Here is a 134,929-nt window from a genome sequence, read left to right as displayed (position 1 = left end):
ATCTTAATGAACTGCCCTGCGGAGCCTGTAGTTGACTAGGCTGCCATCACGAAATACCACACACTGGTTGGCTGAAACAACAGAAATTCGTCTTCTCACAATTCTGAAGCCTGGAAGTCCACGATCAAGGGGCCACCAGGGTTGGACTCCTCTGAGGCCTCTCTCCTTGGCCTGAAGATTGTCACCATCTCACTGCCTCTCCACATGTTCACCTCTGTGTTCTTGCCTCCCTTGGAAGGAAACCGGTCGGTCACTGGATGAGGAACTGACCCTAATTGGATTAGGGACCCCGCCTCATTTTAACCCTATCACCTCTTTAATGAGCTTAGCCCTAAATACGGTTATGTTCTGAGGTACTGGGGATTGGGATTTCAACACATGAATTTTGGGGAGACAATTCAGCCCACAACAGAGCCTACACCGTGGGTCACAAAGATGAACCTTAGACTCTAGATTAAGCCAAGGGCCCTGGAAGGGGCCCAGTGGTCCCTGAAGGCAGTGGCCCCTGCCTGCAGATATAAATGTAAGTTTCCTCTGAAAAAAAGCAACTTCAGTTGAGACCCTGAGGGTTTCTACAGGTTAAGATCAAACAAATATACACTCATTACCAAAGATCAGTAAGGAAAAAAGTCACCGTGAGTGAGCATCAGCAAAAACATTCATCGTAAGACATGGCTTATAGAGAGTGAGGACCCTCCAAATGTTAAATACTAGAATTACCAAATAAAGATTATAAAATAATAATATACGAAACGCCTAAGTGTTGCAGGATTTCTTTTCCTTCTCGGTCACATGACTCCGAAGAATGAAGAAGTAGACCAAAGAGTGATGGGCAGCAAAGCAAAGTTAATATATTGAGTGATAAAAAGCAACAGTATAGGAAGGTCCTGGGTGGTTCAGTGGTTAAGCGTCTGCCTTCGGGCTCAGGTCATGATCCCTGGGATCAAGCCCCGCATCAGGTTCCCTGCTCAGCGGGAAGCCTGCTTATCCCTCTCCCACCGGCGCCTGCTTGTGTTCCCTCTCTCGCTGTGTCTCTCTGTGTCAAATAAATAAATAAAATCTTTAAGAAATAAAAAATATATAAAATAAGTAAAAGTTGGAATCACAAGACTAGAAAAAAAACCCACAATAAAAAATGACGGAGCTGACTGGAAGAAGATACACATAGAACTTTTAAAAATAAAAAAATATAAATACAGAAATTGGTTTTAAAAACTCAATAAAGAGATTAAATAGCAGATTAGAAACAACTGAAGCAAAAATTGGCTAACTGAAAGTGAGAGCTTCAGAAATTAACCAGAATGTAGCACACAGAGAAAAGATAGAAAAAAGGAAAATGTTTAGCATACGTCTAATTAGAGTCTCAAAAGGAGAGATCTGAGAGAATGCAAGAGAGGCAATATTTTTTTTTAAAGATTTTATTTATTTATTTGAGAGAGAATGAGAGATAGAGAGCACGAGAGGGAAGAGGGTCAGAGGGAGAAGCAGACTCCCTGCCGAGCAGCGAGCCCGATGCGGGACTCGATCCCGGGACTCCAGGATCATGACCTGAGCCGAAGGCAGTCGCTTAACCAACTGAGCCACCCAGGCGCCCAAGAGAGGCAATATTTAAAGAGATCATCGCTGAGGATTTTCCAGAATGGTGAAAGACAAGAATTTAAAGATACAGTAAAAGCGATCTATGCCAAGGAGGATAATTTTTGAAATATCTAAACCTAGTTATATCATAGTGAAGTCTGCAGAACACCAGAGACAAAGAAAAAAATTTTTCTCAGAGAGAAAGGGCAGATCACCTACAAAGGAACAGTAATTAAAATGGCAGTAGACATTGGAATAGCACTTTCAAAGTTTGAGACAAAACAGCTGACAGCTTAGGACTGTGGATCCATCAAAATCATTTTCCAAGAATAAGAATGCAATAAAGATGTTTTCAGATCAACAAAAACTGAATTTGCCATCACTAAACCTGCAATAAGGGAATTTCAAAATGATCTTGTCTTCTCTGGGATTCCCCCCAAAGTAAATCTGATTAAATGAAAATTTATTTGAGAGGTGATCCCAGGAAATACTTGCAGACAAGTAGGGAAGGGAGACAGAAAGTAAAGGAAGCCAGAAAACGTGCATTGTCAAGCAAGTCACCACCATGAGCAACTGAAGCTTCCTCCCACTGAGGAACCCTGGGGCCAGGGCAGGATGGAGTCCAAGTTCGCCTACCCAAAGGGCAGGAGAGCAGGGATATCCACCACTCCCTTCAGAACAGTGTGCTGCTCCCAGGAGGCATTACTCCTCCACATTCTTGCCTTCTCCTGGCAGGAGCAAAGGGGGTGAAGCGGGCAGACCTGCGATGCTAAGAGGTGGAAGCAGTACTGGCTGAGCTTGGAGATGGTTGAGTGCTGAAGGCATATGGAAGGACCCCTGGCAAAGCCTACTACCCACGTACTGCAGGAAAACTGCACAACGACTGTGCAAGGGGAAGGTGTGAAGAATAATGAGTCAATAGACTAGCGACCATGTAGATACATCTAAACAAACGCTGTTAATGTAAAATGAGAATGTTAGTATCTATGTTGTAGTCCAACACAAGACAAAACAGAACGTGACTGAAATAGTGGCTACTGGTATACTTTAGAGTCGGCCTCTCTATTATGGGGAAGAAATTAAAAGTTAGGAACCATAAGTTCCTTAAAAGAATACAGTTTAGCCAATTGTCTTGGTGGGAGGAGGATAAAGGTATGTTACCTGAGGTGACCTGGTGGAAGAGCAGCTGGGGTAAGAGCTTGGAAGAGCATGAGCTTCCAGAACTGGCCGGCTTGCTGGTGGTGGAGGAGCTATGGTAGAGAATGGCTGGAGAGGTAAGGCAAGGGGAGGGTGGCTGGAGAAAAACCTTGAAGACCTAACGTTCTATCCTTAGGACAGGGGTCCCTGGTTTTTTTCATCACACACATCATCCATTAATATGTTTGAGCTTGTGTACAGTGTATATAATATTCATACATTATAAAACATATACTCAAAAGGAATTTTTAATGAGCTAGATGACATTGATCTAGATGAGTTAAATATGCCTTAAAAATAGTTTTTAATGGGCGCCTGGGTGGCTCAGTTGGTTAAGCGACTGCCTTCGGCTCGGGTCATGATCCTGGAGTCCCGGGATCGAGTCCCGCATCGGGCTCCCTGCTCAGCGGGGAGTCTGCTTCTCCCTCTGACCCTCTTCCCTCTCATGCTCTCTATCTCTCATTCTCTCTATCTCAAATAAATAAATAAAATCTCTAAAAAAAAGTTTTTAATATTTGTTCTTAAAAACAATAATTTATGGGAGCAATAAGCTTGACTTGCACAAGATAGGTATATTTTGACCTTGGAGTTTTAGTGGCTGTCATGGCTGATAAAAGATACCTCACCAATGTAAAGCAGACTAAGGAAGAAGTGTGCTTATAAATCATGATAATTATTATTTCTTCAATCCCACACACATTATACAAGCATTTTTATTGAAATTCAGCTAGGAAATTTCCATGTTCTCTGATTTCAATCAGGGGTGATAACATACTAATCAGAAGGGCCTGATTTACAGGGTTCTTGTTGTTGTGTTTTTGTTTTAACAAATGAGTGCAAACCCCATTGAAATTCTTCATCAGAACAATATTTAAACAAATTAGAAAATTATGTTTCTGAGTTTTTAAGAAGGTTGTACCAGGAGGCCCCTGCAGCCATGCGGGTAGGAGAGTTAAGGTCCTCCAGTCAAGAGGTAGGTATGGGAAAATGGATCTGAGAACAAATTTGACAGGATTTGGTAATGGCATATGGAAGGAGAGGGAACAAAGAGAAGAAGTCTGGGATTATAAATCCCTGGATTAGTGAGGTTCTTTCAGGTTGCAAAATGCAAGAAAATAATCAAAATATCTCCATGAATGGGATTAGATTATAAGGATACATGGAAACCTAATGGGGACTAGGAACCAGCTCTGTAACTGCATTGCTGGCCTCATGAAAATGTCACTCATGACGTTTCAAATGTGGCTCTGGTAATCCAGGACCATCTCAGGGCTCCACTGCAGTCCTCCTCAGTGGCCAAGTTTGTGACTCAGTTCCCCAGAGCCTGCTGTCTCTTGGTCTTTCCCACCCATCCACAGTGGACTGACCCCCTACTTTCCCTGGCCACCTCACAGTTCATGCTTCCTCGTACTTTTTACTGCTTCATGACTCCTCTTTGCTCTTTTCTCCATTTCTCTCTCTCATTCAAAATTCACTCATTCAGCATCTCCTCTCTGCCTCACAGTTCAAGTCTCAATGGGAGAGAGTCTGACTGGTTCCAGTCACCACAGTGTTTGCCAAAGGTCTCAGGTGAGGCCGATCACAGGTCACTGGCCAGCCTTCAGATGGCTGCCTTCGAGCAGGTGTTTGCCTGGGGTGGTGGGTTCATGTCTCCATGGCACAAATTAAAGCCACTTATGCAACCTAGGTTTCTGAGGAAGCAGCGGTGGACCTACAAATAGGCTGTGGACCTACAAACCAGCTGAGGTATCGCATACATGAGATGGGTAATGAGTCCACTGCTGATATAGTCTGTCCATTATAGTGGGAGACAGGAAGATGGGATATTCTGGATGTGGCTTATTATGAAACTAAGACCAGCGACTGCATGTATGTATTTCACTTAACACCTGAAGCTTTACTTCAGGCATAACATAGAAAATAAGAATTTAAAAGTTGTTATTATTACTACTACTAGGAGCAGAGGAATGAGTTATTATGAGGTTAAGATCACAGACCTTGGAACTGGACTGCCTGAGGTCATATCCTCAGCACTGTCACTTACTGGCTGTGTGACTTTGGGCAAATTACCTAACTGATCTGTGCCACAGTTTTCTCATCTGTAAAATGAATTCAAAGAAACCTTATCCCATTGGTAGGTTATGAGAATTGAATCAGTTAATATAATGAAATCACTTAAACAGTGCCTGGCGTATAATTATCACTACATGAATATTTGCTATTTTACTTTCAATCATGAGTTAAACTCCAGCTACGTGCCCCCATCCATGCAATGTATCTGCCACTTTGGTCTCTTGATTTTTAAGTTTGCCTCTGATTAAATATGACCCTGCACTGTTTTCCAATTATTTCCTGTTGCTAGTCTTGGCTCTCTAATAAAATTTTATACTTTAATATGTGTAAAATAAATGTTTCCTTACTCAGAATTTTAAAACTACTCTTTGTTTTTATTTCACAGCCAATTCTAGGACTTCTCTGTCTGATAAATCAGAGGGTCAAAATTCTGGGAAAGGAAATAATTCTTAGCATAATAAATACTTTTTAAATTTTCCCTTGCTCTTATTTTTGTTTCAAGGTATTTATTATATTGTCATAGGTTTTTTTAAGATTTTATTTATTTATTTGAGAAAGAAAAGGAGAGAGCACAAGCAGGGGGAGTGGCAGGCAGAGGGAGAGGGAGAAGCAGACTCCCTGCTGAGCAGGGAGCCCAATGTGGGGCTTGATCCCAGGACCCCGGGATCATGACCTAAGCTGAAGGCAGACGCTTAATGACTGAGCCACCGAGGTGCCCCCCATATTGTCATAGTTTGATTGATTTCCCTCTGGAGAAGGTCAAGTTCCCTGGAACATTTGATATCATCACTTAGAGATGAAGTAGGTGTTACATGTTTTTTTTTTTAAAGATTTATTTATTATTTTGAGAGTGAGAATGAGAGAGAGAGAGAGAGAGAGTACATGAGAGAGGGGAGGGTCAGAGGGAGAAGGAGCCCGATGCGGGGCTCGATCCCAGGACCCTGGGATCATGACCTGAGCCGAAGGCAGACGCTTAACTAACTGAGCCACCCAGGCGCCCCAATGCAGCATTTTCTAAGCCAAAATTGTGTACTCAATATAATTCTGGGTACTGAGGAATTACCAAAATGCATAAGAGATTTCTCCTGCCCTGAAGAAAAGTATAATCTTATTACAGAGCCAAGACTAGCAACAGGAAACAATTTGAAAACCACGCAAGATGACATTTAATCAGAAATTGTAACTTAAATTAGACCAAAATGGCAGATACAATGCATCCTGGGATATGTGGCCTTGGAAGAAGCAGTTACTCTCTCTGACATCAATTTCTTTATTGATTTTTGTTTTGTTTTTGGGTAGAAATAATTAGGAATGATATTAATCCCTTACTATCTGTTGAATGATTCTGTGATGCACACATGTAACAAAGACTGTGTCAGCACTTAAAAAAATTCCTAGTATTCAAATGTAGGACATCATTATTATTACTGTAATTATTGCCATTATGATTATTCATAGAAGACTTGAAGTTCAGAAAGGGGAAGGGATCCCGGTACCCGGGGAAACCTTCCCAGAGAAGAAAGTGTCTGAAAACCCTAGCCGGCTCTGAAGGATGAGCAGAATTCAGAAGGGGTGCAAACAGGCTTGGCAGGGTGGCGGGGGAGGGTGGATACAGTGTCACTGAGGCAAGGAGAGAAGTGTGAAGGATATGAGGCATCAGTCAGGTGCCCGTTTGGCGGAGCATAGGACTGCTTAGGGTACAAATAGGATACATACTTGGGTGGATGAGGGGGCTGATCCAAGGCAGCCCTCACCAACAAGCATGAGTCCCACAGCTAGAAAAGGGATACATTGGCATTTCCTTTGTTCAAGACTAGTGGTTTGGAAAAGAAAGACTCGTGGTTTGCTTCGAAAAAGCAAAGTCTACTTACTGGGGCAGGTGTCCAGAGAATTAAATGTTTTTTTCTAGACACTCCTGGCTGAATTGTCCATCATCACTGCTACCACTGCTCCCCAATCTCTTTCTGCTACCAATGACCTCATTCTATGCCAACCAATGGTCGTTTGTCTTCATCCTTCTTGCCCTCCGCTGAATCTGTGCCTGGTCCTTACTCATGCCACATTTCCACAGAAGGCTGTATTGTCCACCCGGCGCTGGGAACAATTCCATCCCTGATTCCCAGGCAAATAGCTTCAGAATTCTGCCTGAAATTTCAACCACTGAGATATTTATACCTGTAAACCAGTCTTTTCTTTCTTTTTTTTTTTTAAGATTTTATTTATTCGACAGAGAGAGAGACACAGTGAGAGAGGGAACACAAGCAGGGGGAGTGGGAGAGGGAGAAGCAGGCTCCCTGCTGAGCAAGGAGCCCGATGTGGGGCTCAATCCCAGGACCCTGGGACCATGACCTGAGCCAAAGGCGGACGCTTAATGACTGAGCCACCGAGGCGCCCCCAGTCTTTTCTTTCAAAATACAAATACATCCAAGGTGGCTAAGGAGGGCTGAAACTCACACTTCATTGTTAATGATTTTAATTAATTAATTTTTCTCCTACCATCTCCCTTCAAGCTGCACTGAAGGAATGAAGGAATGCTTGCACGACGAGTTTAGGTGGAAGGAAAGGTCGTCTGGAAGATGAGGGAATCGTGCAGGAGGGCTTTGGTCAAATGAAAAGCAGAATGAGGATACCAGAGATGAACCTAATTTTCAGACTTTTCCCAAAACTCAACCTTACCCATGTAGACATATCTAGGGTCCCCCTCCTGCCCCTCACACCCACCCCAGACTTTTTTTTTTTTAAGATTTATTTATTTATTTATTTATTTGACAGAGAGACACAGCGAGAGCAGGAACACAAGCAGGGGGAGTGGGAGAGGGAGAAGCAGGCTTCCCGCTGAGCACGGAGCCCGATGCGGGGCTCGATCCTAGGACCCTGGGATCATGACCTGAGCTGAAGGCAGACACTTTATGACTGAGCCACCCAGGCGCCCACCCAGACTTTTCTTCCCCTCACTGACAGCCCCACAAGGGAGACACCTTTCATTCCCCAGAGCAGCTTTAAATAAGAATAAATATACATTATTTTCTTCCCTCCAAACAAGTCCGCAGGGTTCTCAGAAGGCAATCCTTGGCTCCTTTTCAGGACTGATCTCAGAGTTTCAGTTGCAAATGCTTAACTGCAAATTACATCTGCCTTCCCGAAATCACCCACCCAGGAGCCACAGGGACTGAATGTTACCTAGCTCTACCCTGATTAAAACTTGGGTTCATATAAAAATCTAACTTCCAGGACCCACCTGTTCTAGAATGTTCTTCTGCCTAGGATAAGACGGAATCACATGACAGCTGAGAGAACACTTCTCTCCTTCTTCTCATGTTCCATCATTGACCCCCAATAAAATAGTAACTTCTGCCCACACTTCGTCCTCTCCAGGAAAGTGAGAAAGCAGTTCCCAGCTCTGCCTTTTGGGGAGGAGTGACTGATATGACCGGGGAGAAGGGTAAAGGTCACCTTGCTTGCTCACTCTCTCTGGCTCAGACCTGCCTGCACCTTCTTCTCTCTGATTTTATTCCTATGAAGCAAGTGGATCTGGATGTGAGCCGATGTCTCTCTAGACCTCCCCTCTGGTCTGATAGGGAGTGAGGGTGGAAACTCCCTTTCCTGTGGAAGCAGGTCAAATACGCTCTGCAGAACAGCTTTCCCTACCCACAGGTAGAGCTGAAGGCCTACCTGGGCCCAGGTATAAGTGGGGTTCCCTAATCCAGCTTTACCATTAATTTCAAAACGTGGTTTTAGGGGCACCTGGGTGGCTCAGTCGGTTAAGCATCTGCCTTTGGCTCAGGTCCTGATCCCAGGGTCCTGGGATCGAGCCCCACATCGGGCTCCCAGCTCAGTGGGGAGCCTGCTTCTCCTTCTCCTGCTCCCCCTGCTTGTGCTCTCTCTCTCTCTGAAATAAATAAATAAAAATCTTTAAAAAATAAAAATAAAAACGTGGTTTTATTCCCACTAGTTTGGTATGCCTATTTCTCAACTGATTTAAAACGAGAGGGGAGGAAGCACATGATTGATCGGGCCCCTAAGATTTCAGTGGTGTTTTAGGGAGAATTACTTAGCAAAGCCTTCTACCCCCTTGCTTCTCAGTGCTCTCTGAAGAGCAAGAACCTATTCTGATATATCTTTTTTTTTTTTAAGATTTTATTTATTTGACAGAGAGAGAGAGAGAGAGCACAAGTAGGCAGAGCTGCAGAGGGAGAGGGAGAAGCAGGCTCTCCACTGAGCAGGGAGCCCGATACAGGACTCGATCCCAGGACTCTGCGATCATGACCTGAGCCAAAGAAAGATGCTTAACCGACTGAGCCACCCAGGCGCCCCTGATATGTCTTCTTAGAGACCTAGCCCCCACCTTTACCTTTATGCTAGTCTTCACCTACCCCATCCCCATTTGAGACCTGGGGTTTGTCAAATGTGTTCGGTGGGCTGGAGAACACATTTGGTGTTGGTGATGAGGACCCAGTCACCCTCCAATTACATCCTGTTCTGCTCCCTGTTCCTCAGGCTCTGATTTGGGGTGCACTGTGGATTACCAGGGAATTTGCTGTGCTCTAAAGGGCCCAAGATACATTTAAGTCTACGTGGTTTCTCTGCATAGTTATCAATATTAAGAAAGAGTGGGCCATTTTAAAAATTTACCATTTACTATTCACGCTTCTGTAGGAAGAAACCACTGTGGGAATGCTATAATTTATTATTTATCAATAGGACCTTTCATAAGAGTTAATATTTTTATCTTTCAAGCAAACATTTGATGGATTACCTTTGAAGAAAGGCATATTCTTATATTAAAAGTGTTTCTTATGTTACAAGTTTAGAACAGTAACTCTAGAATTCAATTACATTGTCAGAGTTATCTGGCACAAACCATTATTGCAATGTCTCATAAAAAGCAATGAGATGAAAAAATAGCCATTGTTTTTATGATTGGAATATTGGCTGGCTGGTGTCATGGCCATATTCCAATTAGAATAATCATATTCCATCTATATATTTCTACCTATGATTCAGCTGGACTGAGCTGTAATAGGAAAAGTCATGTCTCAGATTGTTGAGGTCTCAGACTTAGTAAAATCCCACCCCATTCGACTCCAGAAGTGTATCTTAGAAATTAATGATAGGGGCGCCTGGGTGGCTCAGTCATTAAGCGTCTGCCTTCGGCTCAGGTCATGATCCCAGGGTCCTGGGATTGAGCCCCACATCGGGCTCCCTGCTCAGCGGGGAGCCTGCTTCTCCCTCTCCCACTCCCCCTGCTTGTGTTCCCTCTCTCGTCGTGTCTCTCTCTGTCAAATAAATAAATAAAATCTTTAAAAACAAATAAATAGGGCGCCTGGGTGGCTCAGTCATTGGGCGTCTGCCTTTGGCTCGGGTCATGATCCCAGGGTCCTGGGATCGAGCCCCGTGTCGGGCTCCCTGCTCAGTGGGAAACCTGCTTCTCCCTCTCCCACTCCCCCTGCTTGTGTTCCTGCTCTCATGATCTCTCTCTCTCTGTCAAATAAATAAATAAAATCTTTAAAAAAATAAAAATAAATAAAAATAAAAACAAACAAATAAATAAAAATTAATGATAAAACAATCTTAATAGCCCTATTTTGCAGCTGAACAAATTCTCTACCATAAAGGCTACAGAATGACGTTTATTTGCCAACTTGAGGTAACATAATATTTAAATAGAAATTACCCATTTTTCTAAGCTATGTTGCTATAAGATATTATTGTTAACATTTCTAAGCAAACATATTCTTATGTCTGATGCTTAGAGCAAATGCTTAAGTACCTGCATTATTCCGAATACATATGAATGGGTGACAATTCTTTCTGAAAATATTTGAGAAAAAGTGTTGCTCAGTCATGAAAAATCATACATGCTAACAGAAATCTGAGATTAACTATATCAGAAGTTTCCCTCCTGGCCCCACCAATAACACAGGACTGAAAAATTTGGCATCTTCTGTTGCCTCCTTTCTTTTTTGTTCTTCCCTACCTCGGTAGTTTCTAAGGACCACAAAATCTTCCCTACGTGACCTTCCCAGTTGCTGTCTCCTTTTCTTTTTTCTTTTTTTTTAAAGAGTTGATTTTTTTTTAAAGATTTTCTTTATTTATTTGAGAGAGAGAGAATGAGAGAGAGAGAGAGAGCACAAGAGGAAAGAGGGTTAGAGGGAGAAGCAGACTCCCCGCTGAGCAGGGAGCCCGATGTGGGACTCGATCCCGGGACTCCAGGATCATGACCTGAGCCGAAAGCAGTCGCTCAACCAACTGAGCCACCCAGGTGCCCTGCTGTCTCCTTTTCATTCCTTTGGTCACAACCTTGTCTTCCTTCCCTGGGATTCTTGTAAGAGACTTCTAACCGCAGTTTTGTTAGACCCAGGCAACAGGGGGGCCTGCCCTGGCCCTCTTCTGGCTGCGCCCTTCTCCACAAAGCGAGGATGCTGTAGAGCTGAGGGACATGGGGTGTATGGGCCTCTGTTTTTACTCTTTCCTGAGCCCTATTAGCATTAGCAAAAGGCCTGTCTAACTGGCTTCCCTATGCCCAGAGTTTTCAAGAGGAACATGAGAGCTCCTAAAGCAGAGTGGGGAGATTCCATGGTATCTTGGGCTTTATCTCTCAGACTCTTTGGAAATGTGCTTCCAGGCCTCAATTATTCATTTTGTGTCATTTGCAAAGAGGTAAAAAAGAGAGCAGCTAGTTTAAATGACTAACTGTATGGGTGAGTCTATCAACATCTTAAACCAATCGAATTACTGTGGAGTCCAGAGTCACATTTCTAGAAACGCAGAGAACTGCATCCTAGCAGAGAGCAAGCAAACCAATCTGCCACTGATATTTGCATAAGCCTCCCACTGTACATCACCTCATTTGACCCTTACAGCTCCCCTGGTGAGGCAGCTAGGTACAATATCATTCACATTTATAGATAAGATAACATGCTCGGAGAAGGAGAGTTAGTAAATTGCCTAAAATTAGACAGCTAGGGCGCCTGGGTGGCTCAGTTGGTTTAAGCGACTGCCTTCCGCTCAGGTCATGATCCTGGAGTCCCGGGATCGAGTCCCGCATCGGGCTCCCTGCTCAGCGGGGAGTCTGCTTCTCCCTCTGGCCCTCTTCCCTCTCGTGCTCTCTATCTCTCATTCTCTCTCTCAAATAAATAAATAAAATCTTAAAAAAAATAAAAAATAAATAAAATAAAATTAGACAGCTAATAAATGGCAGGGTATCCCAAGGCCTGACTCCACATTTTTGCTTCTAAAGAGTAAAGAATCCAGAGTTACTCTAAGACATATAGATGTGCTTTTTACACTTGCAAAAACGACTCTAGGAAAGTGCATTTGGCTTCCAGCTCTGGTTTGGCACTGACGGATGTTTCTTGGGGAAGTCGCCCAATAGAGATAGGCCTCAGTTTCCATCTTTTAAGATACAAGTGTTAATGTAGATGATCTCTAGGGCTTATTTCAGCTCCGTGGTTCTTTTAGCGTCTGTACCCCAGATTGTATTCCACGTTTGTGAAGGCAGCCCTTGGACCTGGGCAGTGCCACTGTGTTATACTAATGAGTCTTTATCAAACGGCCCCAGCTGTCCCCCTCCTCCCAGGGTCATCGGATCCAGTGGCACCGGTTTAATCAGAAGTTAAACATGAACCCTGGCGACAAAATGGCAAATCAATCGTAACCTTTTTTGTTGCTATTCCCAAACATTTTTAGGGGCGAGACCACAGGCAATATTTTCCATAGGATGCCTGTTCCAAGGGATATTTTTTTTTTTTTTTTTTTTTTAAGATTTTTATTTATTTATTGAGAGAGAGAGAGAGAATGGTAGAGAGAGAGCATGAGAGGGAAGAAGGTCAGAGGGAGAAGCAGACTCCCCGCTGAGCAGGGAGCCCGATGCGGGACTTGATCCTGGGACTCCAGGATCGTGACCTGAGCCGAAGGCAGTCGCTTAACCAACTGAGCCACCCAGGCGCCCTGTTCCAAGGGATATTAATAGGATCTCCTTGAAAAGGGAATTTTTTTGTCGCTTGGCTAAATGATATCAAACAGGTTTACTTTGTAGAGACCCATTAATATTCACAGGGATTATTAATTATTAATCTCCAGGAGGAAGATTTCTCACCTCCAAAAACTAATGCTTAGAACTTAGCTTTAGAAGACATCTGGGGGAACATATTTGGGATCTGCTGATTGTTGCTAGCACCTCAGAATTTATACATACCCAAAGCAAAATGTAGCTTTTGGTGATGGCTAAATGAGATATAAGATGATGAGGTTATTTGTTTGTTCCCTAATAAACCCAAATGCAAGAATTTACTTGCCTACATGTCAGTTCTTTAAATACCCCCCTAGGAGATGATATACTTAATGCAATGCCTAATCAGATCTGTCATGGTAATTGGGGAGAATGATGCTAGTTGTTTTAAAAGTTCCACAAGAGGTCTGTTGAAATTGAATTCTGAACTGGATGTGATCCACAGAAGGAAGGGTTCTTATTATTTAATGTTCTTATTATTTGCTCCTCATCTTTTGAATCTAAACCAGCTTTACTCATTTACTTTTTTTTTAAGATTTTATTTATTTTTTTGACAGAGGGAGAGAGAGGGCACAAGCAGGGGGAGCGGCAGGCAGAGGGAGAGGGAGAAGCAGGCTCCTGCTGAGCAAGGAGCTGATGCAGGGCTCCAACCCAGGGCCCTGGGATTACGACCTGGGCCCAAGGCAGCCGCTTAACCAACTGAGCCACCCAAGGGGCCCTCATTTACATTTTTTTTTAAAGTAGGCTCCACGCCAAACATGGGGCTTGAACTCACAACCCTGAAATCAAGAGTCTTACGCTTTACTGACTGAGCCAGCCAGGCGCTCCCCATTTACATTTTTCATCAAACTTAACTCCTAATGACTTCTAGCTATTTTTGAAAGTCAAATGTATCCCTGTGGCAGATTGTATTTTCTGAAGATGCCTGCAATAATTCCATCCCACATACTCTTCTTTTTTTTTTTAAGATTTTATTTATTTATTTGAGAGGGAGAGAATGGGAGACAGCACGAGAGGGAAGAGGGTCAGAGGGAGAAGCAGACTCCCCGCCAAGCAGGGAGCCCGATGCGGGACTCGATCCCGGGACTCCAGGATCATGACCTGAGCTGAAGGCAGTCGCTTAACCAACTGAGCCACCCAGGCGCCCCCACATACTCTTCTTACAGTGAGACCTTGAGCCAGATTATAAAGATGTCACACACTCTTGTTGTGTGTTGCTCTCTTGTGACCCTCATTCTTGGAATCCAGCTACCTTGCTGTGTGGAAATCCAGACAAGCATGTGCAGAGAGACCACACTGAAAGATCACGTGTAGGTGTGCCTAGTCAATTACCCACATCATCAGCCAGACCTATGAATGAAGATGTCTCCATTGGATTCCAGCCTTCAACCGTTGAATCACTCCACCCTTCTTCCCAGCAGCAAACCTAGAATCACAGAGTAGAGACAACCTGCCCCCTCTCTGCCCGGTCAGAATTTCACGAACACAGAATCCATGAGCATGATAAAATGGTTATTTTATGTCCTTAAGTTTCAGGGTGGTTTGTTAGGCAGTCATAGTAACTAAAGAACCACCAAAAGGGGTGCCTGGGTGGCTCAGTTGGTTGGGCGGCTGCCTTCGGCTCAGGTCATGATCCTGGAGCCCCGGGATCGAGTCCCGCATCGGGCTCCCTGCTCAGCAGGGAGTCTGCTTCTCCCTCTGACCTTCCTCCCTCTCATGCTCTCTCTCTACCATTCTCTCTCTCTCAATAAATAAATAAAAATCTTAAAAAAAAAAGAACCACCAAAGGGTAAAATGTGTTCCTGCTGAGGAAATTTTAAAGATGTGTCAAAAAAGTTTTATTTCATGAATCTTTAGAATTTGAGATTTATCATCCTTGCCTCTTGGACCTCTTTGTATTAGAGATGTTTGGATTTGGTACCCAAATCACCAGCATTTTAGCATTTGAATTTTGCCAAATCATAATTTATTTGTTTAACCAAAATGTCCAGGGATGTTAGAATCCTAAAACTGTCAGCATGGGCAACCCAATGTCTGGAGGCAGGGCTCATGAAATCAAATGCCTTCAGGGGCCTAATAGGTAAAAGAAATGAGCCAAGTAGTGACTTGGCCCGGGGAAAACAGGAGGGTTCCAACCAAATTACTGTGGTGTAATTTGTGATTTCTACAGGAAAGAGACCTGGTCCCAACTTCCCTTCTGAAACTTTTGAGGAAGCCCTATTGGCTTATTGCAATCCTTGCCTTATGCCAGATCTCTTTTACAAGCTCTAAAGGACACTTAGAGCCCTGGGACATCACCAGAATCTGAATTCTTTTGATGTGGAAACATGGATTCAAAGGTCATTCTCAAATTAAACTCACTGAGCCTGATAAATATGCTAGTGCCACAGGGCAGTCTTGATTAGACTCCTCAGCAGAAAAATTAGTCTGAGAACTAGAAATGGGTCATTTGCTCCATGAGATCCCATCAAGTTTCTAGGAACAAATCCTTTTATCAATTTATAAACAAGGCTTGGATTCCTGAGAATTCTGGGCTCTGTGACTGACAGTTTATCTCCCCCACCAACACTTTTGAAATGTACATTCATAGCAAACTGTGAAAAAACAATTTATTTGTTTATTTTTTTTAAGATGCACTTTCATTCAATTGATTATTATTTTAATGATTGTGTTCCCTTCTAGACTGGAAGCCTCCTTGGGGGAAGCTTTGCCTGTCTTATTTGTCATATCTCCTGCATTCAGCACAGTGCCTGGCACACATCAGCTACACAATAATACTTGGTCAATGAATGAACTGTATCCCATTCATTTAATCCATGCACATACAGTAAACACCTACTATGTGTCAGGTATTAATTTTGGACGTGGGGATAATGTTATGAGCAATACAGGCCCAACTCTGCCTTGGGGCAATTACAGTTCAGTGAGGGGAGGGGACTGGAGAAATACCCAAGTAAACAAATAAACTCAATAATTTCAAGTAGGGCGCCTGGGTGGCTCAGTCGGTTAAGCGACTGCCTTCGGCTCAGGTCATGATCCTGGAGTCCCGGGATCGAGTCCCGCATCGGGCTCCCTGCTTGGTGGGGAGTCTGCTTCTCCCTCTGACCCTCTTCCCTCTCGTGCTGTCTCCCATTCTCTCTCTCTCAAATAAATAAATAAAATCTTTAAAAAAAAATAATTTCAGGTAGTGCTAATAGCTATGAAGAAAATAAAACAGTGGTGATTGAGGGTAAAGTCAGGGCTATCCCTTAGGAAGACTTATTTATTTATTTATTTATTTATTTATTTATTTATTTATTTGAGAGAGAGAATGAGCAGTGGGGAGGGGCAGGGGATGAGAAAGAGAGAAGCAGACTCCCCGCTGAGCAGGAAGCTCAATGTGGGGATCTATCCCAGGACCTGGAGATCATGACCTGAGCTGAAAACAGACACCCAATGGACTGAGCCACCCTGGCACCCCCCCTTAGAAAGACTCTTATCAGTAAGCTGACTCATGGATGAGGGGGAGCCAGATATTTATGTAAGGGAAGAGCAGTAATAGTGGGATTAGTGTTCCACTAGCAGATATAACCAGTGCAAAAGTCCTGGGGCAGAACTTGCTTGGCTTATTTGAAGGATATGACACATTGAGAACACAGTGTAGCTGGACCATAGTGGAAGAAGGCGACATGGTAAGGGATAAAGTTGAGATGCTGGCAGGAGCCGAGCTGGGAAGGCCTTGGAAGCCACGACAGAGAGGGATTCCAGGGGGTGCAGAGCGGCAAGCTGTAACAAGAGCGAAAGGAGCCTGTCCCTAGACCTAAAAGAACATGTAAATACACCGACATCAGGAACAGGAACCTCACTAGCCACAGCTGCAATCTTACAGGTGCTACTCTCAGCCCAGGACTCTGAACTTGAAGACACCTGACCTCACTGTAGCCTTTCTTTGGGATCAGCTACCAGCAGTATAGCACACCAGGGACTGGTGGGCCACTCACTAGATATCACCCTGATTCAACATCATTATCATTATCATTATCACAATAAAACACAGCCCCAGCTGCTTTAAGTTACGCTGAATGAATCAGACTGCAGTATCAGGAACCCGGCCTTAACAACAAAACTATTTGGGGTTGGCCAGGCTGTGACAGTCCCAGGGTCCCCTCCTCCAGCAAGCCAGGCCCCAGGCCTCCCCCTTTAAGGACTTCCCTCTGGGCTACTCCTCCCACAGACTCCGCCCTCTGCCTATTTACACCAGAAGCAGCAACCCAGGCAGGCCTCACTGCTGTCTCCAGACCCAAACCCTCGTTTTATCTTCCGTGGCAGAGTATGCTTCTGGCCCCGGTGGAATGGACTTGGTAGGTATGTGTCTGGAGGAAACGGGGAGTGGAAGGGGGATGAGGGTGTATGGAGGCACGTGGTGGGGTGAAGAGGTTGAAGAGATTAATCAGGACGAAGGGCTCAAATACCTTTGTAATGGATGAGGTAAGAGAGTTCTCTGGAATATTCAAGGGAGATAATGCAGAAATCAGGTGCAACCTTGGGAGAGGTGAACCAGGCCTGTATACATTGTTATGTTAAAAGATCAATGTGAAAAATAATCTATAACTTGTCATTTTGTAACCAATAGCTTGATGCTTTAAGAGAGATGGCAGAATTTGAGCTTTGGGGCAAAGTTCTGCAAATACGTGAAATATATTATGTGAACTTTTCAATTCAGTAGTAACCACTTTACTATGTAAAGTCCAATGATTTTGCAATGATAGATGACCAGCAAGAGCCATGCAGGTTAATAAATACTGGAAAAGGAGCTCCAAGAGAGTTACCATGCCAGATGTGAAATTTCAAAATAATCAGTCACAGGGGTTGGGAGCTCAAAGGGAATTTAGACATCCTCTAATCTAGAGGAAACAAAACTGACCCACTTGCCTAGACATGTTTTGTATCATGAAGGCCAATAGACAGGACATGCTATCTCCACTGACCCAGTCCTCACCACTCCCTAACACTCACCTGCCATCAGCCAGCTCCATGGAATTGTGTTACATGGTTGGGCCCCAGAGAAGTTGAGGTTGTAACCACTGGTGAATTTAAAAACCTTATTTTGCCAGGGAGAAAGGGAGACAACTCCTCTATGATATGTTAATAAAAAAAAAGTTACCTCTCTGCAAACAATTGGATAATACTGGGGTGAGTGACCTAAGGTTTAAAGTGAAAGGCTCAAACAGAATTTGCTTAGACCACTGGAATAGAAAAAAACATAGCATTTTAAATTGATGCTACATTCTTTGTTTCCTAAAAGAGTTTGACAGAAACTGTCTCTTCAATCCCAACAATTCTGTGGGGTAGATTATACAAATATAACTATTCCCATTTTACAGATTGAAAAACGGAGGCAATTTTGACGCCCACACCTTGATTCAGAAAAATCCTCTGAGCCCTGAGCTCTGTTATGTAATTAGTATGATAATCTAACATCACACATCCTGCATTGCAAATAGGCGTGTCCTGCTGGTTAAAACAAGATCCCCTCAAATGCTTTGGTTCACCAGGAATCTGAGGTTTACCTTTCTAGCAAATGATAAAGGTCATCAAGATCCTCTCCCTTCCGCTTTCTTCCCTGTCTTTACATCCCAGGAATGTCTTCCATCCCAGGAAGTCCTTCTCCTCCCTTCTCCCCACCCCTTTTCTGTTAAGGAAGAGGGTCTTGGAATTCCCTCTCCTGTCAGTGAAAGGTGAAGGTTTGGGAAGGAGTAGAGTCACAGTCCCCCAAGCTGTGGAAAGCAGGATTGACCTCAGCTTCACTCAGAGGGATTAGTCTACCCTTCATTTGTTCTTTTTTTTTTTTTTTAAGATTTTATTTATCTGAGAGAGAGCGCGCGCGCGCGCCCGCGCGCCCGCGCACGGGGAGCGGAAGGCAGAGGGAAAAAGCACGCTCCCCACTTAGCAGGGAGCCTGATGCGGGACTTGATCCCAGGATCCTGGGACTATGACCTGTGCTGAAGGCAGTTGCTTAACCGACTGAGCCACCCAGGCATCCTGTTGTTTGTTCATTTTTCATTTGTCCTATTTACAATTCTTCTAATTTGATAGCCACTACGATTTTCCCAGGGTAACTCCACTCCTTTCTTGAAGTCCCAGAAAACATCTTTAGGCCTCCTGTGTTTCCACCTTCTGGTGACAAGATTTCTGTGGCACAGAGATCATGTGGATTTGGGACTAAGATTTTCCTGGCTATCCTAAACTGAACTGCTCTCAGGGGCTCACAGACGAAAGGCAAATGAATATAACAATGCCGTTTTGTGTCTTTAATGAGCACTTCTTACAAACATTCTGTTACTAAACTTTTATTTACTGAAACACTGTAGGAATAATAGTACAGAGAACTTCTGTATACCCTGTACCCAGATTCACCCGTTTTTCAACATTTGCCACATTTGCTTTATCATTCTCCCTCACACCCCTCCCCACTATTTTATTTTTTTCTGGATCATTTGAGAGTAGATAGCAAGTATCATGTTTTCAGTGTATATTTCCTAAGAACAAGGATATTCTTTTACATAACCACACTATAACTAACAAATTCCAGAAATTTAATCTTGCTAATCTAATCTGCAGTCTGATTCTCATTTTGTCAGTTGTCCAAATAATATTCTACTCTCCCTAAAAAATTGTATCCTGTCTCTTTAGTCTTCTTTAATCTGGAATAGTTCCTTACTCTTTGTCTTTCATGACTTTGACGTTTTTGAAGAATGTAGAGGATTTATTTTATATGTTCTTCAATTGGTTCATCTGGTGTTTCCTCATAATTAGATTCAGATTATGCAGCTCTGGCTGGATTATTACATTGGTGATTTTGTGTTCTTTCCAGGCTATCACATCTGGAGTCATGGTATTTGTCTGCGTCTACTAGGTGGTAATTGTAACCACCCAGTCATTGTTTATTTCTTCTCTGTATATTTATTACTTGTACACTTGAAATCAGTAAAAAGTCTTTGGAAAGACAATGAGTTCGTACAAATAACCTGCTCCTCATCAAGCTTTCTCTCCCAAATTTAGCATGCATTCTTGTTCATCTAAGATTGTTCAAACCGGGGCGCCTGGGTGGCTCAGTCGTTAAGCGTCTGCCTTCAGCTCAGGTCGTGATCCCAGGGTCCTGGGACTGAGCCCCGCATCAGGCTCCCTGCTTGGTGGGAAGCCTGCTTCTCCCTCTCCCACTCCCCCTGCTTGTGTTCCCTCTCTTGCTGTCTCTCTCTCTCTGTCAAATAAATAAATAAATAAATCTTAAAAAAAAAAAAAAAATATATATATATATATAAGATTGTTCAAACCAGTCTTTTCCATGTTGGCTGCAAAATGGTCGTTTTCTAATTTTACTACCACTGCTTCCCTTCTTCCCTTCTAGGCCATTATATGTGTATTTACAGCTTTAGTGCTACAATTCACATACCATATAATTACTCTTTCAAAATGTACAATTCAGTGGGTTTTTTCTCTTTTCATTATGGTAAAATACACATAATGTGAAGTTTGCCATCTTAGCCATTTTTAAGTATACAGCTAAGTGGTATTAGATATATTCACACTGCAACCATCACCATCATCCATTTTTTACAACTCTTTCATCTTGTAAAACTGAGACTCTAAACCCATTAAACAATAACACTTTATCTCCCTTCCTCCCGGGCAGCCAGTCCCTGGCAACCCCCACTATACTCTCTGTCTCTGTGGTGATGACAACTCTAAGTACCTCAGTGGAATCATACAGTATTTGTCTTTTTGTGACTGGCTTCTTTCATTCAGCATGATGTCCTCAAGGTTCATCCATGTTGTAGTATATTGCAGAATTTCCTTCCTTTTTAAGGCAAAATAATATTCCATTGTATGGATACACCACATTCTGTTTATTCATCTATTGAATCACACTTGGGTTGCTTGCACATGTCAGCTATTATGAATAGAGCTAAGAACATGTGTGTACAAATATCTCTCCAAGACCCTGCTTTCAATTCCTTTGACCGTATACCCTGATGTGGAATTGCTGGATCCTACGGTAGCTCTATTTTTAATGTTTTGAGGAGCCGCTATACTGTTCTGCACAGCAGCTTTGCTGTTTTACGTTCCCACCAAGAGGGCACAAGGGTTGCAGTTTCTCCACATCCTGACCAACACTTCCTGTTTTCTCTCTTTTTTTTTTTAAAGATTTATTTATTTATTTGAGAGAGAGAGAATGAGAGTGATAGAGAGCACGAGAGGGAAGAGGGTCAGAGGGAGAGGCAGACTCCCTGCCGAGCAGGGAGCCCGATGTGGGACTCGATCCCGGGACTCCAGGATCATGACCTGAGCCGAAGGCAGTCGCTTAACCAACTGAGCCACCCAGGCGCCCTGTTTTCTCTTTTTTTGGTAGTAGCCATCCTAATGGGTTTGAAATGGGTTTTGATGTGCATTTTCCTAATGATTAGTGATGCTGAGCATCTTTTCATGTGCTTATTGGCCATGCGTATATCTTTGGAGAAATGTCCATTCATGTTCTTTGCCCATTTTTGAATTGGGTTGTTTGGTTTCTTCTTGTTGAAATTTAGGAGTTCTTTCTATATTTTGGATATTAATCTCTTACGACATATATGATTTGCAAATATTTTCTCCCATTCTGTGGGTTGTCTTTTTCCTGTGTGAAATAGTGTCTTTTGTTGCACAAAATATCTTTATTTTCATGAAGCCCAATTTATTTTTTTCTTTTGGTACCTGTGCCTCTAATGTCCTGAGAAATCACCGTTGAATCCAGTATCGTGAAGTTTTGTCTGTTTTTCTCCCAAGAGTTTTATGACACAGAGTCTTACATTCAGGTCCTTGATCCATTTTGTGTTAATTTTTGTATGTGATGTTAGGTAAAGATGGTAAGTACTGCCCCGTTGGATGAAGCATGGGTAGCAAAATCTAGCAAGTCCTGAATCTAGGGCTGATTGGTAGATGAGTGTCCACTGTGCCATTCTATTTTCATGTATGGTTTCTTGTTCCTGTTTTTTTCTGTTCCACCCTACTATGCTCCCCGATCCCAGTCCTGTCAACTCTGGGTCATCGACTGTCTGGGGACAGGTCTGTCAGGGAGGTTCTGTTTACTGGGTGGTTAATCCCATGAAGAAGGGACCTGGACTGTCCTGGTCACTACCGTGTCCTCAGCATCACCCAGCATGTTGTGACAAATGGATGATGAACCAGTGAATGAGCACATGCACTGTGTAGAGAAATCATCACATCAGTTTAAAAGAAAATACTAAAGATTGTATATCAGGTTTCTACTATGGACCAGGCTTGCACTAACTGCATTGTTATTATTAATAATTGTGCTTAGCAGTAGTAACCACACCAAATAAAAAATGAATCCCAACAAGCCATGAGGTTGCTTGCTTTTCTTCAAACCCTCCACCTCTCCAGTCATGCTCCCCCTATCCGTCCTCACCGCTACTCCTATTCCTTCTGTCTCTCCTGCATCTCCAGTTCTTCATCCATTACTACCCCCTCTCCTCAAGGAAATAGAGTACTCAAGACAATGCACTAACGAGATCTAACAGAAACACACAGAACATTCTACCCCAAATCTCAGAAGTTAGAAATAAATAACAAAAGGAAAACTGTTTAAATATTCACATGATAATGGACACTTGGGTTTTTACGGTTTGGAACTAGTGCAGTTAAAGTTGCTATGAACATTTGCATATAAGCCCTTGTAGAGACATTTTTGTTTCTGTTGGGTAAACACCTGGAAGAAAAATGGCTTGTGAGTGAAATTGAGTCTCTTTTCGATGCTATTTTTGTATATATTGTGATTGTCCATTCATGTCTCTTGCCTATTTTTTTTACAAGCTTTTGGTCTTTTATTTTGCAAAATTATGAATATTAGACATTTCTTTTATATATGTTACAAATATTCTCTTCTGACTTGTCATTTGTATATTTTTAAGGTATTTTTCTGTAAAATTTAAAATGTTTATTAGTCAAATGTATTTGCCTTTTCTTTAATTGCATCTTGAAACACAATTTTGAAATACAGTTAGAAATCTTTTTCCTAGGGGCGCCTGGGTGGCTCAGATGGTTAAGCGTCTGCCTTCGGCTCAGGTCATGATCCCATGATTGAGTCCCACATCGGGCTCCTGGCTCAGCAGGAAGCCTGCTTCTCCTTCTCCCTCTGCCTCTCTCCCTGCTCATGCTCTGGCTCTCTGTATCTCTGTGTCTCAAATGAATAAATAAAATCTTTAAAAAAAAAAAAAGAAATCTTTTTCCTATACCCATGTTAGAAATTTACCCATGTTTTCTTCTAGTATTACTATAGCTTGACTTTTTTTTTTTAAGATTTTATTTATTTATTTGATAGAGAGAGACACAGCGAGAGAAGGAACACAAGCAGGGGGAGTGGGAGAGGGAGAAGCAGGCTTCCCGCCGAGCAGGGAGCCCGATGTGGGGCTCGATCCCAGGACCCCGGGATCATGACCTGAGCCGAAGGTAGACGCTTAACGACTGAGCCACCCAGGCGCCCCGACGTTTTTGCATTTCGATTCCTGATCCATTTAAAACTTTATTCTTGTGTGTTATGTGAAGAAAGGACCTAATTTATCTTTTTCTAAATGGCTATCCAGTTGTATTGTGATACCATTGTTTTTAACCTCGTGATTTGAAAAATCACCTTTATCATAGACTCTATTTCTCTACGTACTTGGGACTATTCTGGATTTTCCATTTCATTGGTCACTCTAATTCCTCTTCCAGTGGCACATGGTTTTAAGAATAGAGGCTTTTTGTGTATTTTACTTATCTAATAGGACTAGTCCCTTCCCCCACCACAGATCTTCCTCTTCAGGCCGTCTAGCTATTGTTGTCTGTTTATTTCCCTGCATGAATTCTGGTAGTAACTTGTCTAGCTCTGGCGGGGGAAGCTTGTTAGTAATTTTATTGGGATTACGTTAAATTTATAAGTTAACTTAGGAAGAACTGATACCGTGATGACAATTAGACATTCTAACTACAAGCAAGGAAAATCTCTCCTTTTGTTAAAGTTTTCTTTTGTTAAAGAAATACATATTTGAGGTAAGTATATTAAAAAACTGAACCAGAGATGACTTCCATGAGACAGGTTAAAAAAAAAAAAAGGGCAAAAAGTTTGTCTTGCTTTCTTTCTGCTAAAGGAAAGAAGCAATTCTAAAACAAGAATATTATCAATTATTTTTGTGTTCAGGACTTGTAAGCATCTTGGTCTATAGCACTCCAGTCAGCTAGATAGCACTTCTTTGCATGTGCTCTGGGTGAATATGAAGGGTAGTTGCTACTGGGTATAAATAATAAGCCTAATCACTCCAAGACTTTTTTGTTTGTTTGTTTGTTTTTGAAGAGGTCCTGGATCCCTTTGAGAATCTAAAAGCTATAGACTCCCTTTCTCCCAAAATACATGAACTTACATTTTTCATATGAAGCCACGTCTTGAATGCTAGTTTTGAATCTCCACACTGTGGATTATGTATTATAGGCTTACAAACCTCCAGCTGCATAGGCAATATCCAAGTTTGGGCACTTTACACACTGACTTTAATACATATTATTCATGCTTCCCTATTTCTTCTGAGGGATTTTTAGTTTAACATAATTTGGTCCTTTTTTTTAAAATTTTTTATTTTGATAAATTTTTTTAAAGATTTTATTTATTTGAGAGAGAGCACGCGAGAGAGTGCACGAGCAGGGAGGAGGGGCAGAGGGAGAGGGAGAAGCAGACTCCCTGACAAGCAGGGAGCCAGTGTGGGACTCGATGCCAGGACCCTGGGATCCTGAGCTGAAGGCAGATCCTTAACCAACTGAGCCACCTAGGTGCCCCATAATTTGATTCTGAGCACATTTTAATTTGGCATGCATACCCCCTCCAAGAAGATCCTAGTGGTGTACCTATGAAAGTTGGAGAAAAGAGAATAGGTATCTACCTTCTTCCCTTGGTAGTTAATCTAATTTCATGCTAAAGATCTAAACTTTAGATTCTGAAGGATTTCTACGTTGAGAATAAAGTACTTGATGCCAAACCCATACATATCCTGAACATTACAGAAGAGGGAGCTGTGTTTGGGGAAGCCCCATGTTTAATGTCTTTCAGGTTTGCAGAACTGACAATTCAAGGATACAAAGACAAGGAGGAAAATGACAGAATTGCTGCTGACATCGCTAGTATCCTTCAGATTCTCATAAACACAAAATTCAAATGCCACAGTAGGGGACAAGAGTAAGACACTCCTGGAATTCTGGGCCAGCTGACCCTGTGAAGGCTAACCTGGGGACGTTTCCACTCGCTATCACATTCTGAGGACTTGTACAGGACGCCTGCTGGCGAGATAAGGCTGTTTACTGCCAGTTTGGATTTTATTCCGAGACAAAGGGAAGCACTTCAGTGGAATGACCTGGTGGGAGCTGCTTTATGGGTAGACCATTCTGGCTGCTGGAGAGTGGAATCAGCTTGGAGTATCTAAAGCAAGAAGACGAATTGGGAGACTGTATCAGAGCAACACTGAGGGCCTTGCAAGGCAGTGGCAGGTGGAGGTGGGGATTTAGGGATTGCATTGGGAGAACGCATCTGGGATGACGAGGTACACTCACAGGGATGTGGGACCGGCAGGTGTTGGAGATGGCACCCTGGGAGTCCCTTTCTCCTTTGCCAAATGATCTCTCTCAAAGATATTTTTCCACATCCTGCAGAAAGGAATAAAATGTTCATCCCAAGTGCTGCCAGTGTGAAGACACATGCAAAAAAGAGGAGAGAACATAGGAAATAGACATGACAGAGGTGTTAGCGAGTGCTCAGGTGGTAATCATATTGCAACATATAAGTATATCAAATCAACATGTTGCACACCTTAAACTTACATGGTGTTACAATATCTGGATAAAAATAGACTTTAAAAAAAATGTACTGATGGTTAGGCCAACATTATGACTGTGTTCACTGATTCCCGAAGGACTCATTGGCTTACTTCAAGTGCTCATTGTTCCAAGACTGGACATGCTTGTGCTAACATGGGGTATAGTGTTTGTGCAGTGTGCTTTTACTTTCAAAATATTTTAATTTTAATTCTCCCTTTTACTCCTCCACAATAACTTTATTCTTTCCACCGGGTCAACTGTTTTGGACCATATTAAAACCATTTTCTAAATGGTTTGTGCCATGGTTTGAGTTTCCCAAAATACTACCTCTTCTGCAGATCCGACCAAGTTTCTTTATTATACTTAGTAATACTACATAAAGTGCATAAAATGCACTAATCTTAAGTATATAGTTTGAATTTTTATGTATATGTATGTATGGATAACCGCCATTGAGATAAAACTAGATAAAACTATAGGATTATTTTCCTATACCCCATGAGATTCTCTTAATGTGCTTCTCCTTCTAGTCCCTGAAGCATTAATTGCTATTTTGATTTTCATAAACATCTTTACTTTTACTTGCTCTTAAACCTTATATAAATGGAATATATATTATAATATATAATACAACTTTGTGTCGGGCTTTCATGCAACATAATACCTGACATTTCTCCATCTTGTTGCTGGAGCCAATTATTTTTTTTAATTGATGGGTAGTATTCCATTATATAAATGTGTCACAGTTTATTTGTTGATAAACATGTGGGTTGTTTCATCTTGTGGATATTATGAATAAAACTGCTATGAATGTAATGTACAAACGGTACAATATTTGCATTCATTTCTGTTAGAGATAAAAAATAGAGTTGCTATATCATAAGCAAATGCATATTTAACCCTAGTAAAAAACTAACAAATGATTTTCCAAAGAGGTTATGTCATTTTGCGTCCCCCCCCCATCAGCAATATAGGGTATCTACATCCTTAAAAACATTTGATATTGGGACGCCTGTGTGGCTCAGTCAGTCAAGCATCTGCCTTCCACTCAGGTCATGATCCCAGAGACCCCACATCAGGCTCCATCAGTGGGGAGTCTGCTTCTCCCTCTGACCCTCCCCGCTCTTGTGCTCTCTCTCTCTCAAATAAATAAATAAAATCTTAAAAAAAAAACAACCAAAAACACTTGATATTTTCAGTCTTCTAAATCTTAGTCTTTCTTGGGTGAGAATAATAGTCTCCTGTTGTGATCCTAATTTGCATATCCCTGATGAGTCTCATAAGGCCCTGTTGAAGTTTGTCTCCTATGTTTATTGTCCATGTTGATATCCTCCTTTTCCAAGTTGCTGTTCGAGTCATTTGCCCAATTTTTTACTGGATTGGTTGTCCTTTTTTTTCTTTTTTTTTTAGATTTTATTTATTTATTTGACAGAGAGCACAAGTAGGGGGAGCGGCAGAGGGAGAAGTGGGTTCCCCATTGAGCAGGGAGCCTGATGCAGGGCTCCATCCCAACACCCCAGGATCCTGACCTGAGCTGAAGGCAGATGCTTAACCGACTGAATCACCCAGGTGCCCTAGTTGTCTTTTTCTTATTGATTTGTAGGAGTCTTTTTTAAATGGTGGTTCTGAATCCTTTGTCAGATATATGTATTACAAATATCTTCTAGTCTGTGACTTGCACGCAAATTTATCTATAAGCAAATATTTCATGTTCTTAACCTAAAGATTAGAAGACTGAGGGAAAAATTCTTTTTTTTAATTTTTTTAAAAGATTTTTATTTATTCATTCGAGACACAGAGATACAGAGAGAGAGAGAGAGAGAGCACGAGCAGAGGGAGAGGCAGAGGGAGAAGCAGGCTCCCTGCTGAGCCAGGAGCCGGATGTGGGGCTCGATCCCAGGACCCCGGGATCATGACCTGAGCCGAAGGCAGACGCCTAACGACTGAGCCACCCAGGCGCCCCTGAGGGAAAAATTCTTGAGGCTTATTTCATCATGTTCTTATAAATTAAAGAAGTAACTCATAATCTCAGATCAATTCTCTTAAAAAGTATTTAGTTCAATTCAACTAGCCGTTTATGAAACATCTGTTAAAGCCTTCTAGAGATTCCAAGGTAATTAAGATGGTCTCCTTCCACGAGGTGTTACTGTTGAGCAACAAAGGCAAGCAAGTCAACCAAGAGTGCCATGGGATGTGAAAAGACATGTATGATGTGCAGTGGAAGTGTGAATGAAGGGAAAACTAATATGGCCTGAGAGGAGGCAATACTGGAAAAGGGTGAGTTTTGAAGACGGGGCAGGAGTTTTCCATGGTTGGGTAGGCCTTGCAGGAAAAGGGAATAAGGGCACCTTGCTGGCTCAGTCAGTAGAGCATGTGAGTCTTGATCTCAGGGTTGTGAGTTCAAGCCCCATGTTGGGCATGGAGCCTACTTAAAAAAAAAAGGAAAAGGGGACATAAGGAGCAAATGCCCAGAGAAGTGAAAGGGCCAAGTGCCAGAAGGAGCAGGGGTCCGGATGGTCAGAATGCAGACTGTGGGAGAGGAGGAAGGACTTGTCCGACAGCAGGAAAAGTTAGCTGAGTGAGGGTGTGTGGAGAAGTTTGTAGCACTGTTAGAGTTTGAGACTTTATCCTGTGTGCTGGCAAGCCACCTGAGGATTTTGAAAGTGTGGAAGTAGTAAGATCAGGTCTAAATAGATTAGATATAATTAGAACAGCAGTTTTAATCTTTTCTGGCCTTGAACCCCTTTGGAAGTCTATAAATAAAAAAAAAACAACCTACGGGGTGCCTGGGTGGCTCATTCGTTGAGCGTCTGCCTTCGGCTCAGGTCATGATCCCAGGGTCCTGGGATCGAGCCCCGCATCGGGCTCCCTGCTCGGCGGGAAGCCTGCTTCTCCCTCTCCCACTCCCCCTGCTTGTGTTCCCTCTCTCGCTGTCTCTCTCTGTCAAATAAATAAATAAAATCTTTAAAGAAAAAAACCTATAAATTCCTAAAAATAATCATTTTAAATGTATAAATTAAAATACATAGGAATTAAAAGGAATCCAATCATGTTGAAATACAAATATTTCTTAATTATGACATTTGTTTTATTAGCATATTTTTTAAAAGATCTAGTGGTAGATCTAATAATTACCATAATTTCAAAGTAATGATTATAGATGATGAGATACATGTTTCTACTGTAATGTGATAGGAAAATATCTAATTTCTATTGTTGACCGTTATGGGTTCTCCTAATACTATGGTTTGTTTCTTACATTCATAATCAGGAAATGCTAAATTTCAGTTAGGTGTTAGTGAAAATAGAAAATGTGCTTTTCTCAGTGTCACAGACCCAGTGAAGTCTATGTATGCATCCCAGACTAAGATTCCCTGTGACTAGAAGGATACCCTGGCTTGATGTACTGAAAGAAGGGGTAAGCCAAAGGCAGGCCTGTTACAACACCATTTCAGTGACCCAGATAAGCCCGAATGGAAACTGTGGTAACGGGTGGAGGGCAATGTCTGGTATTTGGAAATAGAATCCAGGTGCACGTGTTAGGAGCAGGTAGGGAGACGATTTGGGACGTGGGAAAGGGGAATGCCTAGGAGGAACTCCCTCAGGTTTCCAGCTTGGGTAAGAGACATGATGGCATTCCAAGCTATACTAGCTCTTAGCTGGATTGTCGTAATAACCTACTAACTAGATAGTAGGGTCTGTTCTTGCCTCACTAAGGTCTAATTTCAACAGAGCAGTCAGTGAACTTTTTAAAGATAAATGAGATTACATGATAACTCTGCTCAAAGCCATGCAATGGTCAAAGTCCTTCCAATAGTCCTTAAGGCTCCATGTGACCTGGCCCTCCATCCTCTCTCTCCCCATTGCTTACTACCCTCACCCCTCCTAAGCCCCTGCCTCCCCTATCTACTAGGTTACAGCCAGGTGCTCTGCTCAAGCATACAAGGGAATGTTCCTGCCTTGGGCCTCTGCACTGACTCTTCCCTTAGTCTGAAACGGTCTTTTCCTTTTCTTTTTTCTTTTCTTTTCCTCTTCCTTTCTTTCTCTTTTAAAGATTTTATTTGAGAGAGAGTGAGAGAGAGCGAGAGCAGGAGTGGGCAGGAAGGGCAGAGGGAGAGGGAGAGGGAAAAGCAGACTCTCCACTGAGAAGGGAGCCCGATGCGGGGCTCGATCCCAGGACCCTGGGATCATGACCTGAGCCGAAGGCAGACGCTTCACGACTGAGCCACCCAGGTGCCCCAGACCCCGGTTTTTGCTTTTAATAGTAAGGCAGTACTAGGCCATGCAAGGTGACTCAGGGTACCTGTCTCTTTTGTGGCCCTCTTTTTTTTCCATGCGTCCCTACTCCCCTGGCCACAGGTGATTGAATCAAGGATCAACATCTGACCTGAGGGCAACTCTCTCTAGGCTGGCAAGTGGCCTTGTGAAGTTGCTCGGCACTAGAGAACTCAGCCCAGAAGGAATTCACCATATTGGTTAGTGACTAGCTAATCATACTCTGGTGGTAGAAGGGTAGTGAGCCATGTACTTCACACATACAGAGTCGCTGATGGAGCAGACACAGAGGCCTCCCTATCAGTGAGCAATGGGAAAAATGAGTAACAGATGCCCAATTCTGAATGAGTGTTAAGTGCTCTTAACCCAAGAACTTCAAGTAGGCTGCTACAACAACAGGTGTTGCCAGTCCCCAATCATGGGAATAATGGTCCATTTTTCTGTGAAGACTTTTTTGAGGCTTTTCTGAGATTCTTTGTTGTTGTTTTTCATGGTTCCATGAATCCTTCCAATAAACCTCTATAACAAAGGCACCCTAAACATCTCTGATAGTTGAAACTTAAAAGCATCTAACGAAATTTTATATTACTTTCAAATCATGAGTGAAAATGTCGAGATGCATTAATGAATTAGATTCCCTACAGATGTCATTCATTATTCAATCAACAATGTGTACTGATTACCTGCTACGTGCCAGACATGTACTAGCATTAAGAATTTAGGAGTTAAGGGGCGCCTGGGTGGCTCAGTTGGTTAAGCATCTGCCTTCAGCTCAGGTCATGATCCCAGGGTCCTGGGATCGAGCCCCGCATCGGGCGCATCGGGCTCCCTGCTCAGCGAGGAGCCTGCTTCTCCCTCTCCCTCTGCTGCTCCCTCTGCTTGTGCTTGCTCTCTCTCTGTCAAATAAATAAATAAAATCTTAAAAAAAAAAGAATTTAGGAGTTAATAAGAGTGACATGACTCCTGCTTGGAGGTGCTTTGGTCTAGCCTGGAATACTAGACCACTTGGGTCTTAATATGTACTATAGGGACAAACCTTAACTTAGTATGTCTCAGAAGCTTGTGATCTACAGTTTGTTTTAAATATTCATGGATTTCCAAATATATTGCATTGATAAGGGTATGGCATGTGTTAACACTCTGATCTAGGGACACCTACATTTATATTAGAATAAAGTTTAGGTCAGAGCTTTCTAAGATTTACTATATCTGGAAACAAAGCAAATGAGAGAAAACAGGGTTAACAGAACTATAAACTATTAAGTAGAACATGGTCGCTGAGTAGAGCCAGAAGCATAGTAACAAGAAGAAGCTTGCAGAAGTCAACAGAAAAAAATAAAGTGATGACATTTATATGCCAGCATTTTGCAACAGTGGTAATCTGCCACCTACAAATGAAAGTGAGGCCTGATGTAAAAAAGGCCATTTTTCTTTGTCCTCAGGAAAAGATAACCTGAAAATTAATGGCATGGATTGCCCAAGACAACAAGGCTGAAAATAAAGATATAAGTGATTCATTAAGCCAGACTGAAGAAAAATGGAGAAGATGGAATCTGGTGCTTGGTAAAATTGAAATGTCAAGGAATTCATTGATGCATCCTGCTGCTAACTCAGTAGTCAAGCAAAAATTTTTAATGCTATATTTCTTAGATCAACTAAAATTAAGAGTGAATGTATTTCCAGTGAAGATAAAATGGTCCAGTGAGAAGAGAGAGTTTCGGGAACACTGTTAAACTCTTCAAAGTTTCTCAGACTCTCTAGCTATTGTTTTACTTGGAGCATCAAGGGACTAATGCTCTTGTTTATATTCTACCATTCAAATTTTTTTCAGGCTTTCCTTCCAAGATTTCCAAATCCCTACGCACCTGAACTTCTAATTGCTGTATGAGATAGTCTGATTGCTATAGTACTGCTATAGAAATTGTCTCTTGTCTTCAGTTCAATATGTTGCAGTTTAAATGTCTGCAGCTCTTGGGGCCCCTGGGTGGCTCAGATGGTTAAGTGTCTGCCTTCGGCTCAGGTCATGATCCCAGGGTCCTGAGATCGAGTCCCGCATCGGGCTCCCAGCTCAGCGGGCTCCCAGCTCAGCAGGCTCCCTGCTGAGCGGGGAGCCTGCTTCTCCCTCTGCTTCTCTCTCTCTCTCTGTCTCTCATGAATAAATAAATAAAATCTTAAAAAAAAATGTCTGCAGCTTTAAGCAACATTAGAAATTAGAAAGAGGACCTAACTATAGCTATAGGAGATAATTTAATTACCACAAAATTTTATGTGATTTTATAGAAATTTGAAAATATGAAATGGATAATCTTTTTTTAAAAGTATTTATTTTTTAAGATTTTATTTATTTATTTGAGAGAGAGAATGAGATAGAGTATGAGGGGGGGAGGGTCCGAGGGAGCAGCAGACTCCCTGCTGAGCAGGGAGCCCGATGCGGGACTCCATCCAGGAACTCCAGGATCATGACCTGAGCCAAAGGCAGTTGCTTAACCAACTGAGCCACCCAGGCATCTCTGAAATGGATAACCTTATGGAAAATATAAACCATAAAATGGAGTCAAGAACAAAGCTCCAGACTAATCTAAGAAATAGCCAAAGATCTACTCCCAAAGAGATACCAGGCCCAGAAGACATCACAAGTTTACATGAGAATTCTACCAGACCATCAAAGAACAGAGCATTTCTTTGTTATACAAACTGCCCAGAGCAAAACAAAACAAAACCATAAAGATAAAGATAAAAAGCTTCCCATTTCATTCTGAGACCAACATAATCCTGCTAACTAAAATGGAAAATACTGCCCCCACCAAAAAACCCATAAGAAACAAATCACATTTATGAACATAGAGGCAAAAATCCCCAATACATTCAGTATTAGCACGATTATGGTAGTAAAGAAATATTACATCATCACTAAGAGAGTTTATTGTGGGATTACAGAACTGCTTCAACAATTATGAAGTCTATGAATACAAATCACCATACTATCCATTTAAAGGAAATAGAATCCAAATGATTATCTTAGGCATTCTATTTGGAACTTGTATCTCAAAGCAATAAGCCCAAGTCTATATAAACCAATTCACAGTCTAAAATGTGCAACCAAAAAAATAAAATGAAATGTGCAACCATTTTCAATGTTTCTGAGCCTTAGTTTTCTCCACTTGAAAATTTTGGAATAATTTAACCTATTCATAGTATTACAGACATTAAATGAGGCCATCAAGGAAGCAGACTCCTTCCACTTATTAACTATAGCCTTGGGAAAGTTATCCCTCTAAGCCTCAATTTCCTAATCCACAAGATAAGAAAGTGGTATCCGGATCAAATATATAATATATATGAAGTGCTGAGCACAGTTACTGTCACAAACATGAACAATTATTAACTTTTGAAAAGATCTTAAATCTTGATGACTCAGAGACCTCTAGCAACTCAGCAAATCTGATTAAGGGTTTCCATGACTTGACGTTTAGAGGCTTTTGTATTTGTTTTTTTTTTTTTAATTTTTTTTATAGATTTTATTTATTTATTTGAGAGAGAGAATGAGATAGAGAGAGAGCACGAGAGGGAAGAGGGTCAGAGGGAGAAGCAGACTCCCTGCTGAGCAGGGAGCCCGATGCGGGACTCAATCCCGGGACTCCAGGATCATGACCTGAGCCGAAGGCAGTCGCTTAACCAACTGAGCCACCCAGGCGCCCTAGAGGCTTTTGTATTTGTAAGTACTGTAGTCACTTCTGAAGACAGGAACCAGAAAGAATCACTTTTCATTTCCTTATACCTGTGGTTATATAGAAGGTAGACAAACAGGAGCCTCAGGAAAAAAAAAAAAAAAAAAAAAAAAAGACCAGCCAACCAGTTTAAGGGAGGGTAGAGGATTGTTTCTAGTAAACAGTACCTTAGCAACAACTCCACAATCTTTCTCCCTTAGAAACAAATGAACTGCAATGAATTTAATGAACCACTGGAAACAAGTTAGGCTTGGAAAAGATAGCCTGCCTTTCTTCTTGTTGCTTCAAGAACTAAAAGTACACAAATTCATATTTTTTTTACTCCATATGCAAGACTAGCTTTTTTTTTTTTAAGAGTGGTTTTTTTTTTTTTAAAGATTTTATTCATTTATTTGAGACAGAGACAATGAGAGATAGAGAGCATGAGAGGGAGGAGGGTCAGAGGGAGAAGCAGACTCCCCGCCGAGCAGGGAGCCCGATGTGGGACTCGATCCCGGGACTCCAGGATCATGACCTGAGCCGAAGGCAGTCGCTTAACCAACTGAGCCACCCAGGCGCCCAAGACTAGCTTTATCAACACATTTTAATTAATTCTACTGTTCTTTATTTCCACGAAACTTTATGATGAAACAGATTTACCAAGCACCATATTTAAAATAGTGTTATTTCATGTGATGATTCTCAACCACACATTCATCATCGTACTTTAGCTGTAGGTCACAAAGTTGTTCTTTCATGATACTTGAGCAATTTCCTTCACATTTGCAATTGATTTACTGTTAGTTTTTACAGAATTAAAGATCTCCACGTTTAGGTGATCATTCAGGGCCTGGAACTTCAGAAGATTTGCAATATCAGCAATACAACCTAGAGGCCAAGGAAAATTATGGCAATATTCTTTGCTAGAGTACTATATTAGTTTCCTAAGCCTACAGTAACAAAATACAACAAACTTGAGTGGCTTAAAACAAATGAAATTTATTCTCTCACAGTTCTGAAAGTGAAAAGGGTGAAATCAAGGTATTGGCAGGGCTATGCCCCCCATGAAGTCTCTGGGAAAAATCCTTCCTTGCCTCTTCCTAGATTCTGGTGGCTCCTGGCAATCTTTTGCATTCTCTCAGCTTGCAGCTGCATCGTTCCAGCCTCTGTTTGTCACATGACTGTCTTCCCTGTGTCTCCTCTGTCTTCAAATCGTTCTCACTTTATAAGGAAACTAGTTGGATTTAGGGGCCCACCTCAATCCAATATGACTTCATCTTAACTTGATTACATCTGCAAAGACCCTATTTCCAAATAAGGTCACATTCACAAGTACAGGGATTAGGAATTCAACATAATATTTTGGGGGGCACAGTTCAACCCACAACATGTTCCTACTATTATGAGGCAATACCACAAGGACAGTGAAAATGTATCCTTCACATATGAAGTTTTTGCCACCCACTGATTTCCCAACTCTCTAGCTTTAACCCACTAGGGAGAAAATGCCAATCAGTATTAGGGGTACAGTTTATGGATATGTACAAGAAAACTTTATTGTCAATATAAAGTTTGACATTTATTGAACTCCTACTCTGTGCTTGGTGCTAGAGATAGAAGAAGAAAAGGGTACCCATCTCTACTTCGTTGGAGCTAAGTCCGGTAGCCTGGACTGGTTCCATGACCTTGGTAACAGTAACAGCCTTGTGTTAATAAAGTGAGCAAACCAGTTATCCTCAACACCTCAGCCAGTAAAAGAACTTAGAGAGACCTCCATTAAATAACACAGTTTTGTTATATACAGCCTATTTCAGCAAAACCTGTAAAAGGTGAGGGGATTATGTCTTTGCTGAAGATGAATTAACTTTTTTGAAGTTAATTATAAGTCTGTGGAAAACTAGGGGGAAGCAAAATGGACAGCAAAGCAGATGGAAAAAGGCTAAGGTTCCTGTCAGCTATTTTGACTTCCTTGCTTCACCGACCCTTAACCCCTCACCAAGTAGGAAACAGTGATGTTTGTTTTGCTTGGGTGCCCCAAAGTGCAAACACATTTATCACCAACACTTAGAGTTGCCATTATGGGAAGGTCCTTATTTCCAACCCACTGTGGATATGTTTTATGCAATTATAGAACTGTTTTAGAATTAGAAAGGAAAGGAATTAGCTTTTGTGAGAGTCAAAACACTTCATTTTTATAGGTGAAAGAAGGCTAGAGAATGTGACTTGACCAAAGCTATGCAACTACAGTAGTCAGGACTTCGAGCTCTGTAAGAGAAGTGACCCTGTTTCTCATCATCTTGTATTCTGAGACTAGCGTATGCCTACCAAATAGTGAGCACTCAGTAAGTGTGTGCTAAGTGAATGAAACAACTGGAATAATGAATGGGTAAAAAATACCTCTTTTAAGTACTCTTTCCTTTGCCATAAAGATCTCCAATTATTAAACAGATTTAAGATTCTTAATAAAAAGCTAGTCTAACAAATGTTCAGGCATCATCATTTATCCATGTGTTATTAAAACTTAATTATTTAAAATGACTATTCTTTAATTTGTGTTCCATATTATCCAATATTCTCAACTTCTGCTCTCAACATTTTTCTGGTCTTTACACTTTTTGCCATTTAGGCAGAGGAAGAGGAGCTAAATGACAGATCTAGCTCCCAGATCTGTTCACCCACTAAACCTTTTATAATAGCTGTTATCTGGTCCCAGCTGTTGTGCTAAATTTAGGATTTTGGATTATCTGGAACTGTTCTTTCTGTCTCCCATTACCAAGGTTAATTGAGAAGTGATTGTACAACAAGTAAAATTTCATAAAGGAAACTACATAATACAGTATTCAATAATATCAAAGTCAGATCCATGGGAAGTTAACATTTGTAGCAATTACATAGATTATGGAACTGTTGCCGTTTGTCAGAAGTTTCATCTTCATGATACCAGGACATTTCCCTGAAAATGAAATGTTACCCTCCTGAATGTTCTGCCCTGTTTGGGTTAGATACAGTCTTAAATTTAATCACTGCAGTTGTCGATGTAATTTTACTGTACATATCAAAACCTCTAGAAAATTAGTATTTTTCATAATTAAAATTTCTTATGTCTGATAGATGGCAAAAAAAATGCAATTTCCAATGTTGTACTTTACAAAAAACCTTTCCAAAGCCCTACAGTCATACTGTAGGGCTTTGGAAACCACAGAAGAGTACAAAGACTAACGCAAATCACCTTCAGACTTACCCTAATACTTTCCTGTTTTGATTCTTGTATGCAAAATTATTTCTAAAAAAAAACAAAACTTTTTCAGATGAAACCAAAGAGCATTGCAAATATGTACTTTGTCTATAAACTGACTAGCTAATAGCTTCAGCCTTGTTAGGACTGCTTTTTTTAATTACAGCAGATGCTTGTCATCTGTGTTTAAGTGATGACACGACATCACAGCACGAAATGTCATCATGTCACATTGTTATAGGACAACAAAATTACAGCTCCTCAACAATAACACGGTGTCAAAAGTGTCCTCCTGCCATGAGTCAGTGTTTTAGATGTTGTAAAAGTTATTTTTAGCACAGCGAGTATCTCAGGAGCTTGGGTTCTGAATCCTACTAAAACTCTCTAGTGATTTGGGAAATCTAGGCTGAGAGGGGCTTCTTGCTCTTTAACTCCTCACTTCTTGACGCGCATGGCTGCCTACTCTCCTGTCCCTCCCACATTAGACCCGGGTTCCACCATGTGCTGCAATCCACTCGGGCTCGGTCACAACCCAGAGCCAACATCCCAAGTGGAGGAGGAGGAGACTATAATTATCCTTCACGTCTGGGGCAGGCCCTGGATGACATCTCCCCGGTTACCCCGTGCTCTAATAGCGCAGCTCCGACTCCCGGTCCCAGACGCGCCGCAGCCGGCTCTCAGCGCGGGCAGGGCCCCGCAGCCTCTCCAGCCTCCCGGCCTCCGCCGGCCCCTCGCAGTTGCTATTCCCGCCCCCATTCCCGCCCTTGCAGCCGCGGGGCACCTGCACCGAAACCCAGGCCCCGGGGCTAGCGCCCCGGGGCGTGCGGAGTGTTACCATAACAACCGGGCGCCCGCCGCGGAGGCCGCCGGGGAGGAAGTGACGAGCGGTGGGTTGGCTGTTGTTGGGACACGTGACCCGGGCAGTGTTTTGACAGGGCAAACAGCAGAGAAAGAACTGGGCGAGCGAGGGGGATCGGGAGCTGGGGCGCCAGAGCTAGAGACAGCGGGCGGGCGAGGAGCTGGCAGAGGCGCGGGGCAAGCGGGCCGGCCGGGGCGACGGGCGGGCGAAGCCCGGGGGCCGCGGGGCTCGGGTGCGAGTCGGGCAGGGGGACGGGCTGAGCGCTGGGAGCGGAGCGAGGCGGCGGCTGAGGCGGGGGTGGATGGCCACAGGGGCGCCGGGGAGCCGCGTCGGGCTTGTGGTCTCGGGCCCCCATGGTCCTCTAACGCAGCCCGGGGGGCCGCTGCGCGCCACACTCCGCTCTCGCCCGCCCTGCGCCTCTCGGAGCCTCAGGTCTGAGGTGGGAGTGTGATGTGAGCTGCTGGGCGAGCGGCGGAGAGAAGTGCCAACAGAAGGAGGGTTTGGGACGGGAGAGGAGAGCGAGTTAGTCAGCAGAGGTCGGTGGAGGGAGCCATGAAAACAACTCTCCGGCGGGGAGAGGGGCAGGCGCTGCGCTCGGTGCGCCGGGGCTGAAGGAAATCCGGGGCCGTGGAGGGACGGAAGGGGCCCGCAGAAGGCAGGCTGCGCAGAGCAGGGGCGAGCGCCCAGCGGTAAACACCCGTCCTGGGGCCGACCTCAGGCCTGGCCACGCAGGGCTGGGGGCTTGGTCGGGGGGCGACCCGGGACAGCCCAGTAGAGTTCGTTTGGGGCTGGGGGGCTGGGCTCGAGGAGAGGACTCGGGTTTCTTTTGACCCTTTTATTGTGTAAACTTGGCCGCGGTTGCCACAGGAAGGCTAGCCAGAGGGTAATTACACAGGTGAGGCCCTGCGGGGCGGGCGGAGCTTCTGGCGCGGCGCTAGGGGTCTTGGAGAGTTTCCTGCGCCCAGGCACCAGGACGGAGAATTTCTCTACCAGCCCCTGCGGAGGTGCCACTGTTCCCAGCGGCGTTTTTTACGAAGGGGTTAGTTAGCTTGTGTTGCTTGAACCTTTTTTTTTTTTCCTTGCCTGTATCTCCAGGTTATAAATAGATCTTTCTTTGGTTCAGAGACGCTGTGTCAAGGAAGGACACTTTGGCCTGGAGAGCACACGGGCGGGGAAGAGGGGTGCTGGGGCCCGAGGAGATGGGGAGGCGGTGCACAGAGTTTTGCTTTTTTCAGAGCTGCCGATGGTGCTGTCACCGTAGTTAGTGCCGGGAAGAGGCCTGTTAACAGGAGGTTTCTTGCAAGGTCCGGGTGTCGGAGCAGGACTAGATTAATTTTATTTTGGTCCCTTTTAGCATTTTGAAAACCGAGCATTACCCGCAGAATCCGCGGCAAGCCTGTTGAAGGAGCCCCCAAGTGTACTTTACAGCACGCTGGGTGGAAACTGGATGTGAAAATGAAGCCAGACCGAGGTAAATGACTTACTTAAGTAGGATTTTTTTTTTTCCTGTGCCCCATTTTATAAGTGTTAACCTAATTTTGTACCAGGATCAGTTATTTGTCTATGACATATGACTACTTGTTTCTGTTACAGGTTCCAGCTGGTGAGATAGAGAAGGGCATGTGGAAGGAAATTTAGGATCTAGATGGGGGATATATTCTTCAGAAGTGTAAAGTAGTAGTTTCAAGAGATAACTCTAGTGTTAACTCAAAATGAGATCATCAGGAACGGCATTTGTATCTTGCCACAGTAGTTGGCATCATTTTAGATTTACAATACTCATTTTTAGGTAAAGTCAATCTAACTTCAGCTTTAAAGTTTAAAAACGTTTTCACCTTGAGAATTTGAACCTGATAAATTGAGAAAATTTAAGATTGAGTTGACAAGTATTTTATTATGATTATTGCTTTTATTAGCTGATTTTTGTGCTTTAGGCAAACTCTAAAAGTTTGCAAAGTACTCCAGGGGCTTAATTAAATATCAGTATAAGTAAATGGGTCATTTCCTTTCTAAACCTGTATTTTCTGGATTTATGAGAATGATGTATACTCTGTGTTTTTCAAGGACTTCAAAGGAATTAAAAACTATCAATTTTCTTTTGATTAATGGCAAGGACCAAGTTGAGAAGATTATTAATATAGTAGTAGTTAGGAGTGAAGGCTTTTTGGTCAGATGGGGGTTTGATTCTAAGCAACATTGTTGGAAGAGGATTATTGTATTTGGTAGGGAGCTGGACTAAATGACAAGAGTTAAGCCTTTAAGATTAGAAATGTTAATTTAGCCTCCTATGAATTAAATGCTCATTTTTAAAAAGATATGTAATAAACTGGTTGTTATGTCCATACTTTTTTCAAAGTGTATTAAAAGACAAATTTTCTTTTCTGGTTAAAATATGTCTTTGGTAATAGTGTCTTTTAAAACACACTAGAAAGAAGTGGAGAAAGCCATACTTACGTTAGTGGTTTAAATTAGTTTTAAGTGTTTGGCTGTTTCTTAAAATCAGCTATGTATGCATGAAATACTATCAAGTGTATTGTTACTAAGGAGGTTGCTTGTGTAGAATGAGAAGTTGAGACTTTTGGAAAGTTCTGACTTTGGAAAAATGGCCCCAAGATCAGTAATTGCATGTCAGAATAAACAAGCAAATAAAATCAAAGTTGCTATTTGTTTTGGATTTTTTTGTTGTTAAAATTTGCTTTAAGGTTGTAAACAGCTTAAAAAATAATATTTGCACACATCTCTATTTTAGCCCAAACTAGTACCAAACACAATAAAATGTTTTATGTATATATAACATATATAACATCTATATATATCTGTGTGTATATACACACCCTATGGTATATAGTATATATACACACGTACATACTGATTACTAGGAAAAATAAATACATTTATTAAGACTCAAAGAAGTGACTTTTTTCTCTTTAAAATTGTAGCTTTCCTTAGCATTATGATGGTAAAGAATTGCAACTTTAGTATTGAGACTATATTTCATAATAATAATATGGGTCTTCAGGCCCATGGCCTTAAAGTAGTATCTTTTATTTTGCAAAATAGTATACATAAACAGAAATAAGCTTTTCATGAAACGTACTTACCCTTACTATGTGAGTGTGGTCTTGTATTTTCTGTTCTACTTTCTATTTTTAAAATTTGCTGTCACAACCCACTGAATTGATTTCTTGACCTGCAGTTGGAAAGGCATAATGATGGGCAATACTTAGCTAGATGACAGTAATATTTCACTTTTTTCTACATTGGTGTCTAAGAAACTGAGTTTTCTGAATAATTAAAACTTTACTCTTTAAATGCCAAAAATATATTTTCAATTGTGGACAGACCTCTAAAATAGGGCTAGAAATGCCCAATAGAGCTATTTAAATTTGAGAGTTCGTTGTTGTTGTTGTTGTTGTTGTTTTGCCTCTAGCTTAAATCACTTCAGCCTGCTTTTTTTTTTTTGTAAGATCTGATTTTTAAATTCTCATGCTATCAAAAGTCTTTGTTGTTAAAATGTTTATTCTTGCCTCCTTTTAATTTCACTGCTTTTAGTCTCTGGGTTAGAGAACTCAGTAACCATACTTAACACTGAATTCTCTATAAAATAAGAGTAAATAGGAGAACCCTTCATATCTCTTTCAGAATCTGAGTAAAGTGTATGAATTCCAGTGTAGAGAGAGACAGATATTTGCTTAGCGGGATACAGCTGCACTTCAGAAAGTTTCTAAATAAGTAGTTGCTTGACTAGTTTAAAAAGTCGGTTTAAGTGAGGAACCATAAAAATAACAGCTTTAATTATTTCACCCATCTGTTTTTCTATGCTCAAGGTTCTTTTGGGGGGTAAAATGGGGTCTGTTTCTCGAAGTTACATATGATCTTTCTTGTATAAATCACACCAATAATATACACCTAAGATTTCTAGTCCCCCCCACACCTTCCCCTGAGATTTCTAGTTTTGATTTCTTAAAAGTAGAATAAGACTTTGCAGAGCAAGCTGAGGATGTATCTTTAACATTTAAAACCATTTTAAAATTATTAATGTTTCACATACTCTTATATGTGTCTTGTGTACACAGAAGTCAACAGGAAATTGTTTTGGAGGAAGAAGGAATATATATTCATCAAATATGTTCTTTCCAAAGCATTCAGCAGTTTTCACAGAAATAACTTTTTTGCACTCATTTCATTGGTTTATATAATATTTAAATAAATTAGTTATTATAAATAGGGTGTCATAAACAACTTTTGAGAACAAACACCAAATTCTAGTTAAGCATACAACTCAACTAGAAGAAATAGAAATGTGCAGACAACTGGAAAGTGACCTCTTCGCTGCTATTGTCTGCCAGTTTGCTTTATGGAGGCTATGGAAAGCATTGGTGGATCTTGGTAACTGATTAAGGGAAAGTCACTTAGGAGAGCTCCTACTGTACTTTCAGATAACTAAGATGTTACTTTATAGGATAATAGCTACATTTCACAGTAGTTATAGTATTTTACCATAGTCTGAGGTAAAAAAAAAAAATTGGGGGGAGGGGAAGAGAGAGAGGGAGAGAGAATCTTAAACAGAGACACACTCCAAGGGCGCCTGGGTGGCTCAGTTGGTTGGGCGACTGCCTTCGGCTCAGGTCATGATCCTGGAGTCCCGGGATCGAGTCCCGCATCGGGCTCCCTGCTCGGCAGGGAGTCTGCTTCTCCCTCTGACTCTCCTCCCTCTCATGCTCTCTGTCTCTCATTCTCTCTCTCTCAAATAAATGAATAAAATCTTAAAAAAAAAAAAAAAAACCAAAACAGAAACAGACTCCATGCACAGCACCAAGCCCCACTAGGGGCTGGATCTCACAGCCCTGAGATCATGACCAGAGCCAAAATCAAGAATCGGATGTTTAACCAACTGAGCCACCGAGGCTCCCCTAAAAAATTTTTTTTTAGATTTTTAAGTAGTTACATAACATTACTTGGGCAGTGCAGCCAAAGATGAGTCTTTGATGTTATCATTAGCACATCAGACCTACGTTTGTTCCTTGTTCCATTAGTTGCTAGCTAGGTAATCTTTATTTACTTAATCCCTGAGAGTCTCAGGTTCTGTATACAATGGGAATAAGCCTAACTTCTTACAGTTGTTAGAATGAAATATGACCATGGTTAGCACATAGTAGGTTTCAAATAAATGGTACCTTTTATCATGTTAAGACATTTTAGATGCTTAATGGTTGGCCAGTTACAAAATAATGTTCAACAGAGGAAAAATAATCAAATGTGCAATAACCTCATATTTTGTTCTGTTGAGTATTCATAGTGTTCAGTCTGCTAAGGCTCAAGCTGATTTAATCGGCTTTTAATATGTAGTCATCTGAGAAAACATAAAAGCTATGAAAGGATGCTTCACATATATGTATAATTTCTTTATACTTCATTTTTTATTGTAATTATAGCTTAAAATGTAAGGGGTGGAATGGGTGGACTAAGCTTCCTGGGAATAGATTTTTAAATATATTAAATGCATTAATTGCTGACCAGAGCTGGGCAGCTGGGCGGTCAACAATGTTACTCTACCTTATACCCAAGGATGCAAAGTTTAGACCTAGTCCTAGATAGATATTGAATACCCAGTATTAGAAGTCTAGAGCGTGGCTTTTGCATAGAAACAATGAAAATATTTTATGTTTTAACCTTTAATAATTATTTGTGTTATGTATGTGTGGTATTCCTGAAGTCCTAAATTTTTGGTATTGTATGAAAATCTAAGTAGAATAAAAAATCTTTTTAATTAAAAAATGTTCGCTTGCTATGCTTTATGCCTTCGTTAGAAAGTTTTTTCACTAGACAATTCTAAGAAGGTTATCTGAGCTTATCAACAATTACAAAAGACAAACCTATAAAATCTAGTAAATCATCAATAAATTAATAATTTAAACATACTGTTTCAATTCATATTTGAATGCATATTATAGGCCATTTATCATTCTTAAATACTATTAGTGTAAAACCTGTTCCACAAACAAAATACCAATTAGATGTTTTCTGAAGTTAAAACTGAGAGGAGTAGTCTTAATTTTTCCCCCTGTTATAGATTGAATGTTTGTGTCTCCTCCCCCTTCTCTACCAAATTCATGTGTTGAAATCCTAACCCCACAAAGTGATGGTGATAGGAGGTGGAGACTTTGAGAGGTGATTAGGTCATGAGGCTGGAGACCTCATGAATGGCATTAGTGCCCTTATAAAAGTGGCCCAAGAAAGCCCTTCCATCATCTCAAGTTACGGTGAAAAGACAGTCATCTATGAGGACGCCACCTCTCACCAGACTGAATCTGCTGGTGCCTTGATTGTGGATCTCCCAGGCTCTGGAACTGTGAGAAATAAGTTTCTGTTGTTTATAAGCCACTTAGTTTATGGTATTTTGTTACAGCAGCGTAATGAACTAAGACTCCCCCCTCATCTTTTTTATTATAATACAAGTTTAGGCTTTAGCCTTAGTATTTTATTTTTTTTTAAGGATTTTATTTCTTTATTGGACAGAGAGAGACACAGCGAGAGAGGGAACACAAGCAGGGGGTAGTGGGAGAGGGAGAACCAGGCTTCCCACAGAGTAGGGAACCTGATGTGGGACTCGATCCCAGGACTTTGGGATCATGACCTGAGCCGAGGGCTGACGCTTGACGACTGAGCCACCCAGGTGCCCAGTATTTTTTTTTTAAGACTTTATTTATTTATTTGACAGCGAGAGAGACAGTGAGAGAGGGAACACAAGCAGGGGGAGAGGGGAGAGGCAGGCCTCCTGCTGAGCAGGGAGCCCGATGTGGGACTCCATCCCAGGACCCCCGGATCATGACCTGAGCGGAAGGCAGATGCCCAATGACTGAGCCATCCAGGTGCCCCTAGCCTTAGTATTACAGCAGTTTAAGAACTTACCTCAGGTATACTGCAACCCTGTTAGCCTCAAGCAGTTCCTTCCTAGGCAACTGAAATAGGAAAGAACTGGTAAGACCTAGAAAAAAGAATAGTAAGGGAATTAGTTGCCTTGCTTATTTACTTAAAATAGTTCATTGTTAGCCAATGTAAATCAAACAATAGAAATGACATGTTTGAGGAAAAGAAAAATGTTGACTAGATTAAGTAGACCAGCCTTTTATTAAATTCCCAGGTGGAGGTGATAGTGGTAATATTAATAATAACAGCTAACTCTTGGGCATACTATGTGCCAGGCACTGTTCCCAGTAGTTTGCATGGATAATTCATGTAGTCTTCACAGTTGCTCAAGGAAGTAGATGCTTTTGTGAGCTCCATTTTATAGATCAATGAAAATGAGTCACAGAGAGATTTGGCAAGTTACCCAAAGTCACACAGCTAACATGAGGGCTCGCCCTGATGTGAAGCAGGCTCAGGTATATATTCTTAATCCTCTCATGGATAGCAATGAGTTGTGTTAAAATATTACAAGATATTGGGACCAAACTAGCTTGTGGAAAAAAAATAGATCTGGTAGGTATCGTGATCTTGGAAAACTTTTCTCTGCCTCACTTTTATCTTTACAGTGTGGGGAGTAATAGTACCTTGCTTTGGGTTATTTTCAGGATTAAATAAATGTATTTAAGGTGCTGAGAACTATGGCTGGCACATAGTAAACATTCAAATCTGAACTGCTTTTGTTAGGAGACATACTCTTAAGAAGTCAGTTATTTAGAGAAAGATGGGGAAGACAAAAGGGCTAAATCAACTGTACATATTTTGTATACGCACTGTGATCTCAAGTCAAAAGTCTATCATCCATTGACACTGATGGGTCTTGACACATCAGTAGCTGTTAAATAACTTGATATAACTTCTGAAATTAGACACTAATGGGATTGACATAGACATTCCCTGTCTGTTTTTGCCAGTCATCTAGTAAGAAGGAAATGATTCAGTGGATGGAACACTGTCATTTCTTTGAAGCATGAGAAAAAAATATAATTGGAAGGTAGACTTCAGAGGCTAATGTGTATATAGGGAGCATGATTTCAAAGGTGATTTCCTTTTCAAAAAGTGAAGAAACCCATGGAACCTGAGCATTCTACATTGTGAGCAAGTATAGAAAAAAATTAAATGAAGGAAATTTTATTTACTTTTTTGTCTTTTCAACTTTGTATCTAGTTATGGGAATGTTTTCCTCCCATTTGAGACTGAGGATATTAAAAAACTGAGGTAATATAAAAAAAAACTGAGGTAATATCAAACTTAGAATTTTAATATTGATTTTTTTTTTTTGTAGTGAAAAAAGCAAATTGTAGTACCTGGAAACAGTACTTCTTTTTCAGTATGTAAACCAAAGTCAATTTGTCAGTAGTTCTGTCCTTGCTCAAATGTATGAAAAATCAGAATAGTTCCTTCATTATATCAGACGTTTGTATTAAGCTGAAACAGGATAGAGTGGGTAACAACGCCAGTACCAAGTCAAAATATTAGACAGCAATCGATGTGTAATACTCACGATACTTAGCAATAATCTGAGTTGAGTTTTCTCATATTTTCCTTTTATATGAAAGATATTCATCCAGTAAGAAGGCCTTTTGCATTTTTTTCTCCTTGTTCACCCTGCCCATCCCTGCTGGATACCTTGTGGGTTTTTGACAATCATTCAGGGCCTTGTATGGCCTATTGCCTCTGCCTAAAAAGCCTTTCTCTCTAGACATGAAATGGATGGCTCCTTTTTTTTTTTTAAAGATTTTATTTATTTGACATAGAGAGAGAGAGAGACAAAGTGAGCACAAGCAGGGGGAGTGGCAGGCAGAGGCAGAGGGAGAAGCAGGTTCCCCACAGAGAAGGGGGAGCCCGATGTGGGACTCGATCCCAGGACTCCGGGATCACGACCTGAGCCGAAGGCAGTCGCCCAACCAACTGAGCCACCCAGGCGCCCTGGATGGCTCCTTTTGATCTTGGCTTAAATGTCATTTTTCTTAGAGGCTTTCTCTGACTACCCTGTCTTGAGTGTGCAATTAATGTTAGCTGATGTTATATTTATTAAATTAGATGTCCTTTGTTGTTCTGTCTCAGCAGTCTTGTTTCCTTCATAGAATTGACCACATTTTGTAATTTTTTGTTGTTTGTCTCCACAACCAGATTTTAAGTTCCTTGAGGCCAAGAACCTTGTCTCTTATTAAGCTGTATTCCCATCACCTAGCAGATATCCTTATATATGGTAGATTCAGTGTAGGTGCATGGGAGGTGCTTAATATATATTCGTTGAACGAATGAATGACTAGTGTTTCTCAATATTTGTGGAGCAAATAGGAGTAGAAGCAGAGGTCAGCAATCACTGTTGTACTCACACCTACTGAAATTCTGCCAGTTTAGGGATTTGTTTGAATTATTGACTATTAGGCTATTATCACAACTTTATGCACAATTAAAAAATAGATTTTAAATACATTTGCCCATAACTTAAAGGAAGGTTATATTTTTAAATTGATTAAATCTCATTGAATTTAGAATACTGTGTTGTAAAATAACAAAGGGGTAGGCAAAAGCTATTTGGTATAGGTAGTCCCTGTTTGTACACATCTGATTAACAAATGACCCACCCACAAACATTTGCTGGAAGCTCTCTGCCATCCATCCACCATGCAGAATTTGTTCCTGTTGGCTATTTCTCTAGGGAGAGAGGTTAAATTGGTTGAAGAACTTCAGGTTTATGAGTACAAGAGGTAGGCTTAGGTTAATAGGAAAAAGACTCGAAGGATTTAGAGTTTAAATTCAGGATCCATTCTATCACTTAGTTCTATGACTGGGGTCAAGTCCCAGACCTGTTTTCTCTTCTGTAAAATGTTGCAGGACTCACAAAGTGTTGCATCTGAGCTTCAGGTGAGATGTGTCAAAGAACTTTATAAGCTATGAAGTGCTATGTATGTTGACTAGTTTACCCAGTGGGAATAATTATTTGTGTAGATGAGCAAAGGACCAGCTGCTGCTAAGCACATCTAACTGCATCTTAGTTGGGGACACTCAGCTAAACATCCATTCACATTGTGGCTGATTTTTACTATTTTCAAAGTTGTCTGTCTCCTGACTAAAATTATACCAACTAGAGATTCACTTAGATTAATAAGTGTGTATTTAATTAAACATTTTTAACGAATATTAAAATGATGGCCATATTTTGGTATAAAATTGGCTCACTGAGTCCTTTTTAGCAGCATGCTATAAAGCAGGAAGAGTTAAAATTCTAAGGCTTTAGGGTCAGACAGATAGAAATTCTAACTTCAGCACTTAACCAGCCAAATGACCTTGAGCAAATTGCATAGCCTGTCTCAACTTAAGGTCTTTTTGTCCTAACACCATCAACCTTAAGGACTGTGGGAGAGATGAACTGAGAATCTATGGTTCACACCTAGTGTATGCCTGGCACAGGATAGGGATTGCTAAGTGTTTTACTTCCAGGGATACACAGCTTGAATCAGCGGCACCGAGGAAATGAGTGTTTTCATGTTCTGTTGTGAGGACTAGTCATTACAGGCATAAGAGATCAGCAGATCATTATTGTTACTCTGAAACTTGTATTCTGCAATATACTACTAGAAGAACTCAAAACTAGCATTGAACTACACATCTGTAATGTGCATGCAGCGAGAGGAAAAGTAGGTAATTGGAACACACCAACTATTTCTGGGTGATAATACACCACAGTGAACATTTAGAGCAGCGTTAGGGTAGAGAGATTGAAGCAGAGGTGGACACTGGAGGGAGGTTGAAAATATTTAAGTGGTGAGATGGTGCCCCGGATTGCTTTTTTCTTCATTACAGAATATTACCCAGGATTGATTTTAGCGTTTGGAGCGTGGCCCTTCTACTTTGAATTCAGACTTCTTCCATGATGCTGGAAGTAATGGTCATTGTAGGTTAAAAAAACCTTTGGTAGGCTAGCCTGGGAATCTAGTCATAATTCACACTATTAATAAGTAATAATATTTATTCCAAGTATGACCATTATTTAGACTTAAAGTTATCCCTTTGAGGGGCACTTGGGTGACTCAGGTGTCCAACTCTTGATTTCGGCCCAACTCATGATCTCAGGGTCCTGGGATTGAGCCCCACATTGGGCTCCCTGCTTAGTAGGGAGTCTGCTTGTCTTCCTCTCCTTCTAACCCTCGCCCCACTCGTGTGCTCTCTCTCTAAGATAAATAAATCTTTTCTTTTACGTTTTTATTTATTTATTTGACAGAAAGATAGTGAGAGCAGGAATACAAGCAGGGGGAGTGGGAGAGGGAGAAGCAGGCTTCCCGCTGAGCAAGGAGCCCGATGCGGGGCTCGATCCCAGGACCCTGGGATCATAATCTGAATGAAAGGCAGAGGCTTAACGACTAAGCCACCCAGGCGCCCCTAGATAAATAAATCTTAAAATACAACTTACCCTTTGGGAGCACAACTGATTTTTCATTGGGGATTAATGTTTTAAATTAATATGAAGTTCCCATTTTTTATTTTCCTGCTTACCGAACTTACATGTTCTTGAATGGAATTAAAATTTGTTATCAGTATCTGAAATCAGGCCATTTATAAAGCTTATCCTCACATCTAGAAAATTCTTTTCCATTTTTTAACCAAATTAACAATTTTCTTTTGTGAAGTGTTACCATATTTCTTTTTCTTTTCTTTTTTTTTTTTTTTTTGAGAGAGAGAGACAGCATGAGCGGGGGTGGAGTGCAGAGGGAGAGAGAGAGATTATGACCTGAGCCGAAATTAAGAATCAGACACTTAACCAACTGAGCCACCCAGGTGCACCTCTCGTGGGTTATTTCTATCTAAATTTATAATAGTAAAAGAATATGTAATTTTATCACTTAATATTGGAAAATTGCTTTTTTCCGCCCAAATTTTTATTTAAATTCTAGTTGGTTAACATAGTATAATAGTGGTTTAAGGAGTAGAATTTAGTGATTCATCACTTACAGTATAACACCCAGTGCTCATCATGACAAGTGCCCTCCTTAAGAGATGGTGTTCTTAAAAAATAACTTTAGGTTAAAACTCTTACCATATTTGGTGTACTTGATCAAAGAATACTAATGCACAAAATTCTGATTTAATCATTTTACAAAAGAATTGGCTAAAGGAGTTCTTTAAACTTCCTACGTTGCTTGCTCTATAATTTATATCTAATTTTTAAAAAATTTAAACCCACAGACAAGTTGAATCATACCGTTAATCAAATACCTTTTCATTGGTTAATTGTGAACATCTTACCACTTTCGTTTTCTCTCTCAATAGGTAGGTGGGTAAATTAAGTAGACACGGGGGTTTTCATTTTTATTTTTTGTTTTCATAGTTTGAGAGTAAGTTGTAAACATGACACTTCAACCCTGAGTACTTCAGCTTAAACCGACTAGTATCAGTACATGAAAGCTGATTGTGTACATTTCTTCCCATTTCTGTTTCAAGTTAGTTGCTTGTAATCCTCTATAGTGGCCATTTACAACATAGAAATTGGCAATGTCAAAAACCAGGTTTTTTCCCTCCAGAACCAGGTGTGAGACATTTACTATCACATCACTGCATGTACCTCCTAAAAGTAAGAACATTCTCCTATATACCTGCAATGCATTTATCATACTCAAGGAATCAAACACTGCCACAATGCTAACATCTAACATATAGTTTATATTCACATTTCCCAAGTTGTCCCAATATTGTCTTTAGTCATGTTGCCTTTTAAGGAAGTAAATTGCTTCCTGTTACAGAAAAGGAGTTAGACCCTGATATTGAACAACATTTAGAAAGGTTTTAGATTATACTGTAAGCATATGTAAAGGTAGAAGTGAGTAAAAGTATTGATGTTTGGGGAAAAAAATTAGGTCATGAATATAGGACAATTAAGATATTTGCAGATTTTTCCTTATTTAGCTTAAAAAATACTTGGACAAAATAGATTTAAGAGAATAATGAGTACTGATGAAATTCCAAGGTTTTTTTTTTGATTGAAAAGAATTATATTTGGGGGCGCCTGGGTGGCTCAGTCGTTGAATGTCTGCCTTTGGCTCAGGTCATGATCCCAGGGTCCTGGGATCGAGCCACGCGTCGGGCTCCCTGCTCGGCAGGAGGCCTGCTTCTCCCTTTCCCACTACTGGCTGCTTGTGTTCCCTCTCTCACCATGTCTCTCTCTGTCAAATAAATAAATAAAATCTTAAAAAAAAAAAAGAATTATATTTGAATTGGGATGAATTACGCTTTTAATCCTAAAGCCTCAGGCTGCCTCTCTACCCATTTTTTAGTACTCTAAGATCTCTGCTCTCTTGGCACATTGATCTCGTTGTTCTTCAGTCACAAGCACATTGACATCATGGGGCCTTATAGCATTTTCTGTCCCCTTCTGGAATACATATCTCGTGACCCTGTCCTTCATTTGACTTTGTGCTCAGTTGTCACCTCCTCAAAGAAGCCTTCCTGACCATCCTAGGAAAAGTACAGCTCTTTTATTTTCTCTTTACACTGCATTACTCCTCTTTGTAGTCCTTGTCACTGCTTGATCTTATGTTCTATATTTATTTACTTTTTTGTTTTTCTCCCCAGTAGGGATGTAAGCTTCATGAGGGCAGGGACTTAGTGATGTTTGTTCGCTGCTGTTTCCGGATGTGTGGACTGATGCCTGACATTTAGGAGCTGCTCAATAAATATTTATTATTAAATGAATGCATGAATTTTAGTATCTTTGTGATATACCATAAAACTCATTATTACTGGAAAATTTTATGCCTTTTTTTTCCTGTGATTTATTAGTTTTATAACCCTAAGAATTAACTCTCCAGTATCAGTTTTGTTTCTAAATGGAAATATTTATGCCCACTTCTCAAAGTTATTAGAGGATCAGATGAAATAACTACACAAACATAAGGCATTTGATAATGGAATAAATGGTAAAAATGTCTACCATCAGAGTTTGTAGGAAATAATATCAGCTGCAGTGATTGATTTCATGGCAAAGGCTCTTTGTCCAAGACAACAGCTGAATTGAGACTTAAAAGCCAGGTATGTTTGGGATAGGTAGAAGTTTACAGAGTTTGAGACAGGGAGGACTGAAAGAGAAGACAATTTGAGCAATTAAGATGTTCAAGGAATAGCAGGTAGACTAACATAAATTGTAGGAGTTACGAATGAGGAAAATTAGGGTTTTGAATATCATCACACTTAATGGGTTTGAGCTTCATTCACTTGATAGTGGACATCATTAAGTAGTTTGGTCTGATTAAAGAGAACTTTTTGGAAGAATAATGTGGCATTATATCTCTTTTCTTTTTTTATAGTTTTATTTATTTAATCTCTACACCCCATGTGGGGCTTAAAATCACAACCCTGAGATCAAGAGTCATGCGCTGCTCTGAGCCAGCCAGGCACCCTTGACAGTATATTCTATTATTTAATTTCATTATAAACCAGCAAAGAATTATTATTGAATACCTGGCAGTCTTAAAATCATTTTTTAGCTCTCAATATTACATTATGACCTGATATTATAAAAATTACCTGGCACTCATCTCTATTGTTGGCTAATCTTTTTTTCTTCTCCATTTTTTCCCCCTTTGCCACCATTCTTTGTAATGTATGAGGGATTCTCGTTCCCTTCTATGAAAATTCTTGGGAATATTAACATGTATACAATACTGGCAATGCCATAGCTATTGGCTAGATACTCTTTTGTCAGAATAGTTAAACTGCACTGTTAAAGCAGCTGTGTGTTATAACAAATAGAAAAACAGGATAAAATTGGAAATGTTTCTCTCATTTCAGACATTTGCTGGCAGAAACGTCATAAACTCTGGGATTAGAGGCCTTTGTATCTTCCAACCACATGTGAACTATGGGAGTAAGGAGGCCCCCCCCCAAATACTGAATAAGCTTTCCTGCCTGTGTTAAGGAGGGAATGGACATGTCTCCTCCCCGCCACCCAACCAAATAAACATTTTTACACCAAAGCTTCAAAAAAAATTTTTTTTTGTCCCTAGGAGGGATTTGTTCAGTGTATTGTGGTAGAAAGAGCACAAAGCAGGAAATCTTAGATCCCATCATTCATAACTCCTTAAAAATTGTTTGTCTGAAATGTGTGTTAAGTTGGAATACTCATTCAGAAGTTGGGATAAGGAATATACCTATGCCTTTGAGGAAGTGTGTTCAAATCTTAGTAATTGTGTCCATTAAATGCTGGTCCTGGAGGCAGATTTCTACAGTCCAGCATATAACAACCCTGACCTGTGCTTTTTCTTGTAGCTTATGTTGCAGGGTTCAGGTATCTGCCAGGGAACTCTGAATAGCTAACAATGAAAAAAAAAATCCTCAGGTTACTTAGTGGTACAGATTAAATTCCATCACCAAGAGCTCAGGACACTAAAATCCTTTTGTTATTCTGAAATTACTTTGAAAATCATGCTATTGCTAGAAATCGGAGTTGGAAAGGTCATTAGAAATAGTGAGTTTCTTTTATATTTATAGTTAGGAAAACAAGACCCAGAGAAAAAGAAGTAATCTGTCCAGCGATGAAAGTAAAACTCAGATTTCCTGCTAGCCAGTCTAGTGTGTCTATACTTCTATCTCTAGCGAGAACACAGCTGCCTCTAGTTTCTGCACCAGTAATGACCTAACGATCAATCAGCCTTCCTCAAGGAACTTGGAAGAAACATTGACTAAATGATTTTATTTTAACATTATTCTCCAAATAAAATATACCTACTTTCAGAAGAAAGTCAAATGGTAATAGACTCGAAGTGAAAGGCATATTTCATCCTTGAAACAGGATGCTAAAAAGAAAAAAATAAAATAAATGAAATTAGAGATAATGTGAAATTTAAAAATCAGTTAGCAGTATAAGCTCATTATTTAGAAATACAGAGAAAAATCTGTCTTTAATTTTGTCATATGAAAAACAGGGCTAGCTATAGTACTAAAAGGGCTATCATAATGATTAAATGAGGTACTCCATGTAAAGTGCTTAGAATAGTGTTTGATTCTGAAGAAATAATAAAATGTTACGTATTAATATATTAACATTTCTTCAAGTAGGATATGTACATATTCATTTTCTTTTTTAAACGATACGATATATTTATTTATTTGAGAGAGGGGTTGGTGGTGGGTAGGGGCAGAGGGAGAGATAATCATCAAGCAGACTCCACACTGAGTGCAGAGCTCAACACGGGGCTCCATCTCATGACCCTGAGATCATGACCTGAGCCAAAACCAAGTTGGTTGGTTAACCCACTGAACCACCCAAGCACCCCAATAGGTACATCTTGTAAGTGTTCTGAAGAGAACCTACAAAGGCTAAGAGAGTGACTAACCGAGGGCAGGGAAAAGCCCCTTTGGTTAGGATGATTAGGTAAGGCGTCTCTGAGAAAGTGAGGCAAGGATGTGAAGGAGCCAACTATGTAAGTATTGAGGGGAAGAACATTCCGGGCCAAGGGAATAGTATGTGCAAGGGACTTGAATTTAGAAAGAACCTGGCATGCTTTAGGATCTAAAAGAACAGAACATATAGCATAATTTGTGTTTCCTTCATTTGCTCACATTAGATTATCTCCTTCCCTAGAATATTTGTTCTCCAAGGGCTGGGACACATCTTACTATGTCTCTCACTCCTGTGACACTGTTTGGTATGGAGTTGGCATTTATTAGACACTTGAAAAAACATTTAATTGCCTATGCATGCTTAATCACCATCAGTGCCTTGTGGATGAAGACTTGATCTTTCTCCTTTCAGACAAAAGTATCCTAGGATTTAGTGAATTGTACATGGTTAACTTTTTTTAAAGAGCATTTGAAAAGCTGATACACAATTTAAATTATTTCAAATATATAAATTTTATATTTTGACTTACATTAGTGAGTTTCATGGAATAAGAAAATTCTCCTTTAAAAAAATGAAAGTGGGGCACCTGAGTGGCTCAGTCGTTAAGCGTCTGCCTTTGGCTCAGGTCGTGATCCCAGGGTCTTGGGATCGAGTCCCGCATCGGGCTCCCTGCTCCGCGGGAAGCCTGCTTCTCCCTCTCCCACTCCCCCGCTTGTGTTCCCTCTCTCGCTGTGTCTCTCTCCGTCAAATAAATAAATAAAATCTTAAAGAAAATTAAAAAATTAAAGTAATTTGAGTTAACCATTTTCTATCTCTATTTAACTGTACCATGAAGTTCAGATTTTCTTGGGATGGGATGGAAATGCTACCTGGGATCGTCCTGGTTTATGTCTGTTACTTCTGTCCAATCCTATTTCATGGTTGTCTTTCACTCTGTTTCATTGTTTAGACAAAGAATTTTATGGTCACCCTAATTATTAGCCATTTTGCTGTCCAACTAGCACACTCTATAATTCATATTTCATTCTGTATTAAAATAGCTTAAGTATAGCTTCAGGTAGACAATTTGCCCCAGCTGTGTTCTGTAGGATATTGCATATAATATTTTATAATTTATGTGGACTCTTATATAAGTAAAGGGATTGACAACATGGAATGCTTGCTTTGATTTAGTACAAAACACTTGGAATTTGTTTCAGAAATGCTTGATTCTAAGATGTTTTTACCAAAATGCACCTATTTTGACAAAATGTTCTTTTTGTTCAAAGTCATCTGAAATCTTAAGAACAATGCCTTCTGCGATAAATATTATATTAGTGATTACATAATATATTGGTAAAATAACCACTTTTAGAATTTACTGGTAAATGTAGTAAAATTTTAGACATTTGGATCCCTTTCCCTCTTTTCTCTGAAACAAATCTTCATAATGTGCTGTGCTGGAAATGCAATGATGAGCAAGAACTAATGTGGCCTCTGGAACTTGTGGTCTTTTCTGACGTTTTTCCTGAGTCAACAGACAAATCAAGACTGGAGGGTTACCCTGTGCTGTGTTGAAAGAGGCTCAGGTGGGGAGTAGAAGTGGCCCAGAGGAAAGCATATCAGATGGCCTGCACAGATCTGTAGAACTCCTGCATTCTCCTACCCTCTTCTATTTGTAGTAATCCCAGATATTTTTGGTTTGAATATAAGGTGTGTGTGTGTATGTGTTTTGGATATTCTGTTTTGGGGAATGAGAATTTATTTCTCAGTAATTGCAAGTTTCAGTTGAGGTGCTCAGTTCGTGAGGCCTTACTGATTTTGCCCTCTGGGCAATGCAGCTAAAATTTACTTCCTGGTCTAAAAGGTTAGAAACTATTGAGGGTAGTCAATGATAAGTATTTTCCACCAGCTTTCTGGGTGGCATCACTGTATAAACTAAAATAATGTTGAAAATGAACAATTTTGACCAATTGTAGCATTTAAATGAGGATAAAGAAAACAACTGTCTCCCTCTACAAAAAGGTATATGCAATAAGTTACAGAATTTGTACATTCTGTATCTTTAAAGTTCACTAAACATTTGTGTCTCTAGTAGTGTAGTGTCACCCCTGGTAAAGAAGGGTTCATGGAACTGAGTTGTGGCAGCATGTGAGGTGTGTGAATTTTGGTTGTAAATCTTCTAGCAGCTGCTTTTTTAAACTATTTAGTAAAATAAAACTTAATATCATCCTTTAATCTGTGCTTTCAAAGTCCATGTTGGTTGAATGTGATAAGGTTGAACCAAATATCTATTTGGGGACATGGCAGGGAATGGTGGTAATTGAAAGACAGTATCACATGGAGCAGTGGCTTTAAAATTTGTCAGCCCACAATTACAAAGACAGTTGATGTTGCTCCATCCCAGCACTCTGTCCCCCCAAACAAAAGTCATTACTTAGTCTTGCTCTGCAGTGGTAGCTGATCTTGTCTTTTTTCCTATTTTATTTAAAACTAAAGTCATAATTCCAACCCCTTAAATTAACTTGACAGCACATTTAATCTAGAGATTGTTTTAGCATCTAGAAGAATTAGAAGGGCCTGGGTTCAAGTTCTCGTTTTGTCACCTGCTCTGAGTAACCTTGACCAAATTACCTAACTTCTCTGAGCTTCATTTTCCTCATTGGTTGAGATTGAGGTAATAAAAATATTCATTTCATAGGTTTGTTATAATGACATAATCTGATGTTATGATGGCACAACCACCTGAATAAAGTGGTTGTGCCAGGCACTTAAAAAGCGCATAATTAATGGCTATTTTGGTTGTCTCCAAATTTTGTAAGCTTAGGGAATTGGGAGCGATAATAATGGTGAATCCTATTCAGAGGATAATTAGTTCAGTTTCAGTTATGTTAGCATTTGAGGTGTTACAGGTAGCCAGAGAGTTTAGACATATTTTTTGGAAACAAGACTATATGAAATAGTCTGAAGTTAGTGAATTTTTAAAAATCCAAGCAAATAGAGTATTAGAGCTTTGGGGACTTAACAATTGAGTCTTTCCTAAAGGTAAATGAGGTTTATTTAATTCTGTTATAGCTGTTTCACTTTACCAGCTTTCTGCTAACATTCTCCAAAATTTAAAATGCAGAATCTGTCATTTGTATGACTATTGGCATAATTATAGAGGTAAAGACATGTACTGGTGATAGGTAGTTGTGGGGAAAGAAGAACATGGGATTTGGAATTAAACCTGGGTTAGGTGATTCAGCTAGGTAATCCATCACCTACCTTAATCTTTATGGTTCAGTGTCTTTATCTACAAAATATCTTATTTCACAAAGTTAGATTGTCAAAGGGACAAATAAGTGCAAGAAAGATACATTAATTTCCATGGAAATACTTTTAGTAAAACATCGTTTTTTAGCAGAATAAAAAAATTCATGATGGCTCTAGATTTTAAGACTGGATCAAACATACCATTCTTTATAATATTATAGGAGATTAACAACATCCTAGAACTTGTCTTCAAAGAAGTATGGGTATAGGTAAAGAGCAACCCAGTGCATCTTGGCACATGTTTTATGTAATGATGATATTAATTTATAAAGAGTACTATAGGATATTAAAATGAATTCTTACATACCTGATCTTGATACTTAGTAAGTACTAGTGTGTGTACAAGATATTATTAGACAAAGTGTTTGTCTAGTAGCTTAGATTATAAATAACCCCTGTTCTAGCTCATTTTAAACAATGTAGTATGAATGATGCCAAAAACAGGCTAGAACATTTTCTTCTCTCCAAGATCTGAGATTTTGTAAACAAGTCTCTGCTCCTGGAGCTAATCTAGGTCATCATAACCCAAAATCTTTTGAAGGATGAGAAACCCAATTAAGTCTCTTAGTTACTTTTTAATATTTTAATTTTAAGAAATGTTTTAGCTCTTAAAAACACAGTAGTTTTGGATTGCTGTTTGGCCACTTAGCTTATTTGTACCATTTCATAATGAATACAAATCACTGGGTAATCATTTCAGCAACAATGATGGCTAGAAATCTCTGTGTGGAAATTAATGTAACTTATTACGGCTTAATTTATCCCAGTACTGACCTAAGAGTATAACATTTTGTTTTTTAATAAAAAGTGATCTAATGAGAAAAACCATAAATTTCCTAATTTCCAAAACTGTTAACAGTGTTAAATTTTAGCTATTATTTAGTCTTTATTGCAAATTTGTTACTGAACTGTGAAATGTGTTGTTAAAGGTGACATTATTTAAGAAACTTTAAAAATATGTGTCATAAATCTTTAGAAGTGAAGATTCAAATTTTATCTTTGTTATTAATATAGTATACTATTCATTAATAGTAATTGCCCCGTGTGTGTGTGTGTGTGTGTGTATGCACATTTGCCCTTTACCAACATCCTGTAGACCTGATGTTTGCAAAGGAAAAGAGGAGACTTCAATTGCTTGAGAGCCGCGTCCTGGGCTAGGTGATTTATAACTCGTAGAGGAATTATTACTCCCACTTTACAGGTAAAGAAATAGACTCAGGGGGCGCCTGGGTGGCTCAGTCGTTAAGCGGCTGCCTTCGGCTCAGGTCACGATCCCAGAGTCCTGGGATCGAGCCCCGCTTCGGGCTCCCTGCTCTGCGGGAAGTCTGCTTCTCCCTCTCGCACTCCCCCTGCTTGTGTTCCCTCTCTCACTGTGTCTCTCTCTGTCAAATAAATAAATAAAATCTTTAAAAAAAAATAGACTTAGGTTAAATAATTTGATAGCACAGCTTGTTTAGTAGAAAGATCTTAAACTCCTAGACTCTGGCTCTCCTCTGTTTTGTGTTGCTGCTTTAAAGGATCATTCCAGTAATGAGGTTGAGTTTTGTGCAGACACGTTTACACTGCTATCCCCAAGAAGACCACTGGAGATGATGATATTCTATTTGTGTAGAACATTGCTGTTTTCCAAAATAATTTTACCCTATCCTATTTGATCCTAACAACAAACCAACGTTGCAGGCAAAAAAGAAAAGAAAAAAGGATTCCTGACTCAGAAATGAGCAATTTCAGAGAAGTACTTAAGATTATAAAGCTAATTAAAGGTGGAGTTTAAAGTAGAACCCAGATCTGTGGTTCCTGGTCATTGTTCTTTTCTACTTCTTTTACTTTCTCCGGATTATGTATGTGATCTATGAATATGAAATAGTGAAGTTTTACAGATTGAATCTTTTGTGTCTTCATGCAGTGATCACACTTTATAACTATGGCCTGGCTCCCTGTTTAGCAGTCAAATCCTGTTTTCCTGTACTATGATTAGTGTATCAGTGACAGATTTGAGGTGTAATGGGGCTGTAATAGTGCTTATTGAATAAGTAATAAGTGGAAAATGCTGAGATTTCTGTAATTAAACTTTATTCTTGTATGATGCCATATTTTGCCTTATGGAAATGTATTTAAGAAAGGAGTTGTTAAGGGAAGGATAGCATTGGTTAAGAGGATGCATGTTAGATTTAGAAAGACCAAAACTTGAATCCTGGCTTTTCCCATTTGATTCTACTGTTCTTGGTCAAGTAATAAGCCAGTTTCCTCATCTTCGGGGATAGTAACTGGGTCAGAGGAGATAGGTATATAAAGAGACTTAACGCCGGGCCTGGGCCATGGGCCTACCTACATAGAAGCTATTATATCATTACCTGTAAAGGGTTCTTTTTTTTTTTTTTCCTTTTTCAGTAGCGGTGTATCTTTTTGTTTAGAAAGTATCCAAGCTAGCATGATTATCTCTAAAATCTTAAAAGTAGATAGTTCCCAATTATTTCTGCTAATGGAGGGACAGATGATCTGAAACAGTTGATATTTGAGACTTTTCCATTTTATATTTAGAATATGTAGTTTAAAAAAACTCATGGAAGGTCTTCTTTTTATTTCCTTATATGAGGATAATATAAGTAATTTATATTTCTTCAGCTGTCCATTTGGAGAGCACAGTTTTGACCATGCTATGTGAGTTGCAGGGGGAAAGGGGGGCATTTCATGGTTGGGAGTTGAGAATTAAGAACCTGGGACTAACATTTAATATAGCATTTCATATTATTCAGGTTTTTAACTTGTAGACTGTTGAGACCTACAAAGTAGATAACATGCCATTCTTTTATAGCATACCCATTTATAGCTTTGCGTACCAAGATAAACAAAAGCAGGGAAAAGCAAGCATTCTTCAGAATTAAGTAAAGTGCCATTATGAAATTTTTGGAAAACTGGCAGCACAGAAGAAACATTTCACTAAATCTCTTTGTTGGATTTTACTTTTTAAGGTGGCATGTCTCATGTACATTTTATTCATTTATAATTACATGTTTCTGACTAAATTTTTTAAAGGAGGACAGAGGGAGAGGGAAAGAATCTTAAGCACGTTCCACGCTCAACACAGAGCCTGATGAGGGGCTCAGTCTCATGACCTGAGATCATGACCTGAGCTGAAATCAATATTCAGTCGCTTCCTGGCTGAGCCACCCAGGCACGCCTGACTAAATTTAATTTTTATAAGTTCTCTTTGTATGTTAATCAGATTATAGGTAGAGGCTATCATTAGCTTTTAATTTAAAAGTTTGAGGATTATAACTGAAAGGAAATATTCCAAAATAATTTAGGGATTGTATATTATTTTTCCTTTTTTCTTTTTTTAAAGATTTTATTTATTTGAGAGAGAGAGAATGACAGATAGAAAGCACGAGAGGGAAGAGGGTCAGAGGAAGAAGCAGACTCCCTGCTGAGCAGGAAGCCGGCTGTGGGACTCGATTCCGGGACTCCAGGATCATGACCTGAGCCGAAGGCAGTTGCTTAACCAACTGAGCCACCCAGGCACCCTTATTTTTCCTTTTTTTGAGAGTGAAAGAGATTAATTTTGAATTATAAACTTATTCATCAAAAAATTTTAAAAAATTTATTTCCTTTGACTTCTAGTTGTATGACTTGAGTAAATAAACTTTTAGAGCTGATTTTCTTATTTGAACAGTGCAGATAATGATACTTGTTCTGTTTACCTCCCATGAATGTGAAATCAAATCAACTATTATTTAGGACATAAATCAGGCATGGTGCTAGGTTAGCAATAATGTAGACAAACATAGTGCTTCTCTTTAAAGCACTTACAAGTGGTGGAGGAGAATGTCATTCAACCAGCCATTTTGCAAATAATTATTTAACCTTCTATGAATTAAGTACTAAGTAGGAGGCATAGGGAGCGTAAGACTAGTCTTGGATCAGGGAAAGCTGCCCTGGGGAAGAGAAATTTAAGTTGAAACTTATCAACTGAAGGCGTTGTGGGAGACCACTCCTACTAGAAGAGGTATAAATAGTATTTTCAAAAACTCCAGTTTGAAGAAGCTTTGGATCCTTAGTAACCAAAAGTCCAGTCTGGCTGACTGACAGCACCTTACAGCCTTCACAATAGCCCTGTGAGTTGACTCCATTTTACAGATGAGAAAACAGAAGCTCAGAGTAGTTTAGTAAATTGTATAGGGTCTCATTGTTTGTAAATGGCAATTTTAGGTTTTGAACCCAGGTTGGTTGGCCTAACTCCAAACTAAATGTTCTCTCTACTATGCCCTTCTTTCTCTGAGTCACTTTCCCCACAGGCTTCTTGTGCTCCCAAATACTTCTTCCCTCTTGTTATTTCTCAGAGGGCTTAGCAGCTCTCCCTCTGGTTAACTGTGGGGCCAATGATCAGATTCTTTCTTTACGCTAATGTAATAATGACATTTAACTCTTACAGGTTCTGTACTTTGTACACTTACTTGTATACTGTAAAACTCCAGGGATCCTAGAAGCTTTTTCAGGGACAGGAATCTTGTGCACTCTGGGGCTGATTTGAAACTGCAGTGTTGTTTGTGGCCTCTCATTTAAAAATAGCCTCATGTTGCTCATGGGGTGCCTTAATGGAGCCAACATTTCCATCAGTCTCTGCTTCCTACCCCCAAGACACTCCAGATAAACAAAGATCTGAGTAATAAACAATGTGCTGCTCCTCTAGCCTCTGCCTACTCCCACAAACCTCAGTTGTATAGAAATCCTAAAGCCACACTAATGATGCATTTTATTGGAAAAAATGTAAATAAAAAGAGCTTAATTGCCTTAAAAGTTTAAAAAACACTATCCTAGTTTATGTGATGTTCAGGGGAAATATTTCCTAAAAGGGAGTTTTTCTGAACCTTCATATCTGTGTATCTCACCGCCAGCATTAACTCCCCCAAAACATCTTTATAAGTTGGGGAAGGATTTTTGTTTTTCTTAAGGCTTAGGAGATAGTGTAGACTGGTACATTGAAGCCCAGGACTTGAAACCTGAAGAAAATCTCCCATGCCTTCAATAGCTGCAGATGATTTTATGATAAAGAAAATAGATGAATTCAGACTAAATGTTTTATGTAAAAAGAGACATTTTAATGCAAATGCCTAGCTAAATCTTTATTGTTGTAAGAGTTTGCTAAGAAACTCTTTTCCCCCTTTTGGTCTTTTTCTAATCTGTTAACATCAATTTTTCTTACCCCTTAAAAGGCACTGCATAAATTTGAGGGGGGCTGTTTTATGCCCTATCCCATTTTAACGAACAGGTTGTGCTTTTCTTGGAATTTGTGAAGTTTGTTGTAAAGTAATTCTTTGTTCTAGGTAGATGGAGGTTGATGTTTTATTCTAATTGCTTTAAATTCTTAGATTTCTATATGTTTTCAGAGGGTTTCTCTTGGTAGAACCTGATTTACTTGAAATGTGAAATAATAAGCTGATTCCTTCCACCACTCCCTTTGTCCTGTTTCCTATGAAATACTGAAATAAATGTTTGCCTTATGAATTTCTCTCTTTGAAAAACATCCAGAGGCACACTTTTTAGGGGCTCATGCTAGAATACTTTTGTCGTTATCCTTCTACTGTTCTTTCAAGTTGCCTAAACACAGCTGAGTTGGTAAGAGGAGCAAAGACAACATGATAGTGCTGCCAAGTAGACAGGAAGCTGTAGTGGACCTAGCAAGCAGGGGCGGCTGAGCACACCCTCCATCCAATCAGCTGTGAGTGCTGTTGCTATGTGCGCTCGTACTCTGCTGCCTTTGTGGAAAACCTTACACAGAGGGAAGCGGAATCAGCACCCACTGCCGAACATTTGTTTTAACCACTGCAGACATCTGGGTCCCTCAGTCACTGACCGTGTAGCTATTGACAGCCAGAAGGCAACTTCTTTTATACAAGGATTCCAGTATGGTTTTCAGTGGAAACAAAGGGCTTCACAGAGAAGGTGTGTAATGAAGTGTTTTTAACGGCTTTATTTTGGAACTTCCAATTTTCTGTAGCTGTTTACCAGTTGTGGTGTTTGCTTTGCCTAGATTTTTAATAAATAGGTCTAGAAAAATGATCTCACTTTGAAAAACCTTGAACTTAGGGAATTTTTCTTTAGCTTCATATTTTCTTTGAACGGCCTTGCTTAAAAGATTATTAAAATGCTGATCTGAACAATGAGTAGGAAGAAAAGAAACCAAAATACAATGTGCTCACTTTAATGGAGGGAAAATGTGATAAAAATGAGAATACAGGGAAGAGAATTGGGGTTAGCCAGAAGCATGAACTGTATTTGGGAGCCGGAGGTGTTTTTTGAAAATAAAAGCTGTTAAGGAGAATGTATTTAAAAGAAGTTACCTATTTTTAACTGAATTCATTGTTTCTGTATTTGACAGATTGTCATAATTTAGCTTAGTGAGAATTTTGGCATCGTTTAGGAAATTGATGTGCTATCTTTTTATAAAGAATTTCTGAAGATACTATCGCAAATTGTACAATCTTGTAATTAATTTGATCCATTGGCTAGTTCTGTGCAGTTCAGATAAAGGATGGTAGTATAATCCAACCGCAAAGTCAGTGTCGTGTTCTGTTCTGTTAAATGTCCAAATGGAAAGTGGAAAAATAAAGGATGTTAAAAACAGCATACCACAAATGGTTAAGATAGTATTATAAAATTAGAGTAAGCCTCTAAAATGTAATAATTCTGTATCTATCTTACTTAATCCTGCAAATATAGTAAAATCTCATTAAATTAAACCTCACTAATTAAATATTTGTAATAATTGAACAGAATATGGATTACGATTTTGTTTTATGGGACCTGGAAAAACCAGTTTATTCAACTCATTGATTATGCGAAAGTTTGTAAAATATCTTAAACAAAAGTTTTTTACAGATTCTCATATAGAGTTGACATAGTTGGTTTAGCTAATGATTGTTTTAAATTAATTAAAGCAGAACAGAAGACTAACAGCATATTGCCCATTTATGAACAATTTTCTTTGGCTTATTCATTTTCACCTGGTTGTGTAACTGGCTCCTTTTTAATTCACTTAGTGATTTATGTCTGATGAATAAAATGAGTATAATATAAATTTAAAGTTGATATTAGAGCTTTATTTCTCATCTCTATAGGGATTTGTTTTGTTGTTGTTTTTTTCAAGAAATACCTGTCATTAAGTAGATTTAGCAGTCAATGTTAGCATAATTTGATAAGTGAGGAGAGGTATTTCTTTTCTTTGGAAAGAACTCAAAATATATCTCATGCTTTGGTGCCCATCACTGATCATTTTTTATGATACATATGTTTGTGTTAAGTTAAAGACTTCAAAAAATAGATGCAAATTTATAAAATAAATTGTCCATAAACATTAAAATGTTTAACATGAACCTGCATGTTACATTTCTTAGTATTTTTGTTTGTTGGGTGTACCCCAAAACTTGATAGGAGTTATCATAAAAATTATAGCATAATAGGGGCACCTGGCTGCCTCAGTTGGAAGAGCATGCAACTTTTGATCTCAGGGTCGTGAGTTTGAGCCCCACATTGGGGGGGGGTCGAGTCCCACATCAGGCTCCCTGCTGAGCAGGGAGAATTAAAACTCAAGAAGAATTATAGCAAAATAAGAAAGCTATTATATTCTTTGGACTTGATATCATCCAATGTAAAGCACTCATATGCAAAAGAAGATCTGTGAGGGGCCAGGAGACATAGGATGATAGGAGGACCCAAGTTCATTAAATATAACTCTAACCACATAGAAGCTATTCTAGTCATTTCCATTTTCTCAAGCTATCATTCTCATCAATCACTAATTTTATTTTTTAATGTAGAACCACAAAAACCGAGTTTTGCTTGAATTGATTTGCTACTTTTTCCTCTTGTTTCATTTCTTGAGAATTAATTGACTTCCCAGGAGCAGGCTGGTTTCATTCATATGCTGCAAAAGATAAAGGAACGTGATATTGGCAAGAAAGTGGCGTCTACTGCTATGTTACACAAAAGCTTTGACTTTGTGAGGCAGGAGGAATAGTCTTGGCAGAATCTCAGATTATTCGTGGGCTCAGTACCCAAAGATGTTTTTTATACTGGAACATCTGAAAGTGTTTGTCCAGTGTCAAAACCTGAGGCTAATAATTGATGTATATAGTCTGGTCAAATGTAGTAACATTGCTAGCATAGTTCAACTTTTTGAATTCATCTGTTATTTGACAATACAGTTTTTTTAAAGATTTTATTTATTTGAGAGAGAGAGAGCACAAGAGGGGATAGAGTCAGAGGGAGAAGCAGACTCCCCGCCGAACAGGGAGCCTGATACGGGACTTGATCCCGGGACTCCGGGATCATGATCTGAACCGAAGGCAGTCGCCTAACCAACTGAGCCACCCAGGTGCCCCTGACAATACAATTTTTATTGTCTCATTCTATGTCAAATCTTTAAATTGGCTATATTTTTTTTTTAAAGATTTTATTTATTTATTTGAGAGAGAGAATGAGATAGAGAGCATGAGAGGGGGGAGGGTCAGAGGGAGAAGCAGACTCCCTGCTCCGCAGGGAGCCCGATGCGGGACTCGATCCCAGGACTCCAGGATCATGACCTGAGCCGAAGGCAGTCGCTTAACCAACTGAGCCACCCAGGTGCCCCAAATTGGCTATACTTTTATGTACTTGTAGAAAAATAGTTCAGTTCTCGAAAATAGTGGTTTCTTTTTTTTGCCTTGGCCACTTACTAATATTTATCAGATGCAATGATTGATATAACTGTTTTTATTTTAAATAAAGTTGTTTCTCTTTGTTTTGAAATCACCAGGCAATAATATGTAGTGTTTCATATACAGTTCAAAAAATTCTGTAACTTAAAACCTCAGGAACGGGTGACAGTCTGAGTTTTTCTTTTTTTTCCAGGTCTCCTACGAAATCTTTTTTTTAATCAACTCTACTTCAAATATTATTCCAAATGTTTGTTTCCTATATGTGTGCATAAGTGCTATATGATACAGTTTTGTTATTGTTTTTTTCCTGTTAATTTGTTTTTGTTTTTTCCCCCCCTTCCTTGAAGAAATTCTGCTACTTACTCATATTCTGAATTCCAAAAAGATTTGATTGTCATAGCTGAGCAGGGAAGTTTAGTCTTGACAACTTTATGTCAGGCATTTTCATTTAGCAGCATGCCAAAAACTTCCAGAGAAAAGGCATATACTGTATTGCTTTGGAAGACTATAGTAAATCTTATTTTTTTTAATCTTCAGATGTTGCTATATCTAAAATCAAAGACCCAGGTTTTAAAAATGTAGTCAATGCAGTATTGCTTGAATCTGATTATATAATCCTTTGTGATGAGGCTAAGTTAAAAGTGGTAGCATGATGGCCATTAATTGAGAAACTAAAAATATCTTCTTCTTGTTTCTTTGCTGGTCTTCTCAATTTTATTCATTCAAAGACTTCTAAACATCAAAGGATTTGAATTAGAAGCTTTATGATAAACACAGGGACATTATAAATTATAGGAAGTTGTTGAGATGGATTAGGAAATATAGGCTCACACATAGTTGGTCCTCAGATTGTGCTCTAAGCTTCTTGTCATCCTGAATATGAAAGGAAAACTGCCAATCAGTTGTATATGTCTCTGTTATTTAACATGTTATTGCTAAATATTGGCCATTAAAAATCTAAGTTGATTTCTGTTTCCTTAATATTTTGAGATTTTTGGGGGGTGGTCACATTTGGGGTAGCTTATCTATTCTGTATGATTTTTTTTTTAAGATTTTATTTATTTGAGGGCGCCTGGGTGGCTCAGATGGTTAAGCGTCTGCCTTCAGCTCAGGTCATGATCCCAGGGTCCTGGGATCGAGTCCCGCATCGGGCTCCTTGCTCAGCAGGGAGTCTGCTTCTGCCTCTGCCTCTGCCTCTCCCCCTGCTTGTTCTCTCTCTCTCAAATGAATAAATAAAATCTTTAAAAAAAAAAAGATTTTATTTATTTGAGGGAGAGGGCACAGGGCAAGGAGCAGAGGGAGAAGGACAGGAAGACCACACTGAGTGCAGAGCCCGGTGCTCTCTCCCACAACCCCGAGATCGTGACTCGAGCCAAAATCAAGTCAGACATTTAACGAACTGAGCCACCCAGGCATCCCTGATTTTTTATTTTTTAGCAGTATTGGGCACAGTTTCACCTCTTTGAGCAGTAGTTTCCCAGTCAATATAAGGAGATCTTAGGGTAATTGTGGAATTTAAATGAAACAGTGTAAGAAAACTACTCAGGTTAGTGGCACTGAGTTAACACTCAATAAAATGTGAGATTTTATAATAAACTCTTTGAAATTATTTTTGAGTTCTGAGGATTTTAAGTGTAGTTTTTTTTAGACTTTCCCCCTGAGCTTCACATATGTTGATATAATTTTAGTTTTCTCCGTTTTCTAATACTTCATGATCTAGAGAGTCATGGAAATAATGGGATTTGGGCAGAAGAAAGGACACAGAGTTCATAGAGAAGTACATAACTAAGTTTCTGGAGAAAGATAATAGTCAAGAAGGGTAAGGAAATAATGGGTAAACTAGAAAGGTAAATAAAGGAGGGAAGGCAGAAAAAAATACTCTGTTTGATGTAGTGTTATCTTGGTGGTATGTGTGTGCATGCATATGCATGCACACACAAATATCCACAAATGCTGAGCTGACTGATTAGAGCTGCTAAATCCACTAGGTATTTGTTTCCTGGGAAGTAACTTTTTCTGATTTTTCTTTTGAATCCCTCAGCTAGGATTAGTGTAAGGGTGACCTTGTATTTGACACCCACATTAATGACAAGGGACAAGTCAGCTACCTGAGAGCCAAAAATTAAATATCACATACATGATGAATGTAACTGTGTTGAAATGTAAAAACTTCCAGAGAAAAAGCTGTTGGTGTAGGACTAAATTTTGAAAACGCAAACTTCCAAGCCAAAATGTTCAGAAAATGCTCTTTAGTCATTTTAATATGTACACAAAATTTCAACTGACTGTAGACTTTTCATTGCTTTGAGTGGTCATAACATTCTTTTAGGAGAGAGGTATAATCTTGAGTTCCCATCCTGGTTTCCATATTTTCATCAAGTGCTAAGATTTTGTGATTCCTACGTAAACTAATATTGTTTAGCTCTCCAACTTGCTGATGATACAGTTTAGCTTATTGAGAATTAGAGAATAAACAAATGTGAAGGAAAGATCATCTTTTCCAAGTGTATTCCATTTTATCACTGTTAATATGTTCTGAGTACTACCCAACTAGCTAGCTTCTGCTTTGGGTCCAGAGACTATTTTGCAACTGACAAAAAGGATAGGAAAACCGTTTTAGAAATAAGTATTCTGGTTTAACCTAATTGCATTGCATTGTGTCCTTGGTGTGGGGGGTGGGTAGAAGGGGGAAAAAACATACTTACCTTAAATCACTTTTCTCAAAAAAAAAAAATCCACACAGAAAAAGAACGAGAGAGAGATTGCTCTATGCCAGTATTTCTCAATTTGCAGTACTGACCCTTTTGAAAATCTGCTGAAAACTGTCAGTCTCTGCTAGGAGAAAAACCCCACATCTATGTATATACACACTTGATTTTGTGGAAAATATCCAGAGGTTCATAAATTCTCTTAGGTTAAGAAATTTATTGGCCATATCTTGGTTTTAGACATAGAATAAAAGCATTAATTTTTAAAAATTGTTTATTTTTTTGTTTTTGGCACAGGGTCATCTTCTGAATGTACAGAAGAATTTGTGGTTTTGAGAGACAGTACTTTGTTTCCTTCTCTGACACCGTTTTCTCAGTTTTTTTCCCCCGTGGTTCTTTCTGAGGTATGGGGTGATAATACCATAGGATCAGGAATATTCTCACAAATGACAATGAAGAGGACAATACTTCCTACTTGAGGATTTTTGAGGCCCTAAAACAGTGATGAATTAGGTCTAATGGTTTATGCAGAACACAGAAAATTTAAATTCAATAGGGTTAGTGCAAGTAAGAACAAATGCATAAAATCTGTGTAGCTCTAAGTCTGTGCCCATGCATCCATGATGGTATGGTTTAAAGCACAGTTCTGGCAGCCTGGACTTGAAGGAAGCATGACAAATGGAAATTTCCTCAATAACATTGACTAGTTTTAATTCTTACATTTTAAATATCAAGTCCTCTGGGAGCTTTCTCTGATTTCCAAGATTGAGTTTCTTCATAAGCATACCCTAATCTACCTCTGTTATCATTTATCACATCACCGTGAATTAGATATATCTGTAGTATCTCCATCAGACTGTCCTCCACTTGGAGGCAGCACTGCAGCTTGAGCTCCCCATTGCCTTTGGGAGAAGAACTAGATTTCACTGACGTTTTTGAAAAGTAGATACTTCTCTTTTTCAACTCTTACCTTCTAGGCAGTCTTTAAAATTACTTAAAATTTAGCACTCTTTTGTAGAGTTTATTTATTTATTTTTTAAAGATTTTATTTATTTATTCATGAGAGACAGAGAGAGACAGAGAGACAGAGAGGCAGAGGGAGAAGCAGGCTCCCAAGGAGCAGGGAGCCCGATGCGGGACTCGATCCCAGGACCCTGGGATCATGACCCGAGCTGAAGGCAGACGCCCAACCATCTGAGCCATCCAGGCGCCCCTCTTTTCTAGAGTTTAAGCTGCCTCCAACTTATCATATAAGCAGCCAGTATATTGTTATGATGAATTTGCTCGGTAAATCCCTGAAAAAAGGCAGATTTCCAGTAATCAAGAGGGAAATTAGAACTCAAAGTACTCTCTGTCTCTTATTTTTGACAGTTTAAATGTTTTTGCCCTAGGCTAGAGATTTGGTGATTACCTAACCCACTTTCATTATTTTAAAAACAAATGTTTCCTTGTTCATTTAAGAGAATTATATTGGGGCACCTGGCTAACTCAGTAGGTAGAGTAACTCTTGATCTCAGCGTCATGAGTTCGAGCCCCATGTTGGGCCTAGAGTTTACTTAAAAAATTTTACTTTAAAAAAGTTTAAAAAGAATTATATTGATAAAGGGCATTAAAAACAACAAAACTTTTTCAGTACAAAAGAGGGGGCAGAGACTAGGTCCCTGTTGACTAAATTAAGACCTGCTTTAGGAAGCAAAGAAAGTTGAGATTCTAATTAGGTTTAGGGCAGTGTTTCAGGTGATACATTTGTAGAATTTTATTTCCAACTTCGACTTTTCAAATTTAGAAAAAATAGAAAACCAGTTGGCAGTTAAAATATTAAACCCAAGAGAAGAATAAAATAATTATCTGAAAAGGGTCAGAGTAAGCTTTTATCACTTTAATCAGAAATAAGCTGAAATAAGAAGAAAACAAGATATAATAGAACATTGACCATTCATTATTTCAGCAAGTGTTCTAGTGCTTGTTCATGCCAAGCAGGTAGGCTGGGCAACAGGACCAGCTTGTTCTTGTGCAGCCTAATGGGTTAGAGGAGAGGTGCAAATAATGATTTAATTTTATTTGTGTTAAGTTTTAGGAAGGGAAAGCATAAGGTGCAATGAACTCATACAAAAAAAATAAAAAGCCCTAGAAGGGTGTAATGGGATCAAATGAGATGGATAAGCCCCAATGATGAATTATGTGTTTAAACTGAAACAGAGATAATCTCATTATTTTATGCCTTATTTATTATTTAAAGATTTATTTATTTATTTTGGGGGGTGGGAGGGGCAGAGGGAGGAGGAGAGAATCTTCAGGCCGACTCCCTGCTGAGCACTGAGCCTGACCTGTGGCTTGATCCCAGGGCCCTGAGATCATGACCTGAGCTGAAATCAAGAGTCACATTCTTAAATCAGTTGAGCCACTCATTTGCCCCTCTTTTTTTTTCTTTCTTTATTATTGCAATATAATTAACATACAGTGTTCTGTGTTTCAAGTGTACAATATGGTGATTCAACAACTCTGTACATTACTCAGTGCTCATCACAATAAGCCCTTCACCTGTTTCACCCATTCCCCCCCACCCTGTGGCCTAAATTTTTATCTGTATAACTTTTTTTTTAAGTGGGGCTTGAATTTACGACCCTGACTTGCGTGCTCTGCCACCTGAGCCAGCTAGGCACCTCTAATCTGTAGAACTTTGATCAAGTGTAAAGTTTAATTTTTAACCCCATATGAGTAGAAATTATGTAGAAAATGTAATGAGGGGGGAAAAAAGAGAGGTAATATAATGAGAAAAATCCCAAGCCCAAGAGCAACAAACAAATCTGATCATGATGAACACAGTAGAAATATTTAGGACCTTTATGAAGAAAATTTAAAAAGTCTGCCAAAGAATATTTTAAAAGGCTTACATAAGTGGTGAGATTTATGCAGTTTTCAAGAAGTTGAAGTAATTTTTGAGTCACCAGTTATAATTTGGGAGAATTATTGATAATTCGTGAGGTATCTAAAGACCAGAAAAGCGGTAGGAATGTTAGGAGAGTTGGAGTGCTCTCCTGATGCACAGATTCGTTACCTCTTTACTGCAAGGTTTTTCTGTGGCGTGGCTTTAAGAATATTGGCGTTGCTGAGCTGAAGGATTAAAACAATTGAGGTAGGGCTCTGAGGCCTGCCAGGAGAGGAGTGTTGGAAACAGAAGGAATTCTAAGTGATTCATTGGAATACAGAGAATGGGATATCTTGAGGTGGCTCTAGGCGAGAGTGAGTAGGTCAGTTTGGTCAGAGCATTGGATGTATAAAGGCAGAAATGAGAGAAGTGAACAGATAGGGTTCTTTTTCACCTCATCTCTCGTTTTTCTCTTCTATGCATCCGATGTACCAGCTAAACTAGGAATGGTGAGGGATCAGGTATAGGCGGTTGTTAATAGAAGTCAAACCTTATCACTGATGGCTTATTGGGAGCAAGGGAAAAGGGGGGAGGCATAAATGATTCTTAAGATTCCAAGTCACAAAATGCAAAAATAGCCGAGCTTGGGACGAGTTTTGTATTCTCACTAGCAACGCCATGACTGTTTTTAGTTTGTGATTGAGTAGCAGATGTACCAGGATCAGTGCTTGTGGCCAAAGTAAGACTAACAGTAAATGGGATAGTATGTTATAACTCCAAAAATTGGCACAAGTAGAGTGAGGTACCGTTTAAATTGGAAGGGGACATCTAGTTTCACATACCTTCATCTTACAAGTCAGTTTGCTGAGAGTCACAGAGTTTAATTGACCTTTCCCAAGGTCCTGGGGCTAGTTTATTATAAAGCTGAAATTAGAATCCAGGTCTTCTGGCTTCTAGTACATGGATTTTTCATACTTTTTTCAAGTTGCTGTAACATTTTTTTCATTAGATTTTTCTTTTACTGAGAGATCTGTGAATTTCAAGATCTTTTACAAGTATAAATGTTATTAAGGTCTGTTATTTAGATATCACAATTTAGGGAAAAGATCTGAGGTAAATGTGGAGTGAAAGATTAGTAAGTTTATTTTCTAAACAGATGATTTTGGAAAAATACAACAACAAATAATTGCTTGATCGTAATAGCTGTGTTCAGTTGACTATAGTTCTAATTGTGTGTGAATTGGCTGAACTAAAACCAGTTTAATCTGGTTCTAGGAAATATTCTATACTTGCCTGACTGAAGGTGGTAATGACCACAGAGTCATCCAATAAAACATTAATTAAAAGCATTACATTAACATTAAATCCTACAGCTTGATCATTATCTTTATCAAAGAATAGTGCCTTTGGCAGAGTTAACCATTTTTTTTACATTATTATTTTTTTCTCTAAATTTTTTATTGTTATGTTAATCACCATACATTACATCATTCGTTTTTGATGTAGTGTTCCATGATTCACTGTTTGTGCATAACACCCAGTACTCCATGCAGAATGTGCCCTCTTTACTACCCATCACCAGGCTAACCCATCCCCCCACCTCCTCCCCTCTAGAACCCTCAGTTTGTTTTTCAGAGTCCATTGTCTCTCATAGTTCGTCTCCCCCTCCGATTTACTCCCCTTCATTCTTCCTCTCCTGCTATCTTTTTTTTTTTCTTAACATATATTGCATTATTTGTTTCAGAGGTACAGATCTGTGATTCAGCAGTCTTGCACAGCACTCACCATAGCACATACCCTCCCCAATGTCTATCAGCCAGCCACCCCATCCCTCCCACTCCCCCCACCACTCCAGCAACCCTCCGTTTGTTTCCTGAGATTAAGAATTCCTCATATCAGTGAGGTCATATGATACATGTCTTTCTCTGATTGACTTATTTCACTCAGCATAACACCCTCCAGTTCCATCCACATCGTTGCAAATGGCAAGATCTCATTCCTTTTGATGGCTGCATAATATTCCATTGTGTATATATACCACATCTTCTTTATCCATTCATCTTGGCTCTTTTCCACAGTTTGGCTATTGTGGACATTGCTGCTATAAACATTGGGGTGCATGTACCCCTTCTGATCCCCACATTTGTATCTTTGTGGTAAATACCTAGTCGTGCAATTGCTGGATCATACGGTAGCTCTATTTTCAACTTTTTGAGGAACCTCCACACTGTTTTCCAGAGTGGTTGCCCCAGCTTGCATTCCCACCAACAGTGTAGGAGGGTTCCCCTTTCTCTGCATCCCCGCCAACATCTGTCTTTTCCTGACTTGTTAATTTTAGCCATTCTGACTGGTGTGAGGTGGTATCTCATTGAGGTTTTGATTTGGATTTCCCTGATGCCGAGTGATGTTGAGCACTTTTTCATGTGTCTGTTGGCCATTTGGATGTCTTTTTTTTTTTTTTTTAAAGATTTTTATTTATTTATTGAGAGAGAGAGAGAATGATAGAGAGAGAGCATGAGAGGGAGGAGGGTCAGAGGGAGAAGCAGACTCCCTGCTGAGCAGGGAGCCCGATGCAGGTCTCAATCCCAGGACCCTGGGATCATGACCCAAGCCAAAGGCAGACGCCTAATGACTGAGCCACCCAGGTGCCCCAAGAAAGTAGTTTCTTGAGATGGAATCTGTTCTTGGTGAAGATTGTTGAAATGACAAAAGAGGATTTGGACTACAACATTAACTTAGTAAAGCAGCAGCAGGGTTAGAAAGGATTGACTCCCATTTAGAAGGAAGTACTACTGTGGGTAAAATGTTATCAGACAGAATCATGTGCTACAGAGGAATCTTTCATGAAGGAACGAGTCAATTGATGTGGCAAAGTTCATTGTCTTATTTTTTAACAAATTGCCACAGCACCGCAACTTCAACCACCACCCCAGTCAGTCAGTAGTCACCAACATTGAGGCAAGACCCTCCAGCATCAAAAAGATTAACTCCCTAAAAGCTCCCGTGATGGTTAGCATTTTTTTAGCAATAAAGTATTTTTTAAATTAAGGTGTATACAATTGCTTTTTTTAGACAAAACTGTTGCATACTTAACAGACTACAGTATGGTGTAAACATAACCTCTGAGAAGCCCAAAAGTTTATCTGACTTACTTTATTGCGATAGTCTGGAAGTGAACCTGCGATTTGCTTTATTGTGGTAGTCTGGAAGTGAACCTGCGATATCTCTGAGGTATGCCTGGATATTTTACATGTGACTCTTTTTACAAGGTATTTATTTTGATCTATGATCTAATGTGCTGTTTCTCAAAGTGTGTTTCTGAGATCACTTGCGTCAGAGGCATATAGAGCTTTCTTGTTAAATAGGCAAGGTACCGGGTGCCTGGGTGGCTCAGTTGATTAAGCGACTGCCTTCGACTCAGGTCATGATCCTGGAGTCCCAGGATCGAGTCCCACATCGGGCTCCTTGCTCAGCAGGGAGTCTGCCTCTCCCTCTGACCTTCTTCCCTCTCATGTTCTCTCTCTACCATTCTCTCTCTCTCTCAATAAATAAATAAAAATATTAAAAAAAAAATATGCAAGTTACCTGAGTCAGAATCTCTGGGAATAGGACCTGGAAATATACATATAAGATTATACTTGTATTAGGATCATATTGCTGCTAGAGGAAATTACCACACCTTTATGGCTTAAAACAACACAAATTTCTAGTTTCACAGTTCTGTAGTTCAGAAGTTTAAAATTGGTCGAAAGGACTGTGTTTCCTAGGGGAAAATCTGTCTCCCTGACTTTTCAAGTTCTAGAGGCCTCCCATATTCCTTGGCTCATGGTCCCTTCCTCCATTTTCAGAGCTAGCAGTGTAGATCTCCTTTCTGACCTCCTGCAGCATTATAAACATCTAAATTCAGATGGTAGACATCTCTTACATAGGTTTATTCAGCTGCATTTCTAACAAAATATAGGATGCCCAGTTAAATTTGAATTTCAGATAAAGAGTAATTTTTTAGTGTAAGTATGTTCTATACTGAAATTCAAATTTAACCAGCATCCTGTATTTTTATTTGCTAAATTGAACAACCATAATCATAGAAAGTAAATGACTCCGCATAATTCTGTCTCACAGCCCTAGAGTTAACTATAAAGAGCAGTTTGGTATGTGTTTGGGGTTTTTTCCTGTAGATAATTAAGATCAGCTGTATAACTGTACCAGTGTTATGCATTTTTATATAGCAGTATTCTACAACTTCTTTTTTTTACTTGATAGCTTCTCATGTTCATATCAGCAATATTTAAAAGTTTAACTACCACATTTAGTAATATAATCACTTAAATTTTTTTTAAAAGATTTTATTTATTTATTTGACAGAAACAGCCAGAGAGGGAACACAAGCAGGGGGAGTGGGAGAGGAAGAAGCAAGCTTCCCGCCAAGCAGGGAGCCCTATACGGGGCTTGATCCCAGGACCCTGAGATCATGACCTGAGCCGAAGGCAGACACTTAACGACTGAGCCACCCACGCACCCCAATCACTTAAAATTTTTTATTAAAAAGTAGTAAAATTGTGGAAAAGTAGACTTTTAAAAAATATACTACAATATTTTTAATGGTTTCAAATTATAATCAAATATAATAATGACATTTAGGTTTAACCCATTTCTAGATCTTTAAGGCATCACAGGGACCTTACCTAGGACAACTTTGTTTCAATTGTTAACCAAAAAGAGTTGAAGAAAAATTGGTAATATCTGCGTTTCACTCAATAGAGGCAGTGCATGAACACTAGGGAAATAAGTACTGAAGTAGGACTAAGATATGTTATTTCTGGAGATTTTCTGTATATTTTTGCTACTGGCACATAATCTGTGTAGACTTAATGCTTTAATGTTTCATCAGAATTTGTCAAAATAATTGAGGTGAGCTACATGAAAGCATTTATGACTCAGAAAAATTACAGTATAAACAAAATGTGCTGTATTGACTTCAGTGCAATTAAAATGATTGATTCTAAAAAAACTAGACTTACAATATTAAAATCTGCATAAACTTGGCATTGAGATGGATTTTAAGATGCAGGTGAAAGAAAAAATCACTTTAATGATGGAACTTGTCTCAATTTTAGGATCTCATATGTTTAGAAAGATCAAGTATGACTTTTTGCTAACTTGAAGATAGTATCAGAGAGAGAGATGTTAAAGATTTATTATAAAAAGTTTAAAGCCTCCCCATTACATAACGGAGTTGAGATTTGGATACATATGGTTTCTCTTCCAAGACTCCCCACAAATGTTTAAGGAAAAATTTTTTTGAATCAGCCAACATGTCATTTTTTATTACAATATAGAAAATGAACTTGGTGCAATTTCCTTATTCTTATAGCTCTAATACAACTATAAAACCAAAATAGTTTTAAAAACTAAATGCAAATAAAACTGTAGAACCAGTAAATTTTAAATGATTATGATATGTTATAAAGTTAAGTCAAAATGTGAGTATAGTAGTTGGTATTATAGGCCAAATCTTTCTGAGTTGAGCATGCCTCTTGGTATTTGCTTGTTGTATAACCCTCTGTCAACTTTTGTTGGTACCATAGGCCACAGAGACATTGTGCACACAACAGAAAAGTGTCATCTGTTTTTACTATTATAAATGAGTCCAGAGCTATTAGTCATGATATTTAAAGACTAGCAAAACTGTAAATGTAAATTATAATTGTAAATATGAATATGAAACAAATTATAAGGCAATCCTTGATTATTATTAGCCACCCCGGTGATTCAGAGTAGGTTTGTGCTCATTTTTGGAGATTTTCATTGAAAATAAATCACATGTTAAATTTGGAGAGGGAGCTGTCAGGTCCCCAGAGTGTCCACAGACCCCCATATGAGAACCACCTCAACCTCAGTTACATATAATGAATGGGTATATGCAAATTCATGGTTATAACTGAAAACACAACTTCAGTGTACATATGTTAAAGTGTATCTCTGCTTTGCTAATATTACCACTGCTTTCTTTATATGGGCCCCCTTGCCTAATATCTTCATTCTCTCCTTTTGTGTGGTATTAAGCTTCCAACTAGAGCAGTAGTTCTCAACCCTGGTTGCACATTAGAATTGCCTAGGGAGCTTTTAAAAGAATGTTTTAATACCTAGTATTGGATGGGTACATGAGTTTTGTTTCTGTTTTATTATTGTTGCTGTTGTTGTTTATTTTTAAAGCTCTCCAGTTAGTTCAATGTGCAGCTAGGATTCAAAACCACAAGATTCTAGGCTGCTGAAAATTTCTAAGGCACTTTGGCTTATTAAGGATCAGTAGAATTATGTATTGCATAATGGTGTTTATTGTATGCCCGACACTGTATTCAATACAACATACTGTTACCTCAGGAAATTGGTGATACTATGAGATAGATATTACCTCCATTTTTCAGGATAGTGAAGTTTAGAGAGACTAAATAGGTTTCCGTGGCCACATAGTTATTAGCAGGAGAACCAGGACTCAAATTGTCTATTAACCATAAAATTGTAGGGGCGCCTGGGTGGCTCAGTCGTTAAACGTCTGCCTTCCGCTCAGGTCATGATCCCAGGTCCTGGGATCGAGCCCCGTATCAGGCGAAGCCTGCTTCTCCCTCTCCCACCCCCTCTTCCCCACTTGTGTTCCCTCTCTCTGTCAAATAAATAAATAAAATCTTTAAAAAAATAAAAACTAAATATCCATTCTTTTCACCCTATTATTACACTATAGATTTACCTCAACCAATCATTATTAAACACATACTTTGATGGAAGTATTTTTACTTTGATTAAAAATATATAAGCATGGTGGTGCCTGGATGGCTCAGTTGGTTAAGCATCTGCTCTTGATTTTGGCTCAGGTCATGATCTCAGGGTCCTGTGATCAAGCCCCATGTCAGGCTCCTCGCTGAGCGCCGAGCTTAAGAAGTATCAGCTGTAATTATAACTGTTAGTGTTAAAACTGCATAATGAGGGGCACCTGGGTGGCTCAGTCATTAAGCGTTTGCCTTTGGCTCAGGTCAGGATCCCAGAATCCTAGGATCGAGCCCTGCAGCGGGCTCCCTGCTCCAAGGGAAGCCTGCTTCTCCCTCTCCCACTCCCCTGCTTGTGTTCCCTCTCTCGCTGTGTCTCTCTCTGTCAAATAAATAAATAAAATCTTAAAAACTGCATAATGATCCACAACCACAGACTAGGGAGCAGTGTCCAACAGTCTTTACTGCAGTATAAATGAAATAATCTGTTTTCCATCTATTTTCTATAGATAAGTCCTTTTAAACAGAAATCCAACTGGCATTAAATTCGTATTTCCCAGACTGCTGTATTTACAGAATGCTGAAAGTCATCATTGTACAACATATTGTACTGCTCCTTAGGGACTTTTATTCCAGCATATTCTCAAAATACAGAATTTAATACAGATACTAAATAGTCTAATGCAGGGAAATTTTGTCCAAGAAACATAGCGCCAGAAGTTACATGAGAAACAAGGTTGTTGTCAGTAGACTTTGAGAATGTCAGTTATTATAAAACTGTGCTTCCTTCAGTCACATAACAATTTTTTACTTGTGATGCAAATCCAATAACAAATAATGTTACAGAGGCAACATTTGTCCCTTCTTCCAGTAACCTGTTTTTTCCAGGCCCTGAAGACTTCTGAGTATTCTCATACTTAACAGGCATTCAAATGCTTATTGTAAACATAAACTCTGTTAATTTAAGTTTGTGTAGAAGGCTATTTTGTTGATGTTGTTGTAGTCCTAGGACAGTAAAGACTCATCTGAGCTTTGATACTTTTCTTTTTTGCTTGTGTAGTTGCCCCCTATAATTTTTGTTTATTTCTTCATAATTCATGCTTCCTGAGTGAGACATCTTAAGTACAGTTTTAGGATAAGTGAATACATTATTTTCGTTACTGATTTTTTTTTTTTTTTTGACAGAGACACAGTGAGAGAGGGACACAAGCAGGGGGAGTGGGAGAGGGAGAAGCAGGCTTTCCGTGGAGCAGGGAGCCCAATGAGGGGCTCGATCCCAGGACCCCGGAATCATGACCTGAGCCGAAGGCAGACGCTTAATGACTGAGCCACCCAGGCACCCCTGGTTTTTATTTTTTAATGCAAAAAGTAAAAAATAGTATCTTTCTGGCATTTTATAATAGGTAAATTTTTTTAAATAAACTTTCCTTTTTTTGAAGATTTTATTTATTTATTTGACACAGAGAGTGTACAAGCAGGCAGAGCGGCAGGTAGAGGGAGAGGGAGAAGCAGGCTCCCCGACAAGCAGGGAACCCCATGCGGGGCTCGATCCCAGGACCCTGGGATCATGACCCAAGCTGAAGGCAGACACCCAACTGAGTGGGCCACCCAGGCACCCCTAAACTTTATTTCTTTAGAATAGTTTTAGTTTCACAGTAGAGCACAAAGTATAGAATTCCCATGTATGCCCTGTCCCCACAGATGCACAAGCTCCCCCACTGTCCATATCCTATGCCACAGTGGTACATTTATTATAATTGATGAACCTATGTTGACATATCATCATCACCCAAAGTCCATAGTTTACATTAGAGTTCAGTTCACTCTTGGTGAATAAGAATATATATGTTTTGTGGCATTTTATAGGAGGTAAATATTTTTTTTTTAATATTGGATATTTTATTTCTTCCTTTTAAGTCTTTTTATTTATTTATTTGAGAGAGCAAGAATGAGAGAGAGAGAGAGCACATGACATGAAAGGGGGAAGGGTCAGAGGGAGAAGCGGACTCCCTGCTGAGCAGGGAGCCCAATGTGGGACTCGATCCCGCAACTCCAGGATCATGACCCGAGCCGAAGGCAGTCGCTTAACCGACTGAGCCACCCAGGCGCCCCGGAGGTAAATATTTTTTAACATATGGTTAATTTTATTTTGGATTTTAAGTAATATACATTCAAAAATGGTAATTTTTTTTGGCAATTCTTGTACAGTTTTTTAGCTTTTCTAAAAATTTTCCTTTGCAGTCATGGGGCATTCTAAATTAAGTAAAAAGATGGCATTTCTTTGAGGGATTTATTTTACATGCTTATTTATCAAGTAAAAATGACTTTATTGGGGTGCCTGGGTGGCTCTGTCATTAAGTGTCTGCCTTCGGCTCAGGGCATGACCCCAGGGTCCTGGGATCAAGCCCCACATCGGGCTCCCTGCTTGGCAGGAAGCCTGCTTCTCCCTCTCCCACTCCCCCTACTTGTGTTCCCTCTCACTTTGTCTCTCTCTGTCAAATAAATAAACAAAATCTTTAAAAAAAATGACTTTATTATAACCCTTCTCAACCTGTTAAAGGACATCTATGAAAAATCTATACCTAATATCCACTTAGTGGTAAAATATTGAATACTTTTTTGTTAAGATCAGAAAGAAGGTATGCTATCTAGCTACTTCTTTTATTTATTTATTTTTTAAAGAATTTATTTATTTGACAGAGACATAGAGAGGGAACACAAGCAGGGGGAGTGAGAGAGGGAGAAGCAGGCTTTCTGTGGAGCAGGGAGCCTGATGTGGTGCTCGATCCCAGGACCCTGGGACCATGACTCGAGCCGAAGGCAGACGCTTAATGACTGAGCCACCAGGCACCCTGCTACTTCTTTTATTTAAAAAAAAGATTTATTTATTTGAGAGAGAGAGAGCACACACATGGGATGGGGAGGGTCAGAAGGAGAGGGAGGGAGAGAATTTCAAGCAGAGTCCCCATTGAGCACAGAGCCCAAAGTGTGGCTCCATCTCACGACCCTGAGATCATGACCTGAGCCAGAATCAAGAATCAGATGCTCAAATGACTGAGCCACCTGGGAGCCCCTCACTTCTACACCACATTGTATACCTAGCCGTTGCCATACGGTAAGAAAAAGAAATTAACATAAAGACTGGAAAGAAATAAGCAAAGTTCTATTTGCAGTAACATAATTGTTTATATAGAAAATCCTAATATAAAGGATATAGAAATGAATGACCTAAGCTCTATCTTCAAGAATCTCACTGGTTAGTAGCTTTAATACCAATACATATCAGAAGAAATATCTGCCTGAGGAAGTAGGGAGGTTTCACCTGTGCCCTCTGTTATGTGATTTTTTTTTTTAAGATTTTGTTTATTTATTTGAGAGAGAGAATGAGAGACAGAGTGCATGAGAGGGAAGAGAGTCAGAGGGAGAAGCAGACTCCCCGCTGAGCAGGGAGCCCGATGTGGGACTCGATCCTGGGACTCCAGGATCATGACCTGAGCCGAAGGCAGTCGCTCAACCAACTGAGCCACCCAGGCGCCCTCTGTTATGTGATTTTTAAACTGGTTTTTCCATAATAAGAGTTTGGGCTTTAAATTGAAAATAATGGAACCATTATGGAGTTTTAGGCCAACATAATTACATTTATATTTTACTTAGAAGTCTAACAAGGGAGGTGGGGCTGGATGGGAAGGGTAAGAGACTAGATGCAGGGAGATCAATCATGGAGCTGTTGTAATTATCCATGCAAGAGATTATGGCCTTAGTCGTTTTGACAAAGGTCATAGAGGGAGGAAGAAAGTGGCTAGAGCTATTTATAGGACTCAATTACCAAGTTTTTTGCTTGGGCAGTTGAGCATGGATAATGTTAGATTATATGGAGAACTCAAGAGGGAAGAGCAGATTTGGCATTGGAGGAGCATGGGTGTTAGGGAGGAGTAGGATATAATATTGGACGTAGTGAATTCCAATATATCATTATTTTTTTTTAAGATTTTTTTATTTATTTGACAGAGAGAGACACAGTGAGAGGGAATACAAGCAGGGTAGAGAGAGAAGGAGAAGCAGGCTTCCTTCCGAGCAGGGAGCCCAATGCCGGGCTCGATCCCAGGACCCTGGGACCATGACCTGAGCCCAAGGCAGACGCTTAACGACTGAGCCACCCAGGCGCCCTCATTATTTTTATTTTCATTTCCCCTTTACTCCTCACTCTTCTGTCTCAGTTTTCTCCACTTGCCTGCACCTTGATTTCCTTAAATAGTTCTTTGACATACCACACTTCTGTTCATCACAACAATTGTGTAAGGTGCTAGGATAGTTACCATAATTGCTAGGGAGTTATGGTACTACCCACCTTTTCCCTCTGAATTCCAACTAGGAGTATGTGCACATAATAGTAGAACAAGAAAGTATCAATTTATTAAACTGGGCATGCATCCTATAATACCCCAAGTGCAAGGCTTCTGGAAACTCACTTACGCCTGGTAATTTCACTCCCTCTTTTATTAATAGGGAACATACAGGCTCTAGGGGGCAGGCTCTAGCATGCCTTATCCAGGAATCTAGAGCTAAGGGCAACACTACCTCCTCTGAGTTTCAGGAAGGGACAAAAAATACGATTCCTGGCTTTTAGTCTTTGTGTATTAGCTTAGGCTGCTAAAACAAAATGGCATAGACTAGGTAGCTTAATCAACAGGAAATCCATTTTCTCACTGTTATGGAGGTTGAGTCCAAGATCAAGGTGCCGGCTGATTTGGTTTTTGGTAAGCGTTTCCTGAGTTTCAGACAGATGTCTTCTCATTGTGTGCCCACATGGTCTTTCCTGGTTGCATGTGCCTGGAGAAAGAGAGATAACTGTTATTCTTTCTATTAAGGCCTCCATTCCTATTGAATTAGGATCTTACCCTAATGACTTCATTTAACCTTAATCATCTCCTCAAAGTGCTGTCTCCAAATACAGTCACATTGAGGGTTAGGGCTTCAACATATGAGTGTTAAGGGGACACAATTCAGCCCATAGCACTTGGTAACCTCACTTCAGGGGTGGTCCATTGACTATTAAAATCATACCAGTCATTTGCTTTTCAAATATTTAGAGATTTTCCAGATAACTTTCTCTTACTGGTTTCTAATTTAGTTCCATTGTGGTTGGAGAATACACTGTAGGTGATTAAATCCTTTTAAATTTATTGAGATTTGTTTTATGGCCCAGAATATGGTCAGTTTATTTTGGTAAATATTTTGAGTACCGAGTACGAACGTGTATTCTGCTTTTGTTGAGTGGAGTGTTCTGTAAATGCCAATTAGGTCAAGTTGATGGTATTATTCAAGTTTTTTATATTCTTACTGATTTTCTGTTATTTATCCTATTGATTATTGTAAAAGGGGGGTGTTGAAACCTCCAAATATAATTGAGTGTCTGTTTCTCCTTATGTAGTTCTGTCAGTTTTTACTTTAAACATTTTGAAGCTATTTTAGTAGGTACATAAATGTTTAGGGCTATTATGCTTTCTTGATGGATTGGCCTCATAATCATTATGAAATAGTCATCATTATCACTTGCAATGTCATTTGTTCTGGAATCTATATTATCTGATATTAATATAGCCTCTCCAGCTTTCTTTTGAATAATGTTAGCATGGTGTATCTTTTTCTAATCTTCAACTTTTAGTTTATTTGTGTCTTTATATTCAAACTGGGTTTCTTATAGGTAATATGTAGTTGTGTCTTGCTTTTTTATACAGTCTGCAATCTGTGCTTTTTAATTAGACCATTTGCATTTAGGATTATTGTTGATATGAATGGGATTAAATCTACCATCTTATTATTTACTTCTATTTGTCCCCTGTGGTCTTTGTTCCTGTTTTCATTGTTTTTTTTGTCTTTTATTGGATTTTTTTTTAAAGTCCAGTTTATCTCTTTTTGTTAACTTATTATAATTAGGTTTGTGGTATTCTTTGGTTTTGATTTTGATTCTTTTTTTGTTCTTTGATTTTGTTTTTTTTACTGGTTACTTTAATGCATGTGATTATCATCTTTGATTTGTCACAGTTTACCTTCAAGCACAGTATACCACTTTGTGTATAGTATAAGAACCTTATAATGATATAATTCCATTTCACCCTCTTCTGGCCTTTATACTATTGTTATGGTGCATTTTACATTGTTATGAGTCATACAGTATATTGCTATTAATTTTCCTTTAAATAGTGAATTCTATTTTAAAATGGTTTGAAAACCATTCTATATTTTATATTTACATATTTATGATTTCCAGTGCTGTTTGTGTAGACCCACATTTTTATTTATTTTTTTAAGATTTTATTTATTTGAGAGAGAGAGAATGAGAGAGAGCACATGAGGGAGGAGGGTCAGAGGGAGAAGAGAAGCAGACTCCCTGCTGAGCAGGGAGCCTGATGTGGGACTCGATCCTGGGACTCCAGGATCATGACCTGAGCTGAAGGCAGTCGCTTAACCAACTGAGCCACCCAGGCGCCCCGACCCCACATTTTTAAATGGTATCATTTTCCCTCTGATAGAGGGAAACATTTTTGGCAGTGTAGGTCTGTTGTTATTAATTTTTTTCACCTTTTTTTGTGTATGTCTAAAGAAGCATTCTGCTTGATTTTTCAAAGAATTCTAGGTTGACAGTTTTTTTCTTTTCCTTTTTTTAAAAGATTTTTATTTATTTATTTATTTGACAGAGAGAAAGAACACAAGCAGGGGGAGCCGCAGGCAGAGGGAGAGGGAGAAGCAGGCTCCCCACTGAGCAGATGTCAGTTTTCCTTCTGTGTGATGAAATTTTTAAAAGTTTATTTTTGTCACATAAATAAGAGAATATATTAAATTGTTTTTTTTAAGTTATGGAGTACATCATACACACAAAGAGTATGTGCATTATAATTTCTCATACAGTGACTATCCAAGAACATTATCAGTCTCTTGTGTAATGATTCCTGTGTGCCTTGCCTCAATTAGAGGTCTACCAGTCATACTTGAAATATCCACTCTTTTGAATTTTATATTAATTATTCCCTTGTACTTTATACTTTTACCACATATGTCTGCGATCATTAAGTATCTTGTTTAATTTTGCTTGTGTTTTAAGCTTTTACGTAAATAGAATCATCCTAGTTACAGTCTTCTGTAACCTGTGCGTAGCTATCACTTGTTCTTGTATTTATGTCTACTGTTGTATTGTGTCCTGTTATATGATATCCCACAATTTATCCACTTTATAGATGATAGAATTTGTTCTAATTTCCAGGATTTTTGTTATTACAGATGTTCCTTCTTTGAATATTCCTATATTCGTCTCCTAGTGAATGGGTACAAGATTTTCTTCGGTTTATTTGCTGAGCAGAGTAATTATTGAGTTGTAGGGCATACACTTCTTGGCTAGATAATGCCATTATTTTTCAAAGTGATCGTACCTGTGTTTACTTTTACTATCAGTATTTGAGTATTTCAGTTGCCCTACACATTTACTGACACTTATTTGTTCAGACTAATTTTCCCCCCTAGATCTGGTGATTTTGAAATGGTTTGTCATTGTGGATTTAGTTTGTATTTTATGATGATTAGGGATGTTCAGCATCATATGTTCATTAGCTTCTCAGGATTCTTAGGTAAACTATTCTGGATGTTCATCTTTTGTTGGTTATTTCATTTGCAGATTTTAGCTTCCTGTGTTGGCCTTCTTTTCAGTCTCTGGTGCCTTTGGTGTAGCACTTTGCTCTCTTTCCACAAGAAGTTTTTATAGCCTGCTATTAATAAAGACAACTGTTCTGCTCAGCAACCCGCTTGGAAAAGATAGTATAAAACAATTCTTTTAGAAGTTGGGGCTCCTTTTATAGAGTTGCTAGTAGAGCATGTGTGAGGAAACAAGAAAGCCTACTTTGGAATGTTTGAAAGATGGGAGTTTGGGAAAAAGTCCGAGGAACAGTTAGGAAACAAAGTGTTGGCTTTCCTTAGAAATTTTTTCCCTCTTTATTTGTTCAATTTCTTCTAGCTCTACTTTTACTCTGTTTTCCTTATATTTTTATATTTTCTCCCTTCTTATTTTCCTGCTGTTTGTTGTTCCCTCTTCATTCATTTTGTTTCTCCTCCTCTTCACATTTTTTTCTCTGTATTTTGATTCCAAATCTTAATTATTTTATTCTTTTCTGGTAGTTTTCTTTAAAAAAAATACCCTTATCCCCACACAAATGACTACAGTTGAATTGGTAAGGAGCCAGGAGGGGAATATGGATGGCACTTAGAGGCTAGAGGCTTTGCGTAATTGGAAATTTGAATTGAAGATAAAAAGGACATGTCTGTTAGGACCACCACACCTGGTCCTCTGGGAAGAGAATTGCCTTTCAGAGTTGTGTGGTGTACAAGTTTTACCTTCCTTATTCTTTTGTGGCCTAGAAAATTATTAACAGTTGGGGAGGAACAAATCCAACAATAATAAGTTGCACAAATGAGACTGAAATTTTTTTTATGAACTCACGGATTGTTTTACTACTATAAAAAGATGTTTATTTTGTGTTTTGCCTTTGTAGCATTTTTAGGTAAAATTATTTTAATGGAAATGATTTTATGGTAAATTCAAATTGGTAAGTAATTGCTTCTTTATAGTCAACATTTGCAAAGGTGGAAAAAGAGTTACTGTTTATTTTAAGTAACTTAAAGAACATAGAAACTCAGTGTGGCCTGAGTACTGAGTACACAAGGCCTGTCATATCTCACATCACACCTTTTATGCTTTCAGAATTTTTAAAGGTAATTTTTAGTCTTAAAACTAGAAATATTCAGCATTTAACATACTTAGATCCTGTTTCAAGAAGTTCAAAGTGCTTTATAAAATACTATTAAGCGTAAAATAGGGGCGCCTGGGTGGCTCAGTCATTAAGCATCTGCCTTCGGCTCAGGTCATGATCCCGGGGTCCTCGGACCGAGCCCTGCATCGCATCAGGCTCCCTGCTCGGCGGGAAGCCTGCTTCTCCCTCTCCCACTCCCTCTGCTTGTGTTCCCTCTCTCTCTGTGTCTCTCTCTGTCAAATAAATAAATAATATCTTAAAAAAAAACCATAAAATATCTAAGAATGGTTGAGTGAATATCCTATGTTGGTTTTGTTCACTATTATCTTAAGCTTTTGTATGTACATAAAATTTGTAAAATAATAGCTCCTGTAAGTCACAATGTCTACAAACATGAACAGCAGCATTAGAAAAATTTGAGAAATATTTTATAGCCCTGAAAATAATTAAAATACCCTGATTTCCACATGTCAAATCACTAAGCCTGCCTTTTGTTCTTTTCCATTGGTTATACTGGTCGTGCTAATTATTAACTATAGAGAATTAGTAATTAGAGAATTAGCCAAGGCCTTTCCTTTGGTTTCTGTGAGATTTAGTGTGATGAAGTCTGTGAGACCTGCCCCTCATGATTACCTATTCTCAGTATTTTAGAGAAGACACTATCAGATGGTAGAAATGGCTATCAAGTTGGAATTGAGAATTCTCCTGAAAAACTGATTACTAAGGCCCAGGAACATACATAAGTATAATAATTTTAGTGGTGGGAGGGGCAGTTAACAACTTTTTATTAGAATTTTAGTGTGAATAAGTTAGATTTTTAAAGAACATAAATAGAATGTAAAATAGAAATTAAAAGAACTTGTTTGATATCCTGACCATTTGTTGTAGGGCTCATCATTTGAGTTTACCTGCCCTGTAATAACTGAATTTGTCAGAGCTGGTCATACTTCAACATAGATCTTAAGTTGATCTACAAATGCTTAAGTCTTTTATTTAGCTAAATAACTACACTTAAATACTTTTTAAATTTTGCTTATGAATTCATTGAGCACCTCCTATATGCCAGGCATTGTCCTAAGCACTGATAATAGAATGATGACTATTTTATACCTGGCTCCTACTTGCATAGAGCTTATGGTCTAATTAGAGACATACGACCATTACAGTAGTGTGAGAATTGCAGTGGGAACACATGAAGCTTATGAGAGGGTTTTTTTCTGCATCTGCTTCCCACTTGAAATTTAACTGAAATCAGGGACTAGAAAGAAGTTGCCAGGTTTTCAACTTCTCCATTGGAGAATATACTGTTTGTAACAGTGTGTTCTTTTGTTAAGCCTTTTAATTCCTACTTCTCTTCCCTCTTTGGTGTTTTCTAACTCATTCACAACTCTTGTGTTGCAACTTTCAAAGGGTCAGGTTTAGTTTGGGTGGCCATGGCATACAGCAATTCATATCATATAATAGATATTGAGGAAACACACCTGGGTTGAAGCGCCTTATGTCTCAGTGGTAAAAAGTAGGATTCAGAGTGTTTGCATGGGCAAAGAAACAGACCATTCATAGTAGCCATGTAAACTGGAAAGTCCGGTTAGAATTCACAGGAAAACAGGGATTGGGGATTTTATAGTTGTTTTATAGTAAAGGATCAGAATCAATATTCAGAGGGGTGCCTGGGTGGCTGAGTTGTTAGCATCTGCCTTCGGCCCAGGTCATGATCCCAGGGTCCTGGGATCAAGCCCCACATCAGGCTCCTTCCTCGGCAGGAAGCCTGCTTCTCCCTCTCCCACTCCCCCTACTTGTGTTTCCTCTCTCACTGTGTCTCTCTCTCTCAAATAAATAAATAAATAAATAATCTTAAAAAAAAAAAAAAAAGAATCAATATTCAGAGGTTGGATAGCTGGTATAGTATGAACAACAAAAATGACCTGGGTACTAAGCCAACAAATACCTAAGGCTGAGTTTCCATTCATGATTCTTCCCTGACCCAGAATTGGAATTGGACTAATAGGGTAGTAGAATTTAGGTAGGCACACTGGATGAGACTTCTTTCTAAATCCTCAAATTTGTAACATTATACATATACAGGAGATGTTGTTTAATCCTCACTTTGCCATTATTATATTGCCATGTGTGTCTGAGCAGTTTCTTTAACTCTCTAAAGCCCAATTTTCTAAGGTACAAATGAATGAAAATTCATGCTCTTGATGGTTCTTTTGAGTTCTTCAATTTGTGACTTTTTTTTTTAAGATTTTATTAGAGAGAGAGAGAGAATGAGCAGGGGGAGGGGCAAAGGGAAAGGGAGAAGCCTAATGCCAGCCAGCCTCAGTCCCAGGACGCCAAGGCTGTAACTTGAGCCAAATGCAGACACTTAACTGACTGAGCCACCCAGGCATCCTTAATTTGTGACGTTATACAAAAGCCAAAACTTGGCTTTTTAAATTTTATTTTATTAAAAAAAAAAACAAACTTATCCCTTGTCATTTTGCCCACAGAAGCTGCTTATTTTTCTTTGATGATAAAGGGACCATGCTTGGTTTTAATTAACTCTTAGGTGTTTTTAAATGCACAAAAGAGACCATTGAAACAATTTATTTATAAGCAGATGTAATTGTACAGTTTTGCCAAGCATTATAAGAATAATGTTTCTAGGTGGGACATCCTCTTGCTCTTTCTGGAAGTGCATAATCTAGACCTTTCCATAATATCTAAATTGAAAGAACTTTAAACAGGGAAGACATAAGGCAAGGAAGGATTAGTTGTCCAAATTCATTTAGTACCAGGAATCCTTGAAGATAGTTTGTCTGAGTTGGTAGGTTAGGTCTGAGTCATTTTTGTGTGAAATGAAAAATAAGTATGAGCTTCTGTAATTGAGAATTAAGAACTATTTATTGGTAGTGGTAAGCAGGTTTTTAGAGCTAATTCTCTGCTTACTGATAATATGTATGTGATTTTGGGCAAATGACTTTACAGAATTAGTTTTCACATCTTTAAAACAAGAGGAAGACCTGTGTCATTGTATTTATATTTATCTTAAATTTAACAAACACTTCCATAGTGATCACTATGTGTCATATAATATTCTAAAAATTTATATAATCATTTAATTCTTCTAACTACTTTCTGAAGGTTGATACTATTATTATCCCCATTTAAAAGATATAAAAACTGAGGCAAAGAGAGGTTGTATAACTTGTCAAAGCCAAACAACTAGCAAGTAGTAGAACTGGTTGCCTGACCTCAGAGTTCATGCTCTCAACTATTAGTCAATGCTTTATCATAAGAATTAAAAAGAAGAAGCACTTGATAAAATACTTCACAGCTCAAGATGAGCATGATCATCTTTGTTTAATTGGATGTTTGGATTATGTGACAATTAAAATTTTTGGCCAGTTTTTGAAAGGGTAGGTTATTATAAAAGCATACATGTGACTTAGTGTTCCAGATGACACCTCAGAATATTGCAATGCTTTCATTATAATTTGTACTTCGGTGGTTATTTTATTATGTAGATGTACAGCAAAGATACTTGGTTGAATTCAAACCACACGCAAGTCCAGAAAGTTGCTTTTAAAAGTAAGCCCATGGCGGGGCGCCTGGGTGGCTCAATCGTTAAGCGTCTGCCTTCGGCTCAGGTCATGATCCCAGGGTCCTGAGATCGAGCCCCACTTCGGGCTCCCTGCTCCGCGGGAAGCCTGCCTCTCCCTCTCCCTCTCCCCCTGCTTGTGTTCCCTCTCTCGCTGTGTCTCTCTCTGTCAAATAAATAAATAAAATCTTAAAAAAAAAAAAAAGTAAGCCCATGGGGACATCTGGGTGGCTCAGTCTGTTAAATGTCTGCCTTCAGTTCAGGTCATGATCTCAGGACCCTGGGATTGAGCCCCACATTGGCCTCCCAGCTCAGCAGGGAGTCTGCTTCTCCCTGTCACTCCTGCTCTCTCTTGCTTTCTCTCTCAAATAAATAGAATCTTAAAAAAAAAACCAAAAAAACAAAAAAAAAATTTTAAAAAAAAGGTAATTCCATGATAAGTTTGTTTATAGATCACTTCCTTTTTCATAATAGAGTACTGAGGATTTTTTAATAATTGTTTATGTTTTGTTGTTGCTCAACAACAAAAGTATTTTTGTATATGAAGAATCTATAAGTGAAAATACTTGTGTCACTAATATTAATAAAACAATAGTCCACATGTGAAATGGCTCTTGTTCACAGCCACAGCCACTATTTTTTGCACTTGTCACTGAAGTCAACTTTGCCTTTTAGTCTCTGCTTAAAGACTTCTCATGGTATGTAAATCAAGCTGTACTTGAAATGAAGAAAAGTGGATTCTACTTTGCAATAGTGTACAACTCTGAACAAGAAAGCTGGAGCCTTTTTGCCTTACTTTCTTCATCTGGAAGTAAGGTAGATTAGGCTGCATGATTTCTAAGAACCTTTATAATTATCACTTAAAACAGAACCGTACAACGCATACCTTTGAGATTGGAACATATAGATGAGAAACCAAAACCTTTTCAATGTATGTAGAATTTAATCCATTGTTTCCATCCATGAAATATTTAAAATATTATAAAGAAATGGATGGGTCGGGTTACCTGTGGAACTCTGAATATAATGCTGAGTTTTTCCTGAAGTGTTGATTTGCACTGATCTATCCTCTCCCCTTTCATGGCCTCATTTGTGGTAAGTGGCTCATGTCTGGGCAAAGGTTGGCTGAAGTTAGCAGTACAGTCTGTTCATGGAACACAGTGAAACTTACCCATGTGGAGGTGAAATTCATGACCCTAGGACTGTGCGCCAGCACTCTGAAGTAACCATTCATAGCCTAGCTAGATTACATAAATTCTGGGGAAGAGTATAAAGTCAGTGAAAGATCAGTGTGGAAGTGAGTTAGGAAAGGGCTCTTTTGTGGAAAAAAAAAATAAGGACTCAGGAAACTTCTGAAATCTCAGAATTGTTAGAAAGAAGAAGAAGCCATGTTTAGTAGGTAGAAAAGAACAAACAGTGGTACAAGGAAGGAAACAAGTAGAGCTGGTATAGGGAACAGTTTGGCTGGCACAGAAAGACTATGTAGGGAGCAGTGAAAGAGACGAAGAAGCAACGGTGGAGACGGTTAAGACTCTATGATATGAGTGGAGTCTGAGGCAGGGTCACCTCAGTGTGTATAACCAAGAGTCAGCATTCACAGCAGAATCTGGCAGGGCGCAGCCTGGTATGGTGGTCCTGGCTCTAAGGTCAGGCTTAAGAGTTTACATGGGAATCAACAGCAGTTAGGGAGCCAGTAAAACAAATAGAGAAAACTTTGAGCTGAAAGGAATGTGATAGAATGGCTTTTCAGGAAGATTAATTGCACTAGGGTGCAAAGTGAGTAAGAAGGGGCTTAGAGTCCTACACCATAGCTAGGAGACTATTGTAGTAATTCAGGTATAAAATAAGAGCCTAACTTAGGTAACTGTCTTGAGGTTAAAAAGGAAGAGTTTTAAATCCGAGAAAAAATTATTATTATTTATTTACTTATCTGAGAGAGAGAGAGCAGGTTGAGGGGCAGAGAGGGAGAAGCCGACTCCCTGATGAGCAGTAAGCCCAATGACACAAGACTCAATCCCAGGATCCTGAGATTATGACCTGAGCTGAAGTCAGATGCTTAACCAACTGTGCCACCCAGGTGCCCCAAATCCAAGAAAAATTGAAAAGAACAAATTAGTAAGATTAGTGGCTGATTTTCAGGATCATAAAGAGGGAGAATTTCCTACCCTTGTCCCATAGACTTAGAAGGGAACTTCTTTTATTCTTGTTTTGAGATTTGGGGACAATTTTGTTTGATGATATTGTCTATTTAATACTTGTTTTTATAGAAAGGGCTGTTGTGATGCATGAATGGCCATTGTGCTCAAGGAGGACTAGGAAAGTAGGCTTTTGTATTTATCATCTATACTCTTGAGAATAATTGACAATGTATGTCACAACTGCCCAATCTTTCATCATCACTGTCTACTGAGATCACTGTTGTCAAGGTCACCAGTGACTTCCTTATTGTCAAATCCAGTGGTCACTTCTTTGTTTACATTTTATTAAACCACACCAGTGTTTGAAACCACTGGCCATGCCCTCCTTGATTTTTTTTTTCTTATACTTCCATGATACCATACTTGACAGCTCCTTTTGTTTGTTCATCATCCTCTCTTAGATCACTACTTAGTGGAATGCCCCAGAGCTCTGTCATGAGTTCCCAACATATTCTTCTAGGTAACTCTTGATTCTAAATATTCTCCAAATGCCAATGATTCCCTAAACTATATCCCCAAGCCTGGACAGCTATAGTAACCTCCTAACTAGTATACCCACTTTGGTTCTTTTTCCTATTAGCAACATAGCAGCCAGGGTGATCATTTTAAAATGTAAATCAGATCATGTCATTTCCTTAAAGCCATGCAATGACTTCACATTGAATTTATGACAAAATTTAAACTCCTTGCTCTAGCTTCAGAATCCTGTATAATCTGGTCCCTGACCACCATTGTAAACTTCATCTTGTACCAATTTCTCTCCCTCCTGCTGCCATTCCAGCCTCACTCCTCCAGCACATACCCATTCATTCTCACCTTGGACCCTCTGGTTAGAATGCTCTTTCCCCAGGGCACGTGAGTGGTGCAGTTGGTTGAGCGTCAGACTCAGTTTACTCTTGGTTTTGGCTCAGGTCTTGCTCTCAGTGTTGTGAGATTGAGCCCAGCATTGGGCTCCACACTCAGCACTGAGTCTGCTTGGTGTTCTCTCTCCTTCTCCCTCTAATGCTTGTTTTTTTTCTCTCTCTCTCATAAATAAATCCTTTAAAAAATACTCTTTCCCCTCATTTTTTGAATAGCTAGCTCCTTGTTCCGGCCTCAGCTTAAATGTTGCCTGCTCAGAAAAGCCTTCCCTGAACATGCAATATGAAAACATTCACATAATCACTCGCACATCACTCTTTTTACACTTACAGCATAGCACTTAGCACCATCTGATATTTTTCTTATTAATCTGTTCTTGTTTTTCTTTGCCACCACAAGCTCCAAGTCCCAGTGTTTAGGAAAGTGCCTGGCACACAGCAGGTATATAATAAATAATTGTTGAATATATGAAGTCTTAATACCTACATACTGGTTTTGTCAATAGAATCCAGTTCTTTGAGCATAACCTCTTCCACTAATTCTTAACACCCATTCTCAATTCCCCCCATATATGTTTCTCATATTACCAGTATGAGACTCTAGATCTTAATTTTTTAAATTTATTTTTAAAAAGCAAAAAGAAAAGACATTTTAAACTGCTCAGTTCCAATATTTCAACCAGTATGCTGTTACCTATGTTTGTCTTCACAAATTCCTGCATTAAGTAAACTATGACCTACTAAGTAGGAATTCTACAATGCAACAACTAAATAAAACGTGACACTAAGTAATGCTTTTATTTACATGTTACTTTTCAGTTAATAGGCCTTATCATTTATCTAATACCAACCCGAAAATATAGTTTATTTAAAATTTAGCTTTTGTGTTTTTATGTTCACTTTATAGGGCTGATAATATTTTGTTGTATGTGTCTTTCTATGCATGTGGAACATGTGATCCCACAAACACATGATCATAACATTCTCTCTTTTGAAACATTGTGTTTTCACTTTGAAGATAATTTTGGAGATATTTAACTGTACCACAGTATATTAACCAGTCCTATATTGTTGGACATTTAGGTTTATTCCATTTTTTAAAAACATTTTTATTTATTTATTTTAGAGAGAGAGAGGGCCGGGGGGAGAGAGTGAGCAGTTGGAGAAACAGAGGGAGAGGGAGAAGCAGACTCTCCGCTGAGCAGGGAAGGATCCCAGGACCCTGGGATTATGACCTGAGCAGAGGGCAGACGCTTAACCAACTGAGCCACCCAGGCGCCCTGGTTTATTCCATTTTAAAAAACTGGTATAGACATTTTAATAAATATCCTTTAATATTCAGCTTGGTGTACGTGTTATTTCCTTGATAAATTTGTGGAAGGAGAATTTTGATTGATGTTACCAGATTGTCCTCCATGAAGTAAAAATAAGAACATTATTTTTAAAGAAACTTTTTTTATTAGCAACGCCCAGGTTGTTCTGCTTCTCTTGTCATTGTATTTCATGTCATGACAAGCATGGAATCTTTCTACTACTTTGCCAGGCTTTAGAAGTAAACTGAACAGCATATACAGCAGCCCAGTGATGGGTAAGATACTTTTCTTCCTTTCTGTCTAGACAGAGCTTTGAAGTAGCTCTGAGCTATCCTGGGTTTTTGTTCTAAGTGACTACATGATGAGTAGTGGTTCAGAGGGGCTTCTAGTTAGGGTCTCTTGAGAAAGACGTAATGGTTCTGGCCTCTCTCATGGGTGTTTTTCTGAGCTACTTCTGAAGAACAGAGATTCACAGACTGTCAGGGTTGAAAGAACTCTTGCAAATCTGAGCTACCACTTGATATCTAAATCCCTCCAACCATACCCCTGGCATGTGTCTATCAGTCTGTCCTTGAATACCCCTGGTGATAAAGAATTTACTTCTCTTGAGAGTTAGTCCGTTTTATTTATGGATCACTCTGATCAGAGTTTTCCTAGGGGCCAAATTGTTCACCTCTTTTGTTAAACAGAACAGATGGGGAACTCCAGAGCCTAAAGTGCTGCAGGGCACTACAGAAGCACCAACAGAATCCTCATTACAGTCTTGGAGGTAGAGGGACTCTAGAGCTATGTTTTGATTCATTAATCCCCAGTCGCCAAAGATCTGTCCTTCATAACCTGTGAAAATTTGTGACATCCTTTCTGTTTTCTTAATGTTATGCTTTATATCAAATAAATTATTTCTTCTAAAATATGTAATTATTAGGTAAGCCTAACAGTCTGTATTTGTCTAGCTATGAAACAGTTTTTATATTTGTAAAAGAAAATTGTTTTCAGAAGCCCTAAAATCATAATTTATTTTTGGAATAAGCTGTGTGATCAAAATATCAAGTTATATCTATTGAATTTTCTTTCCTTTTTTTAAAAGATTTTATTTTATTTGAGACAGAGAGAGAACAAGCAGTGGGGAGGCGCAGAGAGAGAGAGAAGCAGACTCTCCCTGCTGAGCAGGAAGCCAGATGCGGGGCTCGATCCCAGGACTCTGAGATCATGACCTGAGCTGAAGGCAGCCGCTTAACCAACTGAGCCACCCAGGAGCCTCTCTATTGAATTTTCTTTAGCATGACATTTTCTCATTTACTATTCATGTTCCTTGTGGTAAACTCTGCTGTCTGTTGTTTTAGAGGTTGACATTATCAAAATTTTAGCTATGCAACTTTCCTAATGGCTACTGTGATTTAGTATTCTCATTTCTTAAAATTGAAACACCTGGCAGCTTCTTAAAGTTTGTCATCACATAGTCACATGCACTACTAAAATACGGTAGTATTTTAGTTTTCATAGTATCACTGTAATAATTCATGCTATTCCTGTGATTCTTATTTAATGTTTACATAGATAACTAATAGATAACTACTGTCATCTCTAATATTTGTTTCAAATTTTTCATTTAAATATTTAATACTCTGGCTAATTCAACAAGTCATCCAAAGGATTGTAGACTCCAGTCATGGTTTGGGAAGGTTTTTGTTTGTTTGTTTTTTATTTTTATTTTTTTATTTTTTAAAGATTTTATTTATTTATTTGACAGACAGGGAGAGAGGGAACACAAGCAGGGGAGTGGGAGAGGGAGAAGCAGGCTTCCCGTGGAGCAGGGAGCCCGATGCGGGGCTCAATCCCAGGACCCTGGGATCATGCCCTGAGCCGAAGGCAGATGCTTAACGACTGAGCCACCCAGGCGCCCCTGTTTGTTTGTTTTTTAAATAAGCTCTACACCCAATGTGGGGCTTGAACTCATGACCCCGAGATGAAGAGTTGCATGCTCTACCAATTGAGCCAGCCACACTCCCCTGGAGTTTTTTTTTTATCTTACTATCTCAGGACATTATGACTAAATGAACTAAATTTTAGCAAATGCTGTATTATTCAAAAGTGCTTTACATAACAGTTTAATTTTTATCACTTTAAACTTGATGATTCCTAGTGTGTAAACCATTCTGTGCTAGGGCTTTAGAAATTAATTATGGTTTTGCAGGCATAAGGATAACACTCTTATACTCCCTATCTTGTGTGCCCTTCCCCCCGGTAGGTTTTTTCTTAACTACAGATTTTTTTTTTTTTTAAAGTAGTAGCACATAAATATGAGACTTGTAGCTGACATCTTGGCATCACTCACCATCCTATAGATTAAGAGCGACTGCTCTGCCACAGTTCTTAGTTTTCCAGGATTGATTACCTGACAAACTCGGGAAGGAACAGGATAAGCCCAGAGAAATCTCTCAGGAGCTAAAATCATGCCACGTAGCCCATGGCAAGCCTGAAGTAACCCTGAAAACCCACAGAACCACCAGAGAGAGGGATTGAGTGGAATCTTTTACATCTTTTGCTTTCCTTTGAGGGACACCAGGAAACTCAGTGGGTCCCAGGAGACTAAAGGAGACCCTTGAATTTTAAATCTAATTGGTTCCTAGAGGAAAGTTGAAAGCTGAGACTATTCCCTTACTTTTCTTCTTGGCACATTATTAAAAATTGGGATTCTATTCCTGGAAACTACAGATCTTCCTTGACTTAAAATGGGGTTATGTCCTGATAAACCCATTGTAATTTGAAAATATCTTAAGTGAAAAAAGCATCTACCCTTCTAACCTAGCAAACATCAGAGCTTAGCCTAGCCTGCCTTGAATGTGCCCAGAACACTAACATTATTCTATGGCTGGGCAAAATCATCTAACACAAAGCCTATTTTATAATAAAGTGTTGACTATGTTTTATAATTTATTGGATACTGTACTGAAAGTGAGAAATAGAATGGTTGTATGAGTATAGAATGGTCATAAGTGTATTGGTTGTTTACCTTCTCCATCATGTGGCTGACCAGGAGCTGTAGCTCGCTACAGCTGCCCAGTGTTATGAGAGTCTCCTACCATACTGCCAGCCTGAGAAAAGATCAAAATTCAAAGTAAGGCTTCTACTGAATACATACCACTTTCACACCATTGTCAAGTCAAAAAATCCTAAGTTGATCAGGGATTGTCTGTAATTCTATATAATAAATGTTCCAAAATGTATTATTTTTTAGAAGATTTTATTTATTTATTTGACAGAGAGACACAGCCAGAGAGGGAACACAAGCAGGGAGAGTGGGAGAGGGAGAAGCAGGCTTCCTGCAGAGCAGGGAGCCCAGTGCGCAGCTCAATCCCAGGACCCTGGGATCATGACCCGAGCTGAGGGCAGACGCTTAATGACTGAGCCACCCAGGCGCCCCCCAAAATGTATTATTAAATTATATATTGCATATGTTATTTTTACAAACATAAAGTATATCATAATAATATTTTTAGCTGCAATGAAAGAATGCAGGTATGGGGTGGTTAATCTAGGTTAAGGACCTAGATTCTGGAGCCACACTGTGTAGATTCAAATTCCAGCTTTGGTGGAATTAGCTGGGTGATCTTAGGCAAGTTACTTCTCTATGCTTCAGTTATCTGTAAAATGGTGGTAACAGTTCTCACCTTTTAGAGCTGTTCTGAGGATTAAATGGGTTAATGTGTAAAAAGTACTTAGAAATGGGTAAAGAAGATGTGGTATATATACACAATGGAATATTATGCAGCCATCAAAAGGAATGAGATCTTGCCATTTGCAACGACATGGATGGAACTGGAGGGTGTTATGCTGAGTGAAATAAGTCAATCAGAGAAACACATGTTTCATATGACCTCGCTGATATGAGGAATTTTTAACCTCAGGAAACAAACTGAGGGTTGCTGGAGTGGTGGGGGGTGGGAGGGATGGGGTGGCTGGGTGATAGACATTGGGGAGGGTATGTGCTATGGTGAGCACTGTGAATTGTGCAAGACTGTTGAATCACAGATCTGTACTTCTGAAACAAATAATGCAATATATGTTAAAAAAAGAAGAAGAAGAAGATACCAGGAGGGGAAGAATGAAGGGGAGTAAGTCGGAGGGGGAGACGAACCATGAGAGAGGATGGACTCTGAAAAACAAACGGGTTTCTAGAGGGGAGGGGAGTGGGGGGATGGGTAAGCCTGGTGATGGGTATTAAGGAGGGCACGGTCTACGTGGAGCACTGGGTGTTATGTACAAACAATGAATCATGGAACACTACATCAAAAACTAATGATGTATGGTGATTAACATAACAATAAAAAATTTAAAAAAAGTACTTAGAACTGGCAATGCCTGACAATGTTACTAAGTGTTGGCTGTTATTTTATGTGTTGCACATGGTCATTTTAGGGAAATTTTTCTGAATGGTCTTAAAATACCAGCTCAGTAAATTTTGGCTTTTAAGGCTGCTTCTTTTTCTGATAAGCCTTCCTAAGGCTAAAAATAGGCATTCTTCATCATACGCTTCAAGACTATTCATGATCTGACTCCAATTCTTTCTTTTCCATGCTTTATACAAATTCTCTACTCAAAAGTTATGTTTCTTCTCTCCTGGTTCTGCTCAATGCCTGCCTTTTTTTTTTTTTTAATTTATTTCAGTATAGTTGACACACAATGTTACATTACTTTCATGTGTACAACATAGAGGTTCAGTTTCTCTATGCTAGGCTCACCACAAGTGTAGCTACCATCTGTCACCTACAATGCTCTTACAGTATCATTGACTGTGTTCCCTGTGTTGAGCCTTTTATTCCTGTGACTTACTCCGTATCTGGAAACTTGTATCTCCCCCTCCCCTTCACCCATTTTACCCAATCCCTAACCCCTTTCCCTCTGACAACCATCAGTTTGTTCTCTGTATATATAGGTCTGATTCTGCTTTTTTGTTTATTTCAATGCCTACCTCTTTTGCAAAATTTTACCACTGTTACACATTTATCAAATGCTGTAGTGTTCTATTTGCTTTTAAAGTCATTTCTGAATCATAAACCCTTTGCGACCAGGAGCTATGTGCAGTAGAACTCTGTATCCCCTGTCACCTAATACAGTGTAGTAAGTACTTAAAGTATGTGTTGTTTAATTGGATTGCACAACAAACTGAATTTTGTGTATGTATATTTGCACACATGTTCAACCTATGTAGTAGATTAACACTTTTGAAATTTAACTGTGTTTCACAAACTTGGAGCACTTAAGAGAAATTTAAAAATTACTACAAATAAGTGAAAACACCTGCAGATTAGATTTTTTGGAACTGAGTAGTAACCAAAAAGTAACACACATATGTAGCAATTTGGGCCTACATTGCCTACTGGATAATTACAGCATTTCTCCTTTGAAACTAATACTGCTGTATAGCATAGGCAGAGAAGGGCTCCATAGCTCTGAATGTCCACAGCACAGAATTAGGGTTGTGAGAACAAGGAATTAGATAAGAAAGGGGCAAGGGAAAGAGGGGAGAAACATGCATTTGAATTTGCATCTTCTCTCTAATATTTAATAATATTAAAGCATTTGCCTAAAAATATATGACACAAGACTTTTCAACCTTTTGGTTATTGGTGAAATTTTGTGTGCAAAAACTGTTGCACTTGACATCCAAAAATCTAAATATCTATAGAATTACAAATGTATACCTGAATCTTAGATGTTTTAATTGAAGTTTACGTAAAAATAATTTTATGCCATAATTTTAACCATCTTTGTCTTAACTGGAATTTGGAATTATCCATCCTCTTCTTACCCTGTATAACTTTGAACCAAGGGTTTACTGTATTTTAATTGCCTCATTTTATTCCCCTTTCACTCTTTTAGTGAATATGCTTGAATGTGGATTGTGACATTAGGTATTTTAGGTGTAAAAGGTGAGTTCTTATCAAGAATACATTAATTTGGAGACTCTTCTTTCTTTCTTTTTTTAATACCAGATACACTAGATGAGTATTTTGAATATGATGCAGAGGAGTTCTTGGTCTCTTTGGCCTTGTTAATAACAGAAGGTCGGACACCTGAATGTTCTGTAAAAGGTCGCGCAGAGAGTTTCCATTGCCCTCCAGCACAGTCCTGTTACCCAGTAACTACCAAACATGAATGCAGTGACAAGCTGGCTCAGGTGAGAATTGTGTGTTGAGTAGTTTTTATTTATATTTATATAAACTAGTTTAAATTCTGTCATCATCTGTGTTAAATGATAATTACAGTGTTCACGTTTAAATATAAAATCGGTTTGGACGCCTGGGTGGCTCAGATGGTTGGGCATCTGCCTTCGGCTCAGGTCATGGTCCCGGGGTCCTGGGATCGAGTCCCACATCGGGCTCCCTGCGGGGAGCCTGCTTCTCCCTCTGCTTCTCTCTCTCTCTGTCTCTCATGAATAAATAAAAATAAAATCTTTAAAAATAAATAAATAAATAAATAAATATAAAATCGGTTAAAACTATAATGAAAACAATCCTAATCCTGGACCATAGCTAATAACCTTGACTCTAAATGCTCTTGAAAGCACAGTAAGTACCTTTGCAAATCAGCATACAGGTTGACAGCCAATTTCATACCTGCCTTCTCACATGCCAGATTTAAGATTATTATTACTATTGACTTTGTGTTTATTTAGTAGCATTATCTTCATGATTATTTTCCTCGCATTAGTCAGTGTCCCTCTGATATTCCTTCCTTCCCCCACCATGGGAGGATCCTTTTTGCTATCATATTAATGTTTAAAAATACTTAGTTTGGTAGGTAGTGTACAAGGATTTTTCTCAACAGTTCCTTTCTTAGTCTAAATTTACACTTTTAAAATCTTGTCTTTTGAGCATTTAATGAAAATGAATTTTTAATACTTTGGTTTTCACTTGGAATGAATCTTTCTTCGGTAATGATGATATAATTAACAAACTAGGCTCGGCCACCTCAAGGCCTGTCAGATACTATGTTATGGCAGTTATTTTTCCACAAAATAGAACAAAAATAACCCCCAAGGAAATTTGCATCATACATGTTTAGTACTAATCCTTGCACTCTAGAACTCAGTAGTGTTAATCCATTACTTAATGATGAAATCTAAATAGACAAACCTAAGCAAAGGTCTCCCATTGATGACTCATTTCTCAGTTAGAAGTCTGTTTTTCAATTATAATTTTAAAATTTAAATAAAAAATTCCTTGGGCTACTGAGACATTTTGCTTATATTCGTTTTCCCTTAAGTGTCGCCAAGCCAGAAGAACTAGGTCTGAGGTCTCGTTGTTGTGGAAGAATAGCCTTCCAATCATGGTGGAAGTGATGCTACTACCAGACTGCTGCTACAGTGATGATGGGCCCACCACAGAAGGAATTGATCTCCATGATCCTGCAATTAAGCAAGATGCATTATTATTAGAAAGATGGGTATTGGAGCCAGTTCCTCGACAGTGAGTTGTTGTACTGTTTGAAGTTGTTGGTAAATCAGGTTTTCCATTGCTTTCTATAAATTATTTTAGTAATATGTCATGTCTTTGAATCCTTCTATTTACTTCTATTTACTATTTACTTTTACGCAGTAAAATTTAGACATTTAGTACTTAGGTGACTTGAAGTGATACTAGTAAATGCACTTCTATGCTCTTGAAAGCACAAATCCTGAATGTTTATTTTAGCTTCTGTCTTTCTACAATTCAGTCATTTCATACTTGCTGACATTTAAATGATACTTTTTACTTCCCTTAGGAGTGGAGATCGATTTATTGAAGAGAAGACTCTTCTATTGGCTGTCCGCTCATTTGTCTTTTTTTCTCAATTAAGTGCTTGGCTGAGTGTTTCTCATGGTGCTATTCCACGAAATATTCTTTACAGGTATGTCTAGGGCAAAATAAGAATAGTGTGCATTCAATTATATGGGTTAGCTATGGAATCATATTTTACCTTTTAAACAGTGAATTTCCTTCATTTCTAAATGTAAGTAGATAAAATTTACTGAAGTTTTTCTCAAAACAAGTTAGAGAAATTTAAATGGGAATCAGTATGAACTTTGCTTTTTGGGTTAAATCTGGCATAGAATAGTTTTCAGAGCATTTTTTTATCTTTCAAGAACCAACGATGGACTTAATGCTACCATTATAAATGTAGTAGAAAAACTTTCTGGGCTGCTGAATTTCCATAATGGTAGACTTACTTAATTTTGTATCTTAAAAACTAAAAATTTACAGGATGCTGAACAGCTATCTAATTGTCTCTGTAGGCAGGTGGCCATGAGATAACTAGTATCTCATAATCACCTTGTACAACAGAATTAGCTGAATCCATTTATTTAGTAGTAAATACAAAGTCCGTTTTTTTCTGTTTTGACAAATAACTCTCACTTATAATATTCTTGAGCTTTAATGCTTAAGTAGTCTAGTGTTCTTAAAAAGATCATCCCTATTCTAAGCATAAACTATTATACTTCTTATATTGGTTTTATCAGAATGACATGCATGGTAAAGTAGCTGAAAGCAAAGCCTTTTTACTTCCCTTTAACAGTAATTAACGTAAACAAAGATAAGTATATGATGATTTGAAATTTTTCATAATATACAATAATGTTATAAGTTTTATAATCTGTTGAGTCCCTATTTTTCTGTATGATTCTAGAATCAGTGCTGCTGATGTAGACCTGCAGTGGAATTTTTCACAGACTCCGATTGAACATGTGTTTCCTGTTCCCAATGTTTCTCACAATGTGGCCTTGAAAGTCAGCGTTCAGTCCTTGCCCAGACAGTCTAATTACCCAGTGTTGACCTGTAGTATTCACACTAATATTGGCCTTTATGAGAAAAGAATTCAAGAACATGAACTTAAAGCCCATCAGCGCCGCAATTCTAATGAAGCGGAACAATGTAGTACAAATAATTCACAGCGTCTGTGTAGCAAACAGTCTTGGACCATGGCACCTGAAAGCGTATTGCATCCAAAAAATGGCACAACTCCAGAATATACTGCAGCTGTCAAAAATGTCAAACTGTATCCAGGCACTGGCAGTAAATCTGACTGTGGAACGTGTCAAGCCAATATTCTGGGTTTCAGTGGTAGAGGAGATAAAAAGTCACATGAAACACCAGTCAGAACTTTAAAATCATTTTCAATGATTGATTCCAATGTCTCTAGCCGCCAGAGTCCCTGGCAATCAGTTGGTGAGACTAATCCTTTAATAGGCTCTTTAATTCAGGAACGACAAGAAGTTATTGCAAGAATTGCTCAGCATTTGATTCATTGTGATCCAAGCACTTCGCATGTTTCTGGACATCCATTTAATATGCAGCAGTCTAGTTCGCTTAATTCAAAACTTTGCCGAGTTTCACAAGAAAATGAAAATGTGAGAAAATGTAAAGAAACATTCTCCATCTCTTTTGGTAGTCCAGAGTTTACCTCCTCAGAAGACACCAGTGAGGGAAAAATTCAAGTAAAACCAGAAACTCCTCGAAGTGCAACTGGCATTTCTGATAGTCTTTATTCTCGTCAGTCTGTTGGTGAGACTAATCCTCTGATAGGCTCTTTACTCCAGGAGCGGCAAGATGTTATCGCAAGGATTGCACAACACTTGGAGCATATTGATCCAACAGCATCACATATATCCCGGCAGTCATTCAACGTGCATGACTCCAATTCGGTTCCTTCTAAAGTGTTTAGGAGTTTGTATGAAGACAAAAATTTGTTGAAGAAAAACAAGGATGACACCTCCGTTTCCATTTCTAATACAAAATTTTCCTTATTAGAAGACAGCAGTGAAGGGGAAAACTTAATACTCAGTAATTCATTGAGTTCTTTTAAATGCAATAGCAAAGTCAAGTCCTCTTTGAAACCTCAAATAAGAAATTTGTATCAGGACAATCCTAGTGAAAGCATCCAGAATACATTTCAAGAGACACAGAACAAAGCTACTGGCTTTTTGACTCCCTCAAATATGTCTCACTGCAAAAAAAATAACTTAGATTTGACAGTTAGATTGGAAAATACACTTTCTGAGTGTCAATTTAAGGAGCAAGAAATTAGCAATGAAATCGATAAACAGTATTCAAATTCCAACAGTACTGACAAACAGATTTGCACAAATAAGTATAAGGAAAAAATAATAAAAAATGAAAATTGTAATCCAGTGTCTTTTAACAGTCATCAATTTGAGAATTCCAAGAAAAATGACTCAAAAATAAAAACAGTGTTGGAAATGTCTGGATATTTGAACAAACATGAAAACAAGTGCTCAAATAAAGACTCAAAAAGGCCCAAGACATGTGAGCAAAACACTCAACTTAATAGTATAGAAAATTATCTCAATGATAATGAAGTTTTCAAATGCAAAAAGCCAGACCAATTGAAAAATGAACAGGCTAAGAAAGAAGAGACAATTGAAAAATCGCAAAACTGTTCTCAGAGAAAGAATATCAAAAACTGTTTGTCTACATGTGAACGACTGAAAAGTACAGAGGTGTTGGTAGGTAACATCTAATATTTCAAATATATTTCTCAAACAATCATTATGGTTTGAATTTTGTTTACAGGAACTCTAGTTATAAAGGCCCAAGGTGCCCATTAATTATAGTACACAGTCTGTTACAGTAAACCTGCAGTAAAAGTAGTATTAACATCCTTTCTAAATAACCCACTTAAGAGCAAATGTTAAATAAATTCTTCATGCCCACCCCCTTTTTTAGTTATTTCAATACTGTGGACAAGTGCTGGAGGGTAAATAGAAATGAAACTCAATCGCTTAATGTATTGTTTGTTAGCAGTTCTGACCTAATATTGTGTGCCTGTTGTGTTACACTACCACTCAGCTAAGGATTTTAGGAATATCTATAGTGAAATCACTAGGTTTTGGTCAGAATATGTGGGTTCCAGTCCTGACTTCACAATTTGGTCGTTAAGTCACACTGAATAAGTCACGTAACTTTTAAAACCCTCAGTCTCAGTCTCCTCAGAGAATGATCAGTCTCTTGTGCCTATCCCACTTGTGACAATCAAATAACAGCAATCAAATAACAGATTTTGAAATATTTTGTAAACCTTCCATGCACTATGTAAAGAAGATACTTCAATTATTTCCATTTTATTTGACTTTATACAAACCATTTTTTAAGTTTAGAAAATTATTTTTATACTTTAATTTCCCTTATTCTCCAAGTATTATCACAAATTTAAATCTCAATTATGGAATACTTCTTAACTACCTTGATCCAAATCTGAATGACCTTAATTCATCTTTATCACTAAGATTAGTTCTCTAACATAGGGACTTAATCAAATGGTAGTTTCTAATTTCCTAAAATTATAATTGTCACAAAACAATTAGCTTTTCATGATCCTTTCTGGTACCTAATAGAGTGGCTTAATTTGGCTGTAGTATTTTTCAAGGTACAAGATTTATTTTTTCATGTTCTTGTTTTAAATATAATCATACAGCATTTACTAAGTGCCCAGGCCTTTTTCTGAATATTTTACACATGTTGGCATACTTAATCCTTCCACTAAAATATGAAGTTAGGTGTTACTACTAATTCCAGTTTATAAATGAGAATCCTCAGCTTAGAGAGTTTAAGTATCTTGCCCAGGGTCACAAAGCTAGCAGATGGCAGAGCCAGGACCCAAATTAGTCTTTTCTGATTTTCATGTGTTACTATGAATTTCTGGTGTTCGGGTTTAAACTTGCCTAAATCTGAAGAATTAGCCTGTTTCCTGTATCACTTCAAAAACATGGTACTGTAACTGCATTATATATATATTTTTAATTCACATTTATTGTATTTCTATATCATGTTCCACCAGATTATATGCTCTGAGAATGTCTCTTAGTAGTAACATAGTTTTATATTTTAGAATATTCCATTTTTCCTACCTGTGAGTAGTTTTTGGTTTTTTTTTACAAATTAAAAATATCAAATGTTAGTTTACCATATTTTAGACTCTGAGTATTTATAAATATGACCATATGTTGATTAGGCAATTAGATTTGGACCTAGTTTCTTTAGAATATTTGAGTTTATTCAGTATCCTAGAAAAAACTTAGACATTGTTTTCTGATTAAAGTAAGAGTGTGTGTGTGTACATTAGATCTATAGATCATCAACTTCACCACCAAGGATGTAATACCTCAGTACATATTAGGAATAAGAATAAAACCAAAAATTACTTAAATATTACCATAAAATCTAATTATTTTCCTAGCAGAAGACTATACCACTAAAACATTCAAGTGTCTGGCGGAAACATAATTTTCATTCCTTAGATGGAACTTCAACCAGAGCCTTTCATCCTCGAACTGGATTGCCTCTTCTTTCAAGTCCTGTAAGGTTTTTTCCTCTTATTTCATATTTAAAGTTGGAAACGTCTAAAATGTTTACAAATCATTTTATCCAAATTGTAATTGAAAAGAATTTAAATACCTTTAACAGAAATTTCCAGTTAGAAAGCATTTTATTTTTTGATATATTTAATAGTTATGTGTTAATATGGGGAAAGGCTAAAAGCATGAATAAAAATATAGGATTATAAAATTTCTCTGAAATTCTTTTGTCTAATATTTTAATTGTTACTAAATATAAAGAAAATATTTAGTGTCAAGTGGGTTTTTATAAATTTGTATCTTAGCACCAAAGCTGGTTGACACCACCAGCTTAGTCATTTGGGAATCAAATTTGTGGTTGTCTTTGACCTGGAAGCCTTGCCATATCTTATTTTGAGACATATAAATTTCCCCACTCTACATTTACAAATAGATTTGTAGATCTGAGTGCAATGGTTAAGAGTGTTGCTTTGGAGTCACACTGACTTCACCCTAGCTGTGTGACGTTTGTGACATTAGTTCAGTAATCTGAGCCTCAGTTTCTTCATCATTAAAAAGGAGGTGATACTCTTTTAGTGTTGTGAGGATGATTAGTATCATTCCTAACACATAGTAAGCAATCAGGAGTTAGTTGCTATACCTGCCATTTCAGTTAAACCTGAGGCGGGTGATCAATATCATAGCAGAATAAAAACATGTATGTTTTGCTACTGACAGAAGATAATTTTTGTTGCTTTATCTGTGTTAAGCAAACTGAAAGGATACAGTATCTGGCCTATGTTCAAAAAATCATTGAGAAATCTAGAATTTAAATTTATAATTTGGACCATAGATGTTTATTTTAGAGAAGTTAAATTCCAAACAATTTAAAATAACCCCAAATATATAACCTACCTATGGGGTACTTTTAAGAGGCCCGAGTGAGGGGCACCTGGGTGGCTCAGTTATTAAGCATCTGCCTTCGGGTCGGGTCATGATCCTGGGGTCCTGGGATCGAGCCCCGCATCGGGCTCCCTGCTCTGTGGGAAGCCTGCTTCTCCCTCTCCCACTCCCCCTGCTTGTGTTCCCTCTCTTGCTCTTGTCTCTCTCTGTCAAATAAATAAATAAATAAAATCTTTTAAAAATAAATAAATAAAAAATAAAAGGCCCAAGTGATCAGGAAAAAAAATTGGTCAGCATCATACCAATATAAAAGGCAGTGTAGATTTCTCTTTAGTATGGTGGACTGAGTTGATAAAGGCAGACCCTTCCTCCTCAAACACAGGAATCCTGATAGAATATAACCTTTAATACAAAATAATACATAGTATAACCCTTAAATACATAATATAATGTAAGAGAAAGAAAGATAAATCTCCAAATTTGGGGCAAATTATGGCCATCTAGGATATCTGAACCTAATATAATGCTAGGGTTTAATGCCTCTGGTGGGACAGGTACAGACAAGAGGTCGAGATGCAAGAACATGTGTACTTCAAAAACAAATCGAAATTTTAAATATGAAAAATATTTTAATTGCTGTGTACACACACACGTGTTCATAAAGATACAGATGAATTAACAGTGGACTAGAATCAGTTGAATAGCAATTGAGTGAATGGAGAGACAGATATTAAGAAAGCACTTCAAATGAAGTACAGAAAGGAAGAGAGATGGTAAAATGTGAAAGAGCCACAGAGGATAAAATGAGATGTTCAGTGTAAGTCTAGTACAAATTCTGAAAAGTAGGACTAGATGGAACCACGAAAATGCAGTATCAGAAGAAATAAAGTAAAGAACTTTTCAGAATTAAAGACATAAGAGATTAGATAGAAAACTTCACATTAAGTTCTGACTACAAAAAATAGCATGGTACACTTGTAAACTCTCAAAAATATTGAGACTATTTAGACTTTCAGTATCATATTTAATAGGTATGGGGCACCTGGGTGGCTCAGTCATTAGGCATCTGCCTTCGGCTCAGGTCATGATCCCAGGGTCCTGGGATTGAGCCCCACATCCAGCTGCCTGCTTGGCGGGAAGCCTGCTTCTCCCTCTCCCACTCCCCCTGCTTGTGTTCCCTCTCTCGCTGTCTCTCTGTCAAATAAACAAGTAAAATCTTTAAAAAAAATATTTAATAGGCATAGATATTTAATAGTCTAGAAACAAGTCTTCCTAATTTGCATGTTATATGTGATTTTACCTTTATTTTACACCTGGCTCTTTCATTTTTAGGATATTTTTATCTTGCTGGTTTGATTGGTGTCTTAAATATAATGTGGTATACAATGGTGATTGAACATGCAGAGCAGTATTTTTCAATCCTGTTCTCTGTGAAGCTCCAGGGTTCTTGGAATCGTACAGTGGGGTGGGGATGGACTAAGGAGCTGCAGACCTGGCAGGACCCCAGGCTCCCATCACTATTTCTTTTTTGCTTCTTTTTATTTTAAAGCTATCAATCTTTTATTACCCCCAGAAAATACTGAAGTACAGTTGACCCTTGAGCAACACTGGTTTGAACTGCCTGGGTCCACTTACATGTGGGTTGTTTTTTTTTTGTTTTTTTGTTTTTTTTTTTTTTACTGGAAATGTATTTTCTCTTCCTTATGATTTTTTTTATTTTGAGATTTTATTTATTTTTCAACAGAGAGAGAGACAGCAAGAGAGGGAACACAAGCAGGGGGAGTGGGAGAGGGAGAAGCAGGCTTCCCGCTGAGCAGAGAGCCCGATGTGGGGCTCGATCCCAGGACCCTGGGATCATGACCTGAGCTGAAGGCAGATGCCCAACAACTGAGCCACCCAGCCGCCCCATCTTCCTTATGATTTTCTTAATAACATGTTCTTTAGCTTTACTTTAAGAATATAATACAGTATATAACACATATAACATACAAAATATGTGTTAATCAGCTATTTATGTTAATGGTAAGGCTTCCAGTCAATAGTAGGCTATTTGTAGTTAAGTTTTGGGGGAACCAAAACTTATATGTGAATTTTCAACTGCAGAGGGTTGGGGGGGGTCAGTGCCCCATAATCCTTGTGTTGTTCAAGGGTCAACTATATATAATAAAGTAAAAAGGTAAAATCTTTTTATATATTAGGATTCCATGTAAGATTTGGTTTTAGAAAACAAATTCTGCTTCTTAAAAAGTCAAAACCTAGTAAAAGTGCTTTTATTAATTATCTGTTTTTTCCTACCAGTTAATAAAATGAGAACATAAGAACAGTATGTAATAAAGAGCATTATTGTAAGTAAGCTGTTTTGGGAGAAGTTTTATTATTTGCCGTATATGCTTAGCTTTCATTTGAAAAGTGTTCCATCAATTCAAGAAAAAAATTATAGTGTTTTTAAATATCACAAATGATTATTTTGATCTTAGGTTCCTCAAAGAAAGACACAATCAGGTTGCTTTGATTTGGATTCTTCATTACTCCATCTGAAAAGCTTATCATCTAGAAGGTATTTATTTTAAAATTCATTTGTGTATGTGAAATAATATTACACTAATTTCTAGTCTTGTGCAATAAATGTTTACTTTAAAAGTTACAATTTTAACAGGGGTATTATTTTCTAGTTGTTTATTTTAAATATTTCACACACAGTTATTAATGATGAAGAAAGGAGAAAGTAAGACAATGAGTAGCTTGAGTAGCTACTATATATTGGTCATCATAATAAACACATTGGTTTTAAACACTTAAGTAAGTTTGAATATTTCTGGTCATTCACCTCCTCCTTTGCCTTACACTTCTTTGCAAGAAAGCCTTAGAAATGTGTTCCATGTTGACAAGTAATACTTTCATTATTTTCTTTAGTCACATAATTTTGCCTTTGTATTCTCATTTTTAACTGAAAATTAAGACTGATAAGGCTGCATTACATATTTTTCGTAGATGCCACTATGTGATATATTAGGTTCTATCTTGAAACTTTCTAGGATATTACTTTTATTTTTTTGTCAAATATTATAGCAAGGACCATAAAATCGAATCAGGATTTTAAACTAGATATTTCCTATCTTAAAGTTTATTAGGATTAATTTTTTATCTTATAGTTTAAGTAAAATTAAAATGAATCAAATTCTCCTGATTTAATTTTGTACAAAAAGTAAATTAGAAAATATTGTGCTTAATGTGTTCATTTGCTGATTTTCTTTTTAATAGTCCTCGACCGTGTTTAAACATTGAAGATGATCCAGATATTCATGAAAGACCATTTCTGAGTTCTAGTGCTCCACCTATAACAAGTCTTAGTCTCTTAGGAAATTTTGAGGTAATGTTTTTAAAAATTATAAGGGGTGCCCGGGTGGCTCAGTCGTTAAACATCTGCCTTCAGCTCAGGTCATGATCCCAGGATCCTGGGATCGAGCCCCACACCGGGCTCCCTGCTTGGTGGGGAGCCTGCTTCTCCCTCTCCCACTCCCCCTGCTTGTGTTCCCTCTCTCGCTGTCTCTCTCTTTGTAAAATAAATAAAATCTTAAGAAAAAATTATTTTCAGAGCTGACATTTCTTAACCTAGATCTAGGGTGTTATTTATGTCATTTGTGAAAAGGAAATAAATAAATGGATTGTATTTTTCAAATCCTTGAAATCACTTTCTTTTTCTTTTTTCCTGAAATCACCATTTTCTTTTTTCCTTTTCCTCTTCCTTTTTGTAAGAAGTGAAGTTAGAGTTGTTGGTAGTGACATCCTAGAACTGGGTACTTTGTAGGGAAGATGGAGGACTTAGGTAAAGTGCAGTGAGGAGCCCATTAATCTAGCCAAAAAACAGACTTAACTACACCTTACATGGTAGTACTGGCCCTGAGACCCAGGACGGAGGAGGTGAGCTGATAGCAGCCCATTCATGATCAAGGAGGTTGATTTTCAAAATCAAATGGTTCTTTGAACTCTATTTGCAACTTTGTTATAAATCTAAATCTATTATAAAATAAGATTATTTTTTAAAAAATTGAATGGGTAAAGGTCTCCAGTAATGTGCTATTTTATTTAATAAGAATATTTCTGCCTGGGATCAAGTGTATTATGGGATTAGTTATCCTTAATTAGAAAACAACCTTGAACATTGAATCACTGTTTGTGCACCTGATAATATAATACTGTACGCCAACTACACATCAGTAAAAAAAGAAAAACAACCTTAAACATGAAGAACCTGTAAATGGGTTTTAAAAGTGATTTTAATTGGTGAGTTTTTTTATGGGAAAATAATTTAAAATTTGTAGTTTTAATTTAAATAGCTTCATTGGAATTGTGGTGGTTTAATATGTTAACAGTATGCTGTCTTTAAAACCAAATTTTAATTTTTAGGCTATCTTTCAAAGTTTTAAAATGAAAAGACTTATGATAAATTGATTTCTATGTCGCTTTCAAGGTATCATTTCAAAGATGCTGAACTCTCTATTCTCTGTCATTATTTTAAAATTGCATAAGGCCACTGTGAGTGTCAGATGTTCTGCAGCCTTTGTATTACAAGAAAATTTGTGAGGGGGATAAAAGCATGTGATATGTGAAAATCTTAGGAAAGGGAAGATGGTTAAATGATCAGTACACTGGAATGTATTTGTGCAGATATGCACACACTTTCACTTGACTTCGGTTTGAAAAATACAGAGAAGTTCTTCTAGGTCCTTTTTAATTTATAGCTGTCCTGGGTATCAAGAGTTTATTCCTTTTTATTGCCACGATATGGATATAGCACAATTTGTTTATTCATTCATCTGATTCTAGACCTTTGGGTTGTTTCCAGTTTGGGGCTATTACAAATGCAGCCACTGTGAGGGGTGCCTGGGTGGCTCAGTTGGTTAAGCATCTGATTCTTTTTTTTTCTTTTTAAAGATTTTATTTATTTGTTTGACAGAGACACAGCGAGAGAGGAAGCACAAGCAGGGGGAGCGGGAGAGGGAGAAGCAGGCTCCGATGCGGGGCTCGATCCCAGGACCCTGGGATCATGACCTGAGCCGAAGGCAGACGCTTAACGACTGAACCACCCAGGCGCCCCTAATCATCTGATTCTTGATTTCAGCTCAGATCATGATCTCAGGGTCATGAGATTGAGCCCCACATGGATCCTGCTTAAGATTCTCTCTCACCCTTTTCTGGGACGCCTGGGTGGCTCAGTCATTAAGCGTCTGCCTTCGGCTCAGGTCAGGATCCCAGCGTCCTGGGATCGAGCCCCACGTCGGGCTCCCTGCTCCGCGGGAAGGCTGCTTCTCCCTCTCCCACTCCCCCTGCTCGTGTTCCCTGTCTCGCTGTGTCTCTCTCTGTCAAAAAAATAAAATCTTTAAAAAAATAATAAAAAATAAAATAAAAGATTCTCTCTCGCCCTTTTCCTCTGCCCCCCTCCCCCCCCCCGCCCACTGGTGCACTCTCTCTCTAAAAAAATAAAATAAAATAAAGATTAAAAAATAAAGCTGCTGTGGATATCATGACCTGAGCTGAAGGCAGATGCTTAACCGACTAAGCCACCCGGGCGCCCCGATTATGTCCAATTTATTATTTTCTTTTATGGATCTTGATTTTGATGTTGTATCTGAAAAATCTTTTCCTAACCCAAGGCTTCTCAGCCTTGGCACTATTGATATGTGAACCAGATAATTCTTTGTTAGGAGATCTGTTTCATGCATTGTAGGATATTTAGCAGAATCTTTGGCCTCTAACCATTAGAGTCCGGTACCACTGTCTGTCCCTCCCTCCAGTTGTAGCAGTAAAAAAGTTTCTCTAAACATTGATACATGTCCCTGGTTGAGAACTACTTGCCTAATCCAAAGTCGTGAAACTTTTTTTCTAGGCATTTTATTGTTTTAGCTCTTGCATTTAGTTCTGTGATACATTTTGAGTTAATATTTATATATGGTATGAAGTTTATAGTCAAGTGTTTCATTTTAATGAAATGAACATCCTATTAGAGTTAGCTTATCTATTTCTACAAAACAGAATACCGAGATTTTGTTTGGATTGCATTGATATAGATCAGTATGTGGAAAATTGTTATCTTAAGAATATTAAATCTTTTTTTTTTAAGTAACCTCTACACCCAACGTGGGGCTCAAACTTACAATGCTGAGGTCAAGAGTCACATGTTCTACCAACTAAGCCAGCCAGGTGCCCTAGAACATTAATCTTTTGATATCTGAATATAGTATATCTCTGCATTCATTTAGCTGTTCTTTTATTTTTTTCATCGATGTTTTGTAGTTTTCAGCATGCATATCTTACACATTTTTGTAGATTTATATCTAATCTGTGTTTTCAGGTGATATTATAAATTGTACTTAAAAGGTTCATAATTTTCATGGTACCTGGATGGTGGCAGTCAGTTGATTGTCTAACTCTTGATTTCAGCTCGGGTTGTGGTCTGGAGGGTCGTGGGATTGAGGACCCATGTTGGGCTCCACACTCCGCACATAGCCTGCTTAAGATTCTCTTCTCCCCCTGACCTCCCCCTGGTGCATGCTCTCTTTCCCTCTCTCTAAAAAAAAAAATTTTAGATGTTTTTAGGGGTGCCTGGGTGGCTCAGTCTTTAAGCATCTGCCTATGGTTCAGGTTATGATCCCAGGGTCCTGGGATCGAGTCCCACTTCCGGCTCCCTGCTCTGCGGGAAGCCTGCTTCTCCCTCTCCCACTCCCCCTGTTTGTGTTCCCTCTCTCAGTGTCTCTCTGTCTCTGTCTCTCTCTCTCTCCCTGTCAAATAAATAAGTAAAATCTTAAAAAATGTAAAAAAAGGTTTTTAGTTTTCAGTCCTTCATTGCTGTATATTAAAATACAAGTGATTGTGTGTGTGTGTGTGTGTGTGTGTGTGTGTGTAATTGCCTATGACCTTGCTCACTTTCCTTATTTTTGATTTTGTTGTTGTTCTTTGGGTTTTTTTTACATAGACAGTCATATCTTCTTCAAATTGGGTCAGTTTTATTTCTTACTTTAAAATCCATACCTTTAGTTCCTTTTCTTGTTTTGCACTGAGGAGGGCCTAGCATGCATGCTAATATATTAAAGTCATAAAAAGCTGAATAACGTCAGAAACTAATATAGGTCATTGGCCTTATCCATAAGAATTTTTTATGTGTTTTCCTATGAAAATGTTATCCATCTTTAGATTTATTTTATTTAGGAAACATTCTTGAGTACCTACCATGTGTTATGCTGTATGCTAGGAATACAAAGCTAGATGATAAGGTTCCTGCCTTATAGATAATACAGTCAGTAGAATATGTAAGTAACGTATAAACTCAAGTAATTATCATTGTAAAAGAAATTACCTCAATCCTCCTATATCCATTCTGTGTTAAAGGAACTGAGGAAAGCTTTACTGAGGAACTGTCTCTTGAGCTTAGTTCCAAAAGATGAGTAGGAATTTGTCAAGTAAATTTGTATGAAGAGTGGGAAGGGATTCTAGACAGGGAACTACATTTGTGAAAGTAGTAAAAGAACATGATGATGTTGGGAAGCATCAGCTACACTTGGGGCATGAGACTCTGTGCAAGTAGGGAGAGATGAGTCAAGAAACTTAGGGTGGGACTTATCTGCCATGTTAGGAAGATTTGACTTTATCTAATAGCAGGAAGCATAAAGTTTCTTGTCTGGTGGGTGATATAATACTTTTTTTTTTTCTTTTTTAAAAAAACAACTCTGCCGGTAACATAGAGGATACACTAGAGCCGGAAGGACTTAATTAGGGGATGTACTTGTTCAGAGGAGAGGTTGTGAGGGTCTGGGCTAGGTTAATGGTGGTGGGGGAGAGTGTTGGGACCATGAGACTGAGTGGTCAGATCAAGAGAATATGCATTGGATTGATTGCAGGGCAGGAGGGAGATTAGAAGGTTGGTTATAACAGGTCTTTTGTTCTTGGCTTTTTAATTGGGAATTTCAGAATTGCTAATGTCAGAGTTTGAATTTTACAGTATATAGACTATTAGGCTCGTTATGGCTTCCAGTGTTCGTTTTCAGACAACTAGTGAATCAAAGAAATGGTACTCACATTTCATGATAGATGTATATACATATGGTATGTGTATATAAAAGAGAGCTGTGAAAAGTTTAAAATGTTTTTCATACCTAGCAAGATAGCACTAAATTGTTAAAAGTGATTTTCAGCAAGTGAGCTTGAAAGAAATGAATAAGGAGCTTCTCTACTATTTGTATTTCTGTGCTTTAAAAAAAAAAAAAAAGATTTATTTGAGAGAGAGGGCATGAATGGAGGGATAGAAAATCTCAAGCAGATTTGACGTGGGGCTCGATCTCACGACCGTGAGATAATAACCTGAGCTGGAACTAAGAGTTGGAAGCTTAACTAAGTGCACCACCAAGACACCCGTTTAAGTTTTTCTCCATTATTAAAAAAAAAAATTAAACTGGGCGCCTGGGTGGCTCAGTTGGTTAAGCGACTACCTTCGGCTCAGGTCATGATCCTGGAGTCCCGGGATCGAGTCCTGCATCAGGCTCCCTGCTCAGTGGGGGGTCTGCTTCTCCCTCTGACCCTCTCCCCTCTCATGCTCTCTCTCACTCTTTCGCAAATAAATAAATAAAATCTTTAAAAAATAAAATAAAAAATAAACTATAAAACATATGTCACATATAACATTTTTTAAAGAAGGAATTATTTTTCATTTGAAGTTTTAGGTGCTTGGCTTTCTCTTTGCTTATGACCTGTTAACAAGGTTTAAAGTGCTTCTCTGTGGCTTGTACCTTCTAGATAGGCTTTGTGAAGAGTAAGAAAATTTCTGATATTATACTTTCTCTGGTAGAACATATTTTTATTTACAGAGATGAGAATAACATATTAAACAATTAGGTTTAACTAACAGTGAAATTTAAGGATAGTTAAGCGTGAGTTGGAATAGTGAGAGTAGGGCCAAACTTCATACAATGGTAGAAGATTGATGGGGGACAGGTTGATGGCAGGTCAGATAAACATCTGAAATAAGGACATGGAAATGGTAGCAACCTTATTTATTTATTTATTTATTTTTTTAAGGTTTTACCTGTCATTATTAGGTTTCAGGGGCACCTGGGTGGCTCAGTCGGTTAAGCAGCTGCCTTCGGCTTAGGTCATGATCTCAGGGTCCTGGGACAGAGCCCTGCGTTGGGCTCTCTGCTCAGCGGGGAGCCTGCTTCTCTCTCTCTGCCCCTCCTCCTGCTCATGTGCTCTCTCTCTGTCTCTCTCTCTCAAATAAATAAAAATAAAATCTTAAAAATAGGTTTCACGCCCAGCATGGAGCCCAATGCAGGGCTTGAACCCATGACCCTGAGATCAAGACCTGAGCTGAGCTCAAGAGTCAGATGTTTAATAGACTGAGCCCCCCAGGTGCCCCTGTTTAATTTGATTTTAATTCCAGTGTAGTAAACATACAGCTTTATATTAGTTTCAGGTATATAATATAATGATTAAACAATTCCATACATCATCCTGTGCTCATTAACGACAAGTGCACTCCTACTCCTTAATCCCTATCACCTATCTCACCCACCCCCCAACCACCACCCCTCTGGTAACCATCACTTTGTACTCTATAGTTGAGAGTCTGTTTCTTAGTTTGTCTCTCTCTTTCCTTTGCTTGGTTTCTTTCTTGAATTCCACATTTGAGTGAAATCATATGGTATTTCTCTTTCTCTGATTTTGCTTAGCATTATATTCTTTAGCTCCATCTTGCAAATGGCAAAATTTCAGTCTTTTATTTGGCTGAATAATACTCCATTGTATACACACACCCTGACATTTTTTTTATTTTCAAGATTTATTTATTAGTGAGCACATAAATGGGATAGGAGAGAGGGAGAGGGAGAAGCAGGCTCCCCACTGAGCAGGGAGCCCAATGTGGGGCTCAATCCCAGGACCCCTGGATCATGACCTGAGCCAAAGGCAGACACTTAAATGACTATGCCACCTAGGCGCACCTCACGCCCAACATCTTTATCCATTCATCTATTGATGGACACTTGGGCTGGTTCCATAATTTAGCTATTGTAAATAATGCTGCTGTAATCATAGGGGTGTATATATTCCTTTGAATTAGTGTTTTGTTTTGTTTTTTATTTTTTGTGTAAATACCCAGTAGTGTGATTACTGGATCATAGGGCAGTTCTATTTTTAAGTTTTTGAGGAACCTCCATACTGTTTTCCCCAGTGGCTTCACCAGTTTGCGTTCTCACCATTAGTGCATGAGGGTTCCTTTTACTCCACATTTTTGCCAACACTTGTTGTTGCTTATGTTTTTGATTTTAGCCATTCTGACAGGTGTGAGGTTATCTCTCATTGTAATTTTGATTTGCATTTCCCTGATGATGAGTGATGTTGAGCATTTTTTCATGTGTGTGTTGGCCATCTATATGTCTTCTTTGGAGAAATGTCTGTTCATGTCTTTTGCCCATTTCTTGATTGGATTATTTGGTTTTTTGGGGGTGTTGGGTTGTATCAGTTCTTTATAGATCTTGGATACAAGCCCTTTATTTGATGTGTCATTTGCAAATATCTTCTCCCATTCCGTAGGTTGCCTTTTGGTTTTGTTGATTCTTTTCTTTGTTGTGCAGAAACTTTTTTATTTTGAGGTAGTTTCAATAGTTTATTTTTCCTTTTAGTGCCTTTGCCTCAGGAGACATATCTAGAAAAATGTTGCCATGGCTGATGTCCGAGATATTACTGCCTGTGCTCTCTTCTAGAATTTTTATGGCTTCAGGTCTCACGTTTAAGTCTTTAACCCACTTTGAATTTATTTTTGTATGTGATGTAAGAAAGTGGTCCAGTTTCATTCTTTTGCATGTGGCTGCCTTATTTTCCCAACACCATTTGTTGAAAAGACTGTCTTTTTCCCATTGGATAGTCTTTCCTGCTTTGTTGAAGATTAATGGACCATATAGTTGTGGTTCATTTCTGGGTTTTCTATTCTGTTCCATGGATCTATTGTGTCTGTTTTTGTACCAGTACCATACTATTTTGATTACTATAGCTTTGCAATATAATTTGAAGTCCGGAATTGTGATACCTCCAACTTTGCTTTTCTTTTTTAAAATTGCTTTGGTTATTCAGGGTCTTTTGAGGTTCCATATAAATTTTAGGGTTTTTTTTTTTCTAGTTCTGGTGAAAAATGCTGTTGGTATTTTCATAGGGATTGCATTAAATGTGTAGATTGCTTTGGGTAGTATAGACATTTTAACAGTATTCTTCTAGGGGCGCCTGGGTGGCTCAGTCGGTGAAGCGACTGCCTTCGGCTCAGGTCATGATCCTGGAGTCCCGGGATCGAGTCCTGCATCGGGCTCCCTGCTCGGTGAGGACCCTGCTTCTCCCTCTAACCCTCCCCCCTCTCATGTACTCTCCTCTCTCTCATTCTCACTCTCTCAAAATAAATAAATAAATCTTTAAAAAAAATATTCTTCTAATCCATGAGCATGGAATGTCTTTCCATTTTCTTGTATCATCTTCAGTTTCATCAGTATTTTATAGGTTTCGGTGTATAGGTCTTTTTTACCTCTTTGGTTAGGCTTATTCCTAGGTATCTTACTATTTTTGATTTAATTGTAAATAATTTCTCTTTCTACTGCTTTGTTATTAGTGTATAGAAATGCAACAGATTTCTGCACACTGATTTTGTATGCTGAGATTTCACTGAATTCATTTATCAGTTCTAGTAGTTTTTTGGTAGAGTCTTTAGGGTTTTCTATATATAGTAAGTTATCTGCAAAGAGAGTTTTCCTCTTCTTACCAATGTAGATGCCTGTTGTTGTCTAATTGTCGTGACTAGGACTTCCAGTACTATGTTGAATAAAAGTGTGAAAGTGGACATCCTTGTCTTGCTCCTGACCTTGGGGGGAAAAAACTCTCAGTTTTTCCCATTAAGTATGGTGTTCACTGTGGGGTTTTCATAGATAGCCTTTATTATGTTGAGGTATGTTCCCTCTAATCCTACTTTGTTGAGGGCTTTTATCATGAATGGATGTTTTTCTGTGTCTATTGAAATGATCATATGATTTTTATCTTTTCTCTTATAGAAGTTATGTATCACATTAATTGATTTGCAAACATTGAACTACCCTTGCATCCCCGGAATAAATCCACTTGATTGTGGTGAATGATTTTTTTTTAATGTATTGTTGGATTCTGTTTGAATAGCAACCATTTTTCTAGTGCCAGAAAGCATAGTAATGTATTTCTTTAAATGGGAAAAAAAAAAAAAAGAATGTGTGTCAACTTCTAAAATTTATTTCTTGAAAATTATTTTGTCTTCCAGGAATCTGTCTTAAACTATCGGTTAGATCCTCTTGGCATTGTTGATGGTTTTACTGCTGAGGTAGGGGCAAGCGGTGTTTTCTGCCCCACACATTTGACTCTTCCGGTTGAAGTGTCATTCTACAGTGTTTCAGATGATAATGCTCCCTCTCCTTATATGGCAAGTATTTTAAAAATTGTCTTTGCTAAAATCAACCAATTTAATGACAAATGTCTTTAAGGAGATTTAAGACTGCTTTCTGTCAATGCTTGAAAACAAAGCATTTCCTAAGAGAAAACTAAAGAATGAATACAGACTAAAATACCAGCATGTTACCTCACAACTTCTTTTCCAGCTAGCTCTAACAACGAATTTCCTCTTTTGCATTTGAGGATCTGCTGAAAATTTACTTGTTTCTATTTCATTTGAAAAGATGACAAAACTTTGATTAGTGACACTGTAATTTCATGTCTTGCTGAATTCACACAAATTCTCAAGTGCTTACTGTGCACCCTGGTCCCACAAGTGTTGCCTTCACATGTGATCCTCATCTCAGGAAGATTTAGGTAAAGATTTGGTGAATTAAGTCTTCTGTGAGACCCTTTCAGCCCCTTTCTCCTGACCATTTTTTTCCTAATCCTGGAGTTGTTTTCTAATCCTAGCTATTTCTGTTTCCATATGTATGTTCTAATGGGTAGAGTAAGATAGCCAGGGGTAATTTAGAGCAGTTTTGAGCCTTATGATCCTATGACTTCATCTTTCCCGTTTTTAAAATTTTGATCACTTGAGGATAAAATAAGCCTTCAACTGCAAAAATGATACTGGGTCCTAATGTATGTTTAGTATTAGCCCTTTACAAAAGACAAAGATGGAGAAGAGGCTAACAGTGCAAGTCTGTAAGAAGTTTACAGTGGTGGTATCAAATATGGAGTTAGATTTGTGTTTTCATGTTAGGTCTTACTTTGAGAAGTACAGAATGCTATAGTTACAGAAATATACAGCTCTGGCCTTGCTGCTTGAATTTCCTAGCTTACCACATGGCCCTATTGATTACTCTCCTAATATCCCTCTCCCCGACCTTCTAGATTTTCAAGGACTAAAAGTTGTGAAAAGGGAATTCTATGCAATTGAGAAACAACAGAGGAAAGGAAATTATACATTTTGGGGGACCTAAATATAGCCTATTCATTATTGGCCCACTTTGCTCAAGAAAAGTTATTTTAGCCTTACTCCATTCTGAGGGTGAAATTCTTTTTTTTAAGATTTTATTTATTTGAGAGAGAACAAGTGAAAGAGAGAGAGCCTGAGCAGAGGGAGGGGCAGAGGAAGAGAGAGAAGCAGTCTCCATACTGAGCAGGGAGCCCAACACTGAGTTCATCCCAGGACTCTGGGACCACGACCTGAGCCTAAGGCAGATGCTCAACTGACTAGGCCACCCAGGTGTCCCTGAAAATTTTAAGAGCCTGATCATTGGTTCATACTTTGATTAAAAACAAAAACAAAAACCACATAGTGGAGTCTGCTCATTTACTCAAGTGTTCTTTCCCCAATAATATTTACACTTGTGGATCATAGTCATAAAGATATACAACATTATTATCTAAAAGACCCACTCCTTCACAAACCTGTCCAGTTATCACAAAGCCACCTGTTATTCATTTACCATGGAAAGATTTATCTACTTTTCCAATATAATTTGGAAAAAATAACTGCTAATATTGGATAACTAGTAACATGGAAAGTACAACTGATGTAAGTTCAATATCAGAATAAATGTGTCATTCTGGAGTACTTAACAATATTAAAATAGAACTATAGAGGGTATCCATTTTGCTTTACTAGGATATAACAAGTCTCATCTGTTTCACATATTCTATTGGCACTTAGTAATTACAGAATGGAAATGTAAGGTCTACAGTATTGTAATCTGTCATAATGTACAAAGTTCCCAATGACTTAGAAACAAGATAAAAGAGGTCAAGTAAATATATTTGATTGAAATTTACAAGCAAGAGAGAATTTGAACTTCGCTTTTAAAAAGCAGACCAGCATTAATCTTTGACTTTGGTTGACATCTAAAACACATAGGATTAAGAGATAAAGGGTTTTGTCTCTTTGTCTCCAGAAAGTACACACAAATGATTATAGCTTTTGATATTGAAAAGGGTATGAATCAGGTTGAGTTTGCGGAATCTGTGCTTTAAGAATCCCTGACTTAACTTTTCTCTCATAATATTCTTCAGTAAACTTTCCATCATGTAATTAAATTTTTTCTAGGTTAATTTATTCGTTAGAAATGGGTTCCTTTTGTAAATGACCTAGTTCAAATCTTAGACCACAAATCTTTCCTACTATAATAAAATTAATCTTGTTTTTTCAGGGAATCTTATTTACATTTTGGTAGTTTAGTGTATTTTCAAAGGATTGATCACATTTTGATAAGATAGTATATATCACAGACCAGCAGAACTGAGATACCAAATTCCTACTTTTTACCTTGGGATCTCTCATCACAAATAACACAAATGACTCATAAAGGTAAAATTTTGCACAGAAAATTCTTTCTGGTATAGAAATTGTACAAGACTTTTCATTAAATAATTCCGTAAAGATTAACCCAGAACCACATAATCTCTCTCTCCAATTTGGGTATCAGTGGTAAAAATGTTCTCCAACTGCTACATAACAATATTTCACTGTTTAGAAACTATTGAATGGGTGGGACCAGGTAAAATGGTCTAAAAAATGTATGCCAGTGGTAAATTCAAGGTATGACTTCAATTATCATCATATTAACAGGACCATATATTATTTTTTGTATTTGTAATTCACCAAATTAAGATAAGCTTCTTTTAATTTTATTTATTGCATATTCTCTATTGCAGAATAATTTGAGTTTTTGTGAGATTTTGACCCAACTTAGTTTATCTTAACCTTTCTATTCCATCCTCAAATGCCAGAAGAAAATGTATTTTTCTTATTTTAAATACAATAAAATTTTTATAGGTAGATACATTAATATGCTGACCAACTAAAATAACGAAATTATTAAAATATAACAAATAATAAATTTAATAATATCAATGAAATTCCACATAACTTCCCAATTTGTATCTAAAATTCCTAATTTTCTAATGCCCCTACTGATCTTACATTGCTTAGAAATGGTTGTAAAGTGTTGGCATAAACTATAAGGTTTTAAAAATATACATACTGTCTTTATAAATTGATTTAGTTACTGTTACCATGTCTGAAAACTATTAAAATTCTATGTATTAAAGGAAATAAGTATAGGCTTCATAGTTTTTGCCCCACCAGTTTTCTTATATGTATTTTTTTTTTAAGATTTTATTTATTTATTTGACAGAGAAAGACACAGCGAGAGAGGGAACACAAGCAGGGGGAGTGGGAGAGGGAGAAGCAGACTTCCCAAGGAGCAGGGAGCCCGATGCGGGGCTCGATCCCAGGACCCTGGGATCATGACCTGAGCCGAAGGCAGACGCTTAATGACTGAGCCACCCAGGCGCCCCTTCTTAAATGTATTTAGGGGAAGGTAGCAAGGAAAATAGTAATGTATTGCCTATAGCAATGTGATTATAAAGGTAGCTATTATTTGGATATATTTTACTTTCTCTTTCTGGAACTAGGAAGAAGAGGGGTATTATATACCATAGCTTTTTTTCACATAAAGCAGATTGTAAGAGAGAAATTGTTAAAGCTTCATTACTGCATTGGTTAGGAATGCAGTTTATTGATACACTTTTTTTCATGCTTTAAATGACCGTGTGGTAAATCAGATTAGACAAGAACAACTGTGCCCTTTCAGTGACCATTTCCATGAATATTTCCTAATATTAATGTGTTAATTTAAGAGTCTGAGGATGGCGCTTGACTCATGTAGCAGAGTCTGGCCCTCCTTTTACCTTTGTGCGCTTTTTTTTTTTTACCCTCCAATCTTGATCTTTCTTACAAATAACAGAGATGTCTGATGGGACAGTCCTGTTTCATATTTACTTTTACTGAAGGTTGACATGTTTTGGAATGTACCATATAAAATGATGGAATATGAAATGTAGAGCATGCAATTATTCTACTTAACTACTGAAAACTGTTACCCCAGTAAAATGAATCAGCCTTCCTTTCTTAAAGCTATCTAAGACTTAAATACCACAATTACCACCTGTAGTCATTTGGTCATCTTGCTTATCTAGAAACTTTCACATATTCAATTCTAGCTTTCCTTGTTTTAATTTATGCTTGTTTGCCATTGTTTGGACTTCTGTAGTGATTAGAACACCCTTCTCAGAAAACTACTTTATATAGTAGAGTGGTACTTTTCAAACTTTAATGTACATATGATATCATCTGGGGGATCTTAAAATACAGCTTTGATTTGGTAGGTCTAGAGAGAACCAGAAATTGTGCATTTCTAAGTTGTTTACAGGTGATTCTGATGATGCTGGTCTGTCTCTAGTCAGAAATCCATATATTAATTTAACTCACTGGCTGAAGATTTAACTTCACTGTTGGCTAAGACTTAGACCTTTCTGCATTCCTGACTTTTTGTATGTCCAAAGAACAATAAATTGGTTGCTTCCTCTTTTCCCTCCTCCCGTGTGATACAAGGGAATCGTCCTATCTTCTCCCTTTATTTCCTTTTCAGTTAAGGAGCTTCTTACTTCTATATTGTATATCTTAATAGAAATTTCAAGCAGTGTAATTTTACATATTATTTATTGCAACATCTCCAGGAAGAACAGTAAATTGTTTCCTTTGGGTGGGACCCTCACTGTTCCATACTCAGAATGTATCTATTGATGGGAATATTTTTGCATACATGTAAAATTCTAAAATGTTAGTAATTACATGGTTTATTATTTTCAGTCTTTTATATACATGTGCATCAGTTTGTACTCAATTTGTCTTCTTTTATTTCAAGGGTGTGATTACTTTAGAGTCCCTTGGTAAAAGGGGTTATCGAGTACCTCCTTCAGGAACAATACAAGTGGTATGTGTTTTATAGCCTACAATTGCAATAATCATTCTCTCACATACATATAGAACTTAGCCCTTTCTCCTGCTACTGCTGCTGCAACAACTTTGGTAAGTAACAGTGGGGCTGAAGCTTTTTTGGAGTTTCCCTGCTCTGCCCCAGGAATGGCCATGTGGGGACCTTCATAAAAGGAAAGCATAAATAATCTAATGAAGGTGAATGCTTTAGAAAAATAGTATATGACAGTTTACATAACTTAAATAGAGCTATTTTCAGTGTAATTAGAACTTAACATTACTAGTTCCTTCTATTTAATATAATAGCCAGACTGAGATTGACCTATTTAAAAGGAGACCTCAAATATTAGTATTGCTTTGGCAGGAAAACTTGTAAAACAAAATTACATTATTATCCCTAGTGTAATAATTTCTAAGTTAGTCTACTAAGATGGTTACACAAAGTAGAAGTGTAGTCTGACAGATATGAGGGCAGAGAAGGCGTCCTTTTCTTTTGGTCTAGGTATTGATCTAGTTTTGGCTCAGGAGAATTCTAGCCCAGAGCAATCATTCATCATTGGTCTTGTGTTCTCAGAAGAGTAATTTGATATCAAGACCAGTTTGCGATTGAGTTCATCTCCAAGTCAGACCCAGGATAATCCTGCAGGCCCAGAAGTCTGTTACAAAGCTGGCTCTTGCAGACTAAAAAGTATCTAATTGAAATTTGTTGGTTATATCTCAGTAAAGCCGAAATTTAAAAAAAGAAAGAAGTCTAGCTAAGTTCCTTAACACTCAGGATCTGTTCTAATTCAATAAGCCTTCTTATAACTTTTGGCCTCAATGTGATCAGTGTTTCACCAGACCACTTTTACTCATCACCAGTGTTCGAATACAGCAAGGAGTCTGTACATTTATTTCCTATCACACAGGGATGAAACATAGTACTATGCAATACATATGTGTGCATATAGTGCAGTATATATATGTATATAAATTTTACCAAGGAAGAATTACTGCATATTAAAGTAAGACTTTTATGTTAAATGGATTTCTTGAACTAAAACGAGTGATAATCTTCTTGTTCTCTTGCCTCTGGCTATGTAGTTCATGTGACAGAGTGGGTCACTGGAAAGCTAGCTATCAATTGTCATAATAATGAGGCATAAACCAAGGGGCAGCATATTCATACCTCTTGTTTGAGGACTGCCAACTTTAAAAATGATTAATTTTGAATCTGAAATTTAGGTATGTGTTTCATTAGTTTAATTATGTATAAACATGGTTTGAACTCCCGGCTTGCTAGATGTTGTGGTTGTTGAATATATTAGCCTTAATCTTAAGACTCACTAGATTTAAAAAGTTGGATCATAATATTGATATATTTCTCATTTTGATTCAGTGAGTGATGTCCAGTGCCACGGATGAGCTTCTGAAAGCATGGGCACCAAGTTACCTATTGATGTGTTGGTAATTTGGTTAAAGTCAGATCAGCAGCTTGGGATCTTGTTTAAAAATTTAAAAAATAATATTCCTCCAATTATTAATAGCCAAGTATCAATTGAATTTAATTCAGTCTTCACTAAGGATACATATTTTGGTCTATTATGATATTGATGATTTTTTAAAAGTTTCGTGTCACTACAGTTTTTGCAAGAATCCAACTGTGGGAGCATGAAGTATTATTCAGCCTACTTTGTAACTAATAATAATGAACTTTATTTTCTAAACTTGGAAAAATTCCCAAATAAGGAAATTTCTCTTTTTTGAGAACATATTTTTAATTTTATGTAACTATATATACTAAAAAGTATAGTTTTACCTAGCTATTTTATTTTTAAAATTTTCTATTTATTCACTATTAAAATGTAAGGAAAATTAACATTCTCAGTGTTTTGCAGTTGACACAATTTAATAAAGCTAATGTTGGAAATAAGTTAACTGGAATGTTTTAATCCAGTAAGGGTGTATTTTGCTTACTTTAGTGGAAGCATTTCTTAAAATCTGAAGAAAGAGTAAAAGCTATGTATTGTCTAATATGAAATTTGTGACTAAAAATTTTGATTTGTTACAGGATTTTATATTATTGGGAAATAAAAAGTTGAACCATTTTTTTAAAAAAAATACTGAATATCACTTCATAAACTTTTAAAATGTTATTAACTTTAGTTCCCAAAACTGAATTATATCCACTGGGATTAACTTATTATTTAAAAAAAAACAACCTATTTTATTATTGGCACAATCATTTTGCATCAAATCAACAGATCACTTTTTAAAGAATAATTTTTATGTTGTTTCTTCAGACCTTATTTAATCCTAATAAGACTGTGGTGAAGATGTTTGTTGTGATATATGACTTACGAGATATGCCAGCCAATCATCAGACATTCCTACGACAAAGAACTTTTTCTGTACCTGTTAAACAAGAAATGAAGAGAAGTGTTAATAAAGAGAACATCCGACATTCAGAAGAACGGTTATTACGCTACCTCATACATCTGAGGTAATGTTTCAAATAAATATGAAAATGTTACTTCGGAAAAACAACTTCAAAGTTTTAGTTTAACACGTTACTCTAACTAGACCAGTGTCCTTTGGAATTTGCTTAATTTGGAAACTTTTCATATGCCAAGATGCTGAAAATACATGACATATCTTACTGCGGTCATTGTTACTTGTTGAATTAGAGTTTTTTTTCCTTTCTTTTTTTTAAGATTTTATTTATTTATTTGACAGAGAACACAAGCAGGGGTGCAGCAGAGGGAGAGGGAGAAACAGGCTTTCTACTGAGCAGGGAGCCTGATGCGCGGCTCAATCCCAGGACCCTAGGATCATGACCTGAGCCGAAGGCAGATGCTTAACCGACTGAGCCACCCAGGCGCCCCAAATTAGTTTTCATTTATAGTGATGTAATGTAAAATTGTTTATATCACATACTGACATATTTGGGGCAGTGAAACACATGTTTGAAACCAGTAGAATTACAATATGAACCACGTAAGTGGTTCTGTATTTTCTAGTAGCCACATTAAAAAAAGTAGTAAGAAACAGGAAAGATTAATATATTTTATTTAACCCAACATACCCAAATGTTTGAATATATAATCTACATAAAAATTATGAATGAGATATTTTACATTCTTTTATTGTACTAAATATTTGAAATTAAGTATAGATTTACAGGAACAGCACAACTCAATTTGAACTAGCCACATTTCAAGTGCTCAATAGCCACACGTGGCTAGTAGCTACTGTATTGGGCAGGGAAGTTTTTAACATATGAATGAATAAATCATTCGTTTAACAAATATTTATGTGTTGGGTATGCTTCTGGAAACAACAGTGTGAAAATCTCTGTTCTTAAAGAGTTTAAATCTAGTAATTCCATCAGAAATACCTTTTCCTATAACTTTTGCTACCCGGATCACAGCGCTAGGTTGTGAGAAAGTGTTTGACCTCGAGGTCCAAGTTGCCAGTACTCTAGAGCTAGGTTTTCTGCCCTTAAATCCTACAGTAGCTCTCGGGCAATGAGCAAATCAGTTGGTTAAGAGAGAGCTGAATAGCCTTTTTTTTTTTTTTAATAAAGATTTTATTTATTATTTGACAGAGAGAGGGACAGCACAAGCAGGGGGAGCAGCAAGCAGAGGAAGAGGGAGAAACAGTCTCTCTGCTGAGCAGAGAGCCCGACATGGGGCTCGATCCTAGGACCCTGGCCTCATGACCTGAGCCAAAGGCAGACACTTAACCAACTGAGCCACCCAGGCACCCCTGAATAACCTTTTGCTTATAACTTTGTTCTTTGTAATTTTCTGATGCTGTTCATAGTAAATTCTCAGTCACATCAGTGAGAGTTACTCATTTTAGCCTAACTGCTTCCTCCAAAAGTCGCTGTTCATGAGAAGGAGGCACCTCTCATCCAGGGCTCAGGCAGAAGACCCCTTTAATCTGCTACTGATGGTGACCACCAGCTATCGTTTAATAGATCTGCCTTGTGGTGGTCTGGAGTGAATAAAGAGTGAGCTGGCCACTCAAGTCCCATACTTGAAAAAGTCTAATACAGGGGTGCCTGGGTGGCTCAGTTGGTTAACCGTCTGCCTTTGGCTCAGGTCATGATCCCAGGGTCCTGGGATCCAGCCCCATGTTGGACTCTCTGCTCAGTGAGGAGCCTGCTTCTCCCTCTCCCTCTGCCTGCCACTCTGCTTACTTGTGCTCTCTCTCTCTATCAAATAAATAAATAAAATCTTAAAAAAAAAATCCAACCCTCTTCTTAAAAAAAAGAAAGAAAGAAAAAGTCTAGTACTTCTTAATTGGTATTCTTACCTTGGGGTTTTCTGCCTAGTGTTCTGAATCCTAAGGACATGTTGAACTGGCTCAGTGTTTTTAAACCCAACTCTACACTACCTGTCATGAGCCTAATGGGAAATGTTATACAGACTGTGGAGTGAAAATCTGAAAACAGACTTGGAAGACTTTTAAAAAGAGAAATGAAATGAAATAGTGACTATAAGATAGCTCCCAGGCCAATCTAGGATAAGATTGAACTCTCTCTAAACTTCCATTTGATACCATTCCTCTTGAAGTTTCACCACCATAGCCATACATAACCAACATTCACTAAAGTAAACATCAACTACCCCAGCCTTTATAATCCCCACATAGTGATTAGATACTTTAAATGCTGTAAAGAAACGTCTTTGGGAAGTATACCATATATGTATGAGTATATTATACTTGTTAAAGGTCTCAGTTTTCTCCTTCAGATTAAGAAGGTGAAAAAACTTCAGACAGAATGAAACAGTGAGCTGACATTCAGCTCACATACATCCGACCGCCAGATTTTTCAGCTAATTTAGGAGTAAAATTCATAAACCCAAAGAGTATTTCTGCTATGCATAGGGAAAACCAGAGAGATTAGCACTAAAGAGTATATTTGTATGTTTGACTATCTTCCAGATAATTTGTATGACAGAAGACTCCAAATAAACACAGTTCCACACACAATTTTTGTTTTTGTTTTTTAAGATTTTATTTATTTATTTGACAGAGACAAACACAGCGAGAGAGGGATCACAAGCAGGTGGGGTGGGAGAGGGAGAAGCAGGCTTCCCGCGGAGCAGGGAGCCCGATGGCGGGGCTCAATCCCAGGACCCTGGGATCATGACCTGAGCTGAAAGCAGACACTTTATGACTGAGCCACCCAGGCACCCTCCACACACAGTTTTGATAACCATTTTCTTTTTTTTTTTTTTTTTAAAGATTTTATTTATTTATTTGAGAGAGAGAGAGAATGAGAGACAGAGAGCACGAGAGGGAAGAGGGTCAGAGGGAGAAGCAGACTCCCCGCTGAGCAGGGAGCCCGATATAGGACTCGATCCCGGGACTCCAGGATCATGACCTGAGCCGAAGGCAGTCGCTTAACCAACTGAGCCACCCAGGCGCCCGATAACCATTTTCATTTCACTGCAAACTTTGGTCTTTTAATGATGGTTAGGCTTTATTTAGCTAGCCATTGCTGATGATAGCAGTAATTCCTCAGTACTGTATTATTTTCTGGGGTGACTTTTCAAGTTTGGAATCCATTTTAATGTACTCAAAATTGGGAGAGGGAGGGGTGCCTGGGTGGCTCAGTCGTTAGGCGTCTGCCTTCGGCTCAGGTCATGATCCCAGGGTCCTGGGATCGAGCCCCGCATCGGGCTCCCTGCTCAGCGGGAAGCCTGCTTCTCCCTCTCCCGCTCCCCCTGCTTGTGTTCCCTCTCTTGCTGTGACTCTTTCTGCCAAATAAATAAATAAAATCTTAAAAAAAAAAAATTGGGAGAGGGCAAGGTATGTGAAATGGATGTGACTAGAAGATGCTAGGACTGCAAAGCCCAAATGCAGTATGATTGACTGATGTGAACTGAAATTTGACACTGTAGTTGAGGGAAGGTACATGTGTTATGGTGTCAGGGATGAAAAGTAGGATGGTATGTGAAACAAGCCTTATAGAAAGAAACATCTCTGATATTATAAGAAGGAAAGGGGATATGGATTGTTTAGGGAATAATAAGGGAGAAGCACTTAACTAGCAGCACATACTTTGGCAATAGAAAACTAAAATATCTTTTTAAAGAGTCACTCTTAATATTGTAGCAAGACTAATTCTTCCTGCTTTCAAAATTAAATTATTCAGGTTTGTTTGTTTTAAAGACTCAGTCCCTGAAACGTTGCATCTTTCTGTTTGCTTGTTTGTGTAGGTTCCAGAGCTCTAAATCTGGAAAGATCTACCTCCATAGAGATGTACGGCTCCTGTTCTCAAGAAAGTCAATGGAAGTTGATAGCGGTGCTGCATATGAACTCAAATCTTACACTGAATCGCCAACAAACCCTCAGTTTTCACCAAGATGTTGATAAGGAGTGACTATTTAAAGTATTTGCTCAGTACCCAAGTTTGAAAGTAAAAATTAGCGTAGAACGGAGTGTACCAATTAACAACCAGGAGAGTGGATCCTCTCCTGTTATCTTGGACCAGTTTTTATTAAAGGATTCCTGGAATGAGATCCACATATTCCAAGTAGACTGGAAACACTCATGTCCTAATAATCCTTTTTGTACTGTTGAAACCACTTCATTGGACGTGTTGCAATAGCAAACCCCCCCTCCCTCCCCCCAGTTAGATTAGTGTTTACACATTTATTTCTCAGTTATTTAATATTTAATGTTTTCCTTAATACTCAAGTGATGTTTGTCTCTAGTGTTCTAATGTAGCACAAATCCTATGTAAAATCATACTATGTATTTTTGACATTAATGTTGAAATCCAAAATATATGCACAAGTCTTTAATTTTGTGTGATGTGTTTTAAGTACTATTCATTTAATTTATTGAAAATGAGAATGAAATGTGGAGCTTCTTTAAGATTAACGCACTATGCAAGCATGTGTACTTTTTATATCTCCCAGCTCTAGTTTTTACCCCATCCAGGTTGCTGTTTCACATACTAGTCCTTTAACATGCTGTTTTGGCAGTGCAATGTGGACTAAGCAGCTTCACATTCCCTTTGCAAGTTCAAATCATTATGCCCATTCATACTCCTTCTAGAACTCCTTATCCCCAAAACAGTTCTATTTTTCCTTAATTACTACTACAGAGGCTTTACATTAAATTGCTGTCCCATGCTAGATAACTTTTGCAAATTGTTAAAAAGAATATGTACTTTGAAAACAAATTAGTATTTATATTGTAAATATATGCAAAAAGCAAAAAATGTGTATTTGGCTTTTATTTTTAGATGAGATATTCATGTGATTGATTTCTGGTAGCCATCAGACAGTTTCCATTCTAGCTTTACAGCAGACAAGAAGAGAGGGAAGATGCCTTGAGCCTCTTCCCCAAAGAAATTTATCACTTTTTTTTTTAAGATTTTATTATTTATTTATTTATTTGGGAGGGAGAGAACAAGCAGGGAGGAGGGGGAGAGGGAAAGAGAGAGAGAGAGAGAGAGAGGCAGACTCCCTGCTGAGCAAAGAGCCGAGTGCTTGGTCCCAGGGCCCAGAGATCATGACCTGAGCCAAAGGCAGACGCTTAACCAACTGAGCCACCCAGGCGCCCCAAAATTTATCACTTTCTTGCTCAGAGTCACAATGGAAGGAAGGCATTTGGCAGCTAGGAAAGCCTACTTAAGGAAGGGAACTTGACTGAATACATCAAAAGCCCTCCATCCATCCCCCTTAGAAGAGTGGTTTTAGATGTTTGTGCAGGGACAGTGGACAACAGATCAGATAATAAGGCACAGATACTGGGCATGCGGGTACAAATTCGCAAGTACAGGTTAGAGAATACGTACCACTCAGGCCACACCAAGAGACTTGGGAGTCAAGGACCAGGTGCGTGCTCTGGAATTTGGGAGACTGGAAAGTCTTTATTTTGGAACCCAGCTAATGGATGACTATTCAAGGGAAATCAGACCAGTGATGAGTAGGTGGTTGTGGGGTGGCCAACAAGAAGACTCTTATAAATTTCTTTTAAAATACAGACGGGGCACCTGGGCGGCTCAGTCGGTTAAGCAACTGACTCTTGGTTTTGGCTCAGTTCATGATATCATGTGGCTCAGGTCAGGATCTCATGGGTGGTGAAATTGAGCCCCTCATCAGGCTCCGTGGTCAGCTTGAAGATTCTCTCCCTCTGCTCCTCCCCCCGCTTGTACACATGTGTTTGCTCTCTCTCAAATCTTTAAAATACCAGCTAAAAGAGAAAAGGCTCTTAATATTCCATAAAGCTAAAAAAAAAAAAGTTGTCAATGGAACAAATTTATGAGGATTTATTCTTAATTTTCATGCCATGGAAACATCGTGGAATTACGACCCAGGATATTTGAGACTGTAGTCCTAGCTCTAATAGTATCTGATAGGACTGACTCCAGGAATTCTCTAAACTTTCTGGGTCTGTGTGATTGAGAAAATGGGGTGAGAGTATTGATAATATGCCTGCTTAAATTCTGTCATCTGATTCTTGGAATAAGTATCCCAATATGTGTATCTTTTTTTTTCCCTTTAAAGATTTTATTTATTTGACAGAGAGAGACAGAGTGAGAGAGAGAAACAAGCAGGCGGAGTGGGAGAGGGAGAAGCAGGCTTCCCGCTGAGCAGGGAGCCCGATGGGGGCTCGATCCCAGGACCCTGGGATCATGACCTGAGCCGAAGGCAGACGCTTAACGACTGAGCCACCCAGGCGCCCCCCAATATGTGTATCTTGGTTTCTTAGACATTTGACCAAAGTAAATATTGATAATTTTATAGAAAACTTGGAAAACACCAAGCCTTTAAATCATCAAAATGCCTTTTTTTTTAATTTTTATTTATTCGACAGAGAGAGAGACACAGTGAGAGAGGGAACACAAGCAGGGGGAGTGGGAGAGGGAGAAGCAGGCTCCCCGCTGAGCAGGGAGCCCGATGCGGGACTCGATCCCAGGACCTTGGGATCATGACCTGAGCCGAAGGCAGACGCTTAACAACTGAGCCACCCAGGCACCCCTCAAAATGCCTTTTTAAAAAATTAAATGTTATTGTTTCTTTGACCTCTCCAGTAACCCAAAAATTAGTGATGTATGTTGCATGCGGGTGTCTTTTTATGTGGATACCTCACTGTAAACTTTCTAGAATTATTTCTAGTACATGGCTTTCCATGTTTCTGGGTATTTAATTTTTTTTTGTAAGATTTTATTTGAGAGAAT

General features: G+C 38.6%; 1 protein-coding gene across 6 annotated transcripts; it reads left to right on the top strand.

Moving 5' to 3' along the window:
- The first annotated feature begins 37,891 nt into the window (after window positions 1-37,891).
- FAM214A (family with sequence similarity 214 member A) lies at window positions 37,892-132,956 on the top strand. Of its 6 annotated transcripts, none has more exons than XM_027569420.1 (13): window positions 37,892-38,040; window positions 39,163-39,279; window positions 101,197-101,381; window positions 102,470-102,672; window positions 102,968-103,093; window positions 103,871-105,707; window positions 107,438-107,557; window positions 110,915-110,994; window positions 111,699-111,807; window positions 120,754-120,912; window positions 125,672-125,740; window positions 128,025-128,224; window positions 131,955-132,956. In XM_027569420.1, exons 2-13 carry the CDS (start codon window positions 39,264-39,266, stop codon window positions 132,106-132,108), a joined length of 3,258 nt encoding a protein of 1,085 aa, XP_027425221.1. In that variant the 5' UTR covers window positions 37,892-38,040; window positions 39,163-39,263; the 3' UTR covers window positions 132,109-132,956. The 6 variants fall into 6 exon arrangements, 5 of the variants coding, with proteins under 5 accessions (XP_027425221.1, XP_027425220.1, XP_027425219.1 ...); XM_027569419.1 differs by having other exon boundaries at window positions 37,892-38,497; XM_027569418.1 differs by having other exon boundaries at window positions 37,892-38,847.
- The last annotated feature ends 1,973 nt before the right edge of the window (window positions 132,957-134,929 follow it).

This window comes from Zalophus californianus, chromosome 6, assembly GCF_009762305.2.
Source record: "Zalophus californianus isolate mZalCal1 chromosome 6, mZalCal1.pri.v2, whole genome shotgun sequence".
Lineage (NCBI taxonomy): Eukaryota > Metazoa > Chordata > Mammalia > Carnivora > Otariidae > Zalophus > Zalophus californianus.
This window is presented reverse-complemented; position numbering and strand designations above follow the sequence as displayed.

Excerpts from the sequence above, each read along its gene's own strand:
- FAM214A (XM_027569416.1), top strand. The coding sequence starts at position 63,318 with ATGGTTTTCAGTGGAAACAAAGGGCTTCACAGAGAAG. Across the intron at positions 63,355-101,196 it reads CAAAGGGCTTCACAGAGAAG|ATACACTAGATGAGTATTTT; the intron begins GTGTGTAATGAA and ends TTTTAATACCAG. Across the intron at positions 110,995-111,698 it reads AAAAGCTTATCATCTAGAAG|TCCTCGACCGTGTTTAAACA; the intron begins GTATTTATTTTA and ends TCTTTTTAATAG.